The following is a 114866-nucleotide window of genomic DNA, read 5'->3' on the forward strand; positions in this document are numbered from 1 at the left end:
TAAGTACTCCATATAGGCATCATTGCCTCAATGCCATAAGCTAGATAGAAGGGAGTATATCCCGTCGCTACCTTATACGATGTTTGATATGCCCATAAAGCTACAGTTAGTTTGTGTTCCCAATCCATGCGGCTAGCTTTTAATGTTTTCTTTCAAGATAGTACACAAAATCGTGTTTGTACTTTCCACTTGACCATTTGCTTGTGGATAATAGGGTGATGACTTCCGGCAGTAGACTACAAGGAATTGGACAAGTAAAATCTCAATCACCTCATTAATGAAATGTGATCCCCGATAACTGATTAATTCTAGTGGGAAGTTGAATCTAGAAATGATTTGTTCATACAAGAACTTAGCCATGGTTCATGCATCAGCTCGTTTAGAGGCTCTTACCTTTGCGCATTTTGTGAAATAGTTTGTGGCCCCACGATCACTTATCAGGCTTGTGAGACGAATGCACAGCTGGACTAATGGGTTATCTTACAATCACAGGGGTGAGTGACATCCTGTCTCTTTGTTGTGGAATAGCAAACCTTTGACACTCCTCACATCGTTTTACAAACTACGTGGCATCCCCGAAGAACGTGGGCCACCATAGTCCTATTTGAAGCATTATGCTTGCTGTAACTTCCCCCGCAAAGTGTCCTCTGGCTATTTCTGAGTGTGCTTCTTCTAGTATTGTGATAAATTCATCTTCCCGTACACATCTTCTTAGGATATTGTCTTTACCTAGCTTGTATAGTTCTCTAGCAATAATCAATTGGTAAGGCATGGCTAACTTAAAAAGTTGATGCATTTGTCCTTATTCAAAGGTCGTTCTTGCGGAAAACCATAAGCTACATAGTCTGATATCTCCTCACTCAATTCAGGCACCATGTCCAGTTTGAACAAACAAGCATCTGGGAGATCATCATCGATACCAGTTTGCAGGTTCCCCATTCGGAATTCTAGACATGTGATGATCGGCCAACACATGTTGTGTCCCTTTTCTTACTATGACCATAAAGTCGAATTCCAAGAGTAAGAGCAACCAACGTGTGATTCTTCCCATAGTGCAAGGCTTATTCACCAAGTATAATAGGGCCTGATGGTCCACAAAGAAAACAAATTTGTTGGCCAACCAATAGGTAATGTCAATATTTCTTGACAGCATAAACCATGGCCAACCCTTCCCATTCCATGGTGGTGTAATTTATCTCTACATCATTTAACTGACCGACTAGCAAAGAAAACTAGGTAATCCAATTTGAACTCACTAGGTTGTGCCAATGCACATCCTATTGCAAAGTTTGATGCATCGATGTGCACATGGAATATAAGATCCCAGTTGGTGGGCGGTCTCAGAATAGGTGCAGTGGCTAGTACTTTCTTCAACTTATCATACACTTCTTGGCATTCCTTAGTCCATTCAAAGATAATGAGTAGTCTATACAATGGTCTGGCAATTTCCACATAGAATATTATGAAGTGGCGATAATACCCAACATGGCCCATAAACCTCTGTACACCTTTGTAATTGGTGGGTGAGCGTAATTCCAAGATCATTTTTACCTTGCTTTCATTCGTGGAAATACCATTCTTAGACACGATGTGACCTAAGATCGCACCACGTTTGACCCAAAATTGGAATTTCAAAGGGTTTAAGGATATACAATACAATCCACATCATTTAAACACATTCCTCAAATAGGCCATATGGTCCGACTGGACATAGATCATCAATGAATACCTCCAACCACTTTTGCAAGTAGTCTTTGAAGGCTATGCACATTAATTTTTGGAAAGTTGTTGGGGCATTGGTGAGGCCAAAAGGCATAACCTTATAAGCATATGTTCCCCACATTGTATTGAAGGTTATTTTGTGATGGTCTTCTGGTGCTATATGGACACCTAATTATAGCTTGAAAATCCATCCAAGAAGTTGTATGCCTCTTGACCAGCCACCCATTCCAATACATGCTCGGTATATGGCAATGGGTAATGGTCCTTCCTAGAGGCTGCATTGACCTTTTTGAGATCAATGCAGACCCTCAGTTTTTCATTCTTCTTTGGCACTATCATGACTGGTGAGAGCCAATCAGTATGCTCGATCTCGTAGATAAACTCTGCAATAATGAGTTTGTCAATTTCCTCCTTTACAATTACTGCATATTTTGGATTCATCTGATACAGTTTCTACCTAGTTGGTCTTGATTTTTCCATGATTGGGATCATGTGTTGTACCATTGCAGGTGGTACACCCTTCATCTCTATGTATTTTTAGGCAAAGCAATCCTTAAATTCTTTGAGGAGAGCAATGAGTTCCTTTTCCTCAGATGGAGTCAAATCCTTATTAGCGATATAGACAGGTTTGTTTTCCTCCCCTGGCTCTGCACTATTAATTTCCTTAACCTCAGCTGGACCATCCTATGATGTGGACAAACCATCTTCCTTTATTCTTTTAGCCATCAATTGGACCACTTTTCGTTCGCAATGGTATATGTTTTGAAATGGTTTGGCAACGAGAGTAAGTCTGGTTTATCTTCATCCTCTCTTTTTGTCTGTGCCATCACCTTCTTAGCCTCGTGCTTGGTTTTAGCCAGAGCTTTGTTTCATTTCCACCATCCTGCTTTTGTGAGATTAGGCCTTTCCAAATCTTGAGGGATGATCTCCTCCTTATGTTTTCCTTCTAGGGATATCATGCTCAACTCCTCACCCCAACTCTTAGAGAGCTCCTCATGCACCTTAGTAGCTTCGAGATATCTCACTCACACTGGGCATCCATGGGTTTACTTTGTAATAGGGCATTTCATCGAGCGATATGCCTCTTTTGTTTTAGCCATGTTCTAAGATGTTGGGCACTGGTGTGGCCTTGTGATCTAGTCCCTTCTGTGCTAGAGACTTCATCCTTTGTATCCTCTTCTCTTGGTTTCACGTTTACCATGCACATTGAGGTGGTCGGGACATTTCCTGATTTAACATATTGGGTTCCTCTAGGCTGCAAAACATCTATAGTGGCCAGCACATGCATCTAGTTTTCACTGAAGTCTGGAGGGCGGAGTGATGCATACATTGCAGCTTCTTCCTCCTCCTTTGAAAATTCTACCATTGGTTGGCAAACTTGTAAGGATGCGGTTCGCTCAGTGGTGGTGATTGAATCATTGCCAAACAATTGCCCTTCCATTGGATGTGTTTTCCACATTTGTAGATCTATCTTTACGATTTGCGAGTCCCTTCAAACATACACCTGATCTAATGCCCAATTATGCACCAATTTGGATTCCCTCATGAAAGGTCTACCCAAGATGATGTCGTATGAGTCTAGTTGGCGCAGAAAGACCATTACAACAAATGTATGATGGTAGAGGAATGAAAAGAGTTTAAGTCATACATTCTTCAACAACCCCATGGGTCTTGACGATGTTTCGTCTGCTTAGATCTGTTGCCAATTCTTGGTACTTGTTTTATGAGATGAATTGGGATTGTATCATTTGTGTCATCACTCACATAATATCGGCCTAGTTGATTGACCGGTATTTTGATGAATATGGGGGTTCTCACCTCTACATGCTTAAGGTCTTTTTCTGCCAGAGGTGACCGGGTCTCCTCTCTGCAGACAGTGGACATTAGGTTTAATCTTCCTTCTACTTAATCTTTTATATCTGCCTACAATGCCAGTGAATTGCGTAACAATGGTCCTAATGGAATTTGAACAATGGTTGACAATATGGCAAGACTGCCTATGTATCTTGGCTCCCTAGAAAATGAAGGCTCCTTCCATGTGTTTGTCTCATATTTACCCCTAGGGAATGAATGAATGGTCATATCTTGCTCTACCTCCTCAAACATTCTTGCCATGAAGTCATTGTGTGCCCCTCTCTCAGATCAGACTCTTCTGGAATTGGAGTAGGCACATCCAATTTCCTTTCCCTTATCACCTCGTTTCTTGGATACATTGTATCCCTTGCCCTATTAGCCCTTAATTTAACTTCATGAATTCATTGGCACTCCTCCACTAGGGCCTTAGCTTCTTCAAGCTTTCTTATCTCTTCCTTAGCATTTGGGTATTTGCCAGTCCCCTTAGAGGTTGCTAGTCTCTCTCTTTGTGCCTCTTGGGTATGCTCATCTGATTTTGGCACTTGTTCGCTTCCTTCCTTTGATTGGGTGGATCCGGTGTCAATAGTATCTTCTTCGGATCCATCCTGGATTGTGACCAGTGTCACCCTTACCTACTTTTTCACTCTCCTTCTCCTGCCAGTTCAAGAGGTTGTAGCACCTGCTGGGTGCTTCCCTTTGTCCTCTTGTTTGGCTTGAGCTCATGTTAGGACATCCAATGGTGGTGTGAAACTATTCCCAAGTTGCACACTTATGGTCCTAATAGTAGCTTGGTTAGAAGTGGAAACAAAACTACTAGCATAATATGGACAGTCCTTGATCAAATTATCAACCCCACACTTAACACAAGTAAGTGTTGGCATGTCATTAGGCGGTGCTGCCATTGGCTGAGTTTGATGCGCATGAATCACATTCTTGTTAGGATAGTATGCTGATCGATGATCCACCGCAACCAAAACATTGTAGTGGCCTTCTTCTCATACTTGAGTTCACATCTTTACCTCTCCATTGCACCGTGGTTTGGAACACTGGCACTGGCGTGTTATTTTGTAAGACATAAAACTCTGGCGCAATCTCCATGGCCTCCTCATAATAATCAACCCCACACTTAACACAAGTAAGTATCAACCCCACACTTAACACAAGTAAGTGTTGGCATGTCATTAGGCGGTGCTGCCACTTGGCTAAGTTTGATGCGCATAAATCACATTCTTGTTAGGATAGTCTGCTAATCGATGAGGTCCACCGCAACCAAAACATTGTAGTGGCCCCCTTCTCATACTTGAGTTCACATCTTTACCTCTCCATTGCACCGTGGTTTGGAACACTGGTACTGGCGTGTTATTTTGTAAGACATAAAACTCTGGCGCAATCTCCGTGGCCTCCTCATAATAATCATATTAATTTCTACCTCACGCACCATATCACCCTCATTCAATGGCTCCTCAATCAATACTTGTTGATTTTGGCATATGTGGTGGTTGTGACGATAAAACAGGTGGCAACAGGGGTGACGTGTCCTGTATCCACCGTAACATCCCTCTTGGTAAGTAGGATGGGTTTGGCTGCCCTACAGCCGCGCACCGGTTTGCACGGGTAGTGCTAGTAAGGCTGATGGCACTCTGGGTGTGCCAGAAGTTGTGCTACAATCATGGTTTTGTAATTTCACACAATGAGCACAATAGAGTAGCAGCCTTACTCTTAATTGAGGAAATTTAGTAGTGGTGTGATTCATTCTATAAAGGGATCATAGTAGAGATGAGCATGCCCATGCCTTGATGCCTCTTCCATCCTTGACTTTTAATTTGTCTAGTATAGCATTACTAAGCTCGCATCCGCAGTCATGTTTCCAAGTTGCTTGCTTTAGGTTCCTGTGTCCTAGTGACTTGAGACTCATGATGTTGTTGCTACTGAAGCTACCTTGGCATCTTTAGGCTGTGGCAATTCAAGCATGTTGTCTTCATATTCTATTGCCAACTTACAGCATGCATCTAAGGTAGCCGGTCAAGCTAATACTAGATAATTATGCATTTTATGATCTCGGACCCCTCTATGAAAGCAAGGCAATAAGTGATCATCTATTAGCCTCTCCTGTAGCTTACATCTTGAATTCAAGTGCTTGAGCCAGGATACATAATCTTGCATAGACTCATTATCTTTCTGATTAATATTGTGAAGCTGAGCCATAGGACTCCATCTGTTACCACTTCGAGCGAAGCTTGGTATGAACACGTTCTTGAGCCGAGTGAAGTTGATTTTACCTTCTGGCTTCAAGGTTCGATACCATTGATAAGCTTTTCCTACTAGGGTCAGGTGAGAAGGCATGGATCATGGTCACATCACTCACTGGCCCATAGGTTTTGCATGTTGACTCAAAGATCTCAACATGTTGGATTAGGTCCCCATCCCTTGAGAACTTTTGTATAAGCTTGGAAATGATATGTGGCTTCATTTGGGATGGCCTAGATTCTAGAGCAGTGCCTAGTTCCCTAACCATTCCTCGGCCCAATTTCGATGCCTTATTGATCAAATCTACCCTTGTGATCGTGTTAAGATCTACATTCGAATCCACCATTGGTCTTTGAGGAGCTACTCTTCCCCTACCTAGACCTCGTCCTCTTCCTGCGTAGGCTCTTCTAGGCAATTTGGGTCTATGGGTAGGTCCAACCAACTCATTATGGCCTGGCTTATTATTAGCAGCCTTCGCCCGCCATTGTTGAATTAAGAGCTCCATGTCCTGCAAGAACGTGGGATTATTGATCATTTGCGCTATGTCTTCCTTTGTATAAAGGCGATCTTGTCCTTCAGCAATTTCCCTGGGTAAATTGTCTCCTTAATTGTGTGTATTAATGCCTTCTTTTGCCCTTGGCTCTTCATTTATGGGTTCTAGATTTGGGATTGGTCCTTTAGTCATACCCAATTACATACCATCATTGGTGTTTCGTGATTGAAATGGATTTACATTCTCCATTTCCTTATGTTCGGCCCTTGTTCTTCGAGCATCGAGCTCTTGTTTCCTTAAGCTCAATAATCATGTGTCACTCTGCCTCAGCCCTCTTCAAGTCTAAATCTATTTCTTTTGATGTTGGGAAGAAAACTTAACCAAACCTAGCCACACTTTCCTTGTCTCTCCTAACCCTAGGGGTTCCACTGATCCTCACAGTGTTAAACAGCCTGGTACTCGAAGGCTGGGTTGGTACTTCTGATCTTAGACCTTGTCCACAGTGCTAATTGATGGGCCTATACCCGCACAGATTATACTTCGTCTTCTATAGTGGGTTGTTGGAGACCAAAAAATCCCCTAGCTATATCAAAGATACCACTGGATCTTGTAGAGGAAGATGGTTTTTCTTCCTCTTCAAACCCAGGGACTCGTAGCCCTTCTTCCATGGACTCTTCATTACTTGTATCAATGGTGGTTAGATTTCTCTGAGCCAACACTCAATTGAGTGCTCACCGAGTGGCTTGAAGAACCAACACTCTTTTAATAGGAAGATCCTGGGTGGTTGGATGCACTATTATTGGAAGTAATGTTGTCTCCAATGAGTTTACCAGACCTCAAGTACATGAGACTGTGATGTGATAGGCTAAATCACTACCCCAACTTAGATTTTCATGGGGTTCTGTCGATCTGAATTTTCAGGTCGTGAAATTGCAAACTGTAGTTCACATCGTGAGATAGCAGGGAATCGTTCATGCCATGAAACCATAAATGGTTCACATCGTGAAAAATTTTCTACACTTTCACATGTTTAATAGTCACTTCGCAATTCAGGTCTGCATTGCCCTAATCTAAGGTGGTTGGTCTCAATTTGCTTAATGGGGGTACTTTCCTAACTTTGACCTGACAGTCCTTGGTTCGTGAACTAGATACGTCACTGACAATTCACGTTGTGAATTCACAAAAGTCGGTTCACGTCATGAAGTATGAAATGGTTCACACTGTGAAACAGTGGATGGTTCACGTCGTGAGCAATTTTCTGCTAATTCACGGAATAATATTCCTTAGGATCCGTTGTGTCACGATAAGGTACCCTATTTTTAGCAAGGTAATCCCAAAAATTGTAGTGTTGATTGCAGAAGGTAGTTCACGTCATGAAGTAGCAAGAAATGGTTCACGCCATGAACCATTTTCTGCACTTTTACGTGTTTGGCCCCCGTGTCGACAAAATGAAATTAGGGTGTAATTTACCTATCCAGATGTTCCAGAATGGTTGTGCTAGGAGTAAGAAATGTAATGCAAGTTATAAGCACAACCATTAGCTCCTTATTTTTATAATTTTTATGAATTTAAAAAAAATAGAAAATAGAGTATCACACCCGCTCATTCACGGTAGCAAGTTTGGTGATACAAACATCAAAATTAAAAGAAAAAATGATGCAGCTTTCCTCTAGGATAACCAAAGTACTCACCCAGACACTGAAAATAAATAATTTTTAACAACACTTTACTTCCAAACAAACCTTATCCATTCATTCTCATCACAATGCACTTTCTGAATGCAACCGCAATCATGAATATAGTGGGAGCTGAAACTCAAAGAGGATGGAAGAAACAATGGTGTTCCCCGAGACAGCGACGCTAAAAATGTTAATGGGCTACTGCACCTCCCAAGAGAGAACTCTGAACATTCACCATTGAAAGAAGCAGTAGACAACAACCATTGTTGGGTACTTACCAATGCTTTGAGCTCATGTCCCTTGAGGTCCCCAAGCTCACTTTTTCAGAAGCTTCAAACCTCCAAGCTCAACCTCCATACTGTCACTGTAGAGTCGCTCGCACCACAACACAAGGCAATCTCTCTCTCACTCATCTACACAAACATGCATATAGAAGGAACATGCACTAGAGTACACTCTCACACTCTCTCTCACACACACACACAAGACAAGGCAAGAGCTCTCATAGCACAAAGGGGGATTGTGTCCTTCTATTATGAGAAGATGCCTTATATACAATTGGCCCTTATTCACACTTGGGCACCCAAAACTTACTAACTAAGGCCTTGGGTGGCCAATATCTAATAATGTACAACTTTTATAGTACCTTTGCATGATACTTATTAATGTCCTTAAATGGAGGAGCATATTTGTTAATCCAAAATGGGATTAACACTCAGTGGGGGCACCAAAACATGTGAGGGATCTGGGTATTGGCCTCTATAACAACACTAGACACTACAAAAGTGAGCGATACACAGAAACAAGTAATTGGGACTCACAAACTAATTATTCCAAAATATTTACCAAACCAAGTGATATCATCTCAGAGTTCTTGTGAATCAAAAGACCCTTAAATCAACAGTTGCAACTTCTTTGAAGGGATGGATGCAGTCCCTTGCTCTTCACCAATTCTCTAGATTCACAAACTTCCAACCTCTTGAAACCCTAGAAAAAAGCCCTATCATGGTCAAACACAAAGGATTTGGTGAAATTTAGTGATGCCCAAGTTGATAAAGATGTGAAAGTGCATAATGTGTATGAAAAAATCTTATGCATCCATGACAGTGTCGAAGGCATCCATGATGCTCGTGTTGATGCAACCCAAGTACAAAAGATGAGGCTCATATGAACACCCCCTTACTAAAGGGTTTTTACACATGAGAGTAGCACCTTAGGCATCTTTTTATTTTTTTATATTTTTTTAATACAACCTTATCTTTTTTGGTGGCCTTCAATCAGCGCACGCAGGAGCTGGCCTTCTACTGCGCAATTTTGATTAGGATGGTGCGCTTGCTGTTGGTTCTTCTCCGCTACCCAGCCGTTCATCAGCATCGAGTTCTCTCATTTACAGGAAGGTCTTACGCGCGTGTTGTCTACTTGCCTTTCTTCTCTCTACCCCATTCTGCATTGAAATTTTATCTTCTTCTCGTTTGCTACAAAATTTCACGCTATTGTAAATGCCGTCTTCTTTGCTTGCTGACAGCAGCTGGCTCGATGGGAGTTGGCGGCCTCACAACAATTCATTGCTGCTTCACTGCTGTATTTGGCTACGATTTTCTTCATGATGCTGATGTATTTGGCTATGTAGCTGTGAAAACCCACCCCACTCAGCTACGCTTTGCTTCATGCTCTCTCACTCTGCACACGAGCTTCAAAAGGTTTGCAGTCAGACGTGTAGGGTGAATTTGTCCTATCAGAGATCGGCATAGAATCTGTTGAGCTCCAGCTATGGTGTCGTGCTCAAAAGCAGACTCTCTCTCTCTCTCTCTCTCAGATGCTTCTTTTCTTCTTAAGTGCTCAGATCCGTGCTCTCCGGAGTGTATACTTAGAACTACAATGTAGCTTGCTTGATAGCTTGCTAGTGTGTGTCTAGCATGGGCTGCTACTTGGGTATTCTATCACAACTCTTAATTGCAGAAGCTAAGGAGGAGGAAAAAAACACTAATTGACAAGATTAAGAAAGCCTTAATAACATTCTAATACTAAAGAACGAAGCTAAGAGAGCTAGACCTAAGCTCTGATATCATGTTGAAAATCATGGATCAAGCTCTCCTAATGACAAGACATTTACCTGAAGATCAACTAATCTTACACTAATCACAGTGCTAAACTAAGGTGGATAGAAATGAAAAAACTCATAATGAGAGTGTGCTAATTAAGATGCACTCAAGTACAATTAGACACCAAGATGAATTAGCTTAGATACATAAAGAGACTCGAGATAAGTGCAAGTCCTTTTTATATGAGGATAATACAACTTGGCCTTTCTCTTGCATGTGGGATAATTGTCACTAGGTGATGTGGCTTCTCACACTCACTCCATATTTTCCTTGTGCTCCATGGCACCATATTTCTCAACAATAAAAGGATTTACTTGGATCATCTCTAATGCAATGAGATTATGTGGGTTTGTGATTAATCACTTATCATTAGCTTAATTCTATTTTGAGTATTATCCTAGTCAATATGCTTAATCATGTTTCTTAAATGCTTTGATCCACCTTGAGCTTAATCAAGCTTGATTTCTCAACAAACCTATGGATATGTGTAACCATTCCTATACATAGGAACCTCATAGAACGCAATCTATAATGGCTTAAGAGCCGGTTTTATAGAACCAATGGAGACTGGGTTCAGAACTCATGTAACCCCAAAAATAAGAAGAAACATCAATGTCATTCTAGCATTAATGAGACCAATCAAGGGATTGAGGGAGAGAGCAGAATATACTCATCCCAGGGTAAGACCCCTCTCGTAACCAAGTTGATTTTGAAATTTAATGGATTAGGAGATCCCTACAGTCGTCTAGTTACATTCAAAAAGATCTGTACCACAGAAAGGGTGACTGATCCTTAAACCAAGATCGATTCTTTCTGCTTAACTTTAGAGGATAATGTTGTGCTCTGGTTTCAACTGCTAGAAGATTCCTTTTAAAAAAACATGGAAGGTTTAGAGCTAGCATTCATAACTGGATTCTCAAAGACAGGTGTTAAGCATAGTTCAAAACCCAACTATACCAATTCGCCTCAATAACTTGAACAATAGGTGCCCTATTAAGGAAAAACCAAGCCGACTGAGGCTGATTAGTAAGAAACTACATGATAATGTATTATATGATAAAAGGCATTGAATGCTAGCAGAATGTTGCTTGGATGCCATAGAATTTAATGATAATTTTATTGGCATCCCAAGTATATATAGCCTATAGTCAGAATCAGTGAGACCAAGATGGAGCCCAACATCAAAATCCAAGAGTCAAAGAAGGCCAAGGCACCCAAGAGTGCTGAAGACATAGTAAATGTGATCAAAGGACTCGAAGGAGTACTTAAAGCGACATCTTAAACTGCTCGGTCACCCTTCCTGTGGGATTTAAATACTCAAATACTCACATATTTTAGAGATTTAGGTAGCAAAATGACAAGTTAGTAGTCAATGAAAATTAGAAAGAAATACTTTTTAATATATAGATATAAGATTCACCAGTTATTAAAAAATGAGGATTAATCTTCAAGATTGGGATAAAATAAAATAACAAGATTTGACATATAGATCTTTAGTTATTCTAAAAATATTTTCATATATCCTCGATCCCTATAAATGAGTAGGTTTTGATGGAACAATATGGAATAGGTTTCATTGGAGGAGGAATAGATCCAAACTGTTTATGGGTTTCCTACGAGCCTAGACGCCCTTTCTATCTCTGATAAATAGTTGTTTAGTACAGAGCTGCTTATTCCATGGAATCCTTTTTATTCCATTTCATTCTCCTACTTGATTGAAAAAAAAAGAGGTACATAGACATTAAAGAGATGTACAATGTGCCTTATGGCTTAATTAGTCTTTCCTTTTCGTATTATCAAATATATCCTTTTTTTCATAACCTTGATTAATCTAATAATAAGTGGAATGTGAGAGAGAGAGAGAGAGAGAGAGAGAGAGAGAGAGAGAGAGAGAGAGAGAGAGAGAGAGAATAGAATTGATTATGCCTAGATCTCCGATAAATGACAATTCTACTAAACAAAACTTTCACAATTATAGCAAATATTTTGTTGCAAATTCTACCAACCGTTAAAAGAGAAAGGGAAGCTTCTACATATTATAGGGATGGTGCAATTCTCGAGGGGAATCAATTTGGCTTTATTCAGAATGAATTGAGGACGTTCCAATCTCAATAGACCCACATTTGGTGAAGGTGTGTTTTGATTGGAAGCAAGTCCTTCGGTCGCGTATCCACGATTGATGCAGCCTTAGATGCTATAGCTCCAATTTTTTATGGATCTTGGTATCAAGCAAAAGGTTAAACCTATGAAATGATATGTGATAAATGGTTTCATTGGTAAAAGCATAAGGGAGGCGGGGTGCCACGTGTAGGAATCGACAATACAAAGGCTTCATTAAATTTCAGTTTCACCATGTATCGCACCTTTCTGACAATTTCAAATCATGGCAACTATTGATAGTGATTGGGACAACAAACAGCCATCCCGTTTGTGTTTTGGATGCCCTTAGAATCATCGACGATTGTCGAGGTGAATAATCCCCGCAAAATACAAAGCTTTGGGAACAAAGAAATTGTCAAAGAGGTTATTGATAGTACCAAATTGTAGTGACATAATTGTCTCAATTTTTTTAAAAAAAATCTTTGCAAGAAGGATGGTTAGACATTAGTTTTGGGAGATAGTAGCCCCCGCTTAACCATAGGTTAGGAATAGAAATAGTTAGACTCTTTCAAATACTATTTTCCCTCCGTGTATCAGGTGGGAGGAGCCGTATGAGATGGGAATCTCACGTACGGTTTTGGAGTGGAGCCTATTTGCATTAGCAACCGTAACGGATGTGAGCCCAATCTAAAGGAGAATATGCAGAAGCCTCATAAAATTACTACAAAGCTAGACGTTTAGAGATTGATTCTTACGATCAGAGTTACATACTTCATAATATAGGTCTTACTCATACTAGTAATGGGAAACATGAGAAAGCTTTGGAATACTATTTTCAAGCATTGGAGCGGAATTCTTTTATGCCACAAGCTCTTAATAATATGGTTGTGATCCATCACCACATGCGATTATCTACACTTTAGGATCTTCCAATTTGTAACTATTCAACCAATGAAAAGGGTGTCATGACAACGGAATTACTGGGAGCCTAGATAGCTTGACCATCCGGACAAGGCACGGGCTGGGTTTAGGGGAGCCAAAATGACTAGTTATGGACTCGAGTGGTCGGACACTAGTGAAAGTGACTGGACACATGTGAAGAGCTTTAAGCTATTAAAAGAGTAAGAGTCCTGAGATAGTAGTCATGTTGTTTTGGGAGGTTAATCAAATAGACTCAGCACCGTGTAGCCTTGAAATTGGTATCAGAACTCAAGCGTTCCAGCACCAGACGTTTGCACCTAGGTAAGCGACCAAGTCGGCCAGTGCGTTTGCGCTCATCGGCCAGCACATCTGTGCTTAAATAAGGATAACATCACAGTCGAGCACGAGAGTGCTAGGCACAACTGTACACCAGCAATGACCTCAGGCATGAGTGCTAGCGCATCACTTACATGAGGGGAGAACGGCACAAAGCCAGCGGCCTGTCGCCCACAGCTGCAACAAGCAGTTTGAGCCAACAGAAGTTGCCGACTACCACAACCGCAGGTGGGTAAGATACCAGCCTACAGAGCATATAGCCTGCCATCATATCAGCTTGGCAAGCGCAATACCTCACTGGTATTGTATGTAATAACTTTGAATGCACCCTTTGTAAGTGCTTTGATCTTCAAAAAGTTCTTCCCATAACCCTAGAGATAGTCTTGTGTAAGACTATCACATCATTGGCAAGTTTGCCAATGTACTCCTTGAGTCCAAAGTCCTAAACCCTTCCTTGGCCCCTAGATCTTCCACTCTGCCTCGATGCAAATTCATCAAGATATACAATTTCTTGCAAAATAAAATTGATGTCAGCATCGATCATGCAATGCATGGGAGAGGATGATTTATTTTTTTAGAATAGCCCCAAATTTGATATTTAGGGCCTCTAGGGCATGTAGACCCCGCATGTATGATCCCATGCCCTCAGAGGCTGGGAAGTACCCTGTCCGAAGGCTAGCGTGGGAAGCCCTGATTTTTGTAGATTCAAGGCTTCCCATACGAGCCTTTGGACAGGGCACTTCCCAGCCTCCTCTGATGGGCATGGGATCATACATGTGGGGTCTACATGCCCTAGAGGCCCTAAATATCAAATCTGGGGAGGAGCCGATACGGCAAAGCCAACCACTGTCAGTTCGAGTTTTTTTTAATTAAAAAAACAAAAAGAAAGAAATCGCATTAAAAACCTTTGAACCTTGGGGGCTATTCCTACACGGAGGATTTGCCAAGTCAATTTTCGAGGTTATTTTTATGAAGATTGGATGGAGCTTCTCACCGACAACTCTCAAAATTTTATATCGCACCGACAATTTCACTTCGAGCTAACAATCTAGTTGATTTTCAAGAGCTTGGACCTGAGGTTGGTGCTTGTGTTTATTCTCTTGCATCGCATTTAGAGGGTCCATATGGAATTTAATAATCATAATGAGTCTGTGTGGAGATCCTAGTTGTCGGACATGAAAAAGGCATTGGCCGATCCTGATGTCACGATGACAGATGATGACCTTCCTGATGATAATTTGGTCAGCACTAAACAGTTTAAGGCTCTAGAGTCCTGTACTTTGGACATTGAGGCCAAGTACGATAAGACACTCCTCTTTCTTCAAGAGTTAAAAGATAATATGCAAGCTTCTACCACTGTAAGTTGCTTCAATGGAAGGGATGCGAGTAGCTCTTGCCCAAGGGGGCAACATAAATGTCGGTACATCTCACTCTAGAGATGCTGCTACTATTCTAAAAGATCTAAAATCTTCGACTTTTAATGGGAAGGAGAAAGAATGCAATAAGGATGCAATCAATACTTTTTTTACAAAAGTGGCAGAATTTACATTGATTACGTCAAACTCCAGAGGAGATACGCGCACTTGAAGCGAGCTTAAATCTAGGAGGTAAAGCATATAAGTGGTGGATGCTTGGAGTCCGAAAATCAGCCTACTATGGGGGTTGAATTGAAAGTGCATTCATAAAAGAATTTTTTCCTAAGAATGAGATGGATCGTAATTGGGAAGCGTGGGACAATTGTGAGATGAGAAATCTCACATTGACTCAGTATATCTCCAATTATAGAGAAATCATTCTCAAATTGAAAGAAATGGACGACTTTTCAAAAGATTCATAGATTTATTCGCGAATTAGACTCGGACTATAAGAATCAAGTTAAACAAAATGAGCCAAAAACTTTAGAAGAAGCAATTAAGTTTGCTCAGATTTTTGACAACAATATCGAAAAGAAAAAGCGTGCACAGAATGCACAACGGACATCTCTAGTGTGTCCGAGGGTTTCAAGTAGCAAGGTCAAAATAAAAGAAAGGGACCTAACCAAAAGAACGACCAATCTAAGAAGTCTAAAGAACCACAAAAATTTATAAAGCATGAAGATTTTGAAAGAGCTTAAAAAGAAATTTTATGTTTTCACTACACGGGAAAGGGTTATAGTAAGCTACAATGTCCTAAACTTAAAGAAAATGAGAAGAATCAAAGTGATCAAAGTGATCAAAGTAAAGAAAATCAAGTGCACACTATTCAAGAGACTTCTTATAAGTTTAAAGAGGTTCAAGTTTATCATGTTGATTCTACTCATGCGTGTTGTGTCATGTCATCGATATGGGTGCCAACATTTGGACCACATGAGTTGGTTCGAATGTATGATCACAAGGTATGAGTTATGATTGATGATAGTGCCACACATAATTTCTTGAACAATACTTTAGTCAAGAAATTAAAGTTACCAAAAAGCCCAAGTGACCATAAGTATGTGGTTTCTTTGATTAACGGCTATGATAAAGATGTTAGGGATACAATAGTTCGTGATGTCCCATAAGTCATTCAAGGTCATGAGATGCATTTGGATTTTCAAGTTATGCATATCACTCGAGCAGATGTTATTCTAGATCCTAAGTGGTTATATAACATTGGTCCATCTTTGTCTAGAAGTTATTTGTATAATTCTTTTGAGTTTGAAGTAGATGGTAAGAAAGTGAATTTGCAAGGTGAACATGATGTACCCTCCTCACCTCTTATATGCTATATGGAACTCAATCACCTTGTACACGCTAATGAAGTAGAAAACATCTTTTTATGCTACATGATTCTTGATGATGTCATTTCCTTTTTCACATGTGAAAACATAAGTGGTTTGAGTGAGCATAGTGTTTACATGAATTCTTTTCAATCAAAGCATGTTAATAAAAAAAAGTTAACGAATCCTTAAAGAAATTGTTACAACAATTTAAAGATATGTTTCCAAATGAATTACCAGAAGATTACCTCCTATCCTTAATGTTGAGCATCCAATCGAAGTAATGCCTAGCTCAAAGCCAGTAAGTAAGCTTCCTTATCGGCTTAGTTTTAAGGAAGCACAAGAAGTAGAATGATAGTTAAAGAAATACCTTAAAAGTGCATTCATTTGATCAAGCACTTCGCCTTGGGCTTCACTAATTCCATTGATAAAGAAAAAAGATGGGTTTATGCGACTATGCATAGACTACTATGGTTTGAATCAAATCACAATTAAGAATAAGTACCCTTTGCCACAAATATATGAGTTGTTTGATCAACTCTAGGGCAAAGTACTTTATGAAAATCGATTTACGATCTGAATATCATCAAGTGAGAATTTGGGAAGCGGATGTCCACAAGACTGCTTTTTCGAACTAAGTTTGGTCACTATGAGTTTTTAGTCATGCCCTTCGGTTTGACTAATGCTCCGGCCACATTCATGACACACATGGATAGTGTCTTGAAACCTTATTTAGGAAAATTTATCGTGGTTTTCCTAGATGATATCTTGAGCTATAGTCGCACTAAGAAAGAACATCTCAAACACTTTACGACAAGTATTTGAGTTACTCAAGAAGCATTCAATTTATGACAAAGAAAGTAAATGTGAATTCTTCATAAAAGAAATCTAATATATAGGCCACATAATCTTGAAAGATGGCATTTGTATGGATCCAACGAAAGTTGAAGCCATATTGAAATGGCCACATCTCAGAATTACAAATTTTTCTTGGTTTGTCTAGATTCTATAGAAAGTATGTTCGAGATTATGCTAAGATAGTTGTTCCAATGACGGATCAACTTAAAGGAAAGAGAAAGACCTTCATTTGGGGGGGTTCCTAGCAAAGAAGTTTTGAAAAACTTAAGGTAGCTATAGCTATAGCTCCATTCTACAAGTGGTCGATTTGAATCAACCCTTTGTGGTAGAGGCGGATGCTAGTAATGATGCAGTAGACGCAATCCTCTTACAAGGGGGGAAATCTATTGCATTTGAAAGTAAAAAGCTGGATAGAGCTCAACAAAATTATTCACCTTATGAAAGAGAGTTATATGCTATAATTCATGCCTTAAAGAAGTGGAGGCATTATTTATATGGTGCCAGATTTGAGATAGCCTTTGATCATGAGAGTATCAAATTGGCTATCTAGTCAAAGAGAGTTGAAAGGACATAAAGCTCGATGGGTAGAGTTGCTCCAGGAGTTTGACTTTCAATTGAGATATAGAAAAGGGCGTTATGGTGCTGATTCATTGAGTCGCATGCCCATGGCTAATGAGTTGAGTTTTACTCAAATTAAGAGTGATTTTTTGGAATCACTTAAGGGGAAGTGCGTTGATGATCTGCATTATGCCCATGTGTGGAGTGTCTTAGAGAAGAGGAATCCCTTGACTATAAATAAAGATAGACAGACACTTCCACTAGCGCGGTAAGTCTCGAGAGATGTCTCAAGGAGACATGTCACTTAGTGATAAAAGAAATGTTGGAACAAATTTTTCATCGATAATGGTTACCTACTTTACAAAGCTAGAGTATGTATACCTTTGGACTTAGACATTAGGTGCCGTATTTTATATGAATGTCGTGATAGTCCGAGTGCTCGTCATCCTGGAATACGGAAGACATATGCACTAGTTAAGAGAGAAATTTATTGGTCTGGCTTAAGTAAGGACGTCCAAGACTATGTCTTAAAATGCCAAAAGTGCTAGGTTAATAAAACAGACGCCTAAAAGTAGGTTTACTAAGTCCACTAGAGATCCCAAATGGCAAGTGGGAGAGTATCTCAATGGAATTTATAGTTGGATTACCTAAAATGAATAAAGGCCACGATTTGGTTTAGGTGGTCGTAGATAGGTTGACATAAATATGTTGGTTTATTCTGACAAAAATGACAGTGACTACGCCTGAGTTAGCAAGGCTATTCATTGAAAATATCTATCGATTATATGGCTTACCTCCGATATAGTTAGTGATAGAGATACAAAGTTTAATAGTCATTTTTGGCGTGCTGTGTTTAAGAGATTGGACACCATGCTAAGTTTGAGTACAGCTGATCATCCTCAAAGTGATGGTCAAACCGAGAGAGTCAACCAAGTCTTGGAAGACATGCTACAAGCATATGTAAGAAAAAAGCAAACCAATTGGGAATAATATTTACCCATATTGGAATTCTCTTATAATAGTGCCAAACATTCAACAATGGGATTTAGCCCATTTATGTTGATGTATGGTTTTCAAGCGCAAGCTTCAGTGGCCGTTGGACTCGAGAAAGAAAAGATACAAAAGGTTAAAGATTTTCTTCAAGATCTCCAAAATCACAAAAGATAATGTTAAGAGAGCACATGACCGTGCTAAACATTATGCATATAAATATCGTAGACAACTCATCTTTGAAGAAGGTGACCAAGTGTTTTTAAAGGTTCTCGAACACTCCAAATCTTTGAAAACGGGGAGAAGTCCGAAGCTATTCCCAAGGTATTGTGGTTCATTTACAATACTTAAAAAAGTAAGCAATGTTTCTTATAAGTTAGCTTTACTAGAAAGCTCTAAAGTTCATCCAATTTTTCACGTTAGTAGACTGAAAAAGAAATTGGGTGATAACGATAATCTCGTCAGTCAAGAAATCCTAGTAGAACTTATTGAAGCCCCATCCTTACCACACGAACCATAAAAGGTCTTGGATTTCCAAGAGAAAAGAACTCGACACTCTGTACGACAGGAGTGTTTAGTTAAGTGAAAGGATAGACCAAAAGAAGGTTCTACTTGGAAAAAGGTAAGTAGACTCAGAAAGAGGTTTTCGAATTTCATTTTCGAGGATGAAAACTCCTCTTAAGGGGGGAGTAATGTCACGATGTCAGAAATACTGGGGGCCTAGAGAGCTCGACTGTATGGGCAAGGCACGAGTGGGGTTTAGGGAAGCCAAAATGGCCAATTACAGACTAAAGAGTGGCCGGACACTAGTGAAAGTGACTGGACACATGTGAAGAGCTTTAAGCTATTAAAAGAGTAGGAGTCCCGAGATAGTAGTTGTGTTGTTTTGGCTGTGGTTGGGAGGTTAATCGAAGAGCTCTTAGCACCCACGCGTGGGAAGAAGACTGTGTAGCCTTGAAAAAGGGCTTCCCACAAACAGACTTTCGGACAAAAGTTGTCACAAGCTATGGAATCTAGTCACCCCTTCTCAGCACATCCCAGGTTTGAGAGAAGGGACATAGCCTAACTATCCCATGGATAATTGATTGAATCAAAGGATATAGCACCGTAAAGATTCATTCATCATTGAAAATCTGGGTTGATACGATGAAATTGGTCCACCCAAGAAGTTATACAATTTATCTCTGTAGTTGATTGGGGAAAGAAAAAAAGAAGTAGCATGCCACGGTGTAGCATCAAATCCCAAAGGAAGAATCTATCTAAATGGATCCATATTGAGAATAGGATAGTTAGTTTTGGGAAAAAAAATATTATTCTTTTTTATTAACTAGGAGTACGAAAAAGATTCTATTCGAGGCAAATGGAATTAAACCACACAACCCATAAATGCCCAGCCCTCAGAGCTAGAGGGGACCAGTGGCGCTAAAGATATGAAAACTAATTGCTACCACGCCCAGAGAATGATGAGGATGTGTGGGGTGCTAGCACCCCCACAACCATTAGCTTTGCCAATGCCACCTCCTAGTACTACAGATGCAGCTTATAAGCCTAAGCAAAAACCCTATTGTTGTTAGGAATCCTTATAGGGACATGGAGATCCCACCTCCAATGTTGCCTCCTCACCTGACACTGCCAAGAACCACTCCTATGAGGTTAGTCATGCTTTTCTTGGATACTTTAGCATCAATGCCACCGCTTGATAAGACAATCACTCAATGAGGAGAGAAAAAGCCCTCATGGCTAAGAAGAAGACTAGCCAATTGCTTCAACATGGGATAACACAATTGAGCTTTATACACAATGGGAATTGAAGTCACTATTTTTTGTGATACGTATATGCATGATGTGTGGTGTCGATTCAATGTTGGGAAGGAAATGCCATTCCTCAATCCGTGACACATTTGATAGATTAGATCATCCATTCCCACTAGACAATGTTGTGCTTCTTGAAGTTTATGTGAAATTGGGTGATTATTCCCATACTATGGAGGGATAGCTGTTTTGTTTACTTTTGAGATAATTCACGATCAACGTGCATTGTTCCTGTGCTTCTAGACTATGCACATCGAGACGAGGAGTGCTAATGGGTGGGAACCACATTCATACAGTTGCTCACTGTATTATTTATTAGATGTCTTCGTAAGTAAGATAATGCAAAATTGCACTCGATAACTTACCAATTTCATGATCAAGGATGAGTTGTTGATATTCTTGCCTACAATATAAAAAAAAACACTGTCATTTGGACTTGCAGAAACTATGTGAGGGCAAGGCTCTTCCTACCTACCACAATGAGGTAGATGCATATGTAGTTTACATTTGAGATTCAACGAAACCAAACAGCTCATGTCTTCTTATAAACTACCAACAGAAAAAACATTTTGGGGTCCTACTAAATAAATGTAAGGTTTATGGAGCATTACTTGAGGAAAATGACAACTCAGTGTATTTTTTCCGGTCAAAAGTTCTGAATAAACGGCTAAGATTTTTCATTACCTTTATTTTGAGTATTTTATATATAATCTGCATGTATAAAATCTGAATGTAGTATAGATTTGGGGAACTAAAATCGGGTAGGATTGGTTGGTTAAAATGTTTGTGTCGATTAAAAATCGATAACTCGAAAAGTCTGCATCGCTTGGCAATTCGGACAAATCAGCGAATCGTCTCGTTTCCTTTGCGCGAAGAGCTGTCAGCCGCAATTTTACTCCGACCCTCTAGGGTTTAACACAGGTGGGAGAAACTTCTCGCAGGCGCGGCGCTGTTGAAGTCGAATTCAGCCGTTTTGGATGCAGAATCTGGTTAGCGAAGTCTTTTTCGACTCCAAGGACACAGGCTTTTCTAGCCCGAATCTGTCCATGGACGCAGAAAGGCTTTCTTTTCTAGGGGTTCAAAAGCCACGGACTTTGGAAGCCTTGCTTTTCTAGGGTTTCAGTGCTGGTGCAGCTTGGTTCATGAAATCCGAGAAAGTGGCGACCAGAGATGGAATCGAGCGACGAGGAGATATGCGCTGCTCTTACAAGGATGGCTCTGGCCGGCGACGGAGTAGTGTTAGGGCTAGGTGTAGCAGTACTGGCCATTAGAACTTGGCTGAGGTTTTATTCTCACTCCAGGGCTCTGAATCAGCTGGAAGACACGCCGCTGTGTCGCATCGCCGATCTGCGCGCTTTGATTTCTGAGGATTCGCATGACCTTAAAGAAAGCAGGGGGCCCGAATCCAGCCGTGGCTTATCCCGTGCTGGAATTCGTTGTTCTTCAAGCCAGCAGCTGCAAGGGAATGCTGTGGTTATCATCAGAGGGAAGGTCAGCACCAAAGCTGCAGTGGATTCTCAGTGGCTGAGGAAAGAAGACGACCTGCTCACTGCACACAATGCAGCAGAGAAGGCGGTCATCGTTCAAAGGACCCAAACGGTCTGTTCTTTATCTGTTGAAATGCTTTACAGATGCAAAAATGCAAAGGAGAGAAATTTGTTTTGTCTTGTCTTTTGTGGGGGCCGGGGGGGCCCGGGGGGGGGGGGGGGGGGCTGGGGGAAAAAAGTTTGCAATGCAAATTGGCAAGAATTGAACTCTATCTTTTTCTGTTCTGGGACGCTATGCACATCAAATACTGTCCTTGCCTTCTTTATGCATGATCTTTATGGAAACTCCCAAGCTTGATACATACATGAAAACTTAGACAACTGAATAGAAGAGATATTGAGGTACCTTTGTTATTGTTTCCAAACGTACACACTTTTTTGAATTTTTGAGCCACCAATTTAAGAAAGGTTTGAAGCAGGTGGCTCTAGGCCTGCTGAATAGATATTATGTCCATGTGGCATCCAAGTGCGGGATGCATGTGACATTTACAGGCATCAGTCGGGAAGGTCTTTGCACATGATAATGATTCACGACAGCCAATAGCGGTTGTTCATACTTCTAGAGGGTGTTCACACCAACTAACTAAAAAGTTCCAATAGGACGTGGTTGCACAAATTGGAAGAAGGTAGGGGATGGGTAGGCGAAAGAGGGGAGGAGGCGGCATGAAAGTTAAGGAGATGGATGTTGGTTTTCAGGCTGCCGCCTTCAATGAGATCATGATCACTGGCCACATGTTGGAAGGGCTATGGGAGGGGCTTATTCACCTGATTCGCAAAGGAGGGTGGTGGCTGTTTGTGTTGGCATTATGGAGGCTTGATTAGGATGATTAAATTCATGGTAGAAGCATTGAAAACAAGCTAATCAAGAAAGAGATTATTACTAACTGCATGCTTAATCAAATGGACAGCATAATGACTCAATGAGATAGGATAATAGTGGTGTACGCTTGCATTAGATCAGTGTCTTTAAATAGGCTGGAGTACAATGGATTAGGGCATGGTTAACTCTTAAGCAAAACCCTAATTATCTCTTGTAGTGAGCACCTCCAAGATCTCCAAAATTCCCTAGATTTGGATGCAAGTTTGAACCATCTCCCACTTGCAATAGGCGCCTAGAATATTCCCTTGTGGATTCTTCTTTGAACATAGTCTACCATTTTTATTGGCTATAAGACCTTTGAACCATATGCCCATGTTCACAATGTCATATGAAGATATTTTGGTGTATTGTTTCAATTCCCTCCCTCAACAAAATATCCATGGCTACTATGATGTCAACGCTGGCTCAGTTATTGTTTACAATGCTGGTTATGATGACAATCCAAGTGCCCGCAGGTCTTACTCATTGAGGTTTACAATGCCATTATAATGACAGATTGTAGACATCTAGTTATGATTGCATTTCACTTAGATAGAGAAATGACTACAAGTGGGCAGGTTCTAGTTGGTCTAGAAAGCCCATTGGTCTTCAATGTAGTTATAGCCTCGACTGAGGCTCCTTCTCTCTATTGCGTCTTCTTCACTTGAGTTATCTTCATCTACAAGAAGAGCTTTTTGTGCTTTGCTTGAGAGGCTACAACTTGCTTGTGTGAGAGCTTGAAACTTGAGACCTTGGCCCTTGAGGCTTTGCCGCTTGAGGGAGAGAGAGAGTGTGTGTGTGTGTGTGTGAAGCTAAAGCTTGAAGTGTGAGAGGGAGTGTGTGTGTGTGTCTTCTTATAGGGAGGGAGGCAAGAGAGAGGCCAAGGCCCAAAGCCTCAAGGCCTATGGGCCAAGGCTAAAGGCCCACGGAAAGCCCCTCCCAAATGGCCAAAAAAGGAAAAAAATGTGACCATTGCCCAAACAGTAACCTGCGGCGTTCCCATGCAGCTGTCCCCCACAACCTGTCAAAATACGCAGCGGAGATGATGACCAGATCTGGGAACACAAGAGCAAAAACGCAGGCAGAAAAACAGCACAAGAGAGAGAGAGAGATGTAGGCGTGTAACTCTGCTCTGATATACACAAGAAGATCCCGAATATGATACAAGAATGGTACGGGGGCTGGGGGCCTATATATATGCCCCCACATCAGCAGTCGGCTTGTTGTAGGGCAGCCGACTGGACACAGAAATCCTCCACAACTGAATAAATACAGTCGGTCAGTATCAAAATGGGTCGGCCAGCAGCAAAGGAGTCCCACGACTCATACAGTGCAGTCGGCCATGTCACAGATGCAGTCGGCCAGGCTCTGGGTCCACCTGCCACTACTATACTGCCTCCCATGCCACAGAAAAATGGAAAAAAATAGGGGAAAAATACGGGGAGTGAGGAAAAATGATAAAACACCTCATAAGGGCGGGCACATCCACAACAAAGGCCCCGGTGTATAAATCTAGACAGGAGATGACTTCTAACACCCCCTCTCAGCTCCTGGCTGTGTAACCAACCACTGGGAGCTGGGGTGCTGCCTGAGCAAATCCTGAGAGAGCGACTTCGTGAAGAGGTCCATTGTACTGTCCTCCGTCGAACAGAACTCTAGCAAGATGTCATCAGCAACGATCTGTTCACGAACAAAGTGCCTCTGGATGACCATGGGTTCCTCCAGTGGAAGCCCAAACCTGCAATGTAACCTCCTCCTGCTCCGTAAAACTGCTCCTGGGCCATAAGTAGATCTCCTCGTGTCCGGATCTCCTCCCCAAACTGAGTCACTCCAACCGTGGAGTCGGACTCCATCCAACAATCCCCCTCCTGTGTACAAGAGTCCATGATCCTTCGCATGCCGCAGAAACCATAGGAAACGTAATCCTGCCTCCCAAAGAGACATCTGCAACCATGAGCTCAACTGCCTCATCAGGAAGCTCCCGTCCAATCTGGTGTCCATCAACCAGATCAATGAACCATACAGCTTCTGAGTCACAGAGACATCACACTGCTCACAAGGATCAACACCTGTTACGGTGCACAAACAAGTCCTGGAAACCTTCTGAAGACCACGCAAGGCCTTCTGAAACCTGTCAACCACCCCCTCTGAATCCGGAACCACAAAGCCTGGAGAGACCACCTCCTTCTGCAAGTAAGCACCTGCCATTTGCCTGGCTTTCTGAAAGGTCCGCGTGGAAAGAACATCCTCAACAACTGGAAGTTCTATGTCCCGAATACTACAAGACATCAGAGCATAAGTGACCTGTTCAGCTTCCTCTGACTCACGAACACAAGAACTACCAACATCAGTACTGGAAAGTTCCTGCCATCTACTGGCAAGCTATCCACCACGTGGTCTCGGAAAGCCCGCACCTGTAGCGTATCCACACACAAGTAGCCATTACCAGACTGCCACTCATCACAACCCTGAGGACCTGGGAGAGAGAGTGCTGAAAGCCTGTAAACTTCATTCTCCACTCCGCCTTCCCAAACCACTTGGCCTGTTGCTTTGTCCCGGAGAGCAACAAAATGCTCATCAAACTCCACCCGTACGCCAGTCTTGCAAACCTGATGCACTGACAACAGATGAAAACCAAGTGCTGGAACATACAACACCTGGGAGGAATGCTTCCCCCCTCTGCCATCGGGAACTATCTCCATCCTGCCCTCACTGTGAACTGGGATAGTGGACGTATCCCCAGTAAGAATATGACCAGAACGCCTGCAGAGATCCTGTAAACCGGAACGGGAAGGAGTCATGTGCCTGGAAGCACCACTATCGAGAATCCACTCCCGTGTATCCGTTGCGGAGAGTCCTCCAATCTCCTCCCTGCCTGAAGAAAATGAAGCATCGGTGTCCATCACCTCCAGGTGCACAAAAGCCGGAGTCTTCATGATTGCTGCTGAGGAATCTTCACCCTTTTCGGTCTTCCGCTTGGGACACTGCCTCCAGTAGTGGCCTTTCTCGCCACAATCATTACAGGTCCTCTCTGCCTTCAGTTTCTCGCGGTCGGCGTCGGACTTCTTCTCAGAAGACTTCTCCGTGAAGCCTTCCCTTTGCCCGAGTTACGGCCTTTCGACCGTTGGCCAGTAAAGGCCTCCGAACCTCCACCTTGAGGAGGGTTCGTGAATCGTTCCTCCTGGTCCAGGACCATGGGCACAAGCTCCTCCCACGTGATGGTGTTGAGCCTGCCAGTGGTAATCAAAGACGAGTAAAATGCTGAGTACGAAGAGGGCAAATGTGACAGCAACGTTATGGCCATGTTCTCTGACGATATCTCCTTCCCAGCCTGAAGAACTTCCTGCTGAAGAGCCTGCAGCTTGTTAATATGCTCCCGCATCGTCGACGACTTTGCAGGGCTCATAACCCGCATCTGGACTTCCAAGGAGATCCTCTTCATGGGCGATACCCTGTTGTAAAGTGAGGCCAAATGCTGCCATATACCTCTGGCCAGCGTCATGTGCTTTACATGATTGATTACCTGCGGTGTGCAGTTGAGGAAAATAAACGAACGGACCCTGGCGTTGACACGATCCCACATCTGTGTCTGGGCCTCCCGGTCCTTTCGGGTTGACGGTAACTCCCCTTCCTCTACTTCCGGCTGTGGAACACCAACAACGACGAAATCAGCGAGGTCGTAGGACTCCAGAACAGATTCCATCATCACCTTCCATATGCCGTAGTTGCTCCCGTCCAACTGACGGTCCACCGGGAACGTGGGGAGTGTCGGGATCTTCACATGTCTCTCGGCCATCTCAAACAGATCTGCCATAGCGGGGATGTACTCTGAAAAGGGTGGGTGGGTGGGAACAAAGAAGAACTAAAACTTGCAAGTGGCTGTCCAGCAAATCAGCCCGCCTTCCTCTTGCTTCTCCTCTTCCCGAACAGTCCAAAACAGTCCACCAATCAGCCACAAAACAGTCCCCCTCTTGCTCACACAAATCCCAAGACCTATCTAGAGCCTAGGGCTCTGATACCATGTCAGAATACGCAGCGGAGATGATGACCAGATCTGGGAACACGAGCAAAAACGCAGGCAGAAAAACAACACAAGAGAGAGAGAGATGTAGGCGTGTAACTCTCTCTGATATACACAAGAAGATCCCGAATATGATACAAGAATGGTATGGGGGCTGGGGGCCTATATATATGCCCCCACATCAGCAGTCGGCCTGCTGTAGGGCAGCCGACTGGACACAGAAATCCTCCACGACTGAATAAATACAGTCGGCCAGCATCAAAATGGGTCGGCCAGCAGCAGAGGAGTCCCACGACTCAAACAGAGCAGTCGGCCAGGCTCTGGGTCCACCTGCCACTACTAGACTGCCTCCCATGCCACAGAAAAATAGGAAAAAATAGGGGAAAAATACGGGGAGTGAGGAAAAATGATAAAACACCTCATAAGGGCGGGCACACCCACAACAAAGGCCCTGGTGTATAAATCTAGACAGGAGATGACTTCTAACACAACCATCCCCTCCTGGATCCATCCTCGGAACGCCGTCCCTTGTGAGGGACGTCCAGCTGGGGACGTTCGTCCGTCCCCGTCCCACAGTGTTCCCAAGACGGCGTCCCCCGTTCCAAGGGTTCTGTCCCCTCCGTCCCGTGTGACTATGCTGCACAGCCTCTGTACAGCTGTAGCACCACTATATGGGTTGCTGTACGGCCAGTCCAGCCTCTACAGCAACCAGTTGAGAGAAAGAGAGAGAAAACTCCATACTGTTGTCGGCCAGATCAGCAGAGACAACACAGCATAGTAGACGGCCAGCTCCAGTACATGGGAGGAGAGAGAAGACGGCAGTCGGCCAATAAGAGAGAGAGAGAAAAAGCTCCAAAGGGATGCGCCTTCCTCAAAACAGTCCAAATCCCTGTTTAAAAAAAAAAAAAGTCGAGTAGCACTATTATTGAAGTGCTTTTTTCTTTTTGCCCAAAATAAGTGAACTTGGCCAAAAATATCAATTTTATGCTTTTCTTGGCTTGATACCCAAGTTTCGGCCCAAAAAATCAACTTTTATTTTTCCTAGGCTTGTAGTCCAAGTTTAAGCTAGGGATCTCCTTTTGTTCACATGTCCATGCCCAAAATAATAATTATGTCCAGCCCGTCTTTAATGATGTGTGAACACACCAACTTATAAACATGATAAGCCACTTTAATGATAAAAATCCCATAGTGCTCATGCTGCATAGCCATCTTTCAGGCCAAACTTTGCTAGCAAATGCTTCAGCTTTCTTCTGTGGAAAATTCCCCGTTCACACCTTGGTTCCGCTTGATGTCTGAAACACTGGTCAAGACTAGTGAAGGGACCAAATGGTGACATCCCCTCCGTCTTATAAAGCAGTTGTCCGCAGCTGTATAAACATGATACCACTCAAATATCCTTCAAGAATAGTAGATGCACTACCAATCCATAATATTTCAGCCATAAATCTAGATCCAGGATCCGAAGTCAAATACGGGCACAAGAGCCAACCGTATCAAGAAACAAACTGGATCCATATCTTGAGTCAACAACTCTGATTATAACTAGATACAGGGACAAGAGCCAACTGTGTCCCAAATATTCATAATTCCATAAGCCGGATGATAACTAGACACAGGCACAAGAGCCAAGTTCCAATTGTGTCCCAAATATCATAAATCCATAGACTAGATGATAGCTAGACAGAGAGTGTCATGTGCACACCCATCAGGTGTACCAGTGACATGGCATATCATAGCATCCATAAGCATTCAGCAGGACATTCAAGCATTAATCCAAGTATTATCCAGGCATTCACAGCATGAGCATCAGTGTTTGGGGCTTGTATAACACCAACAGCAATTATCAGGCATATAGGAGCATTTAGTGCATACATCTCATCAGGCCGGGGCTGTTATGACCAGCTGACAGCAGTTTATATGTATTTATTGCAGGTCGTGAAGGTACAGAAGGCAGCCGACTACAGTAAAGGTAGCCGACCAGCAGCATTCACCCATATATAAGCAATCGCATCACTTCACAATGGGGCATCTGGATCTTCTCAACGTTTTCCTTCCTAGGAGACAAGGGGATACAGTTCAGCATATAGTCAGCATCATATCTCATTTTCTCTTCAGCGTTTTCCTTCTTAGGAGACAAGGGAAGCAGATCCCATGAGTCACCAACTCTTCCATGAAACCATACATGGTCGCCAGGGTTTCTCCTTCCATGAGACTTCACTCACTAGGGTCACCAACCCTTCCATGAGTCCAGGTATGAGCTCACTAGTCACCAACTCTTGCATTAGTGCACAGGGTCACCAACCTGAAATTACGCACTAGGGTCGCGAACCCTTCCATGAGTTCACGAAACTCACTGGACAGAGTCACCAAATCTTCCATGATCCCATGAGTTCAGATAGTGAGAAATCAGAGTCAGCAACTCATCTCACTAATTGGAGTCCCCAACTCCTCTCACTGGACATGGACAGAGTCACCAACTCTTCCATGAGTTCAGTTACTCACACCAACTCTTCCATGAGTGCAGTATATCATAAGATATCAATAAATCACAGGCTTAGAGATCCTGGTTCTCCATAAACATGTCTGCGACAGATAGTTGTACAGGCATTTCGGCTACCAATAGTTTTCTAGGCATTTTGACCGATAAAAGAAATCCATAGAAAATCCTCGATCCATAAGATATCCAATAAATCCACTGTAACTAGAGTATTCTCATAGTCTAGAATCAACTAGTCCATGTTGCTGATAAATAATTCATAGCTTTGTAACCGCATATGCGACATATTCTAGCGTCCCATACCACTAGAATAGTCCCCATATGAGATTCTTATGTAGGCAACAATTCTAGCATCCCAAACTGCTTGAAGCCTCCAGTACACAAGACCAAAACCATAGAGGAGCCTTTTCCTGAATTAGAATGGTTTCCAAGGAAAACCCCTTTCAGAAAAAATTAGCTTTCTTGAAACACATCTCAAGATAGACATGAGAAACATTCTGGACTTGCGCTAGCAAGGGAGTTCAACATGTACAAAATTCCAAATATCAGCAAAAAGTATCAACTTGGTAAAAATCAAAGTATACTTAGCTTTTCTTTGCCAGGGTTGTCATGAAGCTAAAAGAAATATCTCCTTAGTATACGCATAAGATATCTTGAGAGATAGCTCCATATAGCTTGTTTGTAAACTTGATTATAGAATCCACAATAATCCATATGGAAAGAGTGCTGAACACAAGCACATAAAACCAACTCCATATTTCAAGGATAAAATCTGTGAATCCATAAGTCCTGAGACCAAGCTGTCTACTGCATATGCTTATGATTCTCAATAGCAAAACTGTTGGTTATTGTAGTCCCCACTTCTGATCTTTTCTCTTTCTCATTGTTGGAAGCAAGCCTCTTGCTTCCGGGAAAGCCTTTTCTTTGCTACCAATGTCACCTGTAGGGGACCCGAAACAGTAATAATTGACCAACACTTTAGATACCAAACACAGAGTATGAAGACACAGAACATGATTTCACAGCGGAAGAACAATACAATATAAAATAACACCACACTGAGCCGGAACGTCCGGCCCCCTAGGAACTTCTTTATTGAGAGAAGCTTTTTACAAGATACCAAGGTGTGGGTGTGAACAACACCGGATCTTTCCACACAGCATCAGCACAAATCTCTTGCCCGGATATCTATCTCGGGCCAAGACAAAACACAGCACCAAAACTGTCTCAAAAACAGTCCCATAAATCAGCCATAAACAGTCCATGAATCAGCCCTAGAAGAAAGCCTCTGTCCCCAAAACAGCGCCATAAAAAACAGCCCTTGAATTTTCACACGTGTGAACTTGTACCGCCTTCTGTACGGTTGCTGTACCATCTCTATAACCAGCATAGAGAGAAGAGGAAGTGCTGTACAACCTCTGTATGGCTGCAGCACCACTGTACGGGCTGCTGTATGGCCAGTCCAGCCTTTGCAGCAACCGGCTGAGAGAAAGAGAGAGAGAAAACTCCATATGTCTGTTGGCCAAATTAGCAAAGACAACGTAGCACAGTAGTCAGCTAGTAAGAGAGAGAAAAAGCTCCAAAGGGATGCGTCTTCCTCAAAACAGCCCATGTAACTATTTGGCCCTCCTAGCTCTATTTCACATAATGAAATCCATGTCCGAACACCAAACAGGTGGAAGAAGACATGGGGACAGGGTCCATAAGGATTGATTAAGAGAAAGTACCATTCTTGGTCAAAAAGCAAGGAAAAAGCAAAAAGTCAAACAGGGTTGACCGCGAGCCAAGGGCATCATTGGAAAGAGGAGACTAAGCCGGACCAAAAAGCCAAGAGGCGCTTTCTCAAAAAGCAGCTCTAAGGCCAAAAAGCAAAGCACCAAAAGTTGAGTAATATTTTATTAATAAAAGTAAAAAGAGAAAAGCAAAGCTTAAAAAGGCAAAGCAAAAGCATGAAGGCTTTTTGGCAAAAAGCAAGGTCTCTCACAAGTATAAAAAGGATTGGACTTCTCTTGTAGTACCATGAACAAGATCATTGAAGATTGAAGGAGATCGTGGAGTATGTGTGGACATCATTATGATCATGAAGAGCTTCTTCTTCGCCATCAACACCTTCTCCAATATGATTTTCAGATGTACGGTTAGCCCTAGACTTGTATGGGCATATGCATGGGCGATACGGACGCATCTACGGAATTGAACGGACAGAAATTTCAAAAACCCTAAAATTGCTCCAAAAATTGCTTTTTGGATGTTTTTATCGCCCAAAAACGATTAAAACAGTTTTTATATCAGTTTTCTTGCGAGAAAGAGCTTTTCCATGGTTTTCTTCATGGACAAGGCTATAGGAGTGAGATTACTCATGGGATGAGCGAGTGTTTCTTGGACTTGGACATATAGCTTGGACATGGAGAACTTGGGCATAGAGCTTGGACATGGAACATGAAGCTTGGACATAAACATGGAACTTGGACATATAGGTTGGGCATGAAGCTTGGACATGAACATGGAACTTGGACTTGGACTTGGATTTGGATTTGGATTTGGATTTGGATTCATTGGATTTAGATTTGGATATTTGGATTTGGTACCAGCCGGGTGAGAGATACTTGTGGGTCATCCCCATGGTGTGCTCGACATTAGAGATCTTGTACATCGACATCGACATCGACTTGGATCATATTTGTTTGTTTTGTATTCATTGATTGTATTGATCTTGGCCAGCGTGCCCGTGGATTGTTCCTGAATAAATTCCTAAAAGGAGGCGGGGCTTGTTTCCCTCTCAATGTGGGAATATTCCCTTCTCTCTCTCCCCTCTCTCTCTATATATTTTTATCTCTTAGACCCGTGGTTGAGTCTATCACGCCCCGCTAGGCTTCCAGCCCAAATCCTTATTTTTTTTATTTAAAAAAGTCGAGTAGCTCTATTATTGAAGTGCTTTTCCCTTTTTGCCCAAAATAAGTGAACTTGGCCAAAAATATCAATTTTATGCTTTTTCTGGCTTGATGTCCAAGTTTCAGCCCAAAAAATCAACTTTATGTTTTTCCCAGGCTTGCAGCCCAAGTTTAAGCTAGGTGCCTCCTTTTGTTCACCAATCCATGCTCAAAATAATAATTATTTCCAGCCTGTCTTTAATGATCTGTGAACATACCAACTTATAAATATGATAAGTCACTTTAATGATAAAAATCCCATAGTGCTCATGCTGCATAGCCATCTTTTAGGCCTAACTTTGCTAGCAAATGCTTCAGCTTTCTTCTGTGGAAAAATCCTGTTCACACCTTGGTTCCGCTCAATGTCTGAAACACTGGTCAAGACTAGTGAAGGGACCAAATGGTGACATCCCCTCTATCTTATAAAGCAGTTGTCCGCAACTGTATAAACCTGATACCATTGAGATATCCTTCAAGAATAGCATATGCAGTGCCAATCCATAATATTTCAGCCATAAATCCAGATCCACAATCCGAAGTCAGATACGGGCACAAGAGCCAACCGTATCAAGAAACAAACTGGATCCATATCCTGAGTCAACAACTCTGATAATAACCAGACACAAGGACAAGAGCTAACTGTGTCGCAAATACGGGCACAAGAGCCAACCGTATCAAGAAACAAACTGGATCCATATCCTGAGTCAACAACTCTGATAATAACCAGACACAGGGACAAGAGCTAACTGTGTCGCAAATATGCATAATTTCATGAGCGGGATAATAGCTAGACATAGGTGCAAGAGCCAAGCTCCAACTGTGTCCCAAATATCCATAAATCCATAGGCCAGATGATAGCTAGACACAGGCACAAGAGCCAACTGTGTCCCAAATATCCATAAATCCATAAGTAGCTCAAAGTACCCGCAAAATGAAAAATAAGCAGAATACATAGCCACAAAACATCTTGCTATGCCATTGGACTGCATAAGGGCACCATCCCTATGATCCATACGCAGGGCGAGGATTATTGGTTTCCATGATCACCAGTTTTACATTGACCCTCCTGCGGCCGAGGTTTCCATGACAGATCTTAGCGACTTTGGCTGTGGGAGAGCCAAACTCTTAACACGTGTCCAATAGGACCCTTTCGGTTGGAGAGCCTGACTACTCCAATATACGGTGAGGATGGTTCGGAGGTTCGAGATTCGTGAGATCTATGGTACCCCAGGAGCGGCAGTGCACTGGTCTTCCCAGAGCATCTCTCCTTGCTTTTTTGGAAGCACCGCCTGTGGGACAGCTATCGGCCAAGGAAGATCACAATCTTCCTCTGGCAGCGAGCCCACTGGAGTCTCACGGTTGGCACTTGGTTGGCCATTGGAGGACGGCCAACATAGTGTGTGGTTTGCAGCCATCCCATGGAGTTGCAGTGGCACTGCCTTTGGGACTGCCACAAAATGCAACAGGTTTGGCTGAGGATCCTTCGCCTCTACACAACAATACGGGCTGCTCCGTGCACCATCATCTGGGGCAGTAGCTTGGGTGATTGAGACTCAAGGTGGAAAAGTACGGTAAGGTATGGTAAGGTATGCATTCAAGTACGGATTGAGACTTTGAGATACCTTAAATACGTAAGGTCCGTAAAAACATAAAAATATACTATATAGTTTACATATATATAGAGAAAAATGAATGAAAAAACAATTCATTTCTGAACATTCAACTATGGGCGGTGAAAAATCAATAACTATGGGAGGGTCTTGGGCCAAAAGTCAGTTTGGGGGGGGGGACTTGCCATGTACAGATCCATACAATACGGTACAATACCATAGTGTACACTAAAATGTACCTTATAATAAGGTATGTCGTACTTATGCAACCTTGCTGAGACTGGCCCTGATCTCTCCTACGAGGAGACAACATGAGGCCAAGCTCTTCGATTCTCGTACTACAGGATTGATGCTGTTCCCACTCCTAACAGATCGTGAAAATCTTGGTCTCGGGGGACGAGTCAAAGATGGGAGATCATCAACAGCATTCTGCATGGCATATATGGCGGGCCTGTTGCAGTGAGGCCATCGAGGGCACCCTCATCCCTCCTCGTGAGTCCATTTGTTCCATATGGACCGACATCATTCATACCCTCCGCAACTAGTGGGGGTAGCTTCAGGGAGATTTGGATCGCATGAGTAGACGGCGAGAGGCTTTTCTGCACACATGGCGCCCGGGTCCCTTTCTTTCCGATCAGGACGGTGAGATCATTTGGCATTACAGGTGTCACGTGCATCCCGCACTTGGATGCCACGTAGACATTTCTGTACAGAAGGTGCAGGACCTGGGATGGTGAACTGGTCCCATGTGAGCCCAGTCCGGGACGAGTCAGCCAGAGATCCATCTCAGATGTCCGAGGTCAGGTGTGCATTGTCCTGCACAGGAGTCTAAGGTCAGGTGTGCACTGTCCTGCACATGAAACAGTGCCAGTCCGCGCTGTGAGTCTCCCTCTAGAATGATGTCAGTGGTTCTGTGTATCTGGTATGGTACCGGATGCCAGATCACTGAGTAGATTATGTTTAGGACAAGGGGCCAGCCCATAGGGCTACCCCGGAGCTTAGTATGGGCATGGGAATGGTGTGAAAACCATCCCCATGAGGGCCAGAAGGCCCAGGCTGAACCCACCAGCCATGGAGGGGCTGTAGGACAGCCCTAGGGCACAGATAAGGCAATCTCCAGGAGATTACAGCCTTTATATGGCTGTAGGGCATGTATGGGGCAGCCCATACAGGCTGCCCAGCCTTGGGATTGTGGACAAAAGTGGTGTCCAGCCAATCAGAAGCAGGCGCATCACTTTCAGCCTGTTAGGAAAAAAAGGCAATATTTTTTGGGATTTAATTCAGCATTTATTGCTGAATTTCCACAAGTATTGGACATAGCCTGTTTTTTCAGCTGGCCGACTGCTCCTGAGGAGGAGTATAAATAGTGGAGGCCATAATCCCATCAATTCATCTCAGTTTTCACCAAGTGCTCAAGCCAATCAAGGGCCAGCCAAGCCAAGGAGATTGCCAAGCAAAGGGGTGGACTTCTGAAGGTCAAGGGCAGGATTTTCCAGCCAAGAAAAGGTGAAGTTTTCTGTATTTTTGTTTTCAGATTTACATCATTCTAATAAAGCAAATACACCATCCGTGGTGGGGGCCCTACAGAGGGTAATTGGGACCCAATACTGTGTCCTCTCCATCTCCCCCTTCTCTCTCTATTTTCTGCACATCTCCTTTCAGTTTGTGCGTTAATTCCGTCGCGAAAAGAGTGCTGATTTCTGAGTTTTGAAGTACCGATCCTTCTCCGAAGCTTCCGCATATTACAGTGGTATCAGAGCCTACTTCAAGGACAAAGATTCAGCAAAGAAAACCAGAAAATTTTTTCGCTCGTGTGGTTGGTTTTTAGACACCGGTGGACTACCCCTTTCGGAGTGACTCCTATCCCTCGAAGGACGGTTGGTTTTTAGCCTCCGGAAGCCTCCGGAAGTCTCCCACACAGATAGTGGATGGTCAGATTGTGTTCCGGAAAGGAATTGCATTTTCCCACTATGGCGAGTTTCGGCGACGAGAGAGAACCAGAACCATGGGACCAGAGTGCACCAGGCAGCCCAACTAGGGCACCCGGCTCGAGTGTCACAGACATGTTCCAGCAGATGATGCGAGCAATCGCAGACCAGACAGCCAAGTTGGATGAGCAGAAGGCGCGGATCTTGGCTCTGGAGGAGCGTTCTCGCTCTCCAGCGTCGCGTTTTCCATCTCCTCCTCCCTCTCCTTCCGTATCCCAGATACCAGATCCTCGTCACTCACAGGGACCCTCTCGCTGGGTCACAGCCGCAGCCAAGCTCCTTGCTTGAGATGCAGATGCGTGCATTGGAGATCCGACAACGAGAAGACGACGCCTGCGACGCGTGGAACACGAGCGTTACCTCAGAGCTTTGGACGCCAGATTGACACCGGCGGCGCCCTCGAATCATTTTCCCGAGAAAATGAATTTCAGTAAGTATAATGGTAAACTCGATCCCACAACTCTTTATTCATGGTTACATCAATTTGAAGCTTACTTTGCCGCAGTTAGGAAAACAGATACTGACAAAGTGATCTTAGCTAGTGGGTACTTGGAAGGTGAGGCCATTCCTTGGTGGACTCAGTGGGCTCATGCCCACACCAGAGCAGGTATGGCAGCTTATGTGTGGGACGAGTTCGTCCGCGACCTTAAGTAGCGGTTTCTACCGCCCCACTACCTTGAGCGACTCGAAGACGAGTTCAGGGGAGCGCGTCAGAATGCGCAACGAGTCCTTCAGTTTGCCAATAAAATTTCGACCTTGTGTCTACAATTAGGCTTATCTGATTCGGACAGGAAAGGGCAGTTTTTGTATGGCCTGGACACGCAAATCCAATGGGAGGTGTGTATGTTTAGGCCAGCCACCTTTGAGGACGCACTCTCGCCACAATGGTGGCAAGCCCAAAACTTCCCAGCCGGCTTCTCCCAAGGCTAACGCCTCGGGGGGCAAAAGCCAGAACCAGACGGGGTCTTCCCCAGGACAGAGCCCGGGAGCCTCTGGCTCCAAAAACTCGAACAATGCGTCTAAGCTTACTCCAGACCAGAAAGCGGAGGCAGGCAAGACAGGTGGCAAGTTGAGTGCTGAGGAGCTTTCTCAGTACAAGGAGGGTAGATGTTTCTTTTGTCACACAAAAGGACATACTTCTCGGGATTGTCTGAAGAAGCCTCCAAAGGCCGCCGCCGCCTCCACAGGTTCTGTGGTGAGCACAGCTCCCACACAGACCCCAGCGGCTACCCCTAGTTCTTCAACCCCCGGTGCTTCAGTTGGAGCAATTATTAGCCGGGAGCTCGAAGATAAGCAGAAGGGCGCCCATGACCAGGAGTATGAGCGCAACGAATTGCTCAAGTCCTTTGGCTACATAGGTGGCCAGAGAGTTGTTGTCTTGTTTGACAGTGGCAGCACGGAGGATGTGGTCACGGAACAGGCCGCTAGGCGTGCCCGTTTCGAGCTGACTCCGGTGGACAAACAGGTTGAGGGTTTTAGCACAAGTATGATAACGAGCGTCAAGTATGAAGCTCTAGGTGCTAAGTTAGTGATTCAGGGCATGGAGTTTGTGCGTGACTTTATGGTTGCCCCTCTTGTAGGAGCAGACATAATTTTGGGTATCCAGTGGTTTCACAAGTTTCTTCTTGATGTCAAGTGGGACAAGCACACGTTCCAGATCGATCGGAATGTGTCAAACACCCCGGTGACCATTAAGTGTGAGCCAGGTATTCCAAACTTTCCTCTCATAAGCCACTTGTAGGCTAAGCGAGCAGTCAGGAAAGGCGCACAGTGTGCGATGATTTACATCCAGACAGCCCAGACGGTGGCCAGTGCTTCCGAGAAGTACTTGGTTCTCCATGAAAAGTTCTAGAAGATTTTTCTTCGGGACAGTCTCCCTCCCCAGCTCCCCCCGTCCAGACCAGAGGATCACAAGATTGACCTCCTCCCAGGCTCGGAACCCCCGAGCAAGTTTCCGTATCGCCTTTCTAAGGCAATGGAATCGGAGTTGGACCGCCAACTCCAAGAATTGTTGCAAGCTGGCTTCATCCGCCCCAGCGTGTCGCCATTTGCGGCACCGATCTTGTTTGTCAAGAAGAAAGATGGGTCTTCTCGGTTGTGTGTCGATTATCGTGCACTCAACAAGCTGACTATCAAGAGCAAATTCCCGATGCCTCGAATTGACTATATTCTCGAGAGGCTGAATGGAGCTAAGGTGTTCTCTAAATTGGATTTAAAGAGTGGGTACCACCAGGTACGGATTGTAGAGGGGGACATCCCCAAAACAGCCTTCCGTACAGAACGGGCCCACTATGAATTTGTGGTCATGCCATTTGGTTTGACGAACGCCCCAGCTACATTTAACCGCATGATGATGCGTGTTTTCCGGGAGTTGATTGGAGAGTGTGTGTTCATATTTTTGGACGACATACTCATATTTTCAGCTACAGTTGAGCAGCATGACATTGATGTGGAGAAAGTCCTTAAGTTGCTGGAAAGCAACGAGCTCTACGTCAATGAAAAGAAGTCAGAATTTTATCTGTTCCAGGTACATTACTTGGGATATATAATTAGTGCTGAAGGCATTTGACTGGATCCGGCTAAAGTGGCCGAGATTGTTAACTGGGAAGTACCACAGACAGCTTATGACATTAGATCATTTGTGGGTATATGCCAGGCATATTCCACCCACATTGACAAGTTTTCCGACCTCTCGGTAGACCTCACCGATCTGCTAAAGGGAGTGAAAACAAGAAGGCAAAAGATTCGAATGACTCCACGAGCGTTGGAGGCATTCCAGAACCTCAAGGTGGCTTTGTCAGAAGCGCCTTGTTTAGCCCTTGCCTCGTGGGACGAACCATTTCAAGTGATCACCGATGCGAGTAACATCGCACTTGGAGGTGTATTGCAGCAGAATGGTCATCCAGTAGCTTACATGTCTCGTAAGTTACAGCCCGCCGAGAAGAACTACTCAGTCTATGATCGTGAACTCCTAGCAGTTATACAGGCCTTGAAACATTGGAAACATTTCCTGTATGGCCGTGACTTCGAGGTTCGCATTGACCACCAGGCATTGCGCTGGATTCAGACGATGCCAAGTGCACAGTGGAGTGATCGACAACACCGCTGGAGTCAGATATTCCAGCAGTTCGGTAGTATGATTGAGTACCTTCCAGGAAAGGCCAATCCAGTGGCCGATGCTTTAAGCAGGAAGGGACAAGTATCTACGATTCAGACCACTAGACTTGACCTTGTTGGTACAGGACTAGAAGACATGAAGCACACGTACGCGGATTCCGAGGAATTCGGTACTCAGTGGGAACAGGCATTGGATGCCATAGGACCATGTCATTTTCTGATACGCGATGGTTGGCTTTTCTACAAAGGCCGACTATGTGTCATGAAATCATTCCGGGTAGCTCTTCTCCATGATGCCCATGACGCCATTACAGGTGGTCATAGGGGCATGAATTCGACTCTGGAGAAATTAGAACGGCAATACTATTGGCCAAAGATGAGGCATGATGTGTTTACATATGTACAACGCTGTGACATTTGTCAAAAGGTGAAAGCTCCTCGTGGAAAGAAGATAGGGTTGTTACAGCCTTTGCCAATTCCTGAGGGTCCTTTCCAGTACATTTCGATGGACTTTGTCACAAATCTGCCTCCCAGTCCGAGTAAGCGTAATACGCAGTGTTTAACTATTGTTGATAGGTTCAGCAAATTTGTTATGCTTATTCCTTGAAGGGCCAATGTGACCGCCGAGAATGTTGCCCAGCTATTCATTCGGCATTGGTACCCGATTGGCGGGATTCCTAGAACCATAGTGTCAGACCGAGATGCCAAGTTTACCAGTCATTTTTGGAGGGCATTGTTTGATAATTTTGGTACTAAGTTGAATTTTTCCAGTGCATTCCACCCACAGACAGATGGCCAGACAGAGATATACAACCAGTTGGCCTTTGATGTGCTGAAATGTTATGTCCACGATCAGCAAGGTAAGTGGGAATCGTTTTTGCCTTTAGTTCAAGCTGTTTTGAATGACTCTTTTTCTTCAGCTATTGGCAGGACTCCATATGAGGCAGCGTTTGGAAGGCCTTTTCAGTCGTCGTTAACCAGGACTTCGTCTTCAGTACCGGAGGCGAACAGAGTGACGGGGTCTTACCAGGAGATCCTAGAGTCCGTTAAAGACAGATTGGCTAAAGCGCAAGAGGCCTACACTCGACAGGCCAATAAAGACCGAAGGGACATGAAGTTTTCGGAAGGGGATTGGGTGTATCTTCGGTTTATGAAGCAAAGATTGAAGCAAGTGGGCAAGCGATGCCCAAAGTTGTCTTTCAGGAGCTTCGGACCATTTCCCATCCGGAAAAAGATTAATGAGGTGTCTATGCAGTTAAAGCTACCTCCGAGTTGGACTATGCACGATGTATTTCATGTCAGTTGGTTAAAGCCATATGCAGGTCCATCCCCTTCAGAGGTCAAAGACGAAGCGGAACCAGACATTGTTGATGAAGCAGAAGTAATGGTTCCAGAACAGATCCTTCTGCACCGTTTCAAGCATGGCTCAGGCCGAAGACTACGACAATTCCTCACGAAGTTTCAGGACCGAGGAACTCATGAAGCGGTATGGCTCGACAAAGAATTTTTCGAAGACTATCCGGCATTATTGACGGATCATTTGGAGGCTATGCAGCTTCCGTCAAGTTAAGCAGAAGGGGATGTCACGTGCATCCCGCACTTGGATGCCACGTAGACATTTCTGTACAGAAGGTGCAGGACCTGGGATGGTGAACTGGTCCCATGTGAGCCCAGTGCGGGACGAGTCAGCCAGAGATCCATCTCAGATGTCCGAGGTCAAGTGTGCATTGTCCTGCATAGGAGTCTAAGGTCAGGTGTGCACTGTCCTGCACATGAAACAGTGCCAGTCCGCGCTGTGAGTCTCCCTCTAGAATGATGTCAGTGGTTCTGTGTATCTGGTATGGTACCGGATGCCAGATCACTGAGTAGACTATGTTTAGGACAAGGGGCCAGCCCATAGGGCTACCCCGGAGCTTAGTATGGGCATGGGAATGGTGTGAAAACCATCCCCATGAGGGCCAAGAAGGCCCAGGCTGAACCCACCAGCCATGGAGGGGCTGTAGGACAGCTCTAGGGCACAGATAAGGCAATCTCCAGGAGATTACAGCCTTTATATGGCTGTAGGGCATGTATGGGGCAGCCCATACAGGCTGCCCAGCCTTGGGATTGTGGACAAAAGTGGTGTCCAGCCAATCAGAAGCAGGCGCATCACTTTCAGCCTGTTAGGAAAAAAAGGCAGTATTTTTTGGGATTTAATTCAGCATTTATTGCTGAATTTCCACAAGTATCGGACATAGCCTGTTTTTTCAGCTAGCCGACTGCTCCTGAGGAGGAGTATAAATAGTGGAGGCCATAATCCCATCAATTCATCTCAGTTTTCACCAAGTGCTCAAGCCAATCAAGGGCCAGCCAAGCCAAGGAGATTGCCAAGCAAAGGGGTGGACTTCTGAAGGTCAAGGGCAGGATTTTCCAGCCAAGAAAAGGTGAAGTTTTCTGTATTTGTTTTCAGATTTACATCATTCTAATAAAGCAAATACACCATCCGTGGTGGGGGCCCTACAGAGGGTAATTGGGACCCAATACTGTGTCCTCTCCATCTCCCCCTTCTCTCTCTATTTTCTGCACATCTCCTTTCAGTTTGTGCGTTAATTCCGTCGCGAAAAGAGTGCTGATTTCTGAGTTTTGAAGTACCGATCCTTCTCCGAAGCTTCCGCATATTACAACAGGCCTCCTATATGCCACCCCGCCACCCCCCTTTTCCCCCGGTATGAGGTAGGTTCCCTCCGAGAACAGCCATCCATGGAGGGAACCACCCTCCCAAGCTCCTCCTCTACCTCTTTGGAGGATTGTGAGCAACTACATTTAGCCTATGGCTGTTTGATTTTTAACTAATAGAAGGATCTCTTGTCCAGGAAAAAAAAGATTTTGTATAGTCACAAACATCAAATGTTAGGAAGTTTCGTTTGTACTCTTTGTATTGCATTAGTTTGTTGAAAAACTGGGGCAGTAGAAGACTGTGCAACAGTTATATGGCTGCTCTTGACCAGAGTTGACCCTTTTGGCTTGATTTGAGCAGAGTTGACAAATGTGGACCCCTCCTCAGTGCTGATTAGTGTTTGGCTTTTGTTAACCAGCCTCTAAATTGGATTGGTCAATTTTGAAAGAGTTTTTTAATGAGTGTGTGACTAATATTTGACCATCAAGGACCCAATTTTGACTCTTTTTGGGGATGTGAAAAACTCCCACATGAAAAAAGTTACCTCGGGGTATTTTATGACGAAGAGAGGACACGATTTTTAAGAAGGAAGTGCGAGATTTTCTTGACCAAGAACTAAATTCCAGACTTATACTTTTTGTATTTGATTGATTGATTAACTTGTGATCTATGTGACCAGGTACTGGTGGAGAGTATCTAGTATGTACTAGGGGGTGATGGAAGCTGAGAAATAAAAGATACTCAAGGGGGGACCTGCCCCTAGCATGGGGTATAGTGTGCTTGCTTAACATCTCTATCGGCACCATTTGCATGTGTTTAAACTTTACATTGTTTGATTATTCACATGATACTTGGATGTTTTAGTGAACATCTAGACTTCAGGCTTGCAAGAGTAGTCCGGGTGCTTTATTCCTTGTATATCTCTAAGTTCAAGAATGCGTTGGTGCTGTTTGCTCATGCACTACAATGTGTGCGCTTGCTTTGCATGTCTGTAGTTGCTTTTTGGATCTTCACTCTTTCTATATTAGAAAATGAAGTATATACTTCAAAACTGCAACTTTGAGTGTTTGTTCCAATTTGTAAATCACTTACACATTTAGATAGTATATTTTCTTTACATGATCATGACCTAGAGTAAAAAAATATTCTTAAAACAGAATTTTCTTCTGAGCAAGCATTAAGAAACTGAAGAATGCCTTTCTTGTTGTAATTTTACTAGTGTCTTTACAATGAATGGAGAGGCTTGTTTGGCTGGAGTTCTGATTGGAGAGGCCTCCTTGGCTGGGGTTCATTGAAAGAACAGGTTACCGTGTCAATTAGAAAGGTATGTATGTTTGTTGTTGAATGCAATTCCAGTGTCCAATATCTGTGTGTTGTATAAGCTAAAGTTTTATCTTGGCTGTAAAGTTTTCTTTTTGGCAGCTGAACTTGATGTTCACGAACATGTGTAGTTGTAATTCCTAATCATCAAGAAGATAAGCCCTCATTTGAGGCACTACTTTAGTTGCTGGATTTGTTTACCTTGAGTACCTTCATTTAGTTTGTGAGGGGTTGCAACTTGCTACAGTATTCCCTCCTTATTTGCACACATTTTTGGCTTGGACCCAAATAATAAATGGTCCACTGTGTTTATAACTTGCCCACCCAATTTATTATGGAGTGTGTACCTACATCCACATATTAGCCAATAAAACCTTATCAACATTCAATAGGGCGTAGGTTTACTTACCACCCGCACATGTTAGGCTGCAAACAGGGTCATGCACACATCGCTGAGCGTTTTCCAGGCGACAAGCATACCTGGCTCTGTCGACATTCACAGGCATTAAATCTAGGCAATGTCCACACCGGGAAACAGGTTCACGTGGGCATGTATGCCAAATAGACATGCTATGCTTAATGCATAATTCACCATTGTATTGGTCAAACTGTCGAAGCCCCCATTTTCCAAGCTTGTTTTCCACAATGTTGGGGTAGACACGGGTACAGGTTCCATGGTGTCTCCAACCATATCCATAAGATGGGTTTGGCACGTTTTCACCGAGGGTCCATCTTAACCATATGAATTTAGTCCTAAACCCATAATCTGGGGGATATGTCGTACACTCTGTTTGGGGCTGCCCTAGAGCTGCACTATCAGATTTTAAGCTGCTTGGGGACTCTTTTGGCTGATTGACTAGTTGGTATTTCGGAGTTAGTTGGTGTGAACACCCTCTTTGGGGTGTGAACAACTCTTATTAGGTTTTGGTCAAAAGATAAGGTTTGATGCCTATAAAAGCATGTACCCAGATGGTTCTAATAACATGGACTATCATTTGAGTCGTGCAATCTTTTTTTCTTGAGCTTTTTCACCTCTCTCTCTCTCGGTGCCTGGGCCTCTTCATTGCCACAGAGACTCATTGATTAGGGAGTTGAGACCCCATGAGAGACATCCACCCTGGCCCCAAGCGACCATCACTTAGTTCTTCTGACCACGAGAGGATGCCCCACCAGCCATGGATGACATACCGACCGGGCCACGGCACTATAGCAAACCCAGTGCCCGAGACTCCCTACTTGGACCTCGCTAGCAACATAGACATCAGCCCCATCGTGAGAAGATCTTGGAGAGGCAAAGAGCCACCTTCCCACGCCCGGCGGATCTGCAAAGCCTTCTACAGGCTAACCCCATGCTCGATATCCTTGATGGCCCCCTCCCCCTACCGGGGGGTTAGCTCCATAGGTTGTATGATGATGATGGACCCACGTTGTATCATATGGTTCGGATTTGATATTCCCAACGTATAGCTCTAGTCTTGTTTTCTTTTATACCATGATGAGATTACATGGACACTATCGTATCACTTTTGGTCTCATAGACCCACTGGGTCTTTTGAAGACGTTTAATATAACTTTCTTTCTTTCTCCACACACACTCACCATGGCTATCCTCCATCCACCATAGCCTTTCAACAAACCCTAATCTCTCTTTGCATATGAAAGAAAGAGCATCACAGGTTGTAGGCCCAAAGCACAAACTGTAGAAGGCTGGAAGCAGTTGATTATTGCTGAAAATGAGCACGAGGGAAGCCCGTAGGTGCTTACAAGCATAAGAGACTTTTGCTACAGCCAATGACCTCCAGCAGATATGCAAGAATGAGATGAAAACTAAGGGGAAGGGTGTGCACCCTTATATACCCCTCCTATGAGCTGGTCGGCTAGCTGTAGCAGGCCGACAACTAATATGTAGCATAGAAATGCTATAAAATGCCTAAAAAACAGTAGAGAAATGCCTAAATAATATTTGCTAAATATGCCAATGCAGGGTCTCATAAAATGACCAGTACAAGCATGAAAAGGTGATGTAGACTCTCTTGTAATCCAACACCTCCTCTTCAACGGCAGAGGGGCGGTCCAATACTAGCGTGCTGAAGTAACACCTCCAAAGTAGCTCTTGGAAGTGGTTTGGTGAAGAGATCCACCACATTGTCCTTGGTAGAACAGTAGGCCAGTCGAAGAAGTCCCAACTCGATCCAATTGCGTACAAAATGATAATGCACTTCAATATGCTTGGACTGTCCCCGTATCACAGGTTTCTGAGCTAGAGCAATAGCACTCTGAGAATCCAAGAAGATGGTAACTGGGGAAGTGTTGGCACAACACAAATGCTCCAGAATCTGAAGAATCCAAAGTGCCTCAGTGGAGGAGAGAAGGTAGGATGTGTACTCAACCTCGGTGGAAGAAGCAAAAACAGTCCTCTGCTTTTGAGACTTACAAGAAACCCATCCAGTACCAAGCATGAAGCAATATCCAGATATAGACCTCCGAGTATCAATGCAGCCTGCCCAATCAGAATTTGTGAAACCAACCAAATCAGCACCACTGGAATAGGTGATGCCATAATCTGAAGTACCTTGAAGATAACGAAGAACTCTCAAGGCTGCCTGCCAATGAGACCTTCAAGTGGTTGAGGAGAACTGGCTGAGAACACTCATAGCATAGGAGATATCTGGACGGGTGTTGGCAAGATAAAGCAATGAGCCAACAATTTGCCGGTATTCTATGGAATCCACCAAGGGTGTATCATCCTCCTTGGATAACTTGGCATTGGGATCCATGGGACAAGAGAGAGGTGTACAATCTGACAACCCATAAAGTGAGAGTAGCTTCTTCACATACTTCTACTGAGAAATGAAGATACAGTCATCTTTCTGTCAAACCTCCAGCCCAAGAAAATAATGAAGAAGGCCAAGATCAGTCATCTCAAATGTCTTTGAAAGCTTGGATTGAACCTGTGTGACCAACTTAGTATCTGAGCCAGATCATCAACATACAAAACAATGACGCAAATATCCCCATCAGAAAGAAGCACATAGAGATTGTTGTCAGCATATGCCCTCTCAAAGCCAAGAGATAACAAGAAGGCATCTATCTTTTGATACCAGGCACAGGGTGCCTGTCTGAGACCATAAAGAGCCTTCCGTAGAAGATACACATGGGTGTCCTGTCTCTGAATCACAAAACTAGGAGGCGAAGAAGAAAATATCGTGCCCCTCCAAGGGACTCAACCTCCATGGATCCAGCAAGATCTGCATGTATAAGCCCCAGTCGTCCGGTTGCTATCTGGTTCTTTGAACCCATGGAGCATTGTATCTATTAAATACTCCCAATAATATATCATATATTGAGGGGGGGTCGGCCTGTTCCGGCCCCAGTGCTGGTGTCCATTGATCAACATTTCTTTTCATTTCAGTTTTCAGTTGTTATTAAGTTGTCCATTCAAATTGTGATATTTAAGTTGTGCTATTACGCGTGTGGGTGTCCGACGGAGTCTATTCCCACTTGACGGGATCGGTTTCATTGGTATCAGAGCCAAGTTATTTCCCTCTTCTTAGTGGGGAAACGAACTTGTGTATTGGACACCCCGGTTCTAGCACACTTAACACAATGGACAGCCAAGGCAACCCTTTGGAAGTGCCTGATTCGAGGGGCCCGTCAAGTGCCTCGCGTGGTTCTGATGCTTTACAAGGAAGGCACAAGCCCCTTGAGAGGGTAAATGATAGTGATTCAAGGAGACAACTCTCTCGAGGAAAGACAGTCATGCAAGAAGAAGAGCTTGATGCAATGAGGGCTGAATTGGAGCATATGAGAAAGCTTTTGCAGGCACAAGAGCAAGAGCTGAAATTTTTGCATGAAGATCCCCATGTGCAAAGTGCCATTGAAGCAAGGAAAGCCGATGCAATGGTAGATGTGACTTTTGAATCCATGGCACGGGAAGTGGGCAAGAAGCCAAGGGAGTTGGCACTTTCCTACCTCCTCCGCAAAGGTGACATCAAAGAGGGGGAAGATGGAGAGCTGAAATTGAGAAATCCACCTCGCTTGAAGCATGGAGATTCCGCATCTCAAAGGTTGAGGTCATTTATGCAAAGGAAAGAGGTGATTGTCACCTCTCGTCATGCATCTTCTCCACAAGGCACAAAGGCTGACAGGTATATGTATGCTAGTTCTCATGGAGGGCATGATGGTCACCTGCATTCAAGACATGTATCCCATGGAAGGGGTGACAGGTCTGCCACTAGAAGAGCCTTGCCTACTGAGTTGTCTCATGGAGAGACATTGCCTTATGCAGGAAAGTCACATGCATCTGATTCTCAAGTTCGTGGAGCACATGTCACCGTGCTTCATGAAACTTCCATGATGGCCCATGAAGCCCATGTAGATAGGGCTGCCCCGTTGGATAAAGGGAAAAGAAAAAGAGAGGACCATGAGCCTCATGCCAGAAAGCTCAAGGAATTTAAAGCAGGTGACAAGTCCGTTAAGTTTGATGTTTTTCATGGAGAGCATGATGCTTCCAAAGTGTTAGCATTTGTGGCACAGTTTGACATTGCTTTTAGCGATGAGGACTTCACTAAGAAGCCTAAAGTACGCCATGCTATCATGCTCTTGAAGGGGACCGCTGCTCATTGGTGGATCACTGAAAAGATCACCAAAGATCCCATTTGCACCTGGAAAGAGTTTAAGGACAGATTTTATGCTCAGTTCTTGCCACCAAATGCGGAGCAATTAGTGCTCAAAATTAAGCAAGATCAAGGTGGATCAAAGGGCAAAGACAAGGCTGTCCCAAATCTGCAAAAAGGTGGACAGCCACCTAAAAAGAACTTCCGGGAGACCCACAAGGGAGGTAAAGCTGAAAATACCTCATCTAAAGATTAGGCCCCAAAGAAGAACAAATTTGGCTTGACCCCCGAGCAAAGGGAGCAATATGCCAAGGAGGGAAAATGTTTTTCTTGTGGCAGCAAAGAGCGCATGTTTCGACAATGCCCTGACCGCAAACCAAAGCATGAGGATAAGCAAACCAAGGCTAATGTGCATGCAGTTCCCGATGTGCAGGGAAACACAAAACATGATGCAAAAGAGCGGAGGGTATGCAAAGCATGGGGTCAAATCAAGGATCAGCTCGCCTTATTCATGTTTGATGATTGTGCAACCGATAACTTCATCTCTATTCAAACGGCAGCTGCCTTGGGTATTGAGGTTGAAACATGGGACCTTAGATTGAAGCCGAAGCTGCCTTTGTTGGTAAAGAGGTGCAGGTTATCCCATTGATAGTGAAGTTGCGCATACATATCCAGGGCTACCTTGATAACGAGCATTTCTTAGTTGCACCACTTAATGGATGTGATGTATTGTTGGGCAAGCCATGGCATCATCGGCTTGAGTCCCGCAAAGAATACAAGACAAACATGATTTCTTTTATGCATAGAGGCCGCATGCATTTCATTGATGCCGGCAAAGAAGGGGATTTCATCCCACTTGTATCTCACATCCAGATTAATAAAGCAATGAAAAAGAGCCTTTCTGCGTACTTGGTTTTTGTTCGTGATAGCATTGTACCAAGTCATCAAAATGTGGATGCTATGACTTATGATAGGCTGAATTTTCTTCATGCATTCAATGATTGTTTTGCTGATGCATTGCCAGGTGAATTACCTCCTCAAAGGCCCGAGGATCATCGCATAGATCTTGTGCCAGGTAGTTCTCCACCTAACAAACCCGCATACCGTGTGAGTGCCGCACAACAAGAAGAGATCATGAAGTAGGTAAATGAGCTTTTAGAGAAAGGTTTGGTTCAGCCTAGTTTCTCACCTTATTGCTCTCCTGTGCTTCTTGTTCAAAAGAAAGACGGGTCATTCCACATGTGTGGACTATAGAGCTTTAAATAAGCTTACCATCAAGAATAGATTCCCAATCCCGCATATTGATGACATTTTGGATAAGCTTGATGGCTCGGCTTGTTTCAGCCGTCTTGATTTGAAGAGTGGTTATCACCAAATACGAGTGGTGCCACAAGATGTTCATAAAACTGCATTCAGGACAGCTTTTGGATTATATGAATTTTTGGATAAGCTTGATGGCTCGGCTTGTTTCAGCCGTCTTGATTTGAAGAGTGGTTATCACCAAATACGAGTGGTGCCACAAGATGTTCATAAAACTGCATTCAGGACAGCTTTTGGATTATATGAATTTTTGGTGATGCCTTTTGGTCTCACCAATGCTCCTGCCACGTTTAATCGTATGATGGATAGGATATTCCGACCCCATCGCAAATTCACATATGTATTCTTTGATGACATCTTGGTTTTCTCAAAAAATGAGCAGGAACATAGAACTCATTTGGTGACCATGTTCGAAGAGCTGCGGAAGCATAAACTTTTCATTAATGCCAAGAAAAGTGAGTTCTTCCTTTCAGAGATACATTATTTGGGTCACATCGTATCCAAGGATGGAGTAGCAATGGATCTTGCAAAGATAGAAACCATTTGGAATTGGCTAGAATTGCAAAACGTACATCAAGTATGTAGTTTTCTGGGATTATGTTCATATTATAGGCGTTTCATAAGGCATTTTGCTATGATAGCCACCCCTCTACATGATCTCACAAAGAAGAAAACCACTTTCAAATGGACTCCAAAAGAACAGGATGCCTTCTTGCAGCTCAAGCATGCTATCATATGTAGACCCGTATTGATTGTTCCTGACTTGCAAAAGTCATTCGTAGTAGAATGTGATGCTTGTGGCAATTGTATAGTGGCTGTCCTAAATCAAGAAGGACATGCAGTTGCATATGAGAGCTGTCGTTTGCATGATGCTGAGCTTCATATGGATATCTATGAGAAAGAGCTCTTGGCTGTAATTCATGCCTTAAAGATATGAAAACATTATCTTCTTGGGACTGAATTTGTAGTCAAGACAGATTATCAAAGCTTGAGATACTTTCTATCTCAAACAAAGCTTTCGGAGAAGCAGATGAGAATGGCAAACTTTCTTTCCATGTTTCATTTTCAGATTGTGCATACTTCGGGAAAGAAAAATGTGGTGGCAGATGCATTATCCAGGAGGCCTTATGTGGCTGCAGTTTCAGTGGTCTCTCATGGGGACTTATCTGCTATGCGAGATTTGTATCATTTGGATGCTGATTTTTGCCATATATGGACTGATTTGATGGCTGGTCACTCATGTGGGAAATGGTTGTTAGGGTTAGGATTTTGGAAGGCACATCCACAGGAGGCGTGAGAGATAGAGAGAGGAACACGTTTGCTCATATGACGATAATAATAAAAAGAAGTACAATAGCCACATATAAAAGATGTGACCTAAAGTGTGTTCACATGGTCCGGCCATAAACTGTGCCAGGTGGACCAAACCACTTATAAACCACTATAAGTGAAACTAAGCTAAACTGGGGGAAAAAACCTCCACTAACTGAAGTAAAAAGTGCCCCAATAACCTACTGATGATCACTAGCACTCCCCTGGGTGCATACACAACATAAAACCCAACAAACCCCCCTGGAGTGATATGTGATCACTGCACATCATCCACCAAAAGGGAACAAATTCAAAGCAGTGCGGAATGCTTCGAATTTCGGACGTGGTAGTGCCTTGGTGAAGATGTCTGCCACATTTTGATCTGTAGGGCAGTAAATCAGACTGATATCACCTGCCTGGAGTCTCTCCCGAACAAAGTGATAGTGAATCTCAATGTGTTTCGTGTGAGCATGAAACACAGGATTCCTGGCCACGGCAATGGCACTCTGACTATCAGTATAGATAGGTGTAGGCTCCTCCACTGAAATATCCATATCAGTCATAAGACGACGTAGCCATACACACTCAACGGTAGTAGTGTAGACTGCTCTGTACTCTGCTTCACAAGACGAAGTGGCCACTGTGGTCTGTTTCTTGCTTAGCCAAGAAATACATGAAGAGCCAAGAAAGAAACAATTTCCACTAGTGGAATGTCTGGTATCAAAATCACCAGCCCAATCTGAATCGCTGTAAGCATATAGCTGCATGTCACCCCCCTCAGGATAAAGCAATTCAAGAGACAAGGTACCCTGCAAATACCGAAATACACGCTTCACAGCTTGCCAATATGACAATCGCGGGCTGTGCATGAATCTGCTCAACTGAGATACGGCATACTGAATATCTGGCCGTGTAGTACACAAGTAAATAAGGCACCCAACAGCCTGAGCATATATAGTGGCATCATATAAAGTACTGTCATCTTGTAGTGACAGTTTCATCCCAGGCTCCATAGGAGTGCTAATAGGCTTGCAATCCTGAAATTTGAACTTCTCCAGAAGTTTAGCAACATACCGAGATTGCAACAACCCAATGCCTCTGTTATCCTGCACAAATTGTATGCCCAAATAGTAGTGTACGAGCCCCAAATCAGACATGGCAAATGTCTGTTGCAGTATCTCTTTAAAAGCTGCAATTTTGTCATCATTTGATCCCATGAGCAAAAGATCATCTACATAAAGACTGATGACCAGCAGATCTTTCTCTTCTTTCTTTACATACAAAGTGGCTTCTGATGGATTGTTCACAAAGCCTTGAGTGAGCAGGAAAGCATCTATCTTTGCATACCAAGCTCGTTGAGCTTGTTTCAAACCATACAAGGCCTTTTTCAGCCTGCATACTTTCCCTTCATGACCATGTTCTGCAAAACCTATGGGCTGATGTACATAAACTTCCTCCTCGAGGTCCCCATGTAGGAAAGCAGTCTTGATGTCCAACTGATGAACACCCCAACCACGATGTGCAGCCAATGCAATGACACTCCTAAGTGTCGACATACGGGATGTAGGAGCAAATGTTTCCTCATAATTGCAACTAGACGGGCTTTGTACCTGTCAATGGAGCCATCTGCATGTCTTTTCAACTTATAGACCCACTTAGTACCAATGGCTTTCTTGCCTTTGGGCAGATCAACCAAATCCCATGTTTGATTCTTTTTAATAGAATCAAGTTCATCCTGCATGGCTTTGTTCCAATGCACATTGTCTCGTGCATCCACAAATGAATCAGGCTCATCATCATCCTGTAAACTAGTTGCCATAACCATATTTAAATCCATGATGTGTGCATGCTCATTCCTACGAGTACGGCCAGCAAGAGGAGCCTCTAGATGGCTGTCCTGTAATGTCCTCAAATACCATCTAGGTATATGTCTGACCTGTGGAGCCTGTTGCCCCATATTTGGCTCAACTTCTGGCTCAATCTCCTGCTGAATTTCTGCACCACCTTCATGATTAGCTGGCTGCCCTACACCCTCGTGGGTTGGATCACCAACTGTGGAATGAAACTCCATAGGTAGTAGGCCTTCAAACACATCATTTTCAGCCTGATTTGCATCATAACTAGCCATGGATAATTCTGATTTTTCATCAAAAATCACATCCCGACTAGTGAATATCTTCTTGGACAGTGGGTCATATAACCGGTAGCCCTTGCTCTCACGGCTATACCCAACAAAAATACATTTTGTGGCTTTATCATCCAACTTCCTCCTCAACTCTTTGGGTATGTGTGCATATGCAAGACACCCAAAAGTACGAAAGTGTGATACCGAAGGCTTGCGGCCATGCCAAGCCTCAAAAGGAGTAATGGAAACCAATGCCTTTGTGGAACATCGATTCAAAATATGACAAGCACACATAACAGCTTCCACCCAAAAGACATGTGGTAGCTTCTTTGCCTTTAACATACATCTGGCCATCTCTATGAGTGACCGATTCTTCCTTTCTGCAACCCCATTTTGTTGTGGAGTATAAGGAGTAGTGTACTGATGCTTGATACCTCTACTCTCAAGAAAGGAATTTAACATGTGTGACACATATTCCCCCCCTCGGTCAGAACGGAGGGTCTTAACCTTGCATCCTGACTCTGTTTCAACAAGTGCTGCAAAGGCCAAAAATGCATCATATACCTGTGATTTCCGTGTCAACGGATAGACCCAGCATATACGAGAGAAGTCATCAATAAATGTAGCAAAATAGAAGGAACCTCCTAATGACTTCGTCTGCATGGGACCACAAAGATCAATGTGTATAAGCTGCAACTTTGCAGTTGCTCGTAGAGCTTGATCATGTGGAAAGAAAAACCGATGCATTTTTCCCAAAATACATCCTTCACATATGTGATCTGGAGGCTTCTCCATAAGAGGCTTCTCCATAAGAGGTAGGTCTGTCAACATGTTATGTCGCTGCATAAGCATAAGACTACCAAAATTTACATGCCCCATGCGAGCATGCCATTATCAAATAAATCCCTCCAGAAGAGGCTCGTAGTCCTGGGATCTCTATCCCCAACAACGGATTTAGGCATTCCATGATGTTTGAAAATATTAGCAAGAAAAAGCTTTACCATATGATCAACTTTAATGGTTTTCTTAACGGGCAAGAAATGAGCTTGCTTGCTAAACCTGTCCACAATGGTCCAAATAGCATCATTTCCATGCTGGGATCTAGGCAAGTCCATAATAAAATCCATAGTAATACTTTCCCAAGGTTGCGAGAGAATAGGCAATGGCTGAAGCAAACTTGGAGGTTTTTGCCTGTCAAATTTCACCTTTTGACAAGTAATGCATGCACGTACATACGCCTCAATGTCTTTACACATGCTTGGCCAAAAGAAATATCTCTGAATCATGCGTGTAGTGGGCATGATACCTCTATGACCAGCATAAGGTGGAACGTGACATTCCTCCATAACCTTTGGACGCAAATCCTTCACCACACATAGGCAGTTATCCTTCATAAGATAACCCTCGTTGATAATATAAGAGGCATGTGAGTTGTTGGGTTTTATGTTGTGTATGCACCCAAAGGAGTGCTAGTGATCATCAGTAGGTTACTGGGGCACTTTTTACTTCAGTTAGTGGAGGTTTTTTCCCCAGTTTAGCTTAGTTTCACTTATAGTGGTTTATAAGTGGTTTGGTCCACCTGGCACAGTTTATGGCTGGACCATGTGAACACACTTTAGGTCACATCTTTTATATGTGGCTATTGTACTTCTTTTTATTATTATCATCATATGAGCAAACGTGTTCCTCTCTCTCTCTCTCTCACGCCTCCTGTTGATGTGCCTTCCAAAACCCTAACCCTAACAACCATTTCCCACATTTTGGTATCAGAGCAGCTTCGCCTGCCCTGTCCGTACAGGCCCTCGCCATCAGCTGCCCGTACAGGTTCGCCTGCCCTACCCGTACAGGTTCGCCAGCTGCAGCTCGCTATCACCTGTCCGTACAGCTCGCCATCAGCTGCAGCCACTCCAGCCCTCGTACAGTCCTGCACAGACAGCCGTACAGTTCGTCCAGGCTTGCTGTCTGTCCATACAGGCGCCGGCTGTTCCGTACAGTGCTCCGTACAGCAGACAGCAGACGACCAGCACCTGCTGCGTATACCTGCAGCAATCCAGTCGCCGCTTCTCTTCCGTACTCTGCTCCGGACAGTTGTTCCGTACAGCCTACAGCCGACCAGTAATTACATGGGTAACATTTAAAGCTTTACATGTTTTGAAATTTGGGCGTTTTTTTTGTGAAAGCTTTTCTGGCAGATACACGGAGGTTTTCTTGCAAAGAAACCTCTACAGGCTTTTGCAAGGCTTTGGGTGCAGAAATTTTGGGCATTTTGGCACTGTGTGAGCCACTTTTGTTGCTCTACTCAGTCAGTGGTGCATTGTCTTGCACATTCAGAGGATTGAGAGTGCAAGCATATTTGGGTCAGTTGTACTCAGTGGAGTACAGTTGCTTTCAGGGTTGTTGCTTTTGGGTTTTTTGATACACAGGTACAACATTGTGCACTGGCATAATGGCAAATCAACAGCAGAGTGATGTGTTCACGTACTTGTCTAAGGAAGACAAGCTGGATGGCATGAATTACTGCTTGTGGAGTTTCATGCTGAGAAATGTGCTCGTGGCAAAAGGTCTTTGGGATTTTGTTGGTGGTGATGAACCACGTCCGGGCCCATTGGCTCCAGAGACTCCTCCCCAAGGGGGTGCTCGTGGAAGAGGACAATAGGCACAGCAACCAGTTCAACCACAGCCTGTTCAAAGAACAAATGCCCAGAAGACATGGGATGCCAAAGATGCACAAGCCTTATCACTTATTGCATTGTCAGTACAGAGGTCTATTATACCTCATATTCATTCAGCTGGCTCTTCACGGAATGCATGGGTGACTCTGGAGCAGATGTATGCTGCTCGTAATGAGGCACGGATCTCATTTTTGAAAAGAGAGCTGGAAAATCAGAAGATGCATGAAGGAGATGAAATGTCTAGCCACTTGAACAAGCTGTAGGATTTGAGAGAGAAACTCATCAATGTGGATGAGATTATTCCTGAGACACAGCTTGTATCCACCATCTTAAACTCTTTGCCAAGATCCTACTTGGCTTTTCATACCTCTTTGAACCTTAGCATGAGGAATGCTATTGAGCCCCTAAAGTATCAGGAACTTGTTGCTCTCTTGTTACAGGAAGAGCAAATCAGGAAGAACATGAACATGAACACAAGTGCTGAATGAACAAGCATTTGTGACAGGTCAAAAAGGGAAAGGCCAAAGAGTTCAAATCAGAATTCAGGTGATGGTGGTTCATCTCAGGATACCAAGAAAGGTGATGGACAGCCCAAGAAGAAGGGCAAATGCCATTACTGTAAGAAGCCAGGTCACTACATCACAGAGTGTAGGAAGAGGATTGCCAAAGAGAAGGAGAAGGAGTCTGGGTTGTCTATAAAAGATACCTCTAAAGCTCCTCCGGAGACTGCTTCCTTTGTTGAAGACAGGGATTACTGTTTCTACACATGCAGTTATGATGCCTCTTGGTCTTCACAGGCACTCAGTGTGACTAAGCATGCATGTACTTGGTATTTTGATAGTGGTGCTTCAAAGCATATTACATCTCGCACGGATTTGTTTTGTAATGTATGCCCTGCCCCTGTTGGCAAGACCGTTCAGTGTGCCAATAATGCTTCATATCCAGTTCGTGGCATTGGGGAGATTTAGCTCACAGCCATTGATGGCTCTATTCTTCGCCTTACAGATGCCTTATATGTACCAGGGATAAAGAAGAATCTGTTGTCCATTTCTTCTTTAGCACAGTGTGGTATGCAAGTCAACTTTGATGATGACAAATGCATGGTCAGAGACAAAGCTAATGCTTTGACCTTGATGCTTACTGGTACATAATGTCATGGACTCTATCAGTTGGATGCATTTCAGCCAGTGGATCAGTCTGCTTATCATGCATTCACTCTTACTCCAACTATGGTTGATGCGGAGTTATATGGGCACTAAACTTGAGTTTTCATCAGCTTATCATCCCCAAACGGATGGCCAAGTGAAGCTGCAAATTCAGCCGTGTTGGATTTGTTGAAGTGTTATGTGGCAGATCAAAAGACTGCATGGGAGAAGTATCTTCCACTTGTTGAGTTTGCCTACAACAATATTATTCATGCCTCCACGGGAAAGGCCCCGTTTGAGATTATTTATGGCAGAGTGGTATTGCCACCCATCCTTCGTACAAAGGATGAGATTTTTGCAGCTAATGAATATGTTCGTGATAGAGAAATGCCTAAATAATATCTGCTAAATATGCCAATGCAGGGTCTCATAAAATGACAGGTGATGTAGGCCCTCTGGAGATGATATATAATCCAACAGCATATGCTCCATCCTGGCACCATGAATGCTAACGTGGTATTAGAGCCATATTAGCCACCTCGTCGTCACGTTTTTTCTTAATACTTCCAACATTATCTTTCTTGCTGAAAATCTTAGTGTCATATTTAGACTAAGGTCAAGGGAAATACTAATAATCTATTTCATACCTATATGCTGCACATACAAAAACTCCCAACTTATCAAACCATACGGTTAAACAAGCATTCACATGCTGGTTATTGGGATTTTCGGGTATCCGCGATGCTCGTGGATGGTCTTGGGGTCTCTTGGGTCCCTTGAAGCCTGGAGACAGTCATATGCATAGAATCAAGTAATGTCCATGCCAAAAACAAGTCATATACACAATCCAATGTTCAAGTAGAGCAATAGGCAACACGAAATAAATTCATAGCAATCAATTTATCACAATTTATCAAATAATTCTCATGGGGTGTGGCAATGATTTCCAGGTGGGAGAAAGTGGGCTATTTAAACTCTTTACAATCTTCTTATTTAAATTGTGGTTGACTATCAAAAAGGGAGGTATTATGATGACTTGTATAAAAGGCAACGCCTAGCTTATTATGAGGCATCTCTCACCTTGTTGGGGTGTTAGGTCTTAGACTAGGGTTTTCAACCTTTTTTGGGCTTGCCAAGAATGTACACCTTTTTGTACTATATTGAATATAGTGCAACTCAGCTATCTCTCTCTCTTCTTCCGTCTTCTACTTGCGTTTTGCATCAACATGTTCCAGGAAGGTGTTTAGGGCTGAAAGAAGACTCCCAAAGCTTCCGCATGTGACATTAGTATTAGAGCATCAGGATCAGCAAGGCTAAACACTGATGGTGAAGGTGCACAGTCCAAGGAGAGTAACACAAGACATGGAAGAAGTTCCCAGGAGGTTGGTTGGTGGCGTTCCACAAGACCCAAGGGGAATGGAAGTCCTGTCAGTCGGATGCCACTTGGGGCATACTAGGAAAGGCTTGCAGGGAACGGTTCCAAGGGAGGATGATCCTCCAAGGTGTGGAGTGAGAGTGCGAGGCTCAATGTTGAGGAAAAGAAGACCAAAGAAAGTGTTCAGGGACAAGACAAGAAGGAAGGTGAAACAGATGCATAGATCTTCATCAGATTTGGAGACTGGGCCGGGTTTTCAATGAAAAGGTTGCTAGGAAGGGAAGGATGACAGGTTTGGGAGTCCATGAGGAGACAAGGGGATGATGACAGTCATCCAAGGTTAGAAGTTGGAATCTCGTCGTCAAGTTTAGCAGAGGGAGATGTCATGTGCAAGACATGTGCATGCTCATTCCTAGGGCTAATCCTTGAAGGGTAGCAGATAAAGAACAGATTCAAGACTTCATTATGGAGTTACAGTAGCTAGTGTTGGAAAGGAAAACTTTTTGGATGGACGAGAAGGTTGTCGGCCTGTAGATAAAGTAGTTGTTCTTGTGTCGGTTGTAGCAAAGGGATTTTATGGGTCCAGGGACCTGGCGGACAGCAAGTCAGCCAATCCATTTGTGCTTCCCAAGCCTATAACAAGCAGCGCCTAGCTCATTATGAGGCACTTGTCACCTTGTTGGGGTGTTAGGTCTTAGACTAGATTTAGCAACCTTTTATGGGGCTGCCTATGGCTTGCCAACAATGTACACCTTTTTGTACTACATTGAATATACTGAAACTCAGCTCTCTCTCTCTTCTCTCCATCTTCTACTTGTGTTTTGCATCAGCATGTTCCAAGAAGATGTTTAGGGTTGAAAGAAGACCCCCCAGAGCTTCCGCATGTGACACAAAGATTGGAGGATGCTCTCATAGACATAGAGATGAACTTGAAATATAACAACCCTACTTTATGTCCCAAGCTATCATAAATAGAAATTAAATTATCTACAAAAATTACAAAATAAAAATGTAACTAATTGCTCGCATATTATCAAGAATTATGTCACTAATATATGACGGGCAACAAATACAAAGTTTTGATTATAATATAGATTCTAATCATCAAATTTCTCCTAAACATAAACTTAGAATAAGAATCCATGAGAGACAGTTGTAGATATAGAATCTTAGCCAAAGGTGGGATCATGCCAATGCCTATTCACCTTACCACCACCACTCTAGACGTAGTGATCATCTTGACCGAGTTGTGAAGCTCTAGATTATCAAATTCGATATTGCAAATGATAGCACAAGCAGAAACAAATGAAACAAAAAATAAGCACACATGCATAAAACGTTCAATATAGTATTAGAAACTCAAATTTTGTAACCAGCCTCATACTTTGTTCTTTAAATTGATCATTGTCTTGCTCAAAACTGTTCCATATGTGAGTTGGTAATTACTAGATAACTTATGGAGCGTGAATTGTAATTTGTATATCTTTTGAGTAGCTAATTAAGGTAGGAAGGCACTTCTCAACTATTGTAAAGGTTTAGACACTTTGTGCTCGTGGTTTGAAAAGGGGGAGGGACTTGTTCCCCCCCTCAATGAGGTCTCCTTTCTCTTTTCTTTGAATCCACTTTCTTTCATTATTTGTGATTGTTGATTAAGTGGGTTTGTTACAAGTAGTTCATCAATTTTATCGCTTTCACGCGTCCGTACGTTACATGGTATCAGAGCTAAGTCTTCTCTTGTGAGTGTTGGAGAATGCACAGGCGGAAGTGTAAACAAGACGAGAGAGAGAGAGAGTAGAGAGAGCTTGTGGACAAGATCACCTTTTATATTAGCTTGAAGCTTTACAATGGCAATTGGCCAGCAAGAGAATGTTGAACTTGTGCAAGGGGATGAAATAGTGAGAAATGGGAAACTCCTTATATAGTGCATGAATGACTTGGCGATTGCACTAAAGTAGGCCGACCAGCTCATGACCCATAAATAGAGGAGAAAATACATAAAATACTAAATAAATGGTACAACCCCAAAACACTGAGATGCATAAATTCTAATGTGAGAACTTTCCCGAGTTAACATAATTTTTGGCCGGTCCATAGATTACATTCACCATGTCAGGAGAAGGAGAGTCTTGTATTCATCAACAATCTTGAGGTTCTCGACATTCTTTGATGGTGTCTTTTTTAGGCTATGAGAAGATTCAACAAAGGTACCGAGAGCTCGAAGCAGATCTAGAGACTTAAGCTTTGATGGAGAGAAGAGCTAAAGCTAGAGGTGAAGCTAATGTCTTTGAAGACTTTCTTACTGAGAAGGCTGCTACGATTGATGGTGTTATAGCAGTGAAAGCCGACCTCAGCATGAAAGGAGTCTCTACTTAAAAAAAGTCAAAGACCATGAAATTTACTTCACCCACCATCATTAGAGGAGTTAGTCAAGCTGTCATCTCGAAGTCCCACCATACCCAAGCTGCCTCATCTTGTCCTGAAAATCCTCATAAGGACAAGGAGAAAGCCAAAGAACCATGAATGTCCATGGTGGCTAATTCGCCTAAGGCTGTTAGAGTAGCGGTTCATGAAGTAACTTCACAAGTAGCAGCCAAGCGGGATATGCTGCTTTTGGTGGTGAAGATTATTCATAAAAGTCCAAGATCAAGATGGCGAGAATGCACTTGAAGGATGCTGCCTTGAATTGGTGGCTCAAGATTGTCCATGAAGAGAAAGAACTGAAGACATGGAAGGACTTCAAGGAGGTGTTCAATAAGAAGTTTTTTCCTTCATCCTTTGAAGCTGATTCGCAACAGGAATGGGATGAATTAAAGTAGAAGCAAGGGGGAATGTTGAAACTTATATCAATAACTTTGCTGGAGCCTCTTCAAATTCACATCTGTTAATGAAATTCCCTCAAATATGAAGATGAGGAAGTTTATCCATACCTTACTTCCAACGGGGGTGGTCAAGTTGACAAAACCAGACACTTTCTTCTCAAGACGTTATTTTGAAACACCAAGATTTTTGTAAATCGTTTGGTTTCAAGTGCAACCCTACTTTGCCTTTTTTGTATACAGTTTTGAAGTTTCATAAGAATCCTATAAAGCCTAGGTTCATAGCTGCTTCTTGTAATACATCTCTAATGGATGTTTCTAAATGGCTTAGTCATTGCTTTAAAGCCATTTTACCTAGTATCCATGACCTTTGGAAAAATCTTCTTAAAGATGCTGGCATGCCTACAGACACGAGTTGGGTCTTAAAAGACTCTGTAGTAGTTCCTGTCTTGAAATTCTTAAACTCCTCTCGGAGCCTGGCTGAAAAGTCGTCTCCTTTATGCCTTCAATCCTTCGACTTCATGACCTTATACACCAAACTAGACTTAGAAGACTTACGTGTAAGGATTAGATCCCTTATGACGAAAGTTTTTGCCTATAGATTACAAAAGGATAGATGCAAGGCTTTATTAGTAGAAAAGTCAGCTTTGCATTTTGATTTTTCTTGGTTAAAAAGTAAAAATCAAGATGTAGATAAGAGAAAGAAAAGATTCACCAAAATTGTAGACAAAGATGACATTTGTACTAGGTTAGATTTTCTCCTAGATAACCTTTATATATCCTTAGGCGACTCTTTATTTAAGCAAGCAATTGGTATTCTCATCGGTACCAATTGTGTCGCCTTTCTTGCTAATTTTTATCTTTTTACTTATGAGTTTGATTTTATGGAATGTCTTATTTCTGCTAATACTTGTCCTGTCTTTCTTCACAAACTTTCTAATGTGAGACGTTTTGTAGATGACCTCTTCGTTCGACGTTTTGTAGATGACCTCTTCGTTCTCGACATTCCTTCCTTTCAAGAGTTTTTGTATATCAGTCCAAATTCCTTAGGTGGAGGGATCTATCCCAAGGAATTTTGCGAACTTAACCGCACCTCGAATAGCGATAGTTGTGCTTTTTTAGACCTTAAGATCACTCAATCATCTTCAGGCTTCATAGTAGATATTTATGACAAATGCTTACAACCTGAATATGCTAACTTAAAGATCATTCGGATGCCACACTTTTCTTCCAATATTTCTGATACAACTAAGTATGGTGTTATCTGCTCTCAACTTTTTGGATTCTCTTGTCTTTGCACTACTAAATTTGCCTTTATCTCTCAATCATGCCATCTTATTTTGCTGCTTATTGAAAAAGGTTATAGTTTCAATAAGATTTTGAAAAAGGTTCGTTCTTTCATGAATCGTAGTAAGTTTATCTTTGGTATTTCAGCTTTTGGAATGTTTAAAATGATAAGGAGTAAGTTTTATAGAAGTGGGGAGCTGAAAAGCCCACTTAATTCATAATTCAATGCTCTTTTTTGTAAAAGTAGCTTGTTCTAGCTTAGAGTAGGGTTTGTTGTTTTAACTTAGAGTAGGCCTTGTTTAGTCTTTTCTTTCTTGCTCTAGCTTAATATAGACTTAGTTTGGTTCTTTCCTATGTTTTGTAATTGTTTGTTGTTATACCTTAGAGCAGACTTTGAGTGCTAGTCTCTATCATGGCTGAGTATGCCCATCACCTCCGGAGAGTGATAGAAACTCAGTTTGCTGGTTTTATAAAGCATGTTCTTTTGGACTAACCTTATACAAACCTACACCTTCTCTTGGGCACTGATGACGTGAGTAGGAATGTCATAGCTTATTGTCCACGCTATGCATGATAGAGTTGATGAACCTACACTTCATGTTTGGATATACAATGGAGTTAATGGTTGCACTTTTGAGTCGAAGTCTTTTTTAAAGTTTAGCTTAATGTTTGGTTCTAGTTCTTAGTGCTTTAGGTCTAGAGTTTACAGTTCTCTGTTTTGCTATTTTGTTTTTTGTTTTTTGTTTTTTTTGTTTTGTTTTGTTTTGTTTTGTTTGTTTGTTTTTGTTTTTTATTTTTTATTTTTTGTTTTTTGATTAATGTCTTAATTAAAAGTCTTCATTTGATATTATCTTTTGATTTCCTCTCCTTAGTAGCTAGGTTTGTTAGTTTATTTATTTTTCATCTTTCAAATGCTTTGTTTTTTTGTCTTTGTTCTTCTTCACTATTATTTCTTTCTTAAATCTCTCAATTCGTAAGTTCAGATTTTTCTGACCTTATGAAGATATATGACAAAACTGGACACCTTGGAAGCAACTCAAGATACAAGCATAGAAGCAAAAGGATTACATGTCTTGGACAATTGGGAAGTCTTACAAAGAAGAGTCCCAAAAGAAGAAGACCAAGGTGTTTGACCAAAAGAAGTCAGAACAATGAGAGCAAAAGCTAAAGAATAGTGGTAAAGTACCTTTGCCATCTAGGAGGAAGCTGACGTATCAAAAGTTGGTAGAGTATACCAAGGAAGGAAAATGCTTCAACTGTGGAAAAAAAGGACATATGGTTGGATAGTGCCGCAGTAAGCCAAAGAAGGAGAATCAACTGCAGAAATTACCTAAGGTGAATGCTCTCCTTGAAGAACTCATGCAACTGGATAATACTCGTTCAGAGAAGAGAAAGCTGTTTATGGCTTGGGGCAAAGTTGTCAATCAGCTTGTTCTTATCCGCTTTGATATTGGTGCTACTCACCATACTATCCATCCTTAGATCATTAAAGCTCTCAAATTGCCTAAGAAGAGATTTGACACTCCAAAAACGTTAGATGTTGCCTTTGGAGGGATGCAATCTTAGATCACCCCAATCCTCAGGAAACTTAGGCTTGAGATAGGGGAGTAGTATGTAGATCATGAGAATTTTGTTATTGGAAATCTAAGCCATTGTGATGTTGTAACTTGTACTTGGTATACCTTGGTATAGGAGAGTTGATCTAGCCATTGATTGGGACCGAAGCAAGTTTAGGTTCCCTTTCAATGGCAAGAATGTATCTTTTGATGTGGGAGTGTAAGGAAACTCTCTTTCCATGATATCCCATGTACAAGTTTCCAAAGCAATGAAATTGTCTATTTGCTCGTACTTGCTTTTTGTAAGACTCCAAAATTAAGAGTCTGAGCCTAAAGAGTCCCTCTCTAGTTTGGATACGGAGAGGATTGATTTCTTAAAGAGGTATGAAGATTGTTTTGTAGATTCTTTACCATATGAACTAGAGAGGCCACAAGATCATCAGATCGACCTCATTCCTGGGAGTTCATCTCTAAACCGGCTACCTTACCGCTTAAGCCTAGCCCAACAAGAGGAGATTATGAAGCAGGTAAATGAGGTATTGGAAAAGGGTTTGATTAGGCCTAGTTTTTCATTCTTTTGCTCTCTAGTATTGTTAGTCTAGAAGAAGGTTGGGTCTTCGCACATTTGCATGGATTATAGAGCCCTCAACAAGATTACTATAAAGAACAGGTTCCTTATACCTAGGATTGATGATATCCTAGATAAGAGTGGCTATCATCAAATAAGAATTTCTTCAGAGGATGTGCACAAAACAACGTTTAGGACTACCTTTGGGCTATACGAATTTCTTGTGTTACCCTTTGGTCTACCCTTGCCACATTTAACTAAATGATGGATAGAATCTTCAGAGCCCATAAAAGATTCACAAGTACTTTCTTTGATGATATCGTAGTACATTCTAATGATGAGGAAGAGCATAAAAAGCATTTGGATATTGTTTTCCAAGAATTCAGAAAGCACAAGCTTTATGTGAATGGGAAGGAGAATGAGTTTGGAAGCATTACCTCTTGGATGGTGAGTTTATCATCAAAACAGACCATCGAAGCCTCATGTATTGCTTTGGAGCAGTCTTGAACCAAGAAGGCCATGCTGTGGCCTATGAAAGTTTTCAATGAGGATTTCAAGGATTGTATTGGAAGAGATTGTAGAATGGGAATTTGGTAACCTTTTGTGACATCAAGGAAGATTCTCTTATGAAGTAAACCCGTTTATGTGTAGCAAAGGACTTGAGGCCAAAAGTGACAACAACTCAAGCTTGGGAGAAGCTACTACTATTAGCCTAGTAGAAAGGACATTAAACTATATGTTCTAGAATGTTTGGTTTGTCAGAACGTCAAGTTGATCGACAAAAGCAAGCAGGATTATTGCACCCATTGAATGTTCTGTGGGAGAGTATTGCTATGGATTTTATCTTTGGATTGCCAAAGTCAGGGAATGGAAATGATGGTATATGGACCTTTTTCAGATTACCAAGAAGATCAACCATGTATGTTATCGGTTGGACCTTCCATATCAATGGAGGATACGTAATGTCTTTTATGTCAACCATACACAGGATTACCCCCAGAGGAGCCTGTATTGGAGGATCCAACAGGGGTGGAAGAGCCAGAATTGTTGATTGTGTTTCATTTTGTGAGAAAAAGAGGAAAGACAGTGGTTAGAAAGTTCCTCTTGGAATTTGAGAATTATCTGCTATTGGATGTGAAATGAATGCCAGAGGAGTACTTCAAGGACTATGCAAATATACTTCGAGCTTTTTGAAGAACCAATTGGGCCAGATATATTTGAAGTACAGGTATAGACATCTTGCGAACAAGACAAATTCAAGAGGAGGTGGTGAGAGGATACTGCTAGGCCTCCCGGACCCCTGCCACCATCGAGGGCTTGTGGTGGCCCTTGCATAGGGAGGCCTAGCAGCCGCCCTTGTCACTATTATGATTTCGATCCTACCCTAGTTTGGGTGGCAATGATGCTAGATAGCCCAAGGAGCAAGATTTTTATTTGGGTGGCAACAATGCCAGATGACCCATTCACAGTTATCACGATACGAAAATTCGATACTGTATGGTACGATACCGTACGGGAAAATATGGTACGATATGAAATTTTGGGATACGGTACCATAAAATACAATTTTTTAATAAAAAGAACACTTACAAACATAGACATTTTCAATTTGGAAGGGTAGACTCTAGAGAAGTTGTTTCAAACCAAAATTTCATTAAAAACAAGTTTGAAGTGAAACAAAAGTACATAAGCCATTTAGGTGCGATGCACGCTAGGGGCGAGTACAAACAAGTGAGTACAAAAAGAGGTCTAAGGCCCAAGGAGAGACTAGACAAAGGCATCACTATCAGAGCTCTCGCTAAAATCATCCTCATGAGAAGAGGACACATCGGTGGCCTCGTTGAAGTTGCAATCGCTAAGGAGGTTACTCTCATCATCGAACTCGGGCTTTCTAAGCTCATGTGAGAAGCCAAAGGGAGCATCCTCATGTGCAAGAGCGGTTGTGGAGCTATCCGAACCACGTCGCACATAGGTATGCACAATGTCCCTCGAAGCGCGATGAATTGTGCATCCACGGCTTCGTACTTGCACTCCTTTACCACTACCTCCATGTCCACGACGAGTGCGAGTAGGTCGTCGATCAAACGACTCAAGCTCTCGATAGATCTCTGCATAGAGCCTCTTCTCCTCGTCATCTTGCTCTTTGTTAACGCTCTCAAGAGTGCCCCATATGAGCTTGACTACATCCACATTCACCTACATTGTACAATGATCAAGTGACATGCAATGTATTAGAATTTAGTTTCGATAAACATTGAAGTTTGAAATTTGAATGCTTATAACTTATAAGTTATACCTATCTCGACGATTCCATCTTTTGCATTGCGTGCACCATTCACAAGCTAGCCGCTCTAACTGTTGTGTGGTCAAGCGATTGCATAAGTTCGTGTGTACAAGTAAGTAGGAACTCTAGTTCCTCTCACATGCACTTGAAGGGCTATCCTGAGCTAGGATTCTCGAAGCCACCTTTTGGAGGCTTGAGAGCGTATACCCAAATGTCTCCCACCAGAAGAGGGGCTTCACAAGGGATTCCCTCTTCCAATAGGTAGTAGATGCAAACGCGGCTCCCCCTCCTTTGGTCATTGTAGCTAATAAGCTCCTCAAGGAACTTCCCATGGCGATCCTTTGGCAATGCTTTGGGCATGAAAGCATCTTGGTCTTCAAGTAACTCCATGTTGGTGAAGAGGGCGGGTGATTTGTAAGCCGGATGCAATAATGCGACAAGACCATGGATAGGTCTTTGCATCCACTTCCATCTCTTCTCAACAATGGGCAACATACCATTGCGCTTCTCCTCGTTGATGGAAGGAGAAGTGCGCAACCTATGGCCTCTCTCATGAAGTGAACGAGAAGGCCCATGGTGGCTTCCTCTATGTCGGTCATCTGCAATACCCTATAGAAGGACGTGATGGCAATGACAATAGTGCGGACCAAACTCCTCCTTTAGGCAAAGCCATTGCATGGCTTTGGCCTCCGCCGATTCTCGCTCATCCCACTCATTCCACATTGTTGATACCACTATTTGGCGAAGGGGGGATTTCACATCGTAGAGGCGCTCCAAGAGGAGCCACATGTAGGCGAAGCGTGTGGATGAAGGCTTCTTCAACTCCAGCTTGCTATGTTCACGGAACATGGAAAGCACTTTCACCTTTGTAGTGAAGAAGGTGACAACTGAGGTAGCTTCGGCCATTACTTCCTTCATCCACACTAACTTGCCCATATCCTCCATGAGCAAGTCAATCCAATGGGAGGCACAAGGCGTCCACACTATGGAGGGATAGTCCTTGAGTAATTTTCCCATCCGACGGCAATTCGAAGCGTTGTCAGTGATGACTTGCACCTCGTTCTCCAGCTCGATCTACATGTCACAATGCACATGAATGGTTGCAATGCTTGAGTCATGACATAGTTACATATGACATATGCTAAACTTTAAAATTTAAAGACTTGCACAATTTGAAACTTACCTCCATGATGGCTTGCTTAATATGGCGATATATGAATGCGTCTGATGTTTTCCTCCTCGCCTTTCCGGAATCCACGCTCCGCACAAAGTATGTGCCAAGAGAGCAAGAGACAAGTATGTTGATGATGCCTCTTTTCTTCCGGTCACTCCATCCATCGGAGAGGATGCTACACCCATACTTGGACTATGCCACTCGCACCGGATTGAATTCTTCACATGGGCCCACATTCGCAGTGGCTTTCACCATTGTCTTCCATTGATCTACCTTGAGCACATGGAATGAGAGATTGCACTCAATAATGGTGCGTGCAATCTCTATATCCGCTAATCGTTTCCGTTCTCGGCATAGTTGCATTCCGTACTCGTACTCATCCGTTCAGTACTTTCAATATTTACCATACCGGTACCATGTTTTCCATACCCATAATTACAAAAAGTTTAAAGTGACTAGTCACTAATAACTGCTAGTGAATACATGGTATGTAGGTTGATGTTGTGAGGAGCCCGAGCATCCCAAACAACAACATGCCGAGGAGAGCCACATATTACTTGTACTTTAAAAAAAGTTTAAAGTGACTAGTCACTAGCAAATACATGGTATGTAGGTTGATGCTGAGAAGCTCGAGCATCGTAACAGCAGCATGCCAAGGAGAGCGACATAGTACGTGATAAGCGGGAGGAGATATACAAACAGCTTCACATAGAGCTTGAGAGCATTGATAGACGAGTCACTAGTGTGGCTAAATTATAAATGGTTTATAATATATATATATATATATACAAACAGCTTCACATAGAGCTTGAGAGCATTGATAGACGAGTCACTAGTGTGGCTAAATTATAAATGGTTTATAATATATATATATATATATATATATATATCACACACACATTATTTTAAAAAAGTGAACGTACTTAAAGTACTTATCCCGATGCGTACTTTACGTACTCGTACGCATACCGTATTGTACCGTACCGTACCGCACTGTACCTAAAGTACGCAACCACTACGGTTCTTAGAGATGTGATAGAGAAGCCCCCCCCGGTGGCTTGGGCAAGAGTGGCTTGCCTCATGGGAGACTCAAAACTTTGCCTCTTTGAGGCGGCACCAGCGGAGGTTGTGAGGGAGAATGTATCACAAGGGGAGGAGATGACCTCATGATTTGCCCTTTAGCTTCTACCACTATCACGGCGGAGAGCACTCAATCCACCCGTTACATTGTTGAAGATCTCATCAGATATTGCTAGGGGGACTTCCTTGCATGGCGTAACTTGCCCCCCTCACCTTTTCAAGATGTTGGAGAAGCCTAGGAACTCCGCTTGTGTATTTTTTGCCACAATACTTGCAAGTCCACCTATATGACATGGACTTTGCATTGGCTTTCTCTACATGGATAGCATGCACATTGAAGGCTTCATTCTCCTCCCTCATCATTGTAATAGAGAGAGAGAGAGAAAGAAAGAAAGAAAGATTTTATTAACGTCTTCCAAAAGACCGAACTCGGCCTATGAGACAAATCGGAGTACCTGTATGGGGTATCCTCTGTCATCCCAACAAAATGAAAAAGTACTGAATAAAAAAGGGCTGAATCTGGGTGTGCAGGGGATGGAGCTCTATTACTAGGAGAATGCAAAGCTATATGCATGGAGTATACAATCATGATATGCAACCTAGCTAGCTCCATCCTGTACCATACTGGGGGTATAAAATGGTATACATCAGTGAAGGGGGTGTCCACAGCTCCCTGAAGAACATGCCTGGGTGTGCTCTGAAGCGAGCCAGTCGCTCCGCACCCTCTCTGTGAAACTGAGCTCTAATCTCTGTCATCTCTCTCTGGTATAGGCGTGGTGTCCGAAAGCCAGGTGTCCTCTGTCTCCTGCGGGCTCTAAGTGTCTCTGCTCTCTGGAGAGTAATTCCCTGCCGTGTAGGGGCTGGGAGGGGTATGGATCTCTGAAAAAATGTAGTAATCTGTGTCTGTCGCCCCCCCTCTGGAGCTGTCTGAGCCTGAGAGGGGGGAGAGTGGCTTGAGAGTTGAGAGAGTCTAGAGGCCTGAGAGGGGGGAGAGTGGCTTGAGAGTTGAGAGAGAGAGAGAGAGAAAGAAAGAAAGAAAGAAAGATTTTATTAACGTCTTCCAAAAGACCGAACTCGGCCTATGAGACAAATCAGAGTACCTGTATGGGGTATCCTCTGTCATCTTCAAGAAACAAAGCTCAAGGCTCAAGCTATGGAGAATGGAGCTTCACGGGTGCTTGCTCAAGGTTGAATGTGAGGGAAGCAGGGCACTTAAAAGGAGAAGAGAGCTATAGCCAAGGCCCACAACAAGGCAAAAAAGCAATCACAAAATGATCAAAAAATGGGTGCAAAAATGGTCCCAAAATGGCGGAAAAAATGGGCAGAAACGAAAGAAAAAACTCGAAAATTGCGCTGGCCAATGGTCATTTCGTACCATACAAAGCCGTACGCTATCATATGAACTCGTACTGTACGAACCGGTATGAGAAACAACTTTGGACCCATTGGACAGGCCTTTGTGCCAGATATCTTGGACTCCATAGTCAGACGGTCATTGTGACTAGATAGCCCAGATGACTATTGATGAACAGTTGGGCAGTCATTGCGACCAGATAGCCCAAATGAATGTATTGGATTTCATAGTCGGGGGGTCAATGCGAGCAGATGGCCCAGATGACTATTGATGAACTCTCGGGCGGGTCCTAGTGACGAGATGGCCTTGAGGATCGTCTGAGCGGTTTCCTTGGGGAGACAAATAGCTCAGCACCTGTTTTTGATAAAACCAGACAGGACAATCTATGAACAGGAGGATCATTACTGTGCATTGCATACTGATGTATGTTTGAATTTCTTTGACTTTGTGTACTGTTTTTGAAGTATGGACAATGCTTGGATTTATGGCATGTGATAGTCCATTGGGCTCCAGACTACTTGGCCAGTACCTAGAATACCTAGTAGACGCGAATGATGCATACTTGTTTGTTGACCAGCTTCTGTCTAGTTTTTGCAGGAGGTAAGTATACATTTATTTTAACTAACACATATGACAGGCCATGAAAAAGTACCATCAAGAACAAAGCTATTGGTCAAAGATAAGGCATAGAGATATTGCCAGATGAGGAGATGATTGTATTGGATCAAGAGTTTCAGGGCAAGGGACAGGAGACCGATGGAGAGGTGGCCAGAGGGTGGGAGAAGACTCTCCAGAGGTTGGTGCAAGAGGAGAACTATCAAAACTTAGTTGGGCTTCTATGGGAACAAAATGGGCCTATTTTCATCTGCAGATACCTTGACAAATAGATGTGTAGTTGGATCAGCTTTATGGTGGGAGGATTATGGAGCTGACACCCCGGAGTTGTAGTGGTTGGCCATTCACATTCTTTGCCATGGGGCTAGTTCCTCTCCTTGTGAGTGCTTGTGGAGCTCATTTGGTCACATAGCGTCAAAGAAGAGGAATCGCCTTGGCATAGCAAAGGCGAATGATCTAGTCTTTGTTAATGCAAACTTGTGTTTGCTTAACAAGGTTGTTGGGGAGTTCATGGAGGAGCGCTTCATTGTTTCTGGCCAACAAAGAACTTGGTCCACTTGTATACCTTCCATGCCTTTTAACAGCTGTTGAAGCTCCTGAATCTAGTCTTTATCTACTGCACATCAGGGAATAGCATGTCCATGTGCATGCACATAACAGTTGTGGCAATAGAGGATCCACCTGGCCATCCTGCAGTAAGTCATGTGCAAAAGTAGATGTCTCGGGCGGAAAGTAACAAACTGCAATGTGTACAACTCTAGCTCTTGGTAGTGCTATGTGGATCCACATGAATCTGGCCGCCTCATCCTGTCTAACGACTGTAAGCACTGTAGGTAAGTCAGGCGGGAATAAGATTGCCACTCCTCTTGAGCTTTGTACTCCCCCAGAAGTAGGAGTCTGGCCCCTATAGGCAGAGACTCCCATGCACATCGTAACATCTTGGTTTGTGCTCTATTGGGGATTTGGTGCATCTCTGTGTAAAAGATAACATCCCATTCTGTCTATGTCTCTGCCAATCCTCTAGTGTCTAATCACAGTGTTCTATTATGGTTCCTGTCAGCCTTGTGCAATGCAGTTGACCTTGTGCCCCTATATGGGGTGGTGCTCTACAATAATCACACGAGCATCTCTATATACTGCCCATTTCCCTGCCTTGTTTGCCTGAAGCACTTGCACCATTGCAGCTCTCCTCTGCTTTACCTGGAATGTTGTGAGGTCGTCACCAAGGTAGATCTTGGTTTTCTGCAAGAAAGCAAGGCATGATTGCATCTTTGAATTTGAGGATAAGGGGCCTGTCACACTAGGAGGTTTTAGTTGCTTGAATGTCTTTACAATGCCTTGTGCTTTCCTCCTTAATCCCAGTCTTGTTAGCCTGTATTTCTTGGCAAAGTCTCGCATTCTCCTCCTTAAATTGTTCCAATTGCCAATTTGATGGCCTCCCTCATCATCATTCTATCTGTGCAGGTCCTCGTTCAAGCGGCCAGCTCCACCCTGAGTCCGGCAATGCCATGCTCAAAATATATTCCTGTAATATCAAAATTTCGTTCATGGTTGTGATGCTCTCACATGCTAGGGGGGCCATTGTATTGGATTTGTCTGTGAGGCTTGCAATGTATGTCTTCATTTTGTCAAGAGTGTCCTGCAGCTTCCTGTGCGGACTTCCATTTTGCTGATCTTGTTTGTCATTGTGCTACTAGTACAGAGGATAGGCAGCTTCCTGTGAAACCAGAACAGAGTAGGAGGGTTGTCGGTAGCGCTTTATGGTTTCTATTGGGGCCACATAGCATGCAGTTTATGCTGTGTCAGAAAGTCCACGATTTGGAACTTTTGCACTTGGAGTTCACACCTGTGGGGCTCTTCTATACTTTTGATTTGTATTGATTTACGGTCAATTCTAGAATCTAGGTCCAGCCCATTGTTTAATGAATGGCATGTGGAGAATAGATGGACATCGGTTCTTTTTATAAGTTTAGGATTTGTAACCTGCAATATTTTTGAGTCTCATTTTGTATTGATGGAGTTTTTTAATCTGGCGATCTTAGTTAGGGATACTAGAAATAATTGATGATAGTGTGGACTAGTTAATAATCATTTTTTCCTGACGTTCTTTTTCTTGTTAATCCTTTGCTTCAATTCTAATCATCAACTTTGCCTGCAACTACTTGTTATTATGATGTAACCAATGGTTTTGTGATGTTGTAAGCAACTTAGCAATGGAACCAGAATTGAAATAATTGGACCTGACATGCTATTTGAATCACAGGTTCCATTTGTGTTAGTAGAGGGCAATGGGTTTCACAGCAGTGCCTTTGCTCATATTGACATGGAGGAGTCGAAACATGCATTGCCGTTGGCTACTGTTTATCACCAGCTACACCCTGTACAAGCATCCCCATACACCTTTCTGCAAGCAATATTTGGAAGAGGCTACCCCGTAAGCGAATTATTTGTTGAACCATTACATTGAAGTCAAATCTTTAGCTGGTGCTGAGCCTGAATAGTTTTGAGTTCCAACTTCCATTTTCTGCTTTTTTTACTGCAGGTTGGCCTTTTGGATGAGGAAAAGATACTATCCCCCGGAAAGGAGATCACAGCTGTTGGAATTTTGGATAGGGCTACAGATGGCCAACCTGTTATCAAGTCGTCTAAGCAGTTGCCTTTCTTCTTGTATGCATCTTTTTCAGAACTTCTTGGTGTAAACAAGCTACTCTTGAATGAAGACAACGGTTTAATTCTGTTGAAAAAGTTTGTTTTGATCACTACATGTCCACGCATACTGTTATGTAAACACTCCCTGCATTGTTTTCCATGCTTCATGCCCTCAGCCCATGGTGTTCTGGCCAGGCTGAGATAATTGGTTGTCCTCAACGTAGATACACCTAACTTCCAATGTTAGTACAAAGGAGTTTGTGACCATGTGCCAAATGACCCATCTATAAGAAGAAGTTATCTTTAATGGTAATCATTATTTACCTCATCTTGAGGAGAGTTTTCATCACAATTATCCTATTTGGAACAAGAAAGAACAAAGGAATGTACAAGAGAGCGAAAACCACATTTATTGAAAACAAAGATCCGTTGCTCGTGCACCAGAGTCTCTGGATCTGGTACAATATTGAGAGCGGTAGCTTGCTTTGTCTGGAAACTAGCTGCGTGTGTGTGTAAGGACTGAACATGCTTCCTCCATACCCTAGCTGCACCTCTTGAAGGGAAGAATGTACCTATAAAGCCTTCGCTCATGTGCCTCTGAAATTGTCATAGGTGTTGTCATATGTTGGCTTGTGATCTCAGTGGCTTGTCTCTCTTTCTCCTTGTGAGCGGACGTCCGAGATGCCTCGTCTTGATTTCCCAGGCAGCCATCTTGACCCCCGAGGTGGCCAGGTGCTTGTTAGGTTCCCTTCATGTGGAACCCTACCCCTAGCCAAAACAGTCTGCATCCCAAAAATGTGAGCAAGGAGAAGAATATGAAGAGACCTCTCAAAAAGATGAAACCTTAGCATACTAGTGACCCGGGGCGTGAACCTTACCGGCCACACACCATACTCACACGTCCCCTATGTCTGCTTACTATCCCTCGTGCTACACATCATTGGGTCTTTGGCCTACGACCCTCACCCACAAATATTACCCTTTCACATGTAATCACATAAGCGATGCTTCTTGTAATTGCCCGGAACGGGGTTGAGCACAATCTTGACACACTTTAATTATTAATCCTATCAAACAAGATGAAATGGCACAAAACCAAACAAGATAGCAATGCTGAAATTTAAACGACACTGCAGTAGGGCTGGGAAAGATTGACTCCCCTTGTAAAAATGATTGTATTACCAAAAATTCTTCAAGATACAAGATTCATGGGCATCATATGCAAGATTTCCAATGACAATCATGCAATGAAAACACTTTGCAAACATGATTTGTCGAAGACAGTTGATTCCAAAGCTTTTGTTGCGAAGAACCTCACTCCCCAATCCGTAGTGACTTGCCACAAGCAGCTATGCTCCACTGGCATCCATACACAAGCATGTGTGTGCTAGGCCAAGTCATAGGAGACCTTAATGGTCAAGCACATGGATGTAGAGTAGGTCAAAAGAACTTGAGAAGCTCTTATTACCAGTAAATTTACTGAAACTTGTAAGTAGAAATGAGGTTTAGGTCAAATTAATGGCGACATAAATGCTCAAAAGCATTTTTAGCAGGTACATATCCAAGAGATAGGAGTTGTAAAGGACACCCAAGGGCTGGAGAAGCAAGAAACCATGTGTATAGACTGCTTATGCTGAAAATTGCCTTCTTCCTCATGAAAAATGCGCCAATTTGCATAGAGAGAGAGAGAGAGAGAGAGAGAGAGAGAGAGAGTCTTTCCATACTAAGAGAAGGTGGCCATTGGGCCACCTCAGTAGAGGCCACACCTCTCCCATCAGTAGAGAGGGTGTCCGTTAAGCTGCCCACACGCTTTTAATAAAAAGGGTGCCTATTTTGTGAGAGCCTGGATGGCTGCCAGTCAATACGTGCCCAAGCTCACTTTACACTTTAGGGGAGTGTGGATGCCCAAACTCATAAGTAGTTAGGGTGTACTTTAATGAAGTGTCGACCTGCAAAAAAATAGAAAAGTGGGGAAATTCTCTAACAAAGTATAAATAAAGAGTTTAGAGTCAACACTTACCATCCGTCTACAGCCCACAAGCAAGGTTAGAATACGGATTCTCGCACATGATTCACAAGAGGGCCTGCCTGCTTGTAAACTCGACACACAGATCTTTCAAGTAGTAAAATATTCACGCGAAAACATAGTTCTAGGCATGCAAGTATGCCATGCATAAGAATGTGTTGGACAATCTTCCTTTCATTTAGCTTGTATCAGGCGGTCATTCTAGGCATAGACATTACGTCCTTAGGCCAACCGGAATACCATAATCTAGATATGGGCACTGATGAAGTCCGCAACCTCTCATATGTAGCCTACTTGTCATATGTGCACGCCCGTGCCATGGCTAATCCTGAGCACGAATTGGCTTAATCTCTGATTAGAGCAGTAGCATTAGAGTCAACATCAACATTACCATCAGCATCATTAGTAGAACCATCAGTATCGACATCAGAAGCATCTTCATCAGCATCATCATCATTATCATCATCATTATCGGCAGCATTAGCATCACCATCATTAGCATTGAGGGTGTAGGGTATCAATTGGCAACCTTACAGGCCCATGGGCAGCAGTCAGTAGCCAGTTCTGGGGCCCTAGCATCAGTTGGCAGCATACAATTGAAGGCCAACCAATTGGATCCAACATCAGATGTCAGTGCTGAATTTTATAACATTTTATGCCAAAATTCAGGTCCAAATACTGGGCGACAGCAGTTTGTGCTGGCCGACCTGGTCTTATATATATATATATATATATATATATATATATATATATATATATATATATATATATGTATGTATGTATGTATGTATGTATGTATGTATGTATGTACATCTCATCGTTTTCAGCAAGATCAGCTCATTAGTTGAATCTAGCCCACATCAAGACATATGTGGAAGGGGCCTAGGTCACCCCTATGGGGCTGACCATAGCCCTACATCATGTACAAGCATCAAGTTGCCTTTTTGTACCATAGTAATACAAGAAAACCCTGACACCTAATCTCTCTCTTCTCTCTCCTCTGTCTAAATCTTGTATTAATTAGCATCAATGTTATCAAATCCCCAACGGATCTCCTCGTAGAACGCTCCAGGTTCGAGACTCGAAACCTGCAAACAAACCAAACAAACAAGAAGGGGGTGCTGGCCTGACTCACCTCCCAACCATGACAGCCGTGGGCAAGCCCACAGTCTTGGCTGTCCCCACCGAGCCACGAGCTGAGCTAATTAGGTTGACGTACCGACCAATCTCTACCTCGCGACGTCCCATACCGCCATGAAGCTACCCTCGCCGCGGGCCTCGAGATTGCTGCCGGCCTCGGCTGCATGAAGCAGGTGCACGTCTGTACTAGATCCAGGCTCCACACCATAGAGCTCTCACAAATCTCGCGAGACTCTATATGACTAATGACTAACCTTGTCCACCCTTTTATAGGCTCTTGGCCGGTCATCGGGCGTCCACACTTGGGCGCCCGCCCGTCCATACTTGGGTGCCCGCCCGTTAGTCTATCCCTAAGTCAGCTCACCAATCAGCCTGCCTAGCTCCAAGCTTCCCCAAACCTCGAAGCTAGTCTTGTGTGCGTGTAGCACATGGTAGATACACACTGTGCACATGACATACTCCCCTTCCTCTAAGAGCTCACTCCTGAGCTCACTAAAAAGCCAGGGTAATCTCTGTGAAGAGTAGTCAATGTCTCCCATGTAGCGTCCTCCTCAACACGATCCATCCACTTGATCTTGTATTCCGTGATAAGCGTATTACGCAATCTTCTTTCACGAAATCCAAGAATCTTTTCAGGTTTGTGTGGAACAAATGTCATGTCCTCGACATCTATGATTTCTTGAGGAGTAACTAATTGGTCTGCTCCACCCAGTACTTCCTTAAGTTTACTGACATGAAATACAGGATGAACTTTCACATGAGAAGGCAAATCCAATTCATATGCAACTGAACCGAATCCGTCGTGTAATACGAAATGGTCCACAGTATCTAGGGGATAATTTCGGAGATCGACCTGTCCGTAAAGTCTCGGAATCTTTCGGAACTCGCAAATACATCATCGTTCCTTCATAGAACTCTCTGGGTGAACGATGTGTATTAGAATAAAATCTGTCTCGGTCGTCTTGAGCACTTCTAATAGATTCCTTCGCAACTTGTAACATTTCTTGTATATCTTGCAAAAAATTACGTGCTGCATCATGCTAAAGTCCTGAGAATCCTACTGTAACAGGTGATCTAGGTTGAAAACCATACATAAGCATGAAAGGACTAAAACCTGTACTCGTATGCTTAGTACTGTTATATGCAAATTTTAACATAGGAAGATAATCCTTCCATGAACTCTGTCTTTTGGATACATATGCCCGAAGCATATCCTCCAAAATTTGATTCACTCTTTCAGTTTGGCCATCAGATTGAGGATGATCTGAGAAACTCAAATTCAAAGTTGTTTCCAACTTCTCAAAAACAAGTTTCCAAAAATCACTCGTAAAAGAGTCCCTATCACTGACTATGTCCTGGGGTAACCCGTACAGTCTAAACAATTGCTCGATAAACTGCCGTGCTAATTGCGTAGTTGTAATAGTCTTCCGGGTCGGTAAAAATCTAGCCATTTTTGTCAAGCGATCTACCACAACCCAAATAGAATCGTGGCCTTGATGTGTTCTTGGCAATCCGGTAATAAAATCCATGGAAATACTTTCCCATTATTACCTGGGATTTGCAAAGGATGCAACAACCCAGCCTGTCTAAAGCGTTCAGCTTTATTTGCTTGACAAACTTGACACTTGAGAACATAATCTTCTACATACCCTTTCATCTCTGGCCAATAAAAAGTGTGTTTCGCTAACGATAATGTCCTGTGTAGCCCAGGGTGTCCAGTAGAAGGGGCGTCGTGACACTCCTTAAGAATCTTGGACCTAATGTCCGGGATTTGTGGTACATAAGTTTTGTCATTACGGAGTAGTAAACCATTCCGAATCATCCACTGGCCTCCTGCAGCCTGAATGGTAGGCTGTTCAGTCATTGAGTCTTGGTCAATCAATGAGCTTCCGTCCTGGATCTTCTGCCAAAATGGACCAAAATAACTATAAGTCCTGCAAAGCCCTCTCAATGACTGAAATAAGTCAGTAGAAATCTCGGTGAACGACAAAGTATTCACCTCTCTAATTCGACTAAGCGCATCAGCAACACTATTCATGGACCCTTTTCGATAACGAATCTCAAAATCAAAATCTTGCATTAACTCAGCCCAACGAGCTTTCCTTCCTCTCAAATCATCCGCATCACACTCATACTTGATTGACTGATGATCAGTCAATACCACAAACTTGGAGCCATATAAAGAATGTCTCCAAACCTTGAGAGCATGAATCACAGTATAAAGCTCTTTCTCAAGGGTTGGCCAACGAGATTGAGTGTCGTCTAGCTTTTTACTTTCAAAAGCAACCGGTCTACCATCTTGAAATAGAGCAGCCCCGATGGCATAGTCACTTGCATTAGTTTCAAGAACATAAGGCCGACTAGGATCGGGTAATGCTAAGATAGGTGCTTCCTTGACTTTATCTTTCAAAAGTCTGAAGGCCATATCCAAATCGTTATTCCAAGTGATAGGCTGATTTGACTTACGTCCACGACCTTTCAACAAGTCGGTCATCGGTTGTGTGAGCTGAGAGTACTCCCGCACAGATTTCCGACGAAAAACAACAAAACCGAGAAAAGAACGAAGTTGTTTCACTGTTCTTGGTATAGGCCAGTCCAGAACCGCCTGAACTCGGTCATAGTCAATGCTCAATCCATATCTAGTGATCTTGTGTCCCAAGTAAATGATGTCTGTCATAAAAAACTCACATTTACTTAATTTAGCATATAGTCGATTCTGTCTTAAAATAGATAAGACAATCGTGAGGTGTCTAACATGATCCTCAAGAGTACGACTATATATCAAAATATCATCCAGGAACACCACTACAAATTTTTCCAAATGTTCACGAAAAAGATCGTTCATCATTTGCTGGAAAGTGGTTGGAGCATTGGTTAACCCAAAAGGTAATACGAGAAACTCGTAATGGCTATACCTAGTCCGAAAGGTGGTTCTTTCGACATGCCTTTCATGAATACGTATTTGGTGATAGCCAGTACGTAAATCTATCTTCGTGAAATATTTCGCTCTTGCTAACCGGTCAATCAGGTCATCTGATCTAGGGAGAGGATAACTGTTCTTAATTGTCAGCTTGTTCAATCTCTTGTAATCTATACACATTCTCCAGGTGTTGTCCTTCTTTCTCCTAAGCAACACCGGTGTACCCCAAGGTGATTTACTTGGACGGATCTGGCCCATCCTCAGATAATCTTCGAGTTGTTTAGCCAACTCATCTTCCTCAGCTTGTCTCATCCTATAAGGTGGAATACTGACAGGATGAGCACCAGGAATTAAGTCAATACGATGATCTACCGCCCTTTCAGGTGGTAAACCCGATGGCAGTTCCTTAGGAAATACATCTTGAAACGAATCAAGTATCTTCTGTAATTCTTTGCTTTCATATAGACTTAATTCATTGACATCCATGGAAGGGATGAGAAATGAAGAAAGTGGAATCAATACACAATGGAAAGCGGTATACAAAGAAGAATCCATTATATTTCCAAAATCAACTGTATTTACAAGAGGTCCTTAAGAGGGATGTATACAATCACCTAAGATACTATACTGGTTGGGTGTTCCCATGCTGAAAAGAAAAAATATGACTAGACCAATCTATCTGGACTTGAAGAGTCTTAAACCACTCAATCCCTAATAACAAGTCTACATTTTCTACGTGCATGTGCATAACATAGCATTCCAGAGTATCTTTGTAGTCTTGAATCCGCATTGGTAGCATCTCCACCTTTTGATCCCATACTTGCCTTCCCGCAGGTAGGCGTACCTCATAGGTATGATCGCTGGGTGTCGTATCAAGACTCAATTTCTGCACAAGTTTGTAGTTAACAAAATTGTGTGAGCTACCAGGGCATAGTTGCCACACGTTTTTTGAAACGCGTTTTTGAAACGTGTTTGAAACGTTTCAAAAACGTTTCAAACAAATTTCCAAAAGTTTTTTAAAAGTTTTTTTCAAATTTTTTTTCAGGTGTTTTTTCCAGGTTTTTTTTAGGGGGGTGTCCATAAATTTATGTTTGGTACAGTTTAATGCTAAAATCTACATTCAACTTTCATATACATGAATCATGATACATCATGAATGATGAATCCATGATTCAAATTTCATACTGAATCCTGATTCTTAATACATCATACATGATTACAATTTACATCATACAATGATCATACATGTAACATGAATCATGATACATCATACATGATACATGGCAGTCTTCAGGAATCAGGAATTAGATCATAGATGGCAAAAACCCATATAATTATTAATAGCATAACCAGTTTGAAGTTACAAGTTACAACTTACAACATACTAAGCAACATACTAAGCACTAGTGAATAGTGTCAAATGATAAATCTGAAATCTGAAATACAGATGTCTGTACCGAAAGACCAAATACAAAAACTCTGAAAAAACAAATGGTCTCCAATGTCTGGAGTCTGGACTCTCAACTCTAGACTCAAGTGTCAAGAGTCAAGAGTCACTAGTAGTAACTAGTAACTACTCAGCATCATCCTCCTCTGAGGAATGTGAGTCTGTGTCGTAAGAAGATGAAGCCTCAGCCTCAGCCTCAGCACTCGTAGATGCATGATCTGCTGATGTCGGTGCCCGTGATCGTGTCATAGTAGCTGGTGCCATCATCTCCTCGTATAGCATGGCATAGATGTCGCGCTCCTCAGCAGGGATCTCTGGTACGTCCTTCACTTTCTCTATGTCGATCTTGTCGACATTCACTTGGCGCGGCTCAATGGGATTGCCTTGCTGCTCAATTAAACGGAGGTTGCAATGACAATACACCAACCGTTCTAATTGAGCAGTGGACAATTTGTTCCTCTTCTTTGTATGGAAGAGGGCCCATGTGCTCCAGTTTCTCTCACATGGACCAGAGCTGCAATCCTGTGAGAGGACTCGTAATGCAAGGCGTTTCTGTCAAAAGATAACAGAAAACTTTATAAATAATAAGAAGAAACAACTTATATAAGTTGTAAGTACTAAGTTGTTACTTCAAAGTGCAAACTTATTACATGTAAGTTGTAACTTGTCAGTGGGCACTTACCAGAACTGGAGTACCGATGCCATATTTCTCCCACCAAGAGACTGGCTGAAGCTGAGTCTCTCTCAAAACTGCAGTGGCTCTCCCAAAGGCATGACTCCCATTCCGAAATACTAGGAGCTCATCCTCTAACTTCCTGAGGAGCTGAACATCACCTCCAGTCCAGGTCTGGATGTAAGACTGCCATCCCTCTTCTAGCTCCTCATTGTTGAACTGCTCCTCATTCCGCCATAGTGGGTGTAGTATATGGGCAACCGCATGGATTGGCCTATGAAACCAATCCCATCTACGGTTCCACACCTCCCTGATGTCCTGGATCCTGTTCAACGACACTTGGAAGCATGGAATTAATATCAATGTATAATGTGGCCACTGGCAACTAAAAGAACAACAATGACATACAATGATACATACCTCTCAGCTGATAGTATAGTGCATCGATCTAGGGCCTCTCCAATGCGGTCCATGAACTCATATAAGAGTCCAAGGGTGCTGCCCTCCATGTCCGTAATGCGAAGCACACTATATATAGGCTGAATCTCTAGCACTGCCTCACGCAAATGTCTCCATATGAATGCTCCAGTAACAACTGTACCTGGAACCGAGGCATCAATGGCACGCAAAAACATTGTGCCCTTACAACAGGACACCAAAATGTTATATACATTTCTCTTTCTCATGTCTGTCCAGCCATCACAAAGCAATGTGCATCCATATTTCTGCCAGGTTGCCTTCAAAGGCTCCATCTCAAGCTCCACTGCCTTCTTCTCCTTCCTTAAGTGGGTTTTGCGAAGGGACTCATAAGATGGACCCTCCCACTCATACCCAATGCGGCTGATAGCTTTAATGGCCTTCTTCCAACGAGGAGTACGCACGACGTGAAATGACAAAGCGCATTGTATAAACAACTTTGTCAATTCACGTGTGGCCTCCTTGACAGCTTGCTTTTGTATGCCTGCTTTAATGCCTGCCCTCTTTAGAGAAGGCACGGTGGGCAATGAAGATCTGTGGGCTACAGGAATGGAGCTAGACCCACCTGCTTGACTCTGCAAATCATCCTCTGTCCTAGCTCTTTTGGACACATCACCTACAGAATCTGTATCCTGTACATCATCATCAATAGGCTGAATTCCCTTTGCTGCTTCATGTTCTCTCTTCCATTGCTGAAGAGACGCTACAACCTCTCTTGGTACTTGACTGCAAGGGCCAATGCCTTCCCCTCTTACTCCTGTAAAATGGGCCTTTACCCTAATAATAGACCCACCTGACACTTTGGCACAAAAATTGCATTTCCACCTTTCTGTGCCTGAACCCCCATATCTGCTCACAGGAGTTACGTGGTTCCACATGGCATCCTTAGCCCGAGGCATGATGAATGAATGAAGAAATTTGGGCAACCTGGCAAGAAATGCCCAAATTTCAAATCTGAAATTTGGTCCAAAATCAGAAAAAATCAGCATTTAGGGTTATTAAAAACCTGAGAAGCAGGGTGCGTAGGGGCCGGAGGAGTAGGCTTGGTGCGTAGGCAAGGTGTGCATGCACCAATGTAGGCAACCTGGCAAAAAATGCCCAAATTTCAAATCTGAAATTTGGTCCAAAATCAGAAAAAATCAGGATTTAGGGTTAGTACAAACCTGTTACCTACGGTGCGTAGGGGCCGGGGGAGAAGGACTGGTGCGTAGGTAGGGGTGCAAGCAAACCTGGAAGACTTCAAAGGCTGGAAACGTCTCTTTCAAGCGTCACTTTCAAAACTGAAATGCCAGGAGATACTGCATCGTACGTTTTCTATCATAAAAAAAAACTGGCCCAGCAAAAAAACGCGTTTCAAACGTTTGAAACGTTTGCACGTTTCAAACGAGTAGCCTAAAGTTTGAAACGCGTTTTTTTGCAACTATGTACCAGGGTCTAGAAGAATGTGGATTCTATGGCCATTCACTTCTCCATAAACTTGGAGAAGATCATGCAAGCCAAAAACTTTAGAGTTGAACAGCCAATCAGAACATGTACTAGGGCGAGAAAGTACAGTAACTGACGTACCTGTCAAAGACAACTGGTTAGCTGTCTTTGGCTTGGGTCCTGCGTTGGTCTTTGCATCCTTTTGCTTCGGGCACTCATTACGCATGTGTCCTTTTTCTTCGTCCTCCTTGAGCTTTAAAGCCTTAAGGAGTCGTTTCTTCTTCGTCGGAGTCGAACTTGAATTCTTCGAAGGTTGGTCCTAAGACTTTCCTTCAATCGTGTTAGCCATAGGTGCGGAGAACTTTCTTTTATGCTTGTTCCCCTGCTCGGTAACGGGTTTAGACTTGGAAGAGACCATTGTATCGTCATAGATACGAGCTGAATGAATGGCTTCGTCCAATGTTTTACATTTATTATTTTTAACCTGTAAACGGTATGAGTCTGGTAAACCAGCTACAAAGAACCCCAAAAGAGTAGTGGGATCCATCTTTGTAGCTTTCATCTGCAAGTCCCTAAACTTCTGGAGGTAGACCTTATAAGTGAGGTGCTGCGAGGTCATGGTCAAAGCGGTAAACCGGGCAACAACATCATAATCATCCTCTTTCTTGAGGAATTCCTTCTTGAAGACGTCTTCAAATTGTGCCCAAGTCGTTGGCTTAGGGTTGAGTTCCTTCCACCAAAGCAAAGCTTTGCCTGAGAGGAAACCTGCTGCTAACTGGATCTTTTTTCCATCATCATATGGATGAAACTGAAAATGGACCTGCCACTTATGTAGCCAAGTGTCCACGATCTCCTTGGTACGCTGCTTTTGCTTGCGAACTGTTCCGGAGTAATATTGGGGCCTAAAGCAAAGGCCAAGGTATCCATACCCGAAAGAGTAGATAGGGTAGTGGTCAAGAGAGAGATGGAGTTCTGCAAAGCTTGCATCTGGGCGGCGATTTGTGCCTGACGTTCCGAAGAAGAAGCTTTGAGAGCTACTTTGAACTCTTGAAAATCAGATTTTGACACATAATCGTCAAAAAGATCGGCATTGGTATCTTCCGTAGCCGGCAAGCCTTCGCGTTCGACAAGGGGCTCCAACTCCGATTCTTGGGTCGACATCTTGAAGAGGGCAAGTGGAGAGAAATTTCGATCTTTGCACAAAAAAGTGCGAGGGAACTTGAGAGCTTGAGAGCTTGAAAACTCGAGAGATGTGTGGCAAGAAGCCCACTTAAGGGGTTTATATAACCTTTCCCAAAAGCAACTTGAGCTTTTGCTTTTGTGTTTTTAATATATATATATATATATATATATGGAAATATATATATTCTGCTTTCTTAAAAAAAAAACACACCTTTAAACCTTAGAGGCCTCTAAACTCTTTTATAAAAAAAAGTTTAATCTAGAAAAAAAAAACAAAAGCACCCAAATCGGCGAATGCTTTTAGCGATTTTTTTTTCTAGAATTAGCGCCGTCGACTTCGCCTTGTTGCCGTCACTTGCGATGCTGCCGGGTGCGTTTCTGCCGGCGCCTGCATTCGCTGCGCCGGCCTGCGCCAGCGTAGGCCTAGGTGGCTGCCAGCAGGGCCGCCTACGTAGGCCTGGCCAGCTGCCAGCTTGGCCGCCTGCGTAGGCCTGGCTGCTTACACGCCAAGCAAGCCATCATTGAGGTGAGAATTGTGAGGTGTGCCTTGCTTTTTGTTCTCTTGAAAGTATGATTACGTTACTAACTTACTTTTTTAAATGTATTGGCATGTATGATGTAGGTTGGCTCAGAAAATGTGGTGCAAGTGATCACCGACAATGCGTCGAATTACCGACAAATGGGTCACTTGTTGGAGAGGGATTATCCCTCCATAGTGTGGATGCCATGTGCGTCTCATTGTGTAGACTTGCTCATGGAGGACATGGGCAAGTTGGAGTGGATGAGGACCATCATGCGACAAGCCTCCTCCATCGTCACCTTTTTCACCTCAAAGGTGAAGGTGCTTGCCATGTTCCATGCACATAGCACCCTTGAGCTGAAGAAGCCTTCTTCCACCACACGCTTCGCATACATGTGGCTTCTCTTGGAGAGGCTATATGATGTGAAGACACCTCTACGCCAAACAGTGGTCGGCCCAGAGTGGATGGAATGGGATGAGAGAGAGACGAGTGAGGCAAAAGACATGCAAAAATTGTGCTTGCATGAGGATTTTTGGGCCGAGGTGCGGAGCATTGTCATTGCCATAACCCCCTTCTATAGGGTTTTGCACATGACTGACATGGAGGGAGCTACCTTGGGCCTCTTGGTCCACTTCATGCGAGATGCCACCGCCGAGTTGCGCGCTTGTTCTTCCCTCGATGAGGACAAGCGTGAAGATCTTTTGCACATTGTGGATAGGAGATGGAGGTGGATGCGGCGACCTATCCATGGTCTTGCCGCCTTGCTAAATGTGGCCTACAAATCACCCGCCCTCTTCACCGATACTTCTTGCCTAAGGCATTGCCAGAGGAGTTCCATGGGAAGTTCTTGGAAGATCTCATTAGCTACAACGACCAGAGGGGGGGAGCTGCAATTGCATCACCACCTACTAGGAAAAGGGAGTATCTTGTGAAACCCCCTTTTTTGGTGGGAGACATTTGGCTACACGCTCAGCCGCCTCCAAAAGGTGGCTTTGAGACTCTTGGCTCGAGATTGTACTTCGGGTGCATGTGAGAGAAATTGGAGCACCTACTCTCTCATACACACGAAGCTCCGCAATCGCTTGAGCACACGGTAGTTAGAGTGGCTAGTTGCCGCACTAACTTGCGCATGCTGCGTGCCATGCACAAGATGGACTCGACTAGACAGGTATAGCTTTTAACTTTTAAGTTACAACTTACAACTAATGACCAATTAAAATTAAAACTTAAGTTGTAAACTTCTAGCTTTTTGCTTTTTGAGTTTTATTTGATAATAACTGTGTGTGATGTGTCAATGCGCATTATCGCTTGTAGGTCAATGTGGACGAGTTTAAGCTCACAAGCGACTCTCTCAAGAGTGTCCACAAGGCGGTAGATGAGGAGGAGGAGAGACTGTATGCGGAGCTCTATGCAGAGCTCGAGGAGATTGATCGACGAGTTTCTTGTACTCATCGTGGGCGTGCAACAACTCGACCTAGTAGCAGAGAAGTGGGAGTGGGCACTCGCGACGGATGCATCTTTTGTCCCGGCTCGAGTGGCATAGTGCAAACCTACACACGACGAGGTTCCGATAGTTCTTCCTCCGCTCCTGCAAATGAGGATGCTCCGATTGCCATGTCACAGGAGCTTAGAGAGCCCGAGTTTGATGACGAGGGCAACGTCTTTAGCAAGGGTGACTTCTGCGAGCGCTTCGATGGGCACTCTTCTGATGGAGATGATCTTAGCGAGAGCTCTGATTTTGATAGTGATCAGTTCTCCACCTAGATTCTAGTCCCAACCCTCTAGCCTCTCTTTTTTGTGCACCACTTTTTGTACTTACTACTATGGGACTGGGCCACCCGGCCATGGCTGCATGCGCCTAGAGCGCCTCACATTGTATGACTTAGGCTTTAGCCTAACATCTATCATCTATGTATGTTTTCAACTTGGTTTTAATGGAATTTTGGTGTTTGTGTCATGTGACAACTTGTCTTCTCTTTGAAATTGAAAATACTACAGTTTATTAAGTATTTTTTTTAAAGACCATACGATAAGATTTTTTTTAAAAATATCATACCGTATTTTCCCATACGGTATCGTATCGTACGAACCGTATGGTATCGTACCTGACAACTATGTCTATACTCATTTAGAAAATTGAACCTATCATGAGTAAGAGAATCTACATGCTCATTGCTATGTTCCGCATCATCACGCACAAAAACTAAGTACGAAGAAATACTCTTTTTCATTGCTTTATTGATTTGTACATGGGATGCAGCTGGGATAATGTCTCCTGAAAGGCCGGCATCTATATGTTGCTCTCGGCCTTTGCACATAAACGAGGTACAACAAGGATAGTGTCTCTAACCTTGAACTCTTTGGTCTCTTGCTATGATGCACATCCTCCTCACAAATGTTGGCTCTCATCCTATAGATGTATGACCAATCCAATCTGCCGCTTTCGATAAAATCTCACACTTGTGAACCAAACATGTGTACCATGCTCATAGGTGTAAGGCCAGTGAAGCTCAAATCAGCTTGTAAGCCTTGAATTAGACAAATTTATGCCGTTTTAAGTTGTTTTAAACCTGTTTTCAGCTTCTTTTTACTTTTGAAACCACCAAACAATGTTTTTGCACCTGCCCATACTTGATGTACCACTATCCGTACGTGTCCATACATTCGTATGACATCATTACAACGTCCGTACAATGCTCGTATGACCTTGGTATACATGTACCACTATCCGTACGTGTCCATACATTCGTATGACATCATTACACTGTCCGTTGACCTTGGTATACATGTAAACCCTAAATAGCTTGATTTTAGCTTTTTCTGATGTAAAAGTGTGCCAGAATGCCTTGTACCAATTTGATATGTCCACAACTAGATGAACTGAGGAGAGCCCTTGGGAGCAGTCGAGCAATCTCCTCTCAAGCACCAAGCTCTTGTTATGATCAAATTAGTCCTCAATTCACCTTTTTATAGTCAAGTGATTGTTATGTACTTTTAATGGCTGTTTATTGGAAGTTTGCTATTTATGGCATAGCATAGTAATAAAAAAACTTGTTTCTAGCTTTCAAAACCTCGAATTTTTGTTTTTCTTCCATATCCTCCTCAGCACCTTCCTTCCCTCTTCTTCTCTTGCCTCCCTCCTTTCCTTTTCCATCTTCTGCTACTTCTTTCACCTCTACTCCTTCATTCTCTTCTTCTCTTCTCTTCTTCTCTCTTCCTCTTCTTCTCTTTTTCTCTTCTTCTCCTCTCTTCTTTCCCAATTTCTACCCTCTCTTCATACACCATCCTTCAATGTCTTTATTACACCATCCTTCAATGTCTTAAATCTTTCCCAATTTCTACCCCCTCTTCTTCAATTAGAAATACCAGACATTGTCCACACAACAAAAATAATGTCACACAGAAAAATAATGTCCAAGCATGCATCAATTATGCATATACACATGTAAACTTGGAGAATCACCGATCTGCCTTCTTGTACTTCCAGGATTCCGGCTGCCATCTCAGCAGTCCATGTGTATGTGGCCGGAATCATGGACAGGCACCATGGATATTGCCTAGCCTTCAGAGGTCCTGATATCACACACGAAAGCCAAAATATCCCACCATGCCCTTGGACTCCATATGATCCATTCACATGCCCCGGTCTAATATGCTCCACATGTCCTGAGAAGTGAAGGGTTTGCCACACTCTTGCCATGAGAGGTTTGTGACACTCCTGCCTTGAGAGATCCAAAAATGGAGAATCCCAGCTGTACTGGAAGGGAGGAGGCGGTCCATCTGGAGGCTGTGTCTATCAAACCAATCAACCACCTGGAGTACCACGATGTGCCATGTCTATCTCGATGTAATTGCTAATCTGGGAGACACTCATCGTCAAGTGTGTGTACATAATGAATATAAGTAATGGTGTGAAAGAGAGCATCTATGACCGAAGGGGTGGCTGCAAACTCAGGTAGCACAATCTCATGTGGCACAGGCGGCTTACTCCTAGTTGTACATGAGAGCATCATCACCTGGAGTCTTTCTATTCCTTTAAAGGTTGCCTCATTAAGATCCGGTTCCCAGAAGGGGGCCCAGATAGCGCTGCTGGGCACAGAAAGGTATCAAATAGTCGACATTTGGTGCAGGATTTCTGGAAATGGGCCTGGAAACACTGCCTCTGTAGGTGGGCCAGGGATTGCTTGTCCTCTTGTCGAATGTGCATCGGAAGCTGGACTCGTGGATAAGATTGGGCCTGTAAAAGTTATCCTAAGGTACACATAAAAAGAAATAACCTCCACCTGGGCTCCCTTGTATGAGAAAGATAGCCTAGATGTAACCGGATGTAATGTGTTGAAGACCATGCATGACCTTGGTTTTGCAGAGATTGACAGCAAGGTCTCTCTCGTCACAAAACCTCTGTAGGGCATCCAAATGTCTCTGCAATCCCTCTGCAAAGGCTGAGATTAGAACGATGTCATCTGCATATAAGAGAATGGGCACGACTGCCTGCACCCCCCAATTTGTCCACAGAGAGTGAAATCTCATCAATATACAAACCAAATACTGAGGGAGAGAGTGGGCAGCCCCGTTTGACCCCAATAGCCCAATAGTGCTGCAGATATCCCTAGAGACGCCCCTTGGTGCCTGTAGTCTGCCAGTCCTTGCCTCATATATAATATATATATATATATATATCTATATCGATATAGATATATATCTATACATCTATATATCTATATATAGATATATATATATATATCTATATATATATCTATATCTATATATATATATATCTATACATCTATATATATATCTATATCTATATCTATATATATATATATATATATCTATATATAGATATAGATATATATATAGATATCTATATATCTATATCTATATCTATATAGATATATATATATATATATATATATATAGATGTATATAGATATATATCTATATCTATATAGATATATATATATATATATATATATATATATATATATATATATATATATATAGATATATATCTAGATACATCTATATATATATATATATATATATAGAGAGAGAGAGAGAGAGAGAGAGAGAGAGAGAGAGAGAGATTGAGGTTTTCAAAACATTTGATTTTGGTTGGCAGGACTGAGTTAACAAGGGATCAGTTAATGATGGAATTAGCTACAAAAACTAAGGTTCTTCTGTGGACTGGCATTGTAATTAGCACATGTGCAGTAGGTGTGTTAAGCTATGCTTTCTTCAGGTATGCTAAATTTCAATGCTATCATTTTAAAAAAAAAATCCTCAAGACCATAAGCAAACAGACAAAGGCTTGCACATTTTCATTCACTTCTCTGGTGAAGTTATGTTTTGCACACGTTATTGTGTGAAGGATGCATGGCTGAGTTCAACCATAATGCTATGTCAATGCAGCCACTGCTTACGCTTGTCTTTTCTGTTCAAAATCTTTGCACGTGGTCTGCTGTTATTTCTAGGCTTGGGAATTCGAATTGATTTTTTCAATATCACTAGCTTGTGCTATGACCGGGGCAGGTCCTTTTCTTTTGTATACAAGGTTTTATAATCATAACGATTTAATTTTTTTCTTCTAAAAATGCCCAGTCTGCTTGGAAGCTAAGCGGTGTCTTCTTGTAAAAACGTATTGTGTTTGTGTTAGTACATGCAAAGAATCTCCTAGGAAAAAAAGGTAATCACTGCTTTTGGACACTACAGAAACTGGCGTAAATATAAGGAGTGGAGGCTGGAGAGAGAGAGGCGACGGGAGCAAGACAGGCTTTCTGCAGAGCGAGTTGATGAGGATGCTGCGGATGTGCCAGATGGGGAACTGTGTGTGATTTGTCTACTCAGACGTAGACGGGCAGCCTTTCTCAATTGTGGACATCTTGTGTGCTGTGTGCATTGTGCTCAAAGAGTTGAACAAGATAGTAATGCAAGGTGCCCTGTTTGCAGGCAGAATGTCAACGGTACAATCCGAATTTATGATGCTTGAAGTGCATCTGCCCAAGTTCTTTAGTTGTCCTCAACCTTTCAGAACCTATAGAGGTTTTAGAAATCCTTATCAGGGACTAGAGGGAGTGCTTATTTTCCCACTTCACTCACACCTGCTGCCAGGTCCTTGTGGCTTCCCATGCAAACCATTTCTATCAGAAACTCTTTTACGGCCTGAACAGATAGTAATATGAAATAAAACTTTGCTTGTTGTTGAACTCGCCAAACTATTTTCTTTATGCCTAAGTTGCGGTGTCTTTACAATGCTTGTTTTCATTCTGTGGCTGCAGTGAAGAATATGTACATTATAGAATTAACAGAAGCTTTCAAGCAATGTTAAGCGATTTTAAAGGATATCGTTTTCTGGAAGCTTCTACATGCTTGCATGTTTACCAGAATTTCGAATTGGGGCTTTTGTTTTTCACCCTGGAGTATATCAAGAATGGAAGTTCAAACAGTGTTTCTCTTTCTCCAAGGATGTGGGTTGTGGCAGTTTTCGGTTGCAAGGGGTTACCCAGTATGTTGGTAATATATATATAGATTTTTTCCTGCATAGTCTTAGATGTGTGAAGCCACTCACAAAACTTGCATAGTCTTAGACGGTTAGAGTATTAGAGAGAGAGAGAGAGAGAGAGAGAGAGAGAGTTACAAAGAGTTAGAGAGTGTTGGCCAATTCGAGAGAGTAAGAGAGTGAGTGAGTGTGTGTGTGAGAGAGAGAGAGAGAGAGAGGGGTAAAGAGAATGACTTAGAGAGAGAGAGAGAGAGTGCTAGAGAGAGAAAGGTATAGTACTACCCTATACTATACTATACTATACCATAGTATACTACTACTACTAGAGAGAGAGAGAGAGAGAGAGAGAGAGAGAGAGAGAGAGAGAGGGGATTTAGAAAGAGAGAGTTAGAGAAAGGTAGAGAGAGAGAGAGAGAGAGAGAGAGAGAGTGCTAGAGAGAGAGTTACAAAGAATTAGAGAGTGTGTTGGCCAATTTGAGAGAGTAAGAGAGTGAGTGAGTGTTAAGAGAGGGAGAGAGTGAGTGAGGTAAAGAGAATGACTTAGAGAGAGAAATAAAGAGTTAGAGAGAGAGAGAGAGTGCTAGAGAGAGGTATAGTACTACTCTATACTATACTATAGTATACTATATATATATATACATATATATATATGTATGTATGTATGTATGTATGTATACATATATATATATATATATATATATATGTGTGTGTGTGTGTGTGTGTGTGTGTATATGTACGTACATATATATATATATATATATATATATGTATATATATATATATGTATGTATGTATGTATGTATGTATGTGTATATATATATATATGTATGTATGTATATCTTATTTGAGGGATAGATTAGAGGGTTAGAGAGTTAGAGAGAGCAAGAGGGTTCGAAAGAGAAAGAAAGAGAGTGAGTGTTAAAGAAAGAGAGAGAGATAGAGAGTTAGGGAGAGAGAGAGAGAGAGAGAAAGAGTTCTAGAGAGAGAGTGTTAGAGAGATATTCAGAGAGTTAAATAGAGAGACTTAAGGGAGGTAGAGAGAGAGAGAGAAAGGGGGAGAGAGAGAGAGAGAGTGTTAGAGAGACTTGGCCAGTTTAAGAGAAACAGAGAGTTAGAGAGAATTCAAGAGGGAGAGTATTACAGAGAGAAAGGGAGAGAGAGTGTTAGAGAGAGTTAAAGAGAGTGAGTTAGACAAAGAGTAAGTGTTAAAAGAGGGAGAAAGAGAGAGAGAGAGTTGGTAAGTTCGAGAAAAATAGAGTTAGAGAAAGACTTGGCCAGTTAGAGAGTAAGAGAGAATGAAAGAGTTAAAAAAAGAGAGTGATTGTTATAGAGAGAGAGAGTTAGCGAGGGAGTTGGTTAGCTCGAGAGAAATAGAGAGAGTTAGAGAGATTGAGAGAGTTAGAGTGAAAGAGAGTTATAGAGAGAGTTGGAGATAGTGAGCGTTAGATACTATACTACTTATTACGGAAGAATTGGACTCAACTTCGGACCTGTTTGCTTTAGAGAGAGAAAGGGTCTGGACCAATAGGAAGAGAGCCTCGTAATGGAACTTTTGATAATTATATATTTTTTATATATTCTTTATATGAATATATTATTAATAGAGAAAAGTGAATTGCATTTGCAAAATACTTAGACCACGCTTTATATTGATAGTTCATTAATGCACATGAAAACTAGAGTGTTGTCTGCTCATTTACTAAAGGTAGTTTTTTTTCTCTAAAAATTCTTCGAATTTTTCAGCTCATTTAATAAATGGATTTCTCTCTAAGAATTTCGCACGTTTTCGAAGTTCTCTCTTCTTCCATCTTCTTGCGTTTTGAAGGTTCTCTCTTCTTTCTTCTGTGTTTGCGCTTGTGTTTGCTTCAATGCCAACCTCACGTCCTAGGCGCTCTTGCTCCTCTATTAGAGCTATTACAATATACAATAGCTTTGATATGGATAATTAAAGGTGGACCATCTCTATTGACAGTTGGGTTATGTTAGAGACAAGAAATAGGAAAAATGCAACGAATGAGTTCATCGATGCTTACAAAAGGCAGAGTTGAAGATTTTAAGCTATTTGACACAGGTAGGAGCTTTAAGGAAGTCCTTAAACAACATGCCTATATGCACTCAGAACTACGTTTGCCTAATGGCATACCACTCCATACGCCAAACTGTAAGTGAATGTTTTTTTGGAAGGGTTTTACATTATATGTAGCGTGTTTCATTTTTTTACTTACATTTATCTTGTGTTTCTTTGTACATATATATATTCTTCAAACGTGGTAGACTGATAGCCTACAGACATTATAGTGGGAATCTTCAATGCGTTTCGTACTTCTACTTGGTGAGCAGCTATACAAAGAAAGCTCAAGCAAGTCTTTGGCAAAGAGGGGAGTTTTCTTTTATGATAAATTTTATACGGCACATTGTGGTGTTATAAGTTATAGATCTTTGAAAGCATTACCACTGACTTTATTTGAAAGTCCAGAATGGCCGATACTCACTGCAGAAACAAGTGATTAAAGATATACTAAGGCCTACAAAGGTGTATGAGGCCAACTGTAGCAAATCGCCACGTGAAAATCATTGTCTTTATGTCATTACATGTTTTTGTTGACTTCTTTTATGATAAAGAGGTCAAAAAAACATTGTCAATGTTTATCTGGTAAATCAAAGAAATGTTTAGATTTCTTAGATCAAAACTAGAATGTGAAAGAATTAAATAGGGTTTGGAAAATCAAACGGAAGTCTATTGTCTGTAAATTTATGATTGGCTCTCTCAGAATTTTATTTAGACTTTTATTATATGAGATGACATTATGTTAATGGAAATCTTGTAGCAATCAAGACTTGGAGGATGATATTGAAAATCCATTGATCTTATTAGAGGTATGGTTTGAACATGAGCTCTTGACAATACTCAATATTAGGTCAAACGTCTCCCTGCGTCAAGTGAGAACAGACTTGGCAAACGAGGATGACCTACACGTGCCCGATGATTATGTGTTTGAATGTAATGACCATAAGGTATGCCCATCACTCTAATCTTGAAAAAGTTCTAATTTCAACAAAATTCCATAAGCATTATTATTTACATACAACTGTCATTTCTAGAAATAGGTACTAAGGAGAAAAGAAAGGAGTGTTTTATGTAAAGATTACCAGAATTTAAGTTTCCTTGGTGCAACCGACTATGTCATAAGAATCATTACAACCGACTATGTCATAAGAATCATTATAACCGACTATGACAGACATCGTAGATATGTTCAAAAAGAGCCTCTTGTATTCTTGATGGCAAACAGTTAATCATGAAACCATTTTGTATTTCAGAGCGGCAAAATCAATATGTTTTTACATTGTCAAATATTTTACATTTTGACATTGGATCACAGCTTTGTTCAAAAATTAGGAGTATGCTATGTGGCTTGGGAAGTGGGAGGGAAAGCTTGTTGTTCTTGGGGCGGTGAAGTGGAAGTGGAAGACTACATTTGTTGGGGAAGGAAAGATTGCGTTTCTTTCATTTGTTGTGTTTCTTCCATTTGCACAGTTTGCCCCTCAGATCCTTCAGCATCCAAAATATCGATTATTACCATGTTAGTCGATGGTTGCCGATTCGGTGATAGCTGTGGACGTGACCCTGGTGGCGGTGGGACGAATGCAATTGGGACATGAGGAGGCCGATCCTAAATATTGTTTATAAAGTTCTCAGTTATCTGGACCCTGAACAAGTATAAATCCAAATCCTTGTAGTCTGACAATGACAGATTCTACACAAAAGCACAAAATCATATATGTACCATTAGAGAATGAATAAGAAAGGAAACTAAGATATTATTTCCAAAAAAAGGTGCGTGGTTACCATTCCTGAGGGCAATTCAAAAATAGAGTGTAGCAACAATATTGCGTTGTAGCACACTGCACCCACAACTATGGCCATCAAATTACTTAGGGACTTTGCATTTCACGAATGATGTCCTGTCTAATAGCTCGGGGTCTTGGGTGATGGTCTCGAGACTGCTTATAAACTTTCTAATTGATCTGCACACAACTTCGATTGATGAGAATAACTCTTTTGAAATAAAAATAATTTTCTTTATGCATCTTTCTATGCATAAAATGAAAATTGATGAGAATAACTGAAAGCATCTCTCTCGCTCGCTCTCTCTCTCTCTCTCTCTCTCTCTCTCTCTCTCTCTCCTCAATATATAAAAAATGATTGTGTAGACTTACTGTCTAATAGTGTCATGATAGCCTTCGGCTGAATTGGCCAAGTAATACTGCTTCGACTCCATATCGTAAGCGATTAAACTCGTGCGAACTACAGAAGGCAATTAAGCATAGGAGAAATAAGGGAAGAAAAAAAGATAAAATATTCAAAGTAAATCAATATCACTATACTAAAATTGCATATCACTTACTCTTGATGATATGCCATTAGGAGGAGTTGGGCTACATGGAGCTAAACTACAGGCATACATCCACGAGGGAGGTCTTTTATGAGGTCAGAACAGTCAAAAGGAGGGAATCTACAATATAAACTTTCTCTTAAACCTAGATGGGAGATTTGATAAAACCAGGCTACATAACAAAATAACATTATATCAATCACTTTAAGCAAGCAAAATACCTTAGAATCTTGATGATGACAAGGATATAGAAAACCTTAGAGAAGCCCAACAAAGCTTTATGGTTGGCCTCCTTGTGCAGATTTGAATCTCCTCCATATCGAAAGAAAAGTATTGCGGATTGTTTCGTATTAGAAGTCTGACATAAAAGGAGTGGCCTAATTCAACATTATTATGTGTAATCACTTGACAAGCATCTTCAATAGTAGCATCAAAATCTCTACTTCGCATGTCTTCTAGCTCCTGATCCTTGGCTTAGTTGCCTCTAGTTTGTGAATTGAGCCGTGTGTCACGAGAATGAGCGACATATGTCACATATGTGACCTTAACATTTCCCCTCAAAGGAGAAATTTCAAGAATATCTTTCATCTTCATGTCCGAAAGAAGCACATGCTTAAAAGTCTTGTCATAACGAAATCTAACTAGCCGAAGGGAGTTCATATTCCTCGACATCACTGTGACTCTGTGCGCATGGGCAGCGAGGACATAACTATCCTGAAAGAATTCGATAAGAAAGTGCTTTGTAGCTTCCTACAGGCAAAACCTAGGATCGAAGCTTGCTAACACATATCGATCCTAAATTTGTCGCAAATGAATCTTACGAGGTGCTGGAAAGGGAGCTTTGGGAGACAGTGCTTTGCATGTATCTTTGCACCTTTCTTAGGTCAAGGAGGACAAATCTATGCTGCTCATACCTCCGTCTACTCATTGTCGAGAGTGTGGACATATTTTTCCCAGGACTAGCCTTCTTAGATTTTGAAGCTCTTTTCCCTACTTTAGGATCGTCGTTTGATGAGCCTTATAATCTATTTCGTACACACCATCTGAAAATTTAAACAAGAATTTAATTTACAAGTATGTCCTTTCAAAAATATCAAAAAACAAGAAAGTAACACCAAATCACTACAATGCGAAATGGGGACATCAGACACAATCTTGATCCCCTCTGCACGTTGTACTGATTTCTCACGTAGAGCTCTTCATTCCACAAAATGACATACCACAACGCGAAGACTAAATTCAAAAAAATTTGTAAGGCCTTTTCTCGCGTTGTAGTGATTTGTCACGTAGTCATTTTGTGTAATAAAGAGCTCTGCATGAGAAACCACTACAACGTGAAATGGCGAAATTAGACACAGTCTTGATCCCTCTCATGCAGAGCTCTTTATTCCACAAAATGACTAATCAAAAGATTAAATAAATTAACAAACAATCAAGAAAGTATAACGCATGCACAAACTTGTATGACTCACTATACGCGAAGACCATATTAAAAAAAATTGTAAGGCCTTGTCTCGTGTTGTAGTGATTTGTCACGTAGTACTGAACTTTAACATGGGCATGTCAGAAAAAACCACCATGCAATCCTAAGAACGTAGCCATTTCTCATGCAGAGTTGAAACAAATTAATGCACAAACGTAAGAAAACAGTATCTACTACTTTGTGGCAATTGGTAATATAAGATAAAAATAATGCGAGGGTGCAGGTCAGGTGGAATCATGCCACTCACTTCACGCTATGGTGATTGGCATAAATGTATTAAATATATGACGTGCATACAAAAATGTGCTGAAGATAAATTTATCAGAATGCATAAAATGAATGGACATACTATAACGCGAAAAGAAAATTCAAAAAACATTGAAAGTATTATCTCACATTGTGGTGACTTTTTTGTAGTTACCTTGATCGAAGTAAGTGCTGAGGATGCAGAAGTGGACCTTGCAAAGTGTAAACAGAGCATAGAACAGTCAAAGTATTCGAGATAGAATAATCAAAGTAGCGAAAGTGAGAAGAAGAATGACACATGTACACATTAAATAGCGTGTTTGCAACCAATGCATGTGTGACATGTGTCCTTGACACGTGACTCCATAACGTGTGGAAGATTACGTGAGGCGACGGCTAATGCATGAGTGCTATGTGTAAAGACTGTACCTACCCGCATTCATTACCGATTGTATGAATTTTTTTCGTGCATTCTTCAGATCGTTGTCGTGTATTCTTCAGATTGTTGTTGTGCATTCTTCAGATCATTGTCATGTGTTCTTCAAATCGTTTTCAAGGTACGTTTTTAAAGTCTTCAACATTTGATTCGAAAAATGTTTCAAATATTTCAAATTTCTCTTCATATCGTTGTCATTACCATTTTCGGCATCATTTTTTGAATAATTAGAATGCAAGGTTGAATGGTGGTTGTATCAAATCACTACAAGGCGAGAAGAGCATGATGACTTTGCCTAATGGCCTCATATTGCATTGTTACGATCTTTATTTTTTTCGATAGTTTTAATATCATTTGTCACACCAATTAATGCATTATTGTGTTATTGGGGTTCTTCTCTCTATTCAATCACTACAACGCGATATGCTACCTCTCAAGGATCTTGAAGACCTCATATCGTGTTGTATTAATTTTTCTATTTTCTTGTCCTTTAAAGTTTCTCATCATAGCCATTCTATCTTTTAGATGGCTCTGTTTAGTTATATGTCTCTGGATACTTGATGATACATAATTTTGGACCATTTTAACAAATAATTAGAATGCAAGGTTGAATGATAGCTATGTCTAATGTCCCCATATGACAAATCACTACAACACGAGAAGGACATGAAGATTTTTTATCATGGCCTCATATCGTGTTGTTATGATCTTTCTTTTTTTTCAATAGTTTTAATGTCATTCGTTCCCAATGAATGCATTATTGTATATTGGGGTCATTTTCTATTCAAATTCCTATAACGCAATATGCTACCTCTCAAGGATCTCGAAGACCTTGTATCGCATTGTATTGATTTGTCTTTTTTTTTTCTTGATATCGGGAAATCGCTTCAACTAATGCAGTCATGTATGACAATGAATAATATGTGCATGTCAATGATCTTCTGGTTGCAACGCCCCAAAGGCAAAAGTCCAACAAGGATATCTTAAAGATGCTTGAGGATAAGAAGAAGACAAACAATATGTACCCCGCTCACAATTGAAAATGTCATCTCCTAAACTATCACTATGGTTCTATTTGCTATCTTCATGTGCTGCTTAAGGATGAACAGGTTGGGAAGGAAGATGTTGAGAGAGCAGAGGAGGGAGCTCCAAGGGCAGAAGATGATATTGAAAAGATTGCGGAGGAGATAAACTTGGATGCAGAGAGGGAGTTAATATCTAGGTCTTCCATCTTTTTAAAAAGAGAAAGGTTCATAGACCAATAAAGGAATGGTCCAAATGGGACCTTGATGACACAAGTGCTAAAGTTCTTGATCCTGTTCATCTAGTACATAGTGGCCTCCTCTGGCCTCCAAAGTAACGTTGTTCGTATAATGAGAAATATCCTCCCGATGGATCTCTTCCTTGGTCACTTTGCTGACCATCTCAAAGAATAAAAGCTCAACATGATCAATGGGGTCATACACGTTGGGGTCCAGGCACAACATATTACCACCTTGATTTATCAAGACAATTCATTCATTAGATTCAAACTAGAGAGAGATTCAACTTCATTATTTATTCACAAGAATATATATATATATATATAACAAATTGATACTCAACAAATCAACTTGTCTCTCAAGGAGGTCCATCTCTTTCTCTATCCCAATTATAATATTCTCTAATCTTATTATGGGAGAAGAGTTGGAACATGATGTCCACCTCATTCTTGAATTACTATCTTACTATGGGAGAATAGTTAGACCATGATGTCCAACTCATTTTTGAATTGATTGGGGGTGAAGTTGGGAGTACCATCAAAGATAGAGGATGACACTAGTCCTTCCCAATCCAATTTCTTACACAAGAGAATATTCTCTAAATAATCCTAAGTGATTGTCTATACGGATGATTACCTATAGTAGAGTTTCAAACTTTTTCTCACACATCCTCCAAGTTTACAATTCCAATACTATTTCCAAAAAAACAATCCGAGGGTTTCGGCCCATTCATGGGTCTTCTTTATGGCTACGTGGACATATCCCTATATAAGTATCCCTGAGTAAACTCATCTAGCTTGCCACGTCTTCTTTGGCATCCTTGAGGGGTAGCCTCTTGCATGTCCTGCACACGTGATAACCATAGTCATAATTTATATGTACTCTGATACCACCTGTGAGACCTAGCCCATCTTCCCCTCTTGGGACCACCCTCATGGGAAACTGGGTGCCTCTCCTACTTGGGATCCAAACGAACATTCCTCCCAATGCAAGAGGGTCTCAAAAAAGAACATATTTTTGTCAATTTAAAAACTTCTTGGTTAAGTAGCGGTGGTTAAGTAGCGGAGTACCAATCTTAGCTTCACTATTCACAAAGATATAGGATGACACTAGTCCTTCCCAATCCATTTTCTTACATAAGAGATTATGCTCTAATAATCCTTAGTGATTGTCTATAGGTATGATTACCAAAATGCTCATCTATAGTAGAGTTCCATACTTTTCCTAGACATCCAAGTTTACAATTCCAATACTATTTACAAGAAATAATCCAAGGGTTGTGGCCCATTTATGGGTCCTCTTTATGGCTACAAGGCCATATCCCTATTAGTATTCTTGAGTGAACTCATCTAGCTTGTCTGGTTGTCTTTGACATCCTTGAGGGGTAGCCTCTTCCATGGCCTTCACACATGATAACCATAGTCATCATTTATCCCTTAGTCGACAATGGTATGCACTTTGATAGCACCTATGAGGCCTAGCTTCCCCCTCTTGGAACCACCCTTATCAAAAATTGGGTGCCTCCCTCTTGGGATCGAAATGAATATTCCTCGAAACGCAAAGGGGGTCTCAACAAAGCATTAACATATTTTGGTCAATTCAAAAACTTCTTGGTTAAGTAGTAGAGTACCAATCTTAGCTTCACTATTCACTGCATTCGTTCATAAAAATGGGGGAGTAGACTTGAGCCTGAATCCCTTTGTCAACACCTCAATGATCTAGTCACCACCCTCTCCACTCGATCTAGTCACCACCCTCTCCACTCGATCTCGAGGGATGGATTTTAATTAATTTCTCTTAACTTTATTTTCAAAGTCCAAGACAAACATGAAATTTCTAAACATCCAGTTTCAAACAAATACATCTTGATATAGTTCTTACACTTGAGGGAAAGTCTTTATTGTTGTACAAGTTCATTGGTTTCCCATACTATATTCATCTCCAGATACCTTGGTTACTTGACATCCACGGCTCCAATAACCGAATTTACCTTGGGATTTACACCACTCCTGGACTTCCAACAATCTTGGGTTACAACCTTTTCTATGAGGTTTGCATCATGAGACCTCATCTTGGTCACCTATTGGGGACCTGAGAAGGGGTTGATTTAAATCCCCTCAACTCCTCATCTTTCCTTCATTTAAAAAGGAGTCCATCCCTTGGATGGAAGGCCATCCCCATCCAAAAATTCTTATAAATTGCACGAGTACAACAAATACAAATCAATGGCATTATTCTATTCATTTTGTTATACCCATATGTTTACACGGCTTCATCCCTGGGACTTGAGTCTCTGATGAAAGTTTATTAAGGTCCTTAGGCTCTTTTACAAACTCATTCATACCCAAAGAGTTTCCCTATCTACTAGGAATCTTATGATTTAGTTGCATAAATTGATGAGGACCTAAAGTCTATGTCTTATCCATAGAATTCAGTTGCATAAAGTGCCGAGGACCTAAAGTCTATGTTTTATCTAGGCATCTTATGATTTAGTTGCATAAAGTGCCAAGGACCTCCATTTTTAAGGATCTATTTCCATAAGCGTAATTTCACTTGGTGGAAAGACTTGAACATCCCATTCAAGGAAAGCAACCAAATTCTTTACATTTGAACTTATTAGAAAATGCCTAATTACTAATAATTATGATTTAAGAACTAATAACAACTCTAATTTCAAAACTTAGTCACATATCCTAGATTAGGCCATCTAGCATTTACGTCACTGTTTAAAAATACTCTTGGGTTATCAAGAGTGGAGTCATCACTTTTTAATCTAAATAAGATACACATGATTGTAAGGTAGTTCCTAGATGACTTTAGAGTACTTCCCACACACACATAAAAATTTCAAGATAACTATTTTACCTTATCTACCATATTAGAAAATAAGAACAATTTCCAAGAAGTGATTATTTATAATAATCAAATCTTTAAAAAATCCCATAACTAAGAAATATTCAAAAGCATGGGTTTGACAAATTCACTAATTAAACCTCTTGTTTTAAGTATATGAGAAACCCTACTTCCTTCAACCAATCTATGAGAAACCCTACTTTCTTTAAGAATATGACATTAGAGTAACCAATCTATGACTCTCTTTCCTTTAATATAATAGATGAACAATTTAAAACATTAATAAACTTTCATGTAAATCTAATACTCAAGAAATATAACTGTAATTTGCATCAAAGTGGTTACCTATCTAATTATGCTTAAGCTAATCCATAAGATAATCTTAGCGTAAAACATAACAAATCTTAACCACACATATCTATCCCCTAAATCAAATTCTCACTTATCTCTCTATTTACATATTTGAAATAAAAGAAGGGAGAATTATGGAGTGGGTCTCCATGCCCTTGTATAATTTATAGAACCCTACTTACATAAATCAATTATTCATCCCTTGATGAGAGAGATTATTTAACACATCACAACACCATAGTAGAGACTTTGGATGAATTTATAACGAATTTAATTCTTTTCGAGCAATGAAACACTTCATTTCAATTCAAGGTAGCAAAATCATGATTTAATTTAAAAGATAGAGGTAAGAGAAAAGACCTTGATTTAATTCTTTTTCGAGCAATGAAACACTTGATTTTCATTTCAATTAAAGGTAGCAAAATCATGATTTAATTTAAAAGATAGAGGTAAGAGAAAAGACCTTAATTTTCATTTCAATTAAAGGTAGCAAAATCACGATTTAATTTAAAAGATAGAGGTAAGAGAAAAGACCTTGATAGATGTAGAGATAGAGATATAACTTTGCCCTATCTTGATAGAGGTCCTTGGTAGATGTAGAGACAGAGATATAATTTTCCCTACCTTGAGAGTTGTTAATGGTTGTCCACAACATGGAATTCAAAGAAGGTGACATTGTTTTTCTTTGTAAATGACCCAAGAGAAATTCTCTCTCCTTGGGAAAGTACACGAAGATATTTTGGACCATATGTGATTACATAGAGGATTAGAGATCAAACAGTACATTAAAAATTAAACCTATGCTTAATGGGTGTAAACTATTGTTCTTAGCAGCAATGGTAAATGGGAATGTGTACAATAAATTGCCTAGGTTAAATGGGTAAGGTGAAATTTGAAGCTGAGGAAATTAAATAAATTAAGAGATCAGGGTAGAGACGTTTAGGTGAAGTGAACTATGCATGAGAAGGGCTAGTTCACTATGAGTAATAGTAAGTTGCATGAAAATTGAATGGTTGCATGCATAGTTAGCTCTAGTTGCATGAGATATGGTGGGCTAACCAACCGTGGGTTAACTAGAGAATTATGTGGAGTGCCCATTCCATCATTTTCAAATATGAAGACTCCCTAGACCCGAATTTATATCTAGGAGGAGAGAGTACTTTGCATCATTTTCAGTGCCTACTCTTTTACTTAGTATAATCATTGCTTTGCACTTTAGTTACTTCATTAGCACTCTTCTACAAGACCTTGGGAAGTATTTTTGCACCTAAAGAAGCTATAAGAAAACTGGTGTACTTATAGCCTAGGGGCTTTACCTAAAAATATGTAAGTGTAGCATGTGAGTTCATTAGGAGGGGTATATTAATTCAAAAAAGTTACAGAATTACATTTATAGGAGGGGGTTTTTAAACCAATTTTGGAAAAAAACCGTAAGTTTATGAAAAAAAAGGGATCATTTTATTCACAAAAGTATGTAAGGGATTTTTAAAATACTCCTTGAATGCACCTGATACATAGGATTTCTTCATAGTGCACCTGTCGAGACTTCTAGGGAGTTGTGCAGACACATCTATTTCACCCTTGGGCTCTACTCCAACCCCTAAAACGAGGCTAAGAGGTACAATTATAACCAATTTTCTTCTATTTCTTACATATGAACGGGTTTGATCATTTTAATTTAAATTGAATAAATAGATTAGTACTTATCAATGTGTTGATTAATACACAAGACCCTAGATAGGCCTATCTACACCTATTAAGGTATAAATAGTCTAAATTGACGCTTTTCCTTAAGGGGATATGAATTAGATTAAAGCTTAATTATTTTATTAATTTTTGAGAAGGGATAAGATCTCTACACAAATACTAAAATAGAGATTAATTGACCTTTATGTAGCACATTAGCCTTATATTTATTGAGGAATCATTATTTTAGATACCATATAAAATTTTATGTTTTGCACCTAGATTAATCTAAGCTAGGGTTAGGTTAAGATGAATTGACCCAGCCTTAACATTGGGATCTAATAGTCTAGGTTTGAATCAATAATTATATAGAGAGACAATCCTAATGCACATGCACATGTAGACCAATAATAATCTAGGGTTTACACATGTAGATAAATAATACTTTAGGGTTTAAAAGAGATTAATTTTAAATAGAAAATTAGACTTTAAAGTGGATTGAATTAGTTTATTTTTTAAATTGGTAGATTAAATTAATAATTATGCAAGATTATAGATAGAGAAAGCTATTAATTATCTTATTAATCAAGGGCATGGATGCACAAAATATTATTGAATGAGATGTGTAAATCTTGACTTTAATTTTTGGAAAGACGTCCTAAAAGAGCCTCTCCTGTTATATGCCCACGTTTTGTTGAACTCTCTTAAAGTATATAACTGTTAGGTATGCCTATAATTCTTAACATCTTATATATAAGAGTTGTAAGGTCCTCGACCTAGCTGGGCCAAGGATCCCCTTTTGAGAGGCAACTAAGTCCCATGGTCTCCGATTAACAACACCTAGATCTCTTGGAAATATGAGGATACGAGCAAACAAAGGGACCTAGCAATATCTCGACAGGGTTTCGAAAACTTAGTCATTCTAATAGGAATCTATTCCTCAAACCGAACGGCACAATAGGAACGTAATTTTAGTAAGCCTAAGAATCTTAACTTTATGGCCCAAAAGGAAGAAGTTGCTTATATTTAAAAAAATTAAAATACATAGCCAACCTTGTCGTTTACATAATGATTTGTTATGGAAGGGACGAAGTCATTTACATGGATGTGTGCCTCCTCATTTCCACCTTAAATGTCACATGGTTCTTCAATTTGATGGCGTTTCAGCACCATAGTAGTGCCTTTATTTGTGGAGAATAGAAAGAGAGTCGGGTGGGCATGAAATGCTTGGGATCACTAGGAGCGACAAAGGATTCTAGCAGATCAAATGGATATCATTTGGGCTTCCAAAAGTTTGCATGAAATCCTAAAGCTTTACTAAGAATGAAGCCTAAGCTCACCTTTAAGACTCTTCATATGGGGGAGGCACTTTTGAAGAGGGTATCCTTAACACGAGGGTTCTTAAGGGAAGGGAGAGTGAGGCTTTGGTACAACTAGCCTTGGTTGGGAGAGGCTAAAAGGGTTACTTTAAGTTGTTCACATGAGGGGGAAGAGTTGTAGAACATTTCCTAGAACTAGAGCCTAGTCTCTGTATGAGGGGTACCTCCCATAAGGGGAGGGGAGGGGGTGCCTGTGCATGGAGAGAGTGCCAATAGGGGGGACTATTGCATATGGGTAGGGCAACCATCTGGAGAGAGTGCCAACGAGGGAAGGCAAGTACATCTAGGTGGGGGTGCCATCCATGCAAGCTACATGGACACTAGATGCGTTGGGGAGGAAACACCACTTGTCTAGGAGGGGTCTTGAAGGGGTGTACATGGGGGGGAGAGAGAGAGAGAGAGAGAGAGAGAGAGAGAGAGAGAGAGAGAGAGGTGGTAGGGGGGGGTATGTGCACCACCTATCTGTGAAGGGTATAGAGGGGGCAAGGTGTACATTTGGAGGGGGAAGGTAGCAAAGGGCTACATGTAGGAAGGCATGCCCTTGGGCATGGTGGGCATTGTCTGGGGGGGTTGGTGGGCAGCGCCGGTAGATCCGAGGTGCTAGTGGGCAGTGCTCATGGATGCGTGCATGCATCCACAAGCGCTCGTGGATCCGAGGTACTAGTGGGCAGTGCTCGTGGATGTGTGCGTGCATCCACGAGCACTTGTGGATGTGTGCATGCATAATTTGGCGAGAAATGAGCTCCCGGGTGCATAATTATGCATTTGTGCATAATTTTGGTGAGAAATGAGCTCTCGGGTGTTTTGGGGAGGTGTTCGTGGCATCATATGTCACTTGGGGTGGGGGGCCCACCGCATGTTTGCGGGGGTGTTTGTTGGGCCATCAACGATTTTTTAGTGTAATTATTTGGGGCTGCCTTGAGATCTTGTGGGTGCTTTTTGTCTATTGTTAGATGTCTAGAATGCTGCTAATTTTGGTCTAAAGCCACTAGATTTTAAAACCTCGTGGGTCGATTTAGGCCACTTTGGTTTTTCTCTCAATCTCAAAAAAAGCCCTATTGGGGTAGTGTCATGCTTAAGATCTCAATTTTGAATTTAATTTTCTCATTTCCTAAGTAGAAGGTGCTTCATTTACAATCCCCTCAAAATAGCAACTTCCTAAGGATAAAAATATCAACTAAATGTAACCATAATGAACCGCCTAAACTATATTTGCAATGCCACATTGTGCTTAATGTGCTATATTTACAATGGATATGCTATATCCTTCCCTCCTTAAAAAAAATCGAGATCTCCTCATCTTGACATAAACTCTAGGTAATCTTTTAAGAGGGTAGATTCATCTTCCCAAGTTGTATCCTCTTTAGGGTAATCTTTCCATTGTACCAAGTGTTCTCTGAGGATTTTATTTCAAAGGGTTCTTTCCTTTGTGTCTAAGATCCTATCTAGTTGCAACTCAAGGACTCCTTGAGTTGGCATTACAACTTGTTCATCATCAAGAATGTGATCAGAAATAGGCACATAAATTTTTAATAGGCTTATATGAAATACTCATGGACCTTGAGATGATCTTGAAGTCAAAGTTTATAAACATGATTTCGTAAGGTCCACAATATCTAGGGCTGAGATTTTTATACTTTCCAAGGGATAGAGATCTTTGCTTGGCTCGCACTTGTAGAAAGACCTTGTCTCCTTCTTCGAAGGTTCTTTCAGATCTCTTGGTATATGCATAATGCTTTTGCCGATCCTGAGTACCCTTAATGTCCTTGTGGGGATGGCTTTGGTTTGCTCTTCCATTTCCTCAAGCATCTTCCTAGAAGCCTCAACATTTAAGGTTGGGTCAGAGAAATTCAAAGGGGACAAACATTCCTGATCATAAAGGGCTTTGAATGGTGACAGCCTATGCTCTGGTGATAAGATGTATTATAAGGTACTGAATCCACTTTCACGGTTCACATCCACAATAAGCTCTAAGGATATCTTCTATAACTTGATTAACTCTGTCAGTTTGGCCATTTGTTTTTGGATGATAAGCTGTACTGAAACAAATCTGCATTCCTAAAGCTTGAAATAGGGATGTCCAAAACTTTGAAGTGAAGTCAGAGTCCCAACCATTGACTATTCTCTTTGGCAATCCGTGAAGCCTAAAAAGTTCCTTGATGAATAGGCGGGCAATATCTGAAGATTTAAATGGTTTTTTTATTGGGATGATATGGGCTACTTTGATAAGCATATCTATAGCCACCACAATTCTCCTTGTACTGTAGGAAGACTTGTGACAAAATCCATACTGATCCACTCCCACTTCATCTGAGAAGAATTTCCAAAGTTTAAAGTTTTCCAGGCATTTTAATTATCTCAGCTTTAATCCTTTGACATGAAAGGCATTGCCTCACATATTGAAGGACATCTCTCTTGATTCGTGGCCAGTAGTAGCTTCTCCTCAAGGCATTCAGAGTTTTTGCATAGCCTGGATGTCTTGCTATTGGGCTATCATGAGCTTCTTGTAGGATCATCTTCTTTAGAGTAAGATCTTCAGGGATACATAACCTGTTCATGAAGTAGAGACACTCATCATTGGTAGTGTAATCCTCTTGGCTTTCTCCTTTACTGTGGGTCCTTCTTCCTTTTGAACTAAGCTCACCAGTTTTTGGTAATTAGGGTCATGAAGTGAGGCATATTTCACCTTCTCTAGGATAGGGTTATTTGGCATAGAATTTGCACTTAGGAAGGACTTGCACAGTTAAGGGCATCTACTACAACATTATCCTTCCCAGGTGGGAATTTGATTTCAAAATTAAATTCTTGCAAGATTTTAATCCATGTCCTCTTCCTCATGTTGACATTGGGCTGGTAAAGATCCACTTTAAGCTCTTGTGTGGTTGGAAAAAAAGAACTAACATTATAGTGGGGTTAGGGACCTTGGTGCAATAGAGGTCATTAAAGTTCTTCATTCAAAGCCACGTCTATGTGGTGGTAAGGGGGATGGGGCCATCAATGTGTAGGAGGTTATGGGCATGCCTTTTTCCTTCCATGCACACAAACTTGTGCTATGACCACCTTCTTTTGATTATTATGTACTTGGAGTCAATGTGTACTTCTCTGGGTCTCTGGGTGTGACCATGGATTCATGCCAAATTTGGTGATCACATAGGAGATAGGGCATGTGCCACAACATGCACCACTTGGGTTGTGGACTCTAATGTGATAATGTAGCTCAGTAGTCCCCTTCTTGGATCAACAAAGTGACAACCTCCTCTGGTGTGCCATTAGTGATCAAGATTCCCACTAGGCAAATAGGTGATCCATGTGTTGATTCATCACATGGAATTTAGCGATATCAAAGGATATATCCAGATGGTTATGGAAGTTGGCTTAGAATGTGAGATCTTGCACAGTTGGTAGGTAGGTGTTTGATGGACATGAAAGGATGCCCCTAGGTCCTTCCCACTATCTTCAATAGTAGGTAGGTGTTTGATGGACATGAAAGGATGCCCCTAGGTCCTTCCCACAGTAGGTAGGTGTTCAATGGACATGAAAGGACGCCCCTAGGTCCTTCCCACTATCTTCAATAGTAGGTAGGTGTTTGATGGACATGAAAGGATGCCCCTAGGTCCTTCCCACAGTAGGTAGGTGTTCAATGGACATGAAAGGATGCCCCTAGGTCCTTCTCACTATCTTCACTAGTGGCTTCTTGAGTAGTTGGAAATGGTACCTCATTGAGATTTGAACCCTCGTGGATGATAAGATGATGGGGGGCTTGTGGTGGATGTGGTTAATGAGGCGGTTGAGTTGGGGGAGTGAATCTCTAGGCTTTGGGGTTGAACGATAGATAAAGTAGGGGTTCCTATGGAGGATGGTGCAAATACATTAACGGGAGGGTTATGGGTGGGGGAGTAGAGTTGGGTTGATTGGAGTGGTGGTTGTATTTGGCTCTTAGGGATTTACTTTGCTGCCCAAACTATCAAAGAGGGGCCTTGATTGGCTTGGACTTCTCTACTGGCCCATTGTGGGTTCCATTTGAGGATTCATCTCTCGAGATTAACACATCTAAGGGTGCTTAGGATTAACACATCTGAGAACATAATTTTTTGAGAATTACACATCCGAAATCTGGGATACAATGCCCAATCATCTCACGAGACGATTAACACATCCAAGAGCGCTCATGAGGATTAATACTAGTTTGGTAGCGTAACATGAAATAAATATATCTTTTCGAGGGTTTGCTAAAAAAATTATATCTTGTGAATGGAAGCGGTATTTTAGCATTTCTCTTCCAAGGCATGTCTTCATGAATGTGAAAAAGCTTAGAAAATTATTAAAATTATAAAAATAACCTTAAATATAATTGATAAATTGCCATACGTTAAGGTTTATCCAGCACTATAATCCAAACAGGTTACGATTTTACAAAGTAGGTTCCTACATGCAAGAAAAAAATGCTCATGATTCATTATAAATTTCTTCAGAGAAATATTTTGCATGGGAAAAAAATTTAATGCATTCATAATTAATTCAATTAAATTTACTTCTTAGAATCTCTTTTTATTTGTTCAGTCTTTGACACCTTAAATATGACAATAGTGTGAGCTTATATGGTGATTTACTTTAGTTAAACTAATAAATCGATATCTCCACTAAAGTAATTGGCCAATAATACATATCTAAATATTTTAATTTAGTTAGAAGACAAGGTGATGGTATGAACTTTCAAAACTACATTGATAACAAAATAACATATATGCTTATATTTGGATTATCTAGTGAGAAACTTATGAAAACAGTGTTTATTATTATATAAAATGACTAGATATTCCACCTAAAGCCTTATGAGATGTTTAGAAATGTGTGAAGTAGTATTTTATTTTATAGTAGTAAATATATTTCAAAATTTTAAACTTTTGTCTAAAATAAAGTGCCTAAAAGGATAGGTGTATATGTGATTGGATCTCACAAAATGCACCAACAAAGCATAACATTGTATAGAACATGGGTGCAAGATCTCATCCTAGTCTATGATTGATTAGCTATGAAAATCCTCAAAGTTCATTTTTTGAAATAGCTAAATACCTTAAATTTTTCATTAAGACCTAATTTTTGGAGTTGTAATTGATTTTTGAGCCTAAGATGGATTGTATTACAACATATATATGTTTGTGAAGCAATGCATAAACTTTGGAAATTGGCAAGTTAAAGCGTTTGAGCCAAATACAGTCCAAACAACTTTGCATTATGACTGTAATTTGACCTATGATTTTTATGAAATTGAAAGCCTAGAGGAACCAATGTGATCCCAAAAAATCCTAATTTTTCTTCACTATGTACTTGATGATATGAAAAAAGTAAACCTTTGATTTTCACTATCCATGTGTTCTAAATAATTCCATAAATTTGGTCAGTAAATAGAACATAAATATGTCCATGGATGCCTTTTGGTCCTATTACCAAACTAGTGTTAATACATCTCAGGGCATCATTTTTTGATAATTACATATCCACCACCTAGTATACCAACACCTAGTCATCTTTAGATTAAAACATCCAAGGGTGCTTAGGATTAACACATATGAGGGAATCATCAAAATATCTATCGGGTATTACACATCTGGGTTTATTCTCCTTGGGGAATTACACATCCAACATACAACATCTCCTGGGAATCACACATCTAGGTTTAAACTCACGTCCATCCAAGATGGGTTTAGGATTTTGGATGATCGCCCTACTATGAAGCATTTGACGGATGAAATCCACACATCAATCATTCGAACATGTGTTGGTACCTACAAAGGACTTCCCCATGCTAGAGGTACTATTCTTCCTCACAACATTAGTTATAATAACTTACACCATACACAACAATGAGATCATCTTACATAGTTTTTTATAATTATGGCTACTTTCATGATCATCATGTGTTGGTACCTACAAAGGACTTCCCCATGCTAGAGGTACTATTCTTCCTCACAACATTAGTTATAATAACTTACACCATACACAACAATGAGATCATCTTACATAGTTTTTTATAATTATGGCTACTTTCATGATCTTTCTTCCATATTAATATTATTGGGATTACACATGCACCTCTAATTATCCATTTGCTTGAGGGTAATAAGGGGTGGACTTTCTATGATAGATCTTTCTTCTAGCTTATTATTACTAGGATTACACAGGCACCTCTAATTGTCCATTTTCTTGGGGGTAATAAGGGATGGACTTTCTATGATAGATTTTACACATCTCAAAAAGTTCTTCAATGCCTTTGTTAATGAAGTGGGATCCTTGATCACTTACCAGCTCTAGGGGGATACCAAACCTTGTGATGATGTTCTCGTTACAAATAATTTCACATTCTCCATTGGCATTCTTCATCACCTTTTCTTCACACCACTTTGTCACATAGCAAAATGTATTGGTTTTTCCTTCTCCTTATTGGCTTGAAGGGACCGAAAAAGTTGATAGTCCACTTTTAAATTTGTTTTAAGGCAAGAATGGGGTTAAGTAGCATAGCTCCTTATCCGTTGTCTTGGTTGGATTACCCATTATTTGGCAAGATCTTACAATATTCAAAGCCATCTTTGGAAAGGGTTGGTGACCAATGTCACATAATAAGGACTTTCCTAGGAATTGTTTCTCTTGGAGAGTGTCCACACCACAAGGCTCCTGTGACAAGCCTTCTAGATGATTGAGATTTCACTTTTGTCGATGCACCTTCTTAGGACTCCATATTTTCTTTGCTTGTAGAGTGAACCACTAAGGAGAGTATAGGGAGATGCTTCCAACAATAGCTTCTTCTTTTCCCTCTTTGAGAATCCTAGGGGGGGAATTGTTGGGTGGCAAGTAACCTGGCAATATCGACATGCCATGGGATGTTGGTTTCTACCAAGAAGAAAGCCACATCTTGGAGGTCTCAAGATCTATAATATCCTCTTCTTCATCTTAGGGAATCCAAGATAGGGGTTGGCAAGAGCAACTTAAGCTTTCCTTGGTTTTGTGACCACTTCAAAGTCAAACTCTTAAAATAAGAATATATATCTCTCATTGCACGGGCCTTGGCATCATTTGGTTTATTGCAAAGAAAGTTTAAGGCCCTTGAAATCTCGTTTATTAAGAAGAAAGGTTAAGGCCCTTAGAATAATTTGGTTTACTAAGAATAAAGGTTAAGGCTCTTGACATATTGTTTACCGAGAAGAAAGGTTAAGGCCTCATGATCCGGAGGAACTTGATGTGGGTGGCAAGAAGGTAATGGTGGAAGTTTTCTAGGGAAAACACCATGGTGAAATTCCTTTCATAGCCAAAAACTCTCCTACTAGCATAATATTTTGGTTGGTCTTTATCTTGGAAAGTGCCCAAGGACTGCTCCTTGTCCTTCAATGGATGCATCTGTATGCACATGGAATAATTCTTGAGTCTAATTTGGGGTTACAAAGGAAAGGTGCATTGGCTATGTATTCTTTAAGCTCCAAGAAAGCTTCTTGGAATACCGGAGTTACTTTCTTAATAGCTTATGAAGAGGAGTGTCCCTTTGTTGCAATTTGTTCCATGGATCTTTGGTAATATCCCACGTGACACAATAAAAACCTCTCAACTATTGTTGCTTGAGGGAGGTTGGATCTATGAGAGCTACAGTCTTTTCCACTTTGGTTGGGTCGGTTGCTATGCCTTGATTGGAAACCACATGACCTAAGAGGATTCCGGAGGGTGCTCCAAAAAATACTTCTTTGTGTTGTTAAGAGCTATTACATACTCCCTACACTTATCAAAGCATTTTTGTAAGTATTCAAAGTGCTTTTATTTCTTACCAAATATGTAGAAATTGTCCCCTGAAGGGAAGTACATAGTGGGGCAGTATAAAAGAAGACAGCACGACTAATGGGACTCATACATGCCAAAAAAGGTGACTTTCATGTATATGAAGGAGCCATCACCTATATAAAGGGATCCCCTCCCTCATTTTTTCTACACGCCTAGTGGAAGCTCATCATTTGGTTTGAAATATTTCCTTTATACCCCTGCAATACTTATATGACACACTTACACCTTGTATAGTAAGCTAGTCAAATAGGATATTTAAGCCAACTTTGGAGAGTGTAGGGCATTGAATTCTATGCTTGAAGTACCTGTGGATTTTTGAAGGATTTGGGAGTGGTTTTCTTCATTAAAATAGTTTCCAATGCTCCACTTGTTCTCGGAGGAACTTCATAATTTGAATCATAATAATCACCTTCTTCATCATCATTTTTGCCTGTTAAAGCAGCGTCAGCATCTCTAGCCCTTGACCTTGTATAATATCTTCTTGAATTCCCCGAATTATCTTCAGACATCCACCAAGGCTAGCGGTCCTCTGAATAAGTCGTATCCTCCCAGAACTCAGGGCATTTGAACCCGCAGGATCGCCAATGTGTACATGGACCTCTAAAAGGTTCTGTACAAGGCATAAATAAATAATACATCCTCAATACCATTCAGAGCAACACATCAGAGTCCAGACTCTGATTCATCGTGACAGCATAATGAAGACCTACATTTTCAGCCCCAAAGGTTATCATTTTATGGAAGACCGAGTGGTGAATACCTACCAACCCCTCTAGATGTAACCCTTATTGTTGTAATAAATATACCATTTTATGAAAGGCTAGGTGGTGAATACTTACCAAACCCTCCAAATATAACTCTTATTGTAATAAATATATTGAACCCCCTCATGCGTGTAGCTCCACTTCCACGACAAGATTGGGTGCAATCTCCCCCCTCATGCGTGTAGCTCCACTTCCACGACATGAGTATTTTGAGAATCTCCCCCCTCATGCGTGTAGCTCCACTTCCACGACATGAGTATTTTGAGAATTGTATTCCATAAAAATAGCCCAAGGAGCTAATAATAGTTGTGCGTACAATTTGGGCTTGTTTTTTCCACTTTTGGGTTTTACTTTACATATTATTAACTATATTAAAGTTCATAAGGTTTGTACATATCAAAACCTTTGCCCAAATATAAATGCTAATGGGCCTTTACACATAAAATAACTTTGTGCACACTTGCACATATAATAACCTTGTGCACATTCACACATTTAATAACCTTGTGCACATTCGCACATTCCATTAAGCCGATTTATGCACACATTAAATAAAGCATGTTTTTTTACGGTTATTAAGCAATAAAAATATGATAAAATATATATCTGTAACAGTCCTCCCATTTGAGAAAGCAATTGTCCTCAGTTGTGTAGAAGAAGATGCTACAACAACAACATTATGCTTGTAGTAGTTATCGATGTCATAACCTGCAAGGTAAACTCATAGGTTCGAACATGGCTTAGAGGCTGATTAGGCATGGTTCAGAGGTTCTTATGGACATGGAATACCACAAATAGACTCAGATTTTGATTGACCAAGCATGACTCAGAGGCACAAATGCATGGCTCAGAGGCTCGAGTGAACATGAACTGCAACAATAAAACTCGTGCGACACCTAAATTGGTGATTCTCACACTCATCATTAAATCATAAATAATATAGAATAATATAATATAGACAAGATCCCTTA

At 41.8% G+C, this 114866-nt stretch overlaps 3 protein-coding genes across 4 annotated transcripts; 2 read left to right on the forward strand and 1 right to left on the reverse strand.

Moving 5' to 3' along the window:
* The first annotated feature begins 21183 nt into the window (after positions 1-21183).
* Positions 21184-90965, forward strand: SPL2 (E3 Ubiquitin ligase family protein). Of its 2 annotated transcripts, none has more exons than XM_086813183.1 (6): positions 21184-22008; positions 42857-42961; positions 72519-72689; positions 72798-72922; positions 89838-89957; positions 90428-90965. In XM_086813183.1, exons 1-6 carry the CDS (start codon positions 21580-21582, stop codon positions 90702-90704), a joined length of 1227 nt encoding a protein of 408 aa, XP_086669309.1. In that variant the 5' UTR covers positions 21184-21579; the 3' UTR covers positions 90705-90965. The 2 variants fall into 2 exon arrangements, with proteins under 2 accessions (XP_086669309.1, XP_086669317.1); XM_086813191.1 differs by having other exon boundaries at positions 89838-89932.
* Positions 60712-62181, forward strand: LOC147640584 (uncharacterized). The gene has a single exon (XM_086813217.1). The coding sequence runs from the start codon at positions 60736-60738 to the stop codon at positions 61843-61845; it is 1110 nt and encodes a 369-aa protein (XP_086669343.1). The 5' UTR covers positions 60712-60735; the 3' UTR covers positions 61846-62181.
* Positions 80398-81647, reverse strand: LOC147640585 (uncharacterized). Its single transcript, XM_086813204.1, has 3 exons — positions 81531-81647; positions 81120-81435; positions 80398-80989 (listed from the first exon to the last, which is right to left on the reverse strand). Exons 1-3 carry the CDS (start codon positions 81617-81619, stop codon positions 80564-80566), a joined length of 831 nt encoding a protein of 276 aa, XP_086669330.1. The 5' UTR covers positions 81620-81647; the 3' UTR covers positions 80398-80563.
* Positions 90966-114866: the final 23901 nt, after the last annotated feature.

This window comes from Cibotium barometz, chromosome 2 (assembly GCF_041138505.1).
Source record: "Cibotium barometz isolate CiBa-2024 chromosome 2, ASM4113850v1, whole genome shotgun sequence".
Taxonomy (NCBI): domain Eukaryota; kingdom Viridiplantae; phylum Streptophyta; class Polypodiopsida; order Cyatheales; family Cibotiaceae; genus Cibotium; species Cibotium barometz.

Coding starts and splice junctions, on each gene's coding strand:
- SPL2 (XM_086813183.1), top strand. CDS start 21,580: ATGGAATCGAGCGACGAGGAGATATGCGCTGCTCTTACAAGGATGGCT. Junction 42,962..72,518: donor TTACCGTGTCAATTAGAAAG/GTATGTATGTTT, acceptor TTTGAATCACAG/GTTCCATTTGTGTTAGTAGA. Junction 89,958..90,427: donor TTAAGCTATGCTTTCTTCAG/GTATGCTAAATT, acceptor TGGACACTACAG/AAACTGGCGTAAATATAAGG.
- LOC147640585 (XM_086813204.1), bottom strand. CDS start 81,619: ATGGAGGGCAGCACCCTTGGACTCTTATATGAGTTCATGGACCGCATT. Junction 81,436..81,530: donor ACTATACTATCAGCTGAGAG/GTATGTATCATT, acceptor GTCGTTGAACAG/GATCCAGGACATCAGGGAGG. Junction 80,990..81,119: donor GCATCGGTACTCCAGTTCTG/GTAAGTGCCCAC, acceptor ATCTTTTGACAG/AAACGCCTTGCATTACGAGT.
- LOC147640584 (XM_086813217.1), top strand. CDS start 60,736: ATGCCTACAGACACGAGTTGGGTCTTAAAAGACTCTGTAGTAGTTCCT.